This window comes from Lepidochelys kempii, chromosome 1 (assembly GCF_965140285.1).
Source record: "Lepidochelys kempii isolate rLepKem1 chromosome 1, rLepKem1.hap1, whole genome shotgun sequence".
Lineage (NCBI taxonomy): Eukaryota > Metazoa > Chordata > Testudines > Cheloniidae > Lepidochelys > Lepidochelys kempii.
Window position 1 is genome coordinate 261,537,457 of NC_136380.1, and position 107,334 is coordinate 261,644,790.

Consider the following 107,334-nt stretch of genomic DNA (forward strand, 5'->3'; position numbering starts at 1 on the left):
AGAGTGAGCTGGAATCTGTTCTGTTTTGTGTTGGCATTGCACTGCCAACAGATTTATTTTTTCTCCCCAAGAAGCCAACTAGGACTTAATCTGCAGAGAATTGCTGTGTATTTAAAACAAGGCATTTCTCTTCTTTCCTGCTACTCTGTTAGCCCTTGTTACTAGCTAGCACATCTTATGAACCATATTTCAAGCACTACACATGGTCTTCAGCAGGTGTGCTTCAGCAGTCTGTTGATCTGGAGATGCAGGTTCTTTCACCAGCATTTCTCTTCTTTCCTGCTACTCTGTTAGCCCTTGTTACTAGCTAGCACATCTTATGAACCATATTTCAAGCACTACACATGGTCTTCAGCAGGTGTGCTTCAGCAGTCTGTTGATCTGGAGATGCAGGTTCTTTCACCAGCAGGTGACTAGTTTGCATATGTGATCACAGCTTTAATGTGACACTGAATTCCCCTTCAGAATCACAATTAAGTGTGGAGGTTTCATGATTATTTGAGAAGGGAGAATGGCAGAAGGCAGCCATGGTGTGTCGGGAATGAGAGGGAATAGAAGGAAGCAGTGGGGGCATGTAGAGAAAGGAGCAGAGTTTCAAGGTTTGATTTGAAGAGACAATTACATCAGGAGGAGGGGAAGGGGAGGGGATCCTGGATAATGCGTAGTGCAAGTGAAAGAAGAGCTAGTGTCCAGCCTTTCTCCTCTGTGGGAAGGGGGAGGACAGAGAAAGCTGAGATTGGAGGAACTGAGGGGAGTGGACAGGCAGGAAGAGCAGGGTAAAAGGCAGAGACTCTGGCAACATTCTAGATGTGGCAATAGGTAGCTTTACACACCTTTTCCCTTTCATACGCAGTTGCAAGTTCAGGGTCAAAGATTACTTAGATTTTTCTAGCCCTGGACTTTTGCCTCCAGAGAGAGAGACAGTGGAGTCAGTGACCTGAGCTGTTCGACCCAAAAGCAGGACTTTTTCAGGCTCCTAAAGTAAATCAGAGTAAGACTTAAACAGCTAATCTCTTCAGTTCTGTCTAGATTCTTACACCCTGCCTATCGCCAGAGTTTGTGAGCATCCTCCAAAGTTAAAAATAAACCAGGTGACCACCATCAGTCAGATAAAGGGTTCTTCTCTCACAGGGAAAAGTTACATGAGGGGATTGATTTTGGCTTTAAAAAAAATCATAAATGAAGGTTAAAGTGAGGTCAAAGAAGTGAGCTTTGCATTAGAAACTGAAAGTGGTGAAGACTGTGTTTGTATTTACTTCCTTTGGGAGGGAGTTCCAGGCCTAAGATATAAGTTTCTGCCTTCAGGTAGACAGCTCCGCTGGTTCTGAGCCATGGGCTCATCTGGCCCTCAGAGGATGAGGGGTCCTTCAGGCAACCTTCCCCTAGACTCTAATAAGGACTGAAATCTTAAATGTGAATTTGTTCTCTAGGTAGCATGTAGAGTGAGCAGAGTACAGGGCTGATGTTTGTGGTAACCTGTGTTGCTGAGAAGAGATGCCGCTGCGTTCTGCACATTTATTTTCAGGGCTGATGCCCATAAGTCCAGGTAAGTAAAGTGAGTAGAGTGTGTTATTTTAAGTTTTATGCTTACAACATGGAAGAGAGCCTAGGCAGATATACTATAGCTTAGTGGCATAAATTTTACTCCTGAGGGAATTCTGTGCCAAAACAATTACAGATTCTGTGTGCAATGTTTTAAAATTCTGCAAATATTATTTGTCAGTCAATAAATGTGGAAGCTTCAGTAGGGCAGTGGGGAGCACTGGCCACTGGCTGCACAGAGGTGGGAGATCACTCTGCATCCCCCTTCTGACATGGCCTTGGGGATGAGGCTGCACCCAACCCTGATAGCACAAGGGTTGGGCCTGCCCCAGAAATGCCCCAAGGCCCTGCCCCTCTATGCTAGGCACACCAGATGTGGCAGGCAGGCACAGCCTGGCAGGATACAAGTGTGGAGGGGCTCAGTGTGGGGGGACCAGGTGTGAGGTGAGAGGGTTCTGTCTGGGGCAAGCCGGGTGCGGGAAGCTCCGTGGGGGTTACGGGAGGGATCTGGATGCGCAGGGGCTTGTTGGGGGGGTTCCAGGTGCAGTAGCAATGGGACTCTGCAGGGGGGTCCAGGTGAAGGTGGTTGGGGCTCATCGGGGGGTCTGGGTGTGGAGGGGAATGCAGCTTGGTGGGAGAGTCTGCATCTGAGGGGCTCAGCAAGGGGGTCCAAGTGCTGGGGGAGTGAGGCTTGGTGGGGTGGGGATCTGGGTGCAGCTGGTTGGGGCTCAGTGGGGTGAGAGTCCAAATGTGGGGGGCTTGTTGGGGTGGTTCAGGTGCAGGGGGTTGGGGCTTGTTTGTGTGGGGGTTCAAATGTGGGGGCTCAGGAGGAGGTGGTCAGGGTGCATGGGTGGGGGTCCAGATGCAGGGAGGTCTGGCTGCAGGGGAGCTCTGGATGCAGGGGGGTGCCTCTTGATGGGGTGGAGGTTTGGGTGAGGGGGGCTTGGCAGGGGGTCTGGGTACAGGAGGGGTGTCAAGATGCATGGCGGTTGGTGGATGAGGAGCAGCTCCCCCTGCAGTGATCCCTCCCCACCACAGCTGAGGGGCAATGGGGGAAGGAAGTGTGAGAGGGAGTGTGGAGCTTCCATCAGTCAGGGGAGGTTTCTGGGAGTGGGTCTGACCGGGTGGCGGGCCCTGGTCACTCCTTGCAGGGGAAAAGGAAGTCCTATCCTCCCCTATCCCCAGCCCAGCTGGGACTAGCGCCGGGCTCAGCTGCAGGGTATAAGCCTGGGGCATCCCCAGTCCCCTCTCCCCTGCAGTGAATTACCTCTCTGTCGGCTGCTCCGGGTGCCCAAAAATGATGCATCTCCGCTGCTGGGGAGGAGTGTGTGACCACTCTCAGGGCTTCTCATCAGAAAGTCATTTTTCTGTGGGGAGGCAAAGAAATCTGTCGGGAACATGAATTCGGCATGCGCGCATTGGCGCAGAATTCCTGCAGGAGTAAACTTTGATTGTAAATCCAGGTAAACCGCACAACAATAATCCAGTCAGAAGGTAATGAAAGTGCATATGACTGAGACCAGGTCATCATCAGCAATGATGAGACCTAAGGTAACATTTTCCAAAAGTGTCTAAGTGACTTAGAAGCCCAAGTTCCATTGAAAATCAGTGGGATTTAGGCTTTAAGAAACTTAGCTGCTTTTGAAATGTTACCGGCAGTCTAGTCAGAAGTTGTTGAATGTCTGTATAATTCCCAGATAAAAAACCCTAAAACATAAAGATTTTGGTACTGTAAGTAGCAGATATTGAAGAATATAAATACCAGGAATGTTGGTATTAAGCAACCTTAACATTAAACAATATGGAGATACAGTAAGGGTTAATGTGCATCAAGAGTCAAATACCTTTATAATTCATACATCCTCTAGGAAAAAATCTTGATGTGTGAACATCATCATTAAACAATAAGCACCTGAACTATGACCCCCAAAGACATAGCTTCTAAAAATATTGTTTTTCAGTTTACAAGTTCTAGAAAGAAAAAAAAAAAAAGACTTTTCAACACATAATACACCACCAGATCTATAGTACTTATAACTGTCTTTCACCAACCTCCATACACATCTTCTAATTGTGGAATACTAATATTAATTCATGATTCAGATATGCAAAAATGTATTTAATATTGATTTGTTATGTGTATTCTGGTAGTGCTTAGTGGCCTTGCTCAGAGAGCAGGGCCCCATTGTGCTAGGTACTGGAGACCAGATCCTCAAAGGTAATTAGGAGTCTAACTCCCATTGAAATCAGTGGAAGAGAGGCACCTAAATACTTCTGAGGATCTGGGCCTGCAAGTACAGCCCACCCTCCCATGCTGACCACACACAAAAAAAAGTCCTTGCTTTGAAGATCTTATAATCTAGGTAGTAGTAATAGTAAAAACCTCTCAGGACTTTTGTCCGTCATTCTGCAAACTGCTCTACACACGCAGATCATTGCATAGAGCAGTTTGCAGCATCAGAGCATTTGCAAGGATTATTGGCTAAAATAGTGCTTTGAGTTTATTTTTGAGTGATGATCATCTCTCCCTCGGGGAGGTTGTAACCAGCCACATTATAAGCCCATCTCTCTCTCTGTAAGGGTGGCAAAGAGGTTTTGTCACAACATTTTGGTGAAACAGAATTTTTTTTCTATTCATAAATTTCAAATGATTTTATTAAATGTTTCTGAAGGGGCAAATTATTCTCCCCATTTAGCAGGTGGAGAAATTGAGGCAGGAGGAGGTTTAAGTGACTTGCCCAAAGTCAGACAGAAATTTGAACTCAGAAATTCCTGATTCCCAGTCACGTGCCCAGACCATGAGGCCTGAAATGACTTCCACATTGGTGATGTCAGATATAAGGAGGCTGGAAGAGCCCCATTTCTCTCTCTCTCTCTCTGAGAGAACTCAGTCAATATCTGTGACATTCCAATGGCACCAACTACCAAATGAACTGAAGCTCCCTCCCCCATTTTTTTGCTGTTCTTTTATTTGGAGGAGGCTTTCAAAGCCCTGAATAAAATTGCCCCTAATAGCTTGGCTCCCTCTTCCCCTCCACAGCCCACTCTGTTCCACAGCCCATCTTCTAGCTCCTGGAGGACCTCAGTGCTGGAGTTATACCAATAAAATAAAAACCAGCAGGATCTTATTAAAGGGGAAAAGGCAAAATACCACATTTATTGTGAATACCGAAAGAATCATAGTAAGCAGTTAGTTATAGCTATAACATTCCATTCAATCTCATATTTATTCACACATTCATTCATACAAACACACACACACAGGTTCTGCAAGGTTGTTATCATAGTTACCAGCCTTAGCGTTGCTCATGCCAAGCCACTGGCCAGGTGGCCTGGACATGAGGTGGGAGCAGGGTCTTGTCAGATGCACATCTGATGCTCCTGGAAGTTGGTTTGCAGAATCAGACCCCAAAGTTCTCACTTTCTAGAGTCCATTTTTATAGGAATTTCTTCCTATGCCAGTCTATGGGAATTGCTTCATCATGCTGCTGCTGAATCAATCAGCAGATGGCACATTCCTGATGGCTCCATGCTGCCAGATGTTATCTTGTTCTTCGGTTCTCCCATCCTTGAGGCTGTTGGGTGGATTCCAGTCTGCCCTCTGGGGGTCCTCTGGTTGTTTCCACTTGACGCCTTCTTCAGCCGATGGACACTGGATTCTTAGGCTGGCACCTCCCTGATCATTCAGTTATTATCCACACCAAGCATCCATCCACATACATCCTCTATCTCTATTTTAATCACAATTGTTAACAAAGTGAGATGAATACAACAAAAGGGCGGGGAGTCTCTGGGTGCTGTTTTTGTTGTTACAGAGTATTGCTTTGAGTCACTCTCTGTGTGAGTAGGTTTCAGAGTAACAGCCGTGTTAGTCTGTATTCGCAAAAAGAAAAGGAGTACTTGTGGCACCTTAGAGACTAACCAATTTATTTGAGCATAAGCTTCCGATGAAGTGAGCTGTAGCTCACGAAAGCTTATGCTCAAATAAATTGGTTAGTCTCTAAGGTGCCACAAGTCCTCCTTTTCTTTCTGTGTGAGTAGTTGTTGTTACAAAGAATTGCTTTGAGAACAGACTCTGTCTTAGAATGTACTAACACAATTAGCAGCTTGCAAGTTTCACACAGAGAGGGAGAGAAACAGTACCAGAAACCAAGAGACCTCTTAATTAGTAATACCCTGGAATTTAAACTCTGGGGAATCAAACTCATTTGTGATTTTAATACAGAACTTCTTTAATATGATCCAACATAATGCTGGAGCCAGCAGGAGGGTGAAGTCCCTGCAGTGTGAAGACATCTGGAGTGTGTCCTTCCCTCTGTGCTTCCCACCCACGCAATAGGGGCTCAGTATGTTTCCTCCACAGTGCTTCCAAGGTCCGGCTTACCCCTGCATGTTGTTTGGAAATGGAGAGGCTGATTCGGGTCTCACTTTCTAGGGCATGTAAATCTGAAGCCTGTGGGGTTACACGGTTGTAATAGAGGAATGAGCGATGAGATCAGAAACTGGCCTGCTATCCTTAGAACATTGCGAGGGCTACTTGCTTGTAAACTAATACATGTGTCCCATGTGCAGGCACATGCATTCTTGATCTCTACCCTCTTCCTTCCAGCAACAAAATTCTCTCATCCCACTGGTAACCCCCAGCAGCCAGACCTCAGGACCAGCTGCAGATACTGCTTGTGATTGCTACCCTCTTTTAAGCTTCCTAATCCTACTGCTGCCTTCCACCTGGTGCCTGCTTTCCAGACCCTGAGACTGCCTGCTACCCTCTAACTAGCTTGGCAATTCTTTTGGAGCTGCTGAATCTGTCCGCATCCCCTGTATGACCATCCTCATCCCCTCTCAACTGCCCAATGCTGAACTACCCACCCCAAAGCCTCAGCTGACAAGACGTCCAGCTACCCTTCAGCAAATGCCTTGATGATTCCACCATGTCTAACCCTCTTGCAATCCCTGCAGCGCGCCCCCTCCTCTCCCTCCAACAGCCTGATGCTCCTGGTTTCCAAGCATCTGCCACTTAGCCCTTTGAACCTAACAATTCTATTTTATTGTTTTAAACCTCTTTTTAAAGCACATCTCTCTGTGTTTCCAGTGACTGGTCACTAGAGGGCTCTGTGGTAGCATAACAAATAGGGTGACCTTGTCTCTTTAAAAAAATAAGCAAAAGCCCTTCAAACTCAGGATTGCGCAAGGATCCCAGGGTTATTCATATTGGATTAAAATGAAAATGAGAGGAAAAAAAAACCTCTTTGCCCAGAGCCATTAATCCAGGCCAAAGTCAGCAGGCTGCGTGGGTATTTAAAGGCACAGGACGCTCCCTTTAGAGATTTCAATTTCTTTCTGTTCTTGGACCTGCGTGCTGGGTTATTATCGGGCAGGAGTCCAAATGCACTCCGATCAAGTTCTTTCCCTGATAAATCTCATTCAGATGAGTGGGCAATCCTCAGGAACGTGCTCGCCTGAGTGAAATAAGCCTTTTATGTCACATGCAAAATGAACAGGGAACATACCAATTGCTATACCAGCTTAGACCAGAGATCTATCTAGGCCACTATCCTTTTTTTGCCAGCGTCAGGTGTGTCAGGAGAAGGTGGAAACCCCCACCTTCCATGGACACTTTTTGAATAACCTGCCCATGGAGGCCCTTTCCTCCTAACCTCTGTCACAGACTCATGGCCTGAGGCAAGACCATGTCTATCCCTTCCCACCTTTTGTGTCTTATCTAATGCACCAGTGGGGCGGGTCAGTGCCTTCAGCTGAATTCACTCAGGCCCAGATAACAAAACTGGCAGTGGCCCACTTTTTGTGCACTGCCATTTTTGGACCCTGTGTTGACTCTCTGATTTGGACTCTGCACCCTGCCAATTTATACAGGGAGACTGGGATGGGGCTACGATATCTGTGTATTTCACAGCACTGCCAAGTCTCACTAGGTGACATTGGGCTGGTCACTTAGAACAAAGTATTCTGTAGTCTGAACAGTCAGGGCTTTGTTGCAAGGATAGGTTCCTGGGCAACAAAAACACTAACCCAGGAACCTATCCTGGCAACAAAGCCGGTGGCCAACTGTGCCCACATATCTATTCAGGGGACACCATCAGAGGGCCTAATCACATCAGCCACACTGTCAGAGGCTCGTTCACCTGCACATCCACCAATGTGATATATGCCATCATGTGCCAGCAATGCCCCTCTGCCATGTACATTGGCCAGACCAGACAGTCTCTATTCAAAAGAATAAATGGACACAAATCTGACGTCAAGAATTATAACATTCAAAAACCAGTCGGAGAACACTTCAGTCTCTTTGGTCACTCGATTACAGACCTAAAAGTCGCAATTCTTCAACAAAAAAACTTCAAAAACAGACTCCAACAAGAAACAGCAGAACTGGAATTAATCTGCAAACTGGACACCATTAAATTAGGCTTGAATAAAGATTGGGAGTGGATGAGTCATTACACTAACTAAAAACAGGTTTCAGAGTAGCAGCCATGTTAGTCTGTATTCGCAAAAAGAAAAGGAGGACTTGTGGCACCTTAGAGACTAACCAATCTATTTGAGCATAAGCTTTCGTGAGCTACAGCTCACTTCATCGGATGCAACGATTGGGATTGGGAGGAGGGGTCACTAAAGGGGTTGGTTAACAGGGGCACAGCATTGTGGGGACAGTATCTGGCCCGGGGGGGAGGAGGGGATTATGTACATCAGTAGAGAACACATGAGAAGGGGGTGGTAGGCAAGGGAATTGGAGGCTCAAGGAAGATGGATGCATCTTTACCTGCCTACCAAGGTCAAGGAACCTCTGGGAACGTTCCTCAATCTCCGTGAGGTCATACCGAAGCGCTGGCTGTCCATGAAACCACCCGCCATCTCCCATGAGCTGAAGGGAGAGTAGGGGAGGCTGATCCAAAGGTGCCGTTATTATACTTGGTTACTTGTGGCTCGGGGCTCTCGCCACGGCCCAGGGCCCTGCTGTGCTAGACGCTGGCCAGCGTCTCTGTCCCAGCCAGGGAGAGCACAGGGCTCCCACGGACACCGGACGCTACGCCGGGACTGGCGCCCTATTGCTCCTTTCTGATTCAAGGTGTTAGGGGGAGAGGGGTCCAGAGTTCCTCATTGTGCCTGAGCAGAGCTGGGCGAAGGACATGGGGAATGGGGCAAGGGGGATTTATGTGACCTTTGTACTTCCCCTAGTCTGGGGGCTGGTCAGAGCCCCCGACTGCAGGTTAGCTAAGCCCCAGGGCTGCCCTAACTTGTGCTTCTGGCCCTGAGGGGCTGTAACAGCAGCCAGTGCTGTCCTGGCTATGAACCCAGTCCCTGCGAGAGCTCCCAGCAGGCCCCTTACATCAGGGACTGTTATGGGATGGTGTAGGGCTGTTGAACTGGCCTTTTGCCATTTGAGACATCTTTCCTCCTGCCCCCCCTACCTGGAGAATTCCCTGGGGTCCAGATCTGCTGGGGAGCTAGCTTGGAGGCGCCCCAGCACCATGCGCCATCAGGCCTGTGGTGCCTCACGGCAGATCTGGAAGTGCCTGGCACACACCGAGCATTCTCTGCTCCAAACCCTCCGTCTCTTGACCTCATGTTCCCACATGACACTGCAGTTTTCCCTCGCCATCCTTCTGCTCAGCCCCCAGTGAGAATGCAGGGGAGGGAGTGACCTTTCTAATGTTACAGCAGGAGAGAATGGGAACTGCCAGTACCGCTGGTGAAGGGGAAGGGGGGAGGTGAGGGGATGCAAGCTGAGGGGGACAGAGCAAAGAGTCCAGAGGGGAGGGGGCAGTGGAGGGATGGGGGAAAGACAGGGAGGCCAGGAGACAAAAGGAAAGAGGAGAGGAGGGCTGGAAGCAAACAGGCGTGCGGCTAGCCCAGCAGTCTGAGCTGGAGAGCTCTCTGGAGCAGCTGAGTCTGCAGCCCTCTGGAATCCTCCCAGCTCAGAGGTGCTGTTGAGATGAGAAGCAATAATTATATTTGCTTGGGGGAAGGCCTGCCGTACCTTGTCTCTCCACTGGGTGTGGGGTCGGGAGGGGTGAAGGGACAGCTGCACATCATGATGAGGGCGAGAGGGGAAAGAAGAGACGGGGAGGGAAGATTTAAAAATAGCCCCTTCTAATTTTTGTGGCTGTCACTCACTATGTGTAATCCACCCCGAGGCATCCCAGCACCGGTATATACCATGAGTTACATAATGGGAGACACACAGGCGTCACTTCAGCCTCGAAACAGGGACAGACGTGACATTTACGCTGCGTGTTTCCCAATCTGTCCCTCCAGCCCCTGCCCAAGCCTGTGAATATGGCGCAGACGCCAGGTGCCTGACACCTGGAAACTGGCTCAGGGTTTGGGAGGCAGGATATGGGGGCAGTGATGAGCAGGAAAAGGTGCCAGCAGCTGGGATGTGGAAGCAGTGGGGCTGGGGAAGAGGCAAAGGTTGGTGTATTGGTGCCGATGGGTGTAATGGGCGGGTCCTGGGAGGGGGAGAGCAGGTTGAAGTGTTTTGGGGGGTAACACTGCAGGAAGTGGAGTGACTGGACGGGGATCAGGCGGTTTTGTGGGGAAGCAGGAAGCTCAGCTGTGGTGGATGTTGGGTGTCTTGTCAAGAGGTAATGAGAGGCTCCATTGCATACAGGGGAGGGGTGGAAGAAGAGGGAGAGATCTGCAGTTGTGGGGAAGTTTGTTGGAGTATCAGGGTATTGGCCATTGAGGGGCAGGCCAGGGCGCTACTGAGGAAGCTGAGAAATCAGCAGTCAGAGGGGATTGGGTTAGCAGGCATCCGAAACTGAGGCACGTGGGGAAGAAGGGGGATCAGCTATTCTGGGGAGGGTCAGAGTGCTTGGGGAATAGTGGAGGGGGGAAGGTCAGGTTTTATCAGAAGACGACTAGGGGTCAGTGATCACGAATGAGTGCATTCATTGTTGGTGTGGGACGGGCTAAAGGGCCAAATCCTCCCACTTCTTGTGAAGGAGAAAACCAGCATTACATTCTCCTCATGCCGGTCATTCTTGGGCTGGGATGCCGACCTGCTGTCATGTGCCGCTTTCCCACCCTCCCAGCTTTGCCTGGTGCTGTGGCTACTGATGACTCAGGGAAATTCCAGAGCAAGTAGGAGGTACAGGCAGGGCAGTGCAGGTTGTGAGGACACATGGACAGAGGCAGGCTGGCTGGGCAGTGGTGGGGAAGCGAGGAGCCTGGTGCCATCTAAATGTAAAAATGAGCCTCTCAGCCCCTCTGCGCGGCCTTGAAGCACTTTCATGGCTGCCTTCTGCCCCAGAAGAGTGCCACATGTCTGCTCTCTTCTTCCAAAGATCACCTGCTCCTATTCCGTACTCATGCAGCCAGCCTGCCTTGGGTTACTGACTCATTAGTACGTGGTTATGCCAAGTGTGTTTGCTGAGCACTGCCCGCGTGCTCAACTCTGCACAGGCTTGGAAGAGGATCCAGTTGGCCCCTGGAGTTTACAATCCGAGGGCCAGACACAGAGGAATACTGAGCGTTGCTTTGCGCTAACAACGCCTGCTGGTCAATGGACGCTGCAGGTGCTCTGCACTTCACAGGCGCTGACCCAACACAGTGCAGTTCAGTCCAGTCTCAAATGGTGCTGGCGTTCCCTGCTCACACACACCAGCCAAGCCTCCTGGAGTATTACCTTGTTGTGATTTACCAACTAAGCAGGGCTGGAGCCAGTTGGGAGCAGCTGGTTTTCTTTGCCCTGGTCACACTCACTGTGCTGCAGTGATGGGGTGAGGGGTGGTGTGATGCCACTGGGCTGGCTCAGTGCTACCTGGGGATCCCATGTCTGCTGGAGTGGGGTTCAGGAGCTGGCCTCAGACATCAGCACTGCTGCCAGTTTGGGCTTTCTAGGAAAATTCATGCCGAGTTTGTAAACAGCTGTGAAATCTCCTGATTATTCTCAGCAGTTTTCCTTTCAAACTGACCTTCCAGAGCAGTGAGTAAGTCCCAGGCCTGTGCACTCCCTGGTTTGGCAGCACTCGGTAGGGCTGGCTTTAGTGGCCTCTATTCCATGAATGATCACAGGCTAGGAAGTTAATTCTGTGGCTGCAGAGCTAAGCACTTTACATTAGCACCAGCAATAAACAGGATTGCTCAATCTCTGGGTCAGCCCAAGAACTCCCAAGGGCTTGAGTCAGAGGAGATCACAAAACCCTCTGCGGTTGGCCTTAGCACACTCCCTCCTTCCCTACCTCATGCCCTGCCCTGGAGAAGGTCAATACTTCTCCAGGAAGTGGCCTGAGCATTCACACTTGCTGAGAGCCAGAGGAAATCACAGCATCCACTGAAGTCAACCTGAGGGCCTCTGTGAGACTGGGCAATCTAGGGCAGTAAGAAAGAGGAGGTGGAACTGAGCGGTGGACACAAGTTTTATGATAAAAGAAGGAGCAGTGTGTAGAACGGAGGATGAAGGATGATCCTTTGCAGATAAACTAGGGTAGGCAGAAACGTTTTCGTCTAGATTTCCTAAGGAAGGACTTGCTACCCAGGAGCAGCCTCACAGCAGGGGAAATGTCCACTGCTGGGGGGAGTTCCCCAGCTCAGGGAGGCATGAACACAGGATCAGTCACTCTTACTATCTGTACGCAGGGTTGCCAACTTTCTGATGGAACAAAACCGAACACCCTTGCCCCGCCCCTTCTCCGAGGCCCTGCCCCACTCACTCCATCCCCCCCTTCTGTCGCTCGTTCTCCCCCACCCTCACTCACTCGCTCATTTTCACCGGGTGGGGGGGGGGCAGGGTCCCTTTTTGACCGGGAGTTCGGTTGAAAACTGGACACCTGGCAACTCTATCTGTAGGGCCTCAGCTGCCACAGCTGAGGCTCTGGCCATGAGTTTCCACCCAGTGGTTCTCACTGCCAGAGAGTCAGAGATGGCACCAGCAGCACTCAAATGGGTCACAGGCCTTCCCAAAGAGCTGGGCCCCAGATGACTACTTGAGTACAAGGCCTGCTCTGCATACGTACTGGACACTGTAAGGATCTTCTTCAGGGAGCTCCGATCCCTCCCCAGACTCGCAGGAGGAAAGCAGGTGGTGCGGAGTTATGTCCCTCCTGAAATATCATTGCCTCATTTGATTATAAATAGTCACAAAGGTGTCAGGGATGTTATTAGCGCAATTGCTCATGACACATTTACAGGAAGAGCCAAGTGTTTGCCAAGAAGTGATGACAGTGGCAGGAGAGAGCCAGGCCATGCTAAGGGAGATGTTCTTCTGGCCCCATCTTTAGCTCTCCCTCCCTCCTTCTGTTCAGTCATTTTCCAGCCGTCCTATTTGAGGCTGAGAGTTGCCCATGCTCCTTCTGTACCTCTCCCGCCTTCCTGCCCTTTGGCTTCCTCTCCTCCTATGTCTTTTGCTTTCCTTCATTCTCTTTTCTTCCCCCACAATCCCAGTCTACTCCGTCTTCAGAGACTCCCAATGGTGGCTGGTGCCCACAATAAATGCTAGGGCTGCAGGTACTAGAGGCCCTCAACCCCGCCTCCCCCTGCCACACTGCAACTGTAAAAGCAGGGTCAGAAACAGCAAAGGAGGGACTGTAGCTGCACGGAGCATGTGTGGGAAGCCTTAAACCCTGCTCCTGGGGGCTGGGGAGGGGAGGAAGAGCTAATCTAAATTAGCCCCACAGAGGCCTGCGCTTTCTGCATCTGTTCCCCAGGCTGCCTGAAGTCCATGTGCTGTAGAAACGCCTGCTCACATGGGAACCTCCAAGGTCTGGAGTACTCCCAGCCCTGGCAGGAGTCTTCCAATGGCAGTAAGTTCTATTGTACCTGGCAGTACAGCAGCCAACGTTATAGACGCTACACAGCATCCATGGTGTGGCTGACGTACTATCCGCTGCGTAACAGTCTCCCAAGCATTCTCCCATCACTCTGGGGTCCTTCCCTGATCTTCTTTTTCATTAGAGACTCAGTTTGTGTTTCTGAATTACTTTAGGGAACAGCATTTACTAGGGTCTCGGGATATGCAGAAGTAGAGGGAGCGGGTATGCAGAGTATGGTCTTTGGGTACGGTCTCCTTCTGCTATTTTTCTGTACCCTGCCTCAAGCTTTTAACTCCAACTATACAAACTCAAGCTATGATCGCAGGTGATTTCGCAAGCTGGGAAGAATTGGCCTTGGCCAATATTTGGATGAGACCTTCAAGGAAAAGCCAGTTGCTGCTGGGAGTGGTGCTGATCGCTCAGTAGGTGACTATATCTGCTCTCCAGACCTCAATGAATCAGTGCCCAAGCATGGTGATGGGGGCTCATGAGCTGTTTTCAGGTGACCATATAACTCAGGCCCTGATCACTCCTGGTAATTAAAGATCCCGTAGAACTTTTCTCAGCAGCAGAGCTGTGAATCCCTGTTGCCTGGCCAAACAGCAACTGGACAACTACCCTCTGCAGACAAACTTCTCTCTGCAGTTTCAATTAGTCAGTCTTTATTTACCTCCTATGACAGTGATTATGGGTACAAAATGGCTGCCATCTCTCTCTCTCTCTCTCTCTCTCTCTCTCTCACACACACACGTAGCTCCCTCCACTATGTAACTACATTTCAGTGGGGGATGAGTGTCTTTAAAGTGCTTTAAGATCCTTCAAAATGAAAAGTGCTAGTGAAATGTAAGGGATTGTTAGTAAGACGCTATTTAACTAGACCCAATTGTAAATCTGGCTGCCTAATTTGCCACACAGCCCACTTCAGTCCTATATCTCTGTGAGCACTCAGGAGCCAATCTTCCTGACATTTAAGCCAGTAGTAAGGGTTGCCAATCCTCCAGGATTGTCCTGGAGTCTCCAGGAATTAAAGATTAATCTTTAATTAAATATTATGTCATGTGGCGACACCTCCAGGAATACGTCCCACCAGAATTGGCAACCCTAGTCAACAGGAGTTTTGATATTGACTTCAGAGGATGCAGGACCAAGCCCTTGAGGAGTATGGCAATGATGGGAACTTGGGAGGGACGGGACTTGGAGATACGTCTGTGTCTGCTTCACATAGGCAGCCGTGTCCTGTGAGTCTCGAATGCAGGAAAAACAGAGACTATTTGCCTGATTTTCAGAGCGTCAATAGGATTCAGTTTTTTAATGCAACAGAAACCACAGGGTGCTCAGCATGTTTGAAAATAAGGCCATGTATGTGCAAGTGTAATTTTATCATAATACTATTATATATCGACCACTGGCTAATAAGAGGCTATGTTTTTTAATCAAAGATTAATGAGCGACCACAAACCCAAGAGGTTGGCCAATATTTGGGGTCCTGTGGGTTGTTTCCATTGGGAGGAGAAACTGGTGGTAGACAGAAAGATATTTCTTTGACACAGTCCTGGTCAGTTACAAAGAATGTACCAAGTCCTGTTTCCCTGAACACAGTAGGAATCAAACAGCAGGCAAGAGTTTTTTTCCTCACAGTTCCAAGCACCTTTCCGGACAGCGTTCTATCCAAAAGCTAGCCCTCTTAGTTTTACTTGGGGGGGTCACACTACAAGTGCTTCTCTGGCTGTCTCTGGGACTTCCTGCTCTGTTTGTTTCATTCTGTGGTGTTTCTGCTTCTCTCTCTCTCTCTCTGTCTCATATACACACACAGTTCCAGCAAACAATACCCAGTTCCCTGCATTTGTATTCAGCCCCCAGGGAAAACCCATCCGCCCACCTGATTCAACTCCTACTCCAGCCTTGCATGTGGCCTGCATTTTGGGCAGTGGCTCCTATTGTTTCAGCTATCTGTCACAAAGGAGAGCAATTGTTTTTTCCATGTAGTCTCAATGAAGGGCAGCTGTTACACGCAGCAGCTTCAACCTGCATTCACCCAGCCAGCAGTATAACAACAATAACCCTTCACACACCTACGGCATATTCCATAGTAGCATTTGAAAATTATTTCAAAATATTAATGCCTCATAACACTCACTGTGCTGCAGCATGCCCGTGACTTTGATAGGCCTTAGTAGCCTCATTTTGTAGGTAGGCAAACTGAAGTACAACAAAGTTAAGTGACTTATCCAAGGTCACACCGTGACAGGGTTGGGAATAAAAAGACAAGAATCCTGGTCCCCACTTTACCACTGTCCAGAACTCCATAAATTAGAGATGATCTCAGTCTGCTCTATGCACCTCTGATTGAAACGGCAGGTGGCTGCTACTATTACCAAGATAAATCCATGGCATCAAGGAGGTCTGGCCTAGAATGAGGAGCTGGGGGTAGTTCTGCCATTAGCAGGCTCTCTAGAGGAGTTGTTTTCCCACTGTTTTGGAGACATTCCAGTGAGTTCACTACACCTGCCCTGGACAGTAAGAGTGTGTTGACGTTGCTCCCTCATAATTAAGCTCGGACGCCTAGGGATCTATGTGCTGTCTAGATAGGATATGGGGCAGAGATCTGCCCATCATGATTTCACAAAGTAACCAGGCCCTCCCTGACTTTTATTCCACTATTTCCCCCTATTAAACGCTCTACAGTTATAAAGTAGATTCCTATACCAGCTTTTGGCTCTCAAGCTCCTCCTTAGTCTTCCCTTCACCTCCTGATGTGGACCACAAAGAGAATATGGTTCCCGCAGAAGCCAGCTGCATATAACAAACCAGTGTTTCATGCCACATATTTATAGCTGATCAGCCAGTCTTTGTGCTGGGCTGGGCTGTCATCCATGACACTCTTGTCCTTCAGGCTGTCTCTGTAGCTGCAGGATTGAAGTGACCCTCCTCCACACAACCTCTCTACTGCTGCTGCTTCCATGTGGCACGAAGCTCCCCCTGTTGATGGCCCTCAGGCTTGCTCTGCCTTGCCTCTGCAGGGGGCTCGCCACTTGCTGCTTAGGTTGGATTTCCTAATCCTAGCCCCTTCACAATTGCTGGTTCTTTCCACCCAGATGTGGCCGGCTCACTGTCTTCTGCCCCAAACGTTATGTCATCTTGGTTTCCTGATGCCTGCCAGTTCATCCAGCACCTGTTGTCCCAGGGGGAATGTGGGCTTCCCTGCAACTTGACACACAAGGCTGATAGTGCCTCAGGCAGGTGGAGGATGAGCATGCACGGTTCCCAGAGCAACCCCTAGAGCAGTGTGCCCTCAACCTGGACAGGAGGGTAAATGGCTCTAGGAGCATGTCTAGAATGCCTGTCACTGCAGTATCTATGTGCTGTCAGGGGTTCCCAGGAAACACATTGAGAACTGCCCTGGGAAAGACGTGTTTTCACCTTCCTGGGAGCAAAAAGAGAAAGTGCCAAGGCAAGAGCCAGGACTCACCAGGCGGTGCCAGAAGTTCAGCCCCACAAACCTTTCCTCCTCTAGTCCCCATGCTCTCCACCTGCGTTTCCCTTTTCCAAAACCTCCCACTCCTCCAGGAGGAGACATGGAGGAAGGGACCTGAAACTGGCACAGAGCTCCCCAATCCTCCCTTTCCTTCCACATGCATCCTCCCCAAAAATCCACCAGAGGGAACCCCACACTGGTAGCAGATGCTGACCACAAAACAAGTCAGTGTGAGTTGTGGAGGAAGGCTATCTAGACAAGAAACTATTAGATTTGGGTCACATCCCCACCCACCCCCATTTCTCCCGCCGGTGGTTACACTCCATTCCCAACGGTCAATTTCCCTTGAACACTGTGATCTGTTCATAGGAGATAATGGAAACTTCAGGCAGATAAGAGTCTATAGACAAAACGTGGTCCTGTGACTGCTAGACAGCCAGATCCAACCTCCTGCAACCACACAAACTTGTTTGCCTCTCTCCTCCTCCCCTTACTTTCTCTACTTGCTCCCAATGGACATCTTTCCCCTGTTTGCGCCTCTTCTTTCTCTCTTCCTCCATTAAACCTTCATCTGTATAATTCCCTTCCCTTTCCTATTCTTACCGCTGCTCAACCTGATCTTTCCCAACTTCCCTTACAGCACTGCGCTTTTTTCCACAAGAGTCCTCCTTGATGTGTAGCTTCTGTCCCAAAAAGCTTTGGCAGCAGCACACAATATTTGCAGAAGCTCTATAACCCGTAGCTATTGATTCTCTACACTGAGATTTAGCACAGGGAGCCTGAGTGCGAAGCTGTATGTCTATGTTAATAGACATACAATGGGTTACACTGAGGAAGCAATTGGGTTGGCCAATGAAGGCTGCCAAGCTTTGTTACTATCTCAACACTATGGAGATGGATAATCAGGTATAGCAGAAACATAAAACAGCTGCCAGCTGCAGAGAGAGTCCTTGTCAGTCATTATGTGGTTTCAGAGTAGCAGCCATGCTAGTCTGTATTCGTAAAAATAAAAGGAGGACTTGTGGCACCTTAGAGACTAACCAATTTATTTGAGCATAAGCTTTTGTGAGCTACAGCTCACTTCATCAGATGCGTTATGTGTGCGCTGCTGAGTCAGTTCTTCAGTCTCAAGTACCCACATCACATGCAAAATACCAGATCAAGATCGTAGTGAGACAATTACGGCCTGAGTTCTTCATTCTGCTTGGTTGAGCCAGACTGGCTATCTCTCAGCTTCCACACCAACAACAGGGACCCCTCAGTCTGGCAGAGCCAATGCATGTACAGGTTCTGCAAATGCCATGGAGGTACAAAAGATTGAGAACTAGAGGACAACTGCCCAGCCAAAGAGTGGCTATTGTGAGATAGGCACCATCTTCTGGGAGTGCCTGAAATGGTGGAACAAATGATTGCAGCTTCACAATCTCTCAACATCCCAGCAACCTCAATGGCAGAAAGTGGGCACACAGAGAGAAGGTCTGGCAGTGAGAAATACACAGTCCAAAGGAGCTGAGCGGGTCCTCCTGTGCTGTTTGCATATGCACCACCAACTGGGAAGAACAGATTGGGTAAGGCCTTACCTGGACATGAGGGCTGGAAAGCAGACACTCATAGCCCTTCAGGACCTATGTGCTTCTGTAGCAACAGCTCACTCTGAAAGCGGGTTCATCTCAGGGCAAATGTTCTTGGACTCTAAAAGAGAGCACGTCTAATAATGGCTGTGTAAGGAACTCAAATATGGAATGGCAAGATTACTAATTGTGGTATGTAACCTATCTCTTAAATCAGCCTCCGTAATAGATTACTGAAGGACAGCTAATGTGATGGTGATTTTTAAAAAAGGCCTCAGAGGCAATTCTGGTAAATACAGGCCAGAAAGCCTAACTTCACTACCAGGCACATTGGTTCCAATTGGTTCATAGTAAAGAAGAGACACAAAAATGATATGTTTATGAGGAGTCAACATGGTTTTTGTAAAGGGAAATCATGCCTCAGCAATCTTCTAGAATACTTTGAGTGGGTCAACAAGCACGTGGATAAGGGTGGTCCAGTGGATATAGTTTACTTGGCCTTTCAGAGATCCTTTGACAAGGTCCCTCACGAAAGGCTCTTAAGCAAAGTAGGCAGTCATGAGATAAGAGGGAAGGTTCTCTCATGGTTCAGTAACTGGGTTAAAAGACAGGAAACAAAGGATAGGAATAAATAGTCAGTTTTCACACTGAAGAGAGGTAAATAGCAGGGTCCCCGAAGGATCTATTCTGGGACATGTGCTATTCAATATATTCATAAATGAGCTGGAAAAGGGGGTGAACAGTGATGTGGTAAAATTTGCAGAGGATACAAAATTACTCAAGATAGTTAAAATCCAAAGCTGACTGTGACAAGTTACAAAGGTATCTCACAAAACTGGGTGTCTGGGCAACAAAATGGCAGATTAATTTCAATGTTGATAAGTACAAAGTAATGAACAGTGGAAAAAATAATCCCAACTATCCATACAAAATGATGGGGTCTAAATTAGCTGTTACCGCTCAAGAAAGAGATCTTGGCGTCATTGTGGCTAGTTCTCTGAAACCATCTGCTCAAAGTGCAGCAGCAGTCAAAAAAGCAAACAGAATGTTAGGAACCATTAGGAAAGGGATAGATAAGACAGCAAATATCATAATGCCTCTATATAAATCCACGGTACACCCACAACTTGAATATTGCATACAGATGTGGTCGCCCCATTTCAAAAAAGATATATTGGAATTGGAAAAGGTGCAGAGAAGGGCAACAAAAATGATGAGGGGTATGGAACAGCTGCCAGCTGAGGTGAGATTAAAAAGACTGGGAACTGTTCATTTTGGAAAAGAGACGACTAAGGGACGATATGAGAGAGGCCTATAAAATCATGAATGGTGTGCAGATAGTGATAGGGAAGTGTTATCTACCCCTTTACATAATACAAGAACCGGGGGGGGGAGGGTGTCACCAAATGAAATGAACAGGCAGCTGGTTTAAAACAGACGAAAGGAAGTACCTAACACACAGTCAACCCGTGGAACTTGTTGCCATGGGATGTTGTGAAGGCCAAAAGTGTAACTGGGTTAAAAAAATTATTAGATAAATTCCTGGAGGATAGGTCCATCAATCACTATTAGCCAAGATGGTCAGGGATACAACTCCATACTCTAGGTATCCCTAAACCTCTAACCAAGGGTGCGGTAGTGAGCCACGGCCCTCCCACTTTCTACTGGCCGCAAGGGTGAGAGATGAGGTGGAGAAAAGTGAGTGGGGAGTGGGGTATTGGGAGGGAAGAGGTAGGGCAGGAGCTCAGGGGAAGGAGCGGTGCGAGGGTGGGGGCTTGGGGAGAAGAGGAGGCGCGAGGGCAGGGGTTCTGGGAGATGGGGTGGTGCAGAAGCAGGGCCTCGGGGATGGGGTGCAGCGCTGAGGGGGTGGGCATGGTTTGGGTGCCTGTGGCCCTTCCACTTTAGGATGCTTCCACTGCTCCTGCCTCCAACTGCCAGAAGCTGGGACTGGATGGGATGGATCACTCGAAATTGCCCTGTTCTGTTCATTCCTGCTGCAGCATCTGGCACTGGCCACTGTCAGAAAACAGGATACTGGGCTAGCTGGACCATTCGTCTGACCCAGTGTGGCCGTTCTTATGTTCTCTAACCAGAGGACTCTCAAGTAGGAGTAGACACGTTATTTATTTTATTTCTGTATTTGGCACTGGTGTGACTGCAGCTGGAATACTGTGTCCAGTTCTGAGACCCACAAGTCAAGAAGGATGTTGATAAATGGGAGGGAATTCAGAGAAGAGTCACAAGAATGATTAAAGGATTAGAAAACAGGCCTTATAGTGATAGGCTCAAAGAGCTCAATCTATTTAGCTTAACAAAGAGAAGGTTAAGGGATGACTTCATTACAATTTCTAAGTATTCTAAGTATTTGTTACAGGGGGAACAAATATTTAATAATGGGCTCGCCAATCTAGCAGAGAAACGTGTAACATGATCCCATGGCTGGAAGTTGAAGCTAGACACATTCAGACTGGGAATGAGGCATACATTTTTTACTGGTGAGAATAATTAACCATTGGGACAATTTACCAAGGGTTGTAGTGAAATTTCCATCACTGACCATTTTAAAAGCAAGATTGGCTGATTTTCTAAAAGATCTGCTCTAGGAATTATTTTGGGGAAGTTCTCTGGCTTGGTTGGTAGAGAAGGTCAGACTAGATGCTCACAGTGGTCCCTTCTGGCCTTGGACTCCATGAATCTGTGCATGGGCCAGGATATTTGTTGCAGGCCGTGTGGGTTGGAGGGGGCAAGCCAGCAACTGGAGATGTTAGCGTGACCGAGACATAGCTCCATGGGAAGGGATTTCTGAGCAAGGAAACTGCCTGCTGAGGGTTGTGTTTGCTGCATGCAGTGAACAGGACTTTGTGCACATTTTCTGGTCACTAACTAAGATTACACCTGACTCGTATTTCTGATTTCTTACACAAATGGAAACAACACTGCAAGGTCCTGAATTTTAGCTAACAGCTTGACCAAAGGAGCAACAGTATTTACTATTAGTGAGTCACACCCGGCTTGGCCTGTGACTCTGTAGCTGAGGGACAAGGTATGTGATCTAAAGCTTGGTCCGGAGATCACCCAATAGTTTTGTGTGGACAGGTGGGGACCAGCTGCAGAGCTCAGCAGGACCTTCACATTTTTTTCATAGGCTAAAGATACAAAACTCAGGATCTGGGGATTTGCTGGTCTTTGCTCCATGCTAAAACAATGCAGCTTTGGCTCTTGCAGCCTTGTCCACTGAGTGAACCCAGTCATCAGCTATGAGGAGAATCGGTCTCCTCCCCAGACCTGGGATGCAGTATCCTGTGTGAACTGGGTTTCTGGTTTGGATGGGGATCAGGAACAGGACAGACCATCTCCCCTGTCAGAGGTGCTGGAACAATTTGTATAGTGGGGGTGCTGAGAGCCATTGAACCAAACTGTAAACCTTGGATATAATGGAAACCACTTCAAGCCAGGGGGTGCAGCAGCACCCCCAGTACCTATGTCCCTTGTGCGTGCTGACCCAATGCTGTTCAATCTAAAAGGGCTTCTGTAGTTATTGGGGGGCAAGCCAGAAGGCAGTGGTGTTGCCTAGTCTGTGCTTCCAGTCTGAAGGGTATATGACATGAGTAGTGATGCGCTGTGGGGAGGAATGTGGTTACTCAGAAGCCCAGGGTTATTACTGGTGACTTGTGTATTGGTGTATAGGGCCTGGGATATAGAAAACAAACTACACAAAATGGGGGCAGTGGGGTTTGAACTTATGTTTGAGTTGGGGGGTCTCATGGCACAGGAGGAGTCTCTGGGGGAACCCACAATCTCCTGAGTGCGCGGGAAGGTTTTGGTAGCCAGGGGTTTGTCGCGGGGCAATAAAGAGGTGCCTGTGGCTGTTTCAGGTTGGAAGTCAGGTCTCTGTGACCCTGAATGACCCCTGTTGGGGGATGCTGGACAGTCAGTGCCCACCCCCACCCCCACTTGTAGGAGTAAGCAGCCTGCGAGGCATAGGAGAGGTTTAATTCCAACCTCTTCGGGGCATGCTGAAAACCCCTCTCCCCACTCAGCTGCTTGGGCGGGCAGCGCAGAGCAGGGTGGAGAGTAAAGAGTCAATGCACGTAGCCAGAAGGCCGAGTGGGGTGGAAGCCAAAGGATAAATGTGTGTGCCAGGCACATCACTGAGCAGGTGGCAGGTGAAGGGTTAATCCGCACAGCAGGATCCAGCACAGGGCTCTGCCTGCAGGCTCCTGGAGCCCAGCGCAGAGGTAAGGAGCTGGGACTCTGACGTCAAGGGGGCCAGAATAGAACACTCTATTTATAGGCCTATTCCAGGGGACAGCAGAAGCAGGCCAGAGACTGCGCTCATCACATTTGCAGCCTTCTTCTTCCTTTTCTAAACAGACCAGAAGGCTGCCCCGCCAGCTGATGTCACCTGCTAAATTTGGGAGAGAGATTCCCCCCTTCCCGGTCACTTCTAAACAGTGCAGAATGCCAGAGCATCATGGCCCCTCTTCCCCTAATACTCCCACCCCCCACAGCCACACACTCCCTCCCCTCCCCACCTACCCCCACAACCACACACTCCTTACCCGCCCCTAACCATCCCCCCCGGCCACACACTCCCTCTCCTATGCTTCTATAGCCAGTCAAAGCTCTCTGATGCATGCAGCATGTATAATTTAGGGCTCAACTTCTATGTCTCTGTAATAAAATTAGTTGATTTTGGTCATTTGGGGCATTTTATGACACATCACAAATTTAGTTTTTTCTAGGATGATTTGTAATGCAATAGGTTTCTAGCAGGTGTAAGTTTATTGCGGGAACCTTGTTTCCTACATGGTAATATGGCCAGGTCATTGATATACAATAGGCATTTTATCTCAGTGGAAGTCTTGGGCTTGAAGATTTTTCCAGTAAGATTTCCAAGTCACGGGTGTGTATATTGGAAAGGGTCAAGATGAGGTTATGGCCTCGATTGACTCCCTCTTCTTGCTTGGAGGTCTCCGTTCACACGTTGCTTATTTACATCATACATTCGATGGACAATTCGTTCATATGTTGCTCCACCAATTCCATTTCAGAGCAGTTTATGGTTCACACTTGAGTGCCAAAAACTTTTCTGAAATTCTACATGGCAGACAAAGCACTTCTCCTGCTCTGTGATTTTTTTTGCATGTTGGTTAATGAGCATCAGTATGATCAAGCTGTGATCAGTGGTTTGATAGTCAAGGAGGAATCCAGTTTAACTTTCATGGATTACTTCATTGTGGTTCAGATATTGTATTATTCTTTTACTGAACGTGCTACAGAACAGCTGACTGGTGTTCCTCCAAACACCTCTGTCACTGCTGGGTTTGAGGGCATCTCCCCTTCTGTGTACTGGGCAGAGTTGATCAGAAATTTCAAACATCAAACATCAAAACTTGGCTTTATTGGAAAAGGCATTTTCCCTTGAGGAAGAAAAATGGGAAAAATGTTTGTTGTTTAAAGAACAATTGTTTTTGAACAAAAAACTGATTTATTTATTTCCTATGAAGATAAAATGACTTTTTTCTATCTGGCGCTAATATTGGATTGATTCATCCATATGACCCAGTGTCCAGACTGGAGGATTAGGTGGAGTCATTTTGGCAGGGCTTCCTAGACATGATCAGTGCTTGCTTTAGGCTCTCACGTAATGTTTGGGCCACATGATCTCCTTGCTTGGCGTTTTGGAAGGTTAGGAACCTTCACTTCCTGTACTGTGACATGTCTGTCCACAGGGTTGGGGTGGGGGGCTGTAGTTTTTAATGGTATCACCAAGGGCAATTTTTTTTGTAATGATGCTGTTTTGCTCTCCAGGTTGGATTCCTCTGTTTAGGCCTCTGGAGTGTCCTGTCCCCATGTTACCTTCTCATGTTTGTCTTCTCCCCAACCTCCCCTGCACATGCTCCAACCCCAATCCCTTCCCCCACCCCCCAAAACGTTTTCCCTCCGACTAGCTTATGGAGGCTCATTCTCCCCAGGACACAACTGATTGAGATCAGCCATGCAGGAGATCAGGGTCAGGGGGTGGAAAAGAGGGCCCAGGATGGCACCTGCTGCCCTCTACTGGTTGCTTTGGGGAGCACAGGTAGAGTTCCAAAAAGCAGAAAGCACACAGCAGCATCACTGCCATTCTGTATCTGTCCGGTGGGATGGATGCGCGGAGCACTGCAGTCTCCACACCTCTCAGCCTTTCACCAGGACTAAATTCACTGGTAAGCAGGAGACTGTGCTCCCCCAAGTGCTGATCAGTTCACTTCTCCCCAGTTGCTAGGTAATAATGCCTGGCTCTGAGGATATGTTCCAACCCCAGAGTATTCTGGAAAGACTTCTCTCTTGTTGTTTCATTGGCCGCCTGTGTTGTCACTCACTCTCCTGCTGGGGCTGGGGAGTGGTACAGGCTGACTCAGAACACTTCAGTGCTCCTGCTTGCCTATCTGAATTAATCTCTCTGCATAAAGCACTTGCTATTTTTCCCATTAACCTTCAGAATTGCTAGCATTACTCCACAGTGCCGCAGCTCCATTTCTCCTGCATCCATGGAGTGAACACTGCACGAAAGTGGAGGGCTGCTGCTGCTTTCAGACCCTTTTCTAAAGCTGTCTGCTGCAGTGGAGACAGATGAACTGTAGAATTTACTGGAGTGATGGATTCAAAGGCTCTTCCAGGGCATGGTGCATTGCCGTGATTCCCATGCAGCACTCCTGTTCTTTCCTACCTTAAACATCAATGACATGCCAAAACCTGTACTAATGCAACGTGCAGCAACACAGCTGAAGACATGTACAGCAGGAAATGCAAAAGTTAACGTTGCTGTGGGAACCTTCATTTGCACTGTGCGAGACTTAAAGCATTTAACATGGAGAGACAGTAACATTAGAGGGGGAGGGAACCATTTCCTGCAGCTGGCTCAGTCAGCCACATGACCTGCACGCTGTATCAATGCTATCTAGGGCATTTAATACATATGAGCTTGGATTTCTTAAAGAAAGTCCAGCCCATCCTCTCCAGGCTCTTGCTTGTTGATTCCTTTCAGCTGAAAATGTTGTCCTTGCTTTAAACTCCCTGCACAGCACGCGTGGCGAAGGAGGTGGTGGAGGTGCCTCCTTCAATCTGAACGCCAGGCCAGTACCACATCAGGGGCTGCCAACAAAAATAAAACCACTCAACTGAAAAACAAGTTCCCCTGGCATTCGCATTGCATAAACTCCAGCAGAGCACAGGGACCTTCTATTCACTTCCTTCCCCCTTCAATGGCGAAGTGAAATCCAGGACTGAACTCTCCCCACAAAGGCCTGAGTGTCGGAGGTGCTGAGTACCTACCACGCCTGCTAAAGGCAACGAACACGGCAGCTGCTGAGCGCCTTTGAAAGTCAGGCCATGATATGTCCGCCTCCACGCATGCACTAGAGGGAGTCTCCTTTGCTGTAGGCTATAGGCATGCCTGAGTCTGCCACTGCATTACACGCCGCCCCAGCCCAATCAGCAATAGCAATAACAATACTTAAGAAGAAGCAGCAGCAGCGTTCATTCTAGCAGGGCACTAAACTTAATAGTGACACTGGGGACAAAGTCCCTTTTTTCCAGTTTAAACAAGCACCAAAGGTTTCTTGTGGTGAAATCATTACCGTCATGGGGTGTGTGCCGAGGGGTGGGGTTAGTTAAAGGGTAGCCCCATAAGTGGGCAGAGGCAGGGGTCAGGGTGAGCATGATCCATGCACTGTTTGTGTTGGAGCCTGCCCAGAGGGATTGGGGGAAAGTTGACACAGCAAAAGCTTTCACACAATGCTAAGTGGGGCCAAGCTTTTCTGGTTTTCTTAAATTTGTGCTCTGGCTTAGCAAAACAAACCGGGGCTGAGCAGCGAGGAAGGAACTGGTCAGGATTGAGTGCGCACGTAGTCCTCCGAGGCTTTGGGTTTATGGACAGCAGTGCCCGGAGAGCGAGGGTGAGAAAAGAGCTCAGAGGGCAAGTGGTAATTTGAGTCAAACTGAGGGGAGTCCTTGATTTTTGAATGCAGTGAGGCGGTGGCAAAGGAGAGGAATGGGGCTTGCCAGGAGACCTGGGCTATGCAGCCTTTCTCCTCTTGCTGACCAGTTCTAACCCATCCCCCAACCTGAACGCAGTTACCATCTATGCACAAGATGGGAGCAGGTGTCCTCAGTGCCATCCCTTGTGGTGTGATGCAGACTCATAGGAGACTCTAAAGAGGCCAAGGACTGAATAGGTCACAGGCTCTTCCTCTGGTTTTCCATTTTAAGGCTCAAGCATATTGGCAAGGGAAGTGGGGTTGGGACAGTGCCGGCTGCCACTGCCTGCCCTGTACCTGTTATATGAATCCAATCATCTAAATAACTGAGAGGCTTCAGGGCAGTCATATGCTCCCTTCCTGCAGAGCAAGCCTAACCCAGCATCCCTGTGCTCCTATGCACAAGCAAATCCCAAGTGCTAGTATAGCACTGTCTGATTTTCTCACCCATGAGAGACAGCTGGCTTTCCTCCTCCTTTCCCCGCCCAGCAGGCTGACATGTCAGAAATTACTGCTGCCAGAAGCTGAGAGAGACAAGTGGGAAGCTTGGCATTTTCTATTGAAGCTGTCGCCTCCGTTCAGGTGGGATCCCTCCTTCTCGGTGACTCAAGCTGCAAGCTCCCTCTTTCAATAACGGAGTCCCTGGTGATGAGTGTCTAAACATGGCCCCACACCTATGCTTTGGAGAAACTACCCGGTGATTTCAGGGGATACGTCCCATCTTGTTGCTGTTCCCACTCAGTTACCAGTGTGTTGCATTTGGGGATCTAGCTATGTTATTTGGCCCATGCATAGAGTCAAACTCAAGGTAATCATTCCCTCTCCTCACGCCCAAGCACTGGCCCATTTAGGTGATCACTGCATTCACCCTGAGAGGTGTCCATCTAAAATGCCAGGAGGGAGTGTGAAATTTTCTAATACAGCATGAGCTGTACACCACACTTTGCCTCTGGCACTGCACCTCAGCCTAACCTAGAGGGACCACAGCTAGGGCAGGGTTGGGAGTTCAGTCCCCTCAAATCATTCAGGCCCTGGCCTCATTGCTGAGACAGCCAGTGTGGGCCCCTGTCCCATTAGAAGCAAGGCTGAGACAAGCCCTTCTCCACATCCACTCATAGGCCCAAAAGCTAGCAGATGTCAACTACGGTCAGCCCCTGCCAGCCTGGGGCTCCATTTGAACCTGTGGCCTAGAAGTGAGAGGTTCTTCATTTCCTGCCTCACCATCACCTTATCCCCTCCATCATGTGTTATTCACCAGACATTATGTGGGGGTTATTATGGTCACGCACCTTTGCTCAGCCCCAGTCTGCAAATGTATTTTACACATGATTGCAAGGCTCAGACAGACACACAACACGCCCCCTCCCCCCAGTCTTGTTACTTGTTACTACTGTGTCAGCCCCATGGTATCCAGGCTGGGAGAGAAAGGAGCTTGACTTCTAGTGTCTGTAACTGAAATGCAATGATCAAGCAATGTGCACTCAGTGCACTCTCACAGGGCTGCAAACCACCATGGTGTGACGAAGTGGGACTGTTCTTAATGTTTCCTCTGAATACTGTAGGGGTGCCTCAGTTTCCCCTATGCATTTCTTAAGTCTCTAGGCGGTGGGATAAGGGAGTGCAATTGTTGCAGAGCAAAGGGCCAGGGTACATAAATGGCTGATACTCTGTCTCCTGGACCCATGGAAAACAAGCCCTTGAGGAATTCCACCATGATTTCAACAATTTCCATCCCACCAGCAACCTCAGCCTGGACCAGTCCACAGAAGAAATCCACTTCCTGGACACTACGGTGCTAATAAGCGATGGTCACATAAACACCACCCTATACCGGAAACCTACCGACCACTATGCCTACCTACATGCCTCCAGCTTTCATCCAGGCCACACCACACGATCCATTGTCTACAGCCAAGCTCTTTGATACAGTTGCATTTGCTCCAACCCCTCAGACAGAGACAAACACCTACAAGATCTCTATCAAGCATTCTTACAACTACAATACCCACCTGCTGAAGTGAAGAAACAGATTGACAGGGCCAGAAGAGTACCCAGAAGTTACCTACTACAGGACAGGCCCAACAAAGAAAATAACAGAACGCCACTAGCCGTCACCTTCAGCCCCCAACTAAAACCTCTCCAACGCATCATCAAAGATCTACAACCTATCCTGAAGGATGACACATCACTCTCACAGATCTTGGGAGACAGGCCAGTCCTTGCTTACAGACAGCCCCCCAATCTGAAGCAAATACTCACCAGCAACCACACACCAAACAACAAAAACAGTAACCCAGGAACCTATCCTTGCAACAAAACTCGTTGCCAGCTGTGCCCACATATCTATTCAGGGGACACCATCATAGGGCCTAATCACATCAGCCACATTATTAGAGGCTCCGTTCATCTGTGCATCTACCAATGTGATATATGCCATCATGTGTCAGCAATGCCCTTCTGCCACGTACATTTGTCAAACTGGACAGTCTCTACATAAAAGAATAAATGGACACAAATCAGACGTCAAGAATTATAACATTCAAAAACCAGTCGGAAAACACTTCAATCTCTTTGGTCACTCGATTACAGACCTAAAAGTTCCAATTCTTCAACAAAAAAACTTCAAAAACAGACTTCAAGGATAGACTGCTGAATTGGAATTAATTTGCAAACTGGATACAATTAACTTAGGCTTGAATAAAGACTGGGAGTGGATGGGTCATTACACAAAGTAAAACTATTTCCCCATGTTTATTCCCCCCCACACACTCTGTTCCTCAGATGTTCTTGTCAACTGCTGGAAATGGCCCACCTTATCACTTCAAAAGTTTCCCCCCCGCCTTGCTGGTAATAGCTCACCTTACCTGATCACTCTCGTTACAGTGTGTATGGTAACACCCATTGTTTCATGTTCTCTGTGTATATAAATCTCCCCACTGTATTTTCCACTGAATGCATCCGATGAAGTGAGCTGTAGCTCATGAAAGCTTGTGCTCAAATAAATTTGTTAGTCTCTAAGGTTCCACAAGTCCTCCTTTTCTTTCTGGCTCCTGATGGCCTGGGCCCTTCCCCCCTGCAGGAAGGGTTGCAGAACAAAGGAATCAGGTGCCCTCCTGGCCCATGGAAAGTGACAAAGCCCAGAGGAGGAGGGGCTGGAGGGGGAGTCAGTTTGGGCTGGCTGGGGACGTGGAGTGAAGTGCAGACGTGTCTGGCTCACTGCCCCCGAAAATGGACCCAGCTGAGGGGTCCTGTTCTCTGCACCTACAAGCTCTGTTTTAGACCATGTTCCTGTCATCTAATAAACCTCTGTTTTACTGGCTGGTTGAGAGTCACGTCTGACTGCGGAATTGGGGTGCAGGACCCTCTGGCTTCCCCAGGACCCTGCCTGGGCGAACTTGCTGTGGGAAGCGCTCGGAGGGGCAGAGGATGCTGAATGCTCCGAGGTCAGACCCAGGAAGGTGGGACTGGCTTCGTAGGGAGCAGTTCCAGAGCATTGCCCGGGGACTCCATGACAACAGAGGGAAAACCCCCAAACAAAGCTGAGTGGCATTGCAAAGCTCCGTGCCAGGTTGCAACACCACTCACACCTGTCCCTGCCATGACAGAGAAGCAGATAGGCCAAAACTGGTACTTGCTCCATCCCCCAAGCCCTTCTACCATAACCACCCAACAATCAAAAGGCTCACCATGCCCCCCCCCTGAAATGTGGGTGGCCACAATTTCCATAGTGTACAGATCCCCACAATTCTTTTACCTGGCACTAATCCAATCAAGTTCTTAGTGAGAAACTCAGACAGTCAGATCTGTGGGGAAGAGATCCTAGCAGGAGCAGGGAACAAAGTCTCCCTTGACTCCATTCTTCCAACAGCTTTTTGAGGGAGGGCGGTAGGGAGAGGTCGCTGTGTGTGTGTGCCATTGCATAGGACTAACTCCACCCTCTCTCTGGCACAGAGGAAAGGAAGACTAAATGAATTAGGTTCTGGTAAACTCAAGTGGTGGCCAGTTTCCACTAGCCCAATTATGTACCCAACAGATTCAATTCACCACAGTATTGTAAGTTTATGCAGCTCTTTACAAAAGAATCTACACCATATCCAGGCATCAGCTCATCTTGTCTCACTGGCTGGAAAGGAGGAACTGTTTAAACATGTTACAATCCCACATTATACTGACTCCAACTGGAACTTGAAGGGTGTGTTTGAGGTAAGCAGAATACGATTAGCTCCCTCCTGGAATCAGACTCGTACTGTTATGAGAAATGCCACAGGCTCTTGAACAATCTTACAGGGTGAGGATTTAGCCTGGGTGCTCTTCACTCATCTTTGGAGATTGTCTAGCACATTTTGGGTGCTAGACTAACCTGTTTTACTTCTCTCCAACCCAGTGCATGCTGGGGCACTCTATCTACACCACCACTTCCTGCAGCAACCCAGGTTCTTTGTTGGAGGCCTCCCAGCCCAGCATGAGTGGGCTGGGCCTGTTCAGTTTATGAAACAAGGGAAGATTACAACCCAGCGTGATATGGCTGCAGGCCATGTATGTACTTCTGCGCTTGTCAGTTGGGGGGAGCCTGTATTTTTGACAAACGTCAGTGTTGTGATATTGATTCACTAGGAGGAATCTTGAGGTTGAGTGGGACAAGGGGCCCCAGGGCACTGAGGGCTAGAGGCAACATAGCATTCAGTCCCCATCAGCTGTGAGAGGTGGCTCCTTTTGCTGATCACTAGTGACCCTTGTTGTGGCACTGATGGATTCTAGAAGATGTGGAAACCCCTTCACAGCTGCTATGGCACAGAGAGATTTCAGGAAGGCAGCCTCTGCTGCTGTATTGCACAATAGGGAGCTTTACCACCACTCCACTGGTTGAGAAGGGATACCAGAGTATGGGCCAGTGGGTTTATGTGGAGATGGATACCAGACTAGATGGGCCAGAGCTTGTATCCAACAGAGCATCAGGTGGAAGACTGGCTGAGATGGACCAATGGTCTTTCTAGGAGGGTGTTAGCACAGTAACCATTTTGCTGTCTAACATCAGGCCAGAAAGCAGGGACGCCTTCCATGCATCCCCCCACTCCCGCTGAGGGCACATTACAACACAGGACAAGAGGCTATTATATATCATGCTTTTAATACAAACTTAAAAAAATCTGGAACAATAGAAACTGTACAGATTTGATCAACTTTTTGTTTTGTTTTTAACTAAATCTCTAGACACGCCAATGTCCCGTTCCAAAATATTGCACAACATTCTGAATACAAAACTCTGATTGTATTCCTCCTTCGCTAAAGAAAAAAACAGCAACCCCCTGATCCCCCTCTCAGTAGACCCCTTCTCATAAAACAAACAGAACAAACATAGGAACCTTTTACATTAAGAAACATACATAATTCTGTCCTCTTTGTGTTCACACATTTTCTCTCTCTGTCTCCAAGATCATACAGTTGTTGATTCTCTCTTCACAAGGGGTTAGGGAGGGGGAAAGAGGGAGCTGGGGGATGGAGAAAGGAATTTTCACTGCTTTTTTTTTTTTAAAGTTTTTTTTCCTGAAAAAATATTTTTTCTCTCCTCTTAAGAAAAAATCTCAAAGAAAAAATTACATTTTTTTACGTTAGAAATATACATATATTATATATACCTCTTACATTTTACAAATGTAGCAAATTATTCAATACAAACGGACATCAACAAAAAACACAAACCCATAAAAAATAAAAGTTAAAAAAAAAAACTCTCTTGCTCTCTTTTCCTAAGAAACCAGGTTAATTAGTGCAGGTTTTAAAAAATAAAATCGAAGCTGAACGCCTAAATCCAAGACTAGACCAAAAAAGGCCATTAGTTTAATTGCCACCAGTGCTAGAGAAACGCTTCTGAAGCACACTTTTTTTCCTTTAAGATACAAAGAGGTTGGTCCCCTCCCCTTTCCCTCCTCATCTTTGCGACACTATTTTTAAAGCAGTTACAATACGTGTAAGCAGGTTAAAGCAGCGTCAAAGCTTCACACACATAGCAGGTGGCTGGTGATGTTCCATCTCTCCCCTCCCCTCCCATGCCATTAGAGGGTGCACAATCCCACCCAGGCAGTGACTCATGGCAGCATTTTGCAGAAGGATGAGAGGGGTGGAAACAACAAAGGAAACTGGGTTGGGAAGCCAGCCGGTCCCCTGAGGTGCGGAGAGTTATTCAGTCCAGTGCAGTAGTCTGGCAGTCTACAGGACACTCAAAGGGGGGAGAACTGGATGGCAGTGGTAAAGTTGGTGGGAAAGAGGATCAGCTAAACAGATCCCCAGAGTCTCATTCTAGTTTTTCCATCTTCAACCCCGCAGGTTTCACACATCATGCTAGGATAGACTGCTTAGTAGTAGATGCCCTCGTCTCCCACCCACCCAGCAGTTGGGTCACAGTCAATAAGTGGCAAGCAGCCTGTTTTGGGAAATAGTGTGTTGGGATTCAAGCCAATCAGAAAAGCAATCTTCCCATTAATGCAATAGTGAGGGGGATTTAGAAAAAAGCCCTCTGCTGAGACCAGGGTGGTGTCAGTTGTGGCAGGGCAATCCCCTTAACCCAAATAAGGTTCATTCACAACATACACACAAAGACATGAGGGCTGGAGTGTCATCAACTTGGTTTTTTGGGGGCGGGGAGAAATGGGAGTTCAAAGCCTCCCTCCACCGATAGACAGTGAAGTCTTGGAAAAATAAACTGGATCTTATCCCTTAATTACAGAAATGCTCAAGGGGAGTCTCAGAAGAAGCTCCAGAGACAGGTTTAGTTAAAAATAAACATGGGAGACAGCAAAGATGGAAATGATTGTTTAAAGAAAAAAAAAAAAGAATGCCCCAAAGCTAGATGTCTCTTCACTTGCTTCCTAGCCCAAAGCTGACACCCCAGGAGGCAGTCTTCCCACCTAGAGTCCCCAATCCCAGGTAGCCCTTGGGGTTCTAGGTTGTCCCACCTGGGAGGAAGAGGGATCCCCACACACCATGGAGGCAGGCTATGGAATGGCAATATGCAGAAGCAGCCTATCAAAGGCCGCTACTGTCCTACTCCCTCCCTTACTCCAGCGTTTTCTACTTGGGGCGGGGGGAGAGAAGGGAGAAACTAGGAAGCAGCTTTAGGATTCCTAGCTCTTTGTTACTCCCAATAACAAGGAGGGGACAACTATTCATCTAGGTCCTGGAACATCAGTTTCTTCTCTCCATACCATCAGTCATTTCAAAGTATTAGTCCTATTCTGCAGCGCGCCTCCTCTAGACTGTGTCTCTCTGGTTGGATCAATCAGTTAACACCAGGGGCCGAGTACAAACCCACCTGGGCATTCCCCTCTGTACTATGTCACCTGCCCCCTCCTACCCTTCCAGAAGGAAAGCAAAAGGGGTTTGGTCACACTTTATTATATTTTTTTAATAAAAGAAAACAGGAAGTGACGGCCCTCAAGCTATCAATCAGGAAAGCAGCCTGGGCGATGCAACCCCCTGCTCTCCCCAGAAAGCTGCGCGGCCTCTTCAAAAGAAGGAAACCCTTCCCCCCCACTGAGCCAAAGGTAGCTGAGAGTAAATGAACTCAAAACATTTGGAGACTGCTCCAAAGGAACATCAGTGGATGCCACCTACATTGGAGGGGAAGAAAAGCACGTAAGAATGTGAGAGGCAGCATATCTAACCATGTCCCCTGAAAGAGAAGTGCAATAATAAGGACCAATACTTCCTCCCTTTAAACAGCAGTGGGTGCACCCACTGCAGTGCTTGTGTAGAACAGCAACCCTATCGAACGGACACTGGCTCTGACCAACTTGAAAAGACCAGCTCAGACAAGATCCTTTGTGCAGGAGGGTGGGGGTAGGAATCATAAATGAACTCACTGGTATAACACAGTGCTGTTCTTCTCCAGCATTCACCTCTGGATGAAAGTGCAGAGAGGGAAGACCGCAGGAAGCAGCCGTTTCATAAAAGTGCTCCAACTTAACCGCCTGGCAAGGGAAAGGAGGCTGGGGGAAGCTTATTTCAAATCAGAGGCTGGCATCAACTGTGGCAGTTTTGAAGGGTTTTGGATGACAAGGTCATAGCAGTCTAAAGCAGGCAGGGTAAGGGGAACTCGGTACACTCACCCAGTCTGTTTCCCGGGGGAGGAGAGGAACTGACTAATCATGGAAAGAAGCAAGCCCCCCCCCCCCCCCTTCTCTGGGAAGCATGCAGTGAAATTGTGCACCTCTAGACTGGCACTGAAAACCAAACGAATACCCCCGGCCCTCTCAGCAAGGCAGCCTAGCACCCAGGAATATGGGAATGCCCAGAACAGGCCATCTCTACACCAAAGAACAAGGTACTAAAGCCCAGCTCTGAGGAGGAAGTTGGGAGACAGGAAGATAAAGTGACCTATGTTTCCACCATTTCTGGACCAAACAAACCCATTACAGGAGTAAAAAAGTGGGTAGGAAAAAGCACGGGGATTGAGTTAAAAAACAATTCAGTGCTTCAGGAGCGCTGCCCGGCACAGCACAACGACTCCGGGGGTGTCTCTCTTTCCAAGAAGCTATATTTATAAGATTTCAAATTTTTGTATATTTCTATTTTTCATTTTTCTTCTCTCTCTTTTTTTTTTTAATTCTTGTTTTCCCCAAATACTCTCCTTCCTCCTGGTCAGTTGGCCAGGACGACAGGCTGGAACGACTGGCTGGGATACTGCATGGCATTCAGGTTGTAGCTGAGTCCTTCCACAAAGGGAGACTTCTCCAGAAAGAGGCTGTTGCTGCTGCCGCTGAAGACCTGAGCCACGTCAAAGCCGCTGCCACCGCTGGTGCTACTGCTGAACTGGGAGGCCGGCGGGATGCTGCCGCCCTGATTCTCGTTGGTGACACCCTCAAAGAAGAGGCCGCTGGCTCCGGACGATCCGCCATTGTAAACAAACTCCTTGGCATTGGGGGAGAGCTGCGACTGAGGAGCTTGACTCCCCCCGCCCCCGACGAAGTTCAGAGAATGCATAGAGAGGGAGAGGCCCTTGTGCTTCAGCAGGTTGTTGGTGGGTGACCTGGCCATTCTTTGCTGCTGCTGTTGAGCTCCGGCTCCCCCACCACCACCACCCTTCTTCATCTTGGTAGAACCAAACTTTGTGGCGGCAAACGTGGCAGTGGTAAAGGTGATGGGCTGGGCAGAGCGGGGGATGAAGGTGGGGCTGGGTGACTGGCCAAAGGATGGCGATGGTGAGTTGGACAGGGAGTTGTCCTGGCTACCAATGGGGACAAACACTTGGGCATCAGGGTTGAAGCTGCTCTTGATCTCCTTGTCCAGCTCAGCTGCACTGCAGCCCTCACTGTCATCCAGATACAGGACCTTGACGGACCCTTTCTCACCAATCTGGTAGGAGACCTCAGAAGGATCGATCCAGACGCTCAGTTCTTCAGGCACATTGGCCCGCACATCCTCTACGGCCAGTCCACTCCGCTTGGCTGCCAGTTCCACCACCGGATCCACCGTTTCCCCGATGTGGACGCAGCGATAGCCAGAACCCTTCAGAGGCTTTTCCGGGTACCAGTGGCCCTCATACTTCTTCTTCAGCAGGCGTTCTAGCTCTTCACCAAACAGGTCTGCCCGCCTCCGGGGAAGCTTGTTATACAGGTACGAGATGATGAAGTTCAGAGCAACTTTGATCTCCAGATGCATACTCCCTTCACAGCAAGCAAGTCAGGGCAGTGTATTGAAAGAGACAAACAACATACACAAGATTTGGCTCCAAGCAATCCTAGAAAAGAAAGAAGAAAAACAGATGGATGAAGAGAACGTGGCAACTTTAATATTGTTGCGGCAAACAGCTTAGTATATTTAAAAAGGATTAGACATTTCTACAAATAGCATTTGCAATGACACTTCCTAGAATAAAAGCTACATAAATGTGATCAATCCTTATGCTACATGACATAAATGGATTGCTAGAGGCGGTCAGGAAGAAATTCTGCCCTACTAAATGGAATGAGTACTACGTTGAACTGTGTGTACACGATGCCGTTTTCTCAAGTTATCCAACACTGATCACCAATGGAGACAGGATACCAAACTAACCAGACAAACAGGTTTTTTTGGTACAGTGGTTAATATGTATTTTAATACATCTCTTTTTACTTCAACTCTTATTTATTTCCTTTCACCTCATGTGCCTCTGATTTAAAAAAATTACATCAAGGCAGAATCACGAGAGTCTTTCCACATCCTGAGTGGAGATCAACTCCTTAACTCTGTATGGCAACACCAGCCTCTCTGCTGAGGAACAGCAACAACACTCAGTTGGAAGGCAGTGGCTGCTGGTGGTTTTTGGAGATTTGCACTCTCTGGTCCTGCTGGCTCAAGGATGAGAGAGTGGAGGTGAGGGTATGATGATAGTGAGGCACTAACTGCCTGCCCAGTTTTACTATCTCCTCGAAGTGGACAATTCATCTGACATTCAGATACTCACCTGCCCCGACAGAGGATTTGTCTAGCTAAATCAAGCTAAAAAGCTTCATGTCTCAGTTTAATCCAGATCAATAAATAGTGTGGGGTGTGCACACTACATACATTGCTGGACACCTGTCGTGCATAGTTCCCAGCCCGGTTATTATTCCAGCAGAATAAGGGTGTATGGGGAGTATTGTAGGCCCACACAGCTTAACTCACTTGCCAAAACAGAACTAATCCTCCTTCCCTCCCTGATGAGGTCGTTACTGAAAGCATGAAAACCCACGAAAGCAGAGTGTGAAACCACAACACTAACTCTCTAACGTAGACAGATTAACGAACAGAGTCTTTTTCCAGGTACCAACACACTCTCTAGCTGGGTCATTTCCTCAAAGAAAAGAGATGGGAGGGAAAGGACAGAGAATCTTACAGACTTTTTAAAAAAGAAGCATACCACTATCAACTCCTGCTCCATTCAGCAGGGAAGCGGCACATCCAGTTTTTAATTGATAGCTTAGTCAGAGGCAAGTCAGCTCTCCACTACCCTGGGCTCTGCTCAAACAAACATGCACACACCACATTCATCCACATTGGCAAAATAGGCTTAAGGGGCGCTCTCAAGCCTTCAGCCCAAGCATTTAGGTTGCAGGCCAAATGGATTTCTCTCTTTTTTTTGGTGTGGAGCACAGAGTTAAGTAAGCCAGCATTCCCCTGCAGAACTAGAAACCCAGACTACTCTGGTCTAGATCAAGAGAAGCAGAAAGGGAAACTGATTAGGGCTAGTTTACCTGTCTTGGTTGAGTGGATGGCAGGGAGTAAATATGCAGCATTAATGGTGACATGCACAATTTGTTTTTAAATGAAGACGGAGTTATGACAAAAATGACAGTACAAATTCTAAATTAAAAAGATATTATATTGGTAACTTATGTTCAGGGAGGTTTATATCCAGGAGTACAACAACAGGCAGCTGGAGCTGTAAATACCTCAAAATCAGCTAGCAGAAGAAACTACAAAGTTCTAGAAATAAACCCCTTCAGGTTTAGCCTCACGTGGAAGTAAGTGAGTAGAGGCAGTGAGTGACTGCTGAGAGTCGAAAAGGCACCGCCAGCCTTTGGAGCTTGGATTTCAGGAGTTACTGGACCATGAGAAGTTCTGTCAGGTCACTTGGAACTCACATAAGTTAAAATAAAATAGAAACATGCCAAGAAGAACTGAACAAAGCAGCTTTCTGAAAGGCCAACGAGGACAGGTCATTCTCAGGCTGGTGTGTAGGTGGGACTCAATAGCTTGGGTTGGAGGCTTTAAATGATTTTCAGAGGAAAGCAGAATCAGTGGGCCTGCAGAATACATGCTGAAATGATCACAGAGGCCTAATCAGCCCATGTTATGCCAAGTAGACTGCATAAAACCAACTTCTGTTACTATGACCTAAAAAAAAAAAAGCACCTGGCCTGGTTCACTGGAATCCTAGCAAGATTGGATGTTAGTGGGATGACACCTCTGGGTCACAATTCTGATCCAGATCAGTGCATTAGGGAACAAAAGTTAAGTGGGGTGATATAAGAAAATCTTGGTTTTCAAATTTCAACAACTGTTGTATTCAAGAGAGTTCCAAAAAAGAGAGACAATGACAGTATAAAAATACAAGCAACCTGAAAAGCTGTATTCAAGAAAGGTCCCTTTAACAGAACAAGGACAGGAGGTAATAAAGAGTTTTCTTGAAAAGAGAATCGATATAGTGATCTTTAACAGAAATTGCCAACAGCCTTAGTGGTCCCTAGCAACCGCAGGCAAACTGGAATTGACAGATGGGATCAATCAGTGGTCCATTTAGTCTAGTATTACTTCTCTGACAGTGACCAGCACCAGATGTTTTAGAAGAAGGTAAGGGGGGAGGGAAAAAAAATCCAAACACTCTAGGGACTTGATTTATTATCATCCCCAAAACAGCACAAAGCCTCAGTGCTTCTCAGCAGTCCTGCATCTTCACCAACAAATCAGCACAGTACTTCCGTGGGAGGCAAGGAGGAGGAGTAAAATGCAGCAACCAATTTCAGTATCAAGCTTGCAGAGAGGAGTTATAAAAATGGAGTACTTTTTCTTTTTTTTAAAATGGAGAATACTCGGAGTGTGGCGTCTGTGGCTTCAATTTAAAAAAAGCAATTAACCAAACAACAGCAGGCACCAAGACAGCTACATACAACAGGCCTTGGCAGCTGCCTTCAAATGTAAGAGAGGGTTCCAAATGAGCAACAGTCACCATTTATTCCCCACATTGTTAACACAATAAAATGTATTCCATTAGGATCCGTTAATCCCAGGATTGCCAATACAAGAACCCATATGGCGGAGCTGATTACTAGTTTTAAACTATAAAATAGTTGCAGCTGAATCTGCACATCTGCAGTGAAAAAATATATTTTCTTTTACACACCTAGGGAGCTTTTGGGAGGGGTGGGGGGGAAGCAAAGGTCTTGAAGCTGATGACCAAGGTAGAAAGTGTCATAGCATGTTTTGCAAATAAGGTCAGTCACAGGAAAATGTATATATTTCCCCCATTTGCATATATTTGCTGGACAAATATTTTATTGTGGAAGGAAGACTGGGGGAGGAGGGCAAGAAAAAAAAAAAGAAAAGAAAAGAGGATGAATGTTTCATCACATAACCTTGCAGAAATGCAGGAGCTCTGGAGATCAACCCTCTCTCTCTCTCTGTTTTAACAGAGCACAGATTTTAAAGAAAATGGGCAAAATGACTGTACACATTAGACGAGAGTGCACACTTTAAACATCCCCATTCCTCTCGGTTATGAGGACATTAGGAAGTGACCTTGTAAAACAAGTTCCAATCTGAAACAAGATCTATTTTTTAAAACCCATAAAGAGCAATTATCCCTCTGAAAACAGGTCTGTGATTCTGCCCCCTCATTAAGCGCACACAGTGACATTTCAAAGGGCTTAAAAAAAATTAAATCAAGGCCAGGATGATAGTACATAACCTTCTATCTATGTTACTTTGCAGGCCACACCCTACCAAAACAACAGCCTTGTCTCTAACCATCCTCACTCACCGCCACCCACAGACTGTGAGAGGCAATCCAATTATTTTCTATCTTTAAACTATTTTAAGGCACATAACATAACCTCCAAAATAAAGAGAGAGAGAAATATTTTTAAACACTCAGCCACCCCTGCAGACTGCGTGCATGGGGAGGAATAGGCCCTATGGACACACATTCTAGACGCCAAGATAGTAGATTTTTGCTATCTCCTCTTCCCCTTATAAACACTATCAAAACCACTGTCCTGTGTGTGTGTGGTGATGGTGAGTGTTGAACAGAGGACACGCCCCTCCCAAGCCCCATCGTATGCAAAATATATATACATTCCTCTCTCAGCTGGGAGTCCAGCTCCCCCCACCCCACTTTATGCACAGCAGCCAAGGCTTATAGAGGATGATGCATTTCCAATAACCCAGCCAAGGAAATTTCTACAAATACTCGGAGTCCACCTCCCCCACCTTACTATATCTAACACACAGGAACCTGGGAGTTGCAGTCCTTCACCCTCCACTTCTCCAGTCCCTCATCTGAGCCAAGGCGAGTGACCTACTTTGTCCCTGAACTACATTTCCCAAAATGCCTTTCGACAACCCTGGCCAAAGAACCCGCGCCTGCTCAGAGGAGCAGTGTAGAAAATTTTCCATGGCACATGCGCTCTTAGTGCTCTCAACCCTCCCAGCCAATTGCCCAATGCAAGAAACACACCCCATGTACCGTGTCATCGGGAATTGCTGGGTATTTTTAGGGGTCTAAGCGAGCTCTTGCCTTTCGGGTGGGGGGAGGGCTATTTACTCTTCACCACCCCATACACACCCCGGAAGGCCCCCACAAGTATTAGCAAACATCCCCTTGGTTGGGGGCTAGGAGTGAGACTCCGAAGTGGGGTACTGGAGAGCTCTTTGATGGTATTATGACAATTGCCTTTAAAGACTTAAGGCCACACCTGTACCCCCACCCCCAAAAAAGCCACCCAGCTTACTCCCTTCTTCCCACATTGTCTCCTCACCTCCTTTACTTATGTATCCCTGTCCCACAGTAAGGGTGACCAGAGGTCCTAATATCAGAGGTTTTGTCTTGTACAGGCAACTATACACTCTCCTCCCCCCTAACTAGCAAAAAGAGTGTCCTGATTTTTCACACCTGCAATCTGGTCACTACCCACAGCTGCCTCGCTGTTGGGGGGAAGAGATCAGCCACCAAATCAATAGATCCCAAACAAGGCCCCAGGAAGAGGCCTAGCAACTGGGTGGCAGGGAGGAGGAGAGACACGGGGTGATTCCCCCCGAAGCAAGGACATTTCTCTGCTTCAAAATGTATTCGGGAATGGGGTGCGTGCAAGAAGGGAAACCCTAATAACCCTCCCTGGGGGAAGGGTGCTTAGGCCTCGCCTGACCTTTACTTCTGCCAAATATATAGCAAATGACCCCTCTTGTTCTCCCGGGGAGAAGGGGGCCCAGGCCAGAGACCTGGCTTTGTTACAGCCTTCCAGACTAGACACTAGCCCCCATCGCCCTGAGCGTACAGATCTTTCGGCCTGGTCCTTTGTTGGGGACTCCCCCCCCCGCAGCATAAACATCCTTAGTCCCTCTTAGAGTTGGGCAAAGAGGGAACAGATCGGACCCGATATCCCCGGCCCCAACAATAGGGGATCCTCCCCCACAGATTCTCCTCAAAAGGAAAAGAAATGATTCAACCCGCTAAGGGCACTGGGATTTTATTTCTCGGTCTTATCTCTCCCTCCCCCGTAATCTTCCCGGTCCGCGGTGGAAGGGCCGTTCCTGCGCTAGACCACCCTCCGTTGGCCTTCAGGACCCCGTCCCAGGCCGGGGAGGGGGGCGACAGAGCGTCAAACAGCAGCGTCGCTTGGCCAGACCGCAATGCCTGTGGTCAGCAGCGCTGAAGGGAGCGAGCCCCGCCAGGGAGCAGCCCCCTCCCGCCCCCTCATTGCTCCCTTTTGGCCAAGGGCAGCTGCTTCCACAAAGGGGGAGCGGACCCAGCCTCCGCCCCCCCCCCCCTCCGGTTCTTTTTCAGCTATCAAATAGGTGCCCTGTCCCCAGCCCCAAACCGCAGGCTCATTTTTCTTTACGGGCTGTCTCTGGACCTTTCATTTTTAAATCCCCTCGTCAGAAGAATAACAAAAGCCAGAACAAAATGGTGAACTCGGCGTCACAACCCGAAGGACGGTCACCCCCCCCCCACATTGCAAATAAAGATCCCACCTCCCCCAAGAAGCCACCAGCACCAGAAACGCTTTAAAGGATGAAAACGACGGGGGGAGGCCACCAAAGCTGATGTCCTACAAAGGGGGAGCCCCCCCCCCCACGCAAGCCAAGGCCAGATTTTCCCCCAGCCGCCCCGCATGCTGCACAGTGGGAAGGGGCAGGGTGGAAACTGACGCGGGGGGGGGGTTTCTCCTCGGGGAGCCGCCGCTGTCGGCTCCGATGGAGGCTGAGCGCAGCGAGGGGGCAGGCGAGCCAGCCGCAGTCAGGCAGCGGGGCTGGGGGAAGAGACGGGTCCCAGGCCGGGGGGTGGGGTGGGTGGGTGTGTGTGTCAAACAGCAGGTGTACGGGGGGAGGCAGGGCCGCTCTGTGCCCCCCCCACCCCCTGATCGCCAGGGAGCGCCCCCGCCCCACTTACTTCGTCCTCGGCTGCAACGCGGACGGGCGGCTCCTTTCTCCTGCCAGGGGTGGGTGTTGCTGGAGGGTTTCTCGGGAGGTTTCTTTTTTCCTCTCTTTTTTACGGGGTGCGGTTGGGGTGGGTGGGTGACTCCCCCCCCTGCTATGGCCTGGGTGGGAGGGGTTGTTTGGGGCGCCCCCTGGCTAGTTTTTTCCCCCCCCCTCCTCTCCCTCGGCTGGGATCCGGAGCCTCCCTCGCCCTGGCCCAAAGTGAGCAAAGTAAATGAAAAGTTTCACCCTTAGCAACCCTGCGCAAGGATCTCCTCTTCCACACCCAGCGTGACGCGTCCTGCAAAGGACAAGGGGGTGGGGGAGAAGGGAGAGCCGGAACTACTTCCCCAAACCCTCGCTGGAAATTAACCCTTTTGTCCATGCTCATCCCCGGCCCTTAGCCGCCGTGCGCCTTCTCCGGCAGGGAGTCTCTGCGCGGATCGCCCCGGGGCTGTAGTCTCTGTGTGTGTGTGTGTGTCCTTTTCTCTCCCCTGCTCCAGGTTGTGACTTCCCTAAAGGTTGGAGCTTCTCTCCTCCCCTCCCCGCTTTCCCTGTCGTGGTCTGTTCATGGTGTATCACTTATGGCTAGGCAGCTATGCGAGAGGACAGATCTGCAAACCAGGGGCAGCTGCGCTGGCTGTTTTTGCAGCTTGTGCAGTGGTTTGTCACGCTGTGGCGTATGCACTGGTTTAAGAGAGAGGAGAAAGGGGCACGGAGGGATTTGGAAGGGATCAAATGGCCAGGCTGGATTGACCTGAGATTTTCCCAAGCTTCTTATCGCTTCAGGACTTGGGACAGAGCAAGAGCATCAAAAGGGAGGGAAAAACCGACAAGGTTTTTCTTTTATCCCACATGCATCATTATCTGACGTCTCCCAACAGCAGCTACAGCGAACGGTGTTAATGGGGTTTGTGTGTGTTTTAAAGGGCAGCTAATCATCGTAGACATCCATCTCTTTGATGGAGAGCGAGGACCCGCTTCAAAAATGACCTCAAAGCAGAAGAAAGGCTCTTTGAAGAAACGCATACCCACTCCGAAAGAAACGAGTAAAACCCAGGATACACTCTCAGCATCAGCTCTGTTCAGTGAAAAGGGTAAAAAAACAACCCTCTTTTCAAAGGTCGTTGATAGAAATTCCCTAGCCTGATCGTTTCACAGCCTCCTGCTGTGCAGAAAAGCAAAGCAAAGCAAAGCTCTCCCAGCAGCGGAGAGAAGATAGATGCGTTACAATGATTTCCCCCACGCTGCTCCACAGAAACCCCATTATCCAGTCGCCTCCTGAGCCTGCCGCAGCAGATCTCCCCACGCGTGCCGGGGCTGCTGACCGGCTCGCTGAGGGGTGGGACACGCGTGGGTGCCCACCGGCTGTTTGGGCAGGCAGACGGGGCGAGCGGAGGCCGCCCCCACGCTCATAAGGAGGGGGCGTAGGAGCGGTGGGTGACCCCTCGAGGCCAGACGAATGCAGGCTGCACGAGCAGCACCGCCCCACGCGCTTGTGCATGCGTGTGCGCACACCCCTCTCGCCCAGACCCAGTGTGATCATCATCGCCCCCCCTCCCAGGGGAGACCCCCGCACCGCGCCCGAGTTGACTGGCATTCGCCGGGGCGCGTAGCCCGCGCGAGCGCGTGTTCGGATCGGGAGCGAGGGAGGGTGGGTCTGCAACGCGCCGCCCCTTCCCCTCGCTTCATTTCACAGCGCTGGCCGCACTGAGGCAAGGGCCTGCAGCCAGCAGCCTCATTGGCGCAGCGTCACACCTCCTGCTAGGGCAGCAGGTCCTCCCGCCCGGCCCCGCGAGCCAGGGATGTGACTTTAACTGTCCCCTGGGACGCATTTCCCTCCTCTCAGCCTCTGGCTGCAACGCCCAGCTCAGGGACTATTTTTTCGCCAACGCGCTTGCGCATTGACTTCATCATCACCAGTTCAGGCGCAGGCATTGACACACTACGAGCAACCCGCAAGGTACAAGAGCGGAGACTGTGCTAAAAATAACAGCGGCGTGTTAGCAACAGCCTCCCCATTGGCTGGCAAGGTTAGGCGGAGCCTCCGGATTGGTCTGTTGCGTCAACCAGTCAGCTGAAGGGGGCGTGTGCGGGCAGGGCCGCCTCACCCGCGGAGCAGAGGCTGCTGGGAGTTGTAGTTTTCTATTCAAAGGTTCTAGGAGGCCTTACAATGGGGCCTTGTGTGTCCAAGCCCTGCTTTGTGGAGATGAACAGCTAGATATTGTTTTAAGGTTTTATCTAGGTCAAGTAGGCAGGGCTCACCTTAAGCACAAACAAGATAAACGATTACCTAAGACTGTGGTAGCCACTGTAGCTCACAGCCCAAGTCCCAACCTAGGGAAGAAAGCAGTGCAGAGCTTGGTAAAACGATCATCTACTAGTCGCACTATGACATACCATATATTTACCCTTTCCAAAATGGGTTAGACACTGAGAAGAGGTCCTGCAGTGACACTAGCAAGCATCAGCACAAGGGCCTGTTCTTCATGTAGTGAAAGAAATATTTTTCTGAAAATTATAGTAAAATAAATACATAAAATTCTAAGAGTTCATGGTCCTGCTGCTTCCAGGTTGAAGCCAATCACCAGCTGGGGTCAGGCAGGTATATTCTCCACAACAGCACTGCACAATAAGGCACATTATAGAGGATTTGATGCACTCCTCAGACGCAGTGCTATTTACATGCATTTATAGGGTGCCAATCGCTATTGCACTGGCCCCACTTTCAATGTTTTAAACTGGGAACTGTTCTCAATTCCAAATAACAAGAACAAATACACAACAAGCTCCTGCAGGCCCCTAACTTTAAGCACTGAGAACAGGAAAAAATACAGCCAGTTGCCTACCTAAGGGTATGTCTACAATACAATAAAACACCCGCAGCTGGCTGGGGTCAGCTGATTTGAGCTTGCAGTGTAGGGTCTGAGAACCTAGGCTTCAGCCCAAGCCCAAATGTCTACACTGCAATTTTACAACCCTGGAGCCCGAGTCCTGTGAGCCCAAGTCAACTAACCCAGACTAGTCATGGGTGCTTTATTGAAATGTAGACATATCTTTAGCGCCCAGGATTCCAGAGATCACAGGCAGGAAAAAATCTGAATAAAAACATGTCTTGCAAAGTGTTCTAGATACGTCTATGTAAGATACATTTCTTGGAGGAGTAAACTCCAGAAATGTGAACCACTACTGAAAATGCCCTGCTTCCACCTTCTGCAAGCTTCACCTTCAGGACAGTTGGGTTCAGAGTGAACACAAGTAGATGATAAGTCAGAGGGACAGAGAGAGAGAGAGAGAGAAAGAGCATGCACCAGTCTTTTAGATCATTAACCACCAGCATCACCATTGGCAGAGAAAAGGTAATTGACTAGATTGACCAAGGGTCTGGCCCAATGACTCTGTTCACATTTTCCTTTGATCCTAAAGAATCCCCTAGAAAAGGTGGCATATTAGATTCATATGTAACCTCATTATCGGATCCTCTTAACTTGTGGAGTTACACTTATTTTTGAATCTTCCTAGAGCTTCAGACTACAAAAGACTAAAAATCCTTTTGAAACTGTTGTAATTCTTTCAGGTTAAATTGCTCTCCACAATGGCTATTGCAAAAAAATATTCATCCCCAACCCTGCTTTCATGAGGATACTCTGTGTTCGCCAGGATCTCTCTATAGATCCTTTACACTTCACCCCTTTTTCCTCTCAACCCTCTCCCTCCAGCCACCGTTTCTGTAGTCAAGGAAGACTGAATGAACTCAGTCAAGAGTATCTTGAAAATCTGTTGTGGCAGTCATTGTTGGATATCACACTGCAGTAGGCATGGCTACTCATCCCCGCCCCCCGCCGAAAAAGATCTGGAGCATATGTGGTTTGGTTTTGTTTTTTGGCGGGGGGAGAGGGGAGGTTGAAAATGGGTGGCCATTGGGAAAATTATGAAACCTATAATGAACAGAAATATCTCTATTACTTTTAGTTTAAGAGCAAGTCAATTAAAAGAGCACATTAAGAATTTAAACATTCCATTGCTTTGCTTCAAACAAAATCATCCTGTCAGCCATGCATCAGGAAATGAAACTGACCAGCCTAGGTTCAATTTTATTAATAAAAAAGCCAATTACATTTCTGAAATTGTTTTAGTTTTAATGAGGTGTTAATAATAGCACATAAGGACTCTTAAAATATTTCTCTCTTGACTATGTCCCTTTAATTATCCAGAGGTGAATACACACACACAGAGAAAGAGAGTGGAATTTTGTCCTAAGGATCCATTTATGTGTTCTTGACCACTTGGCTATTACGACAAAGGAGAACTACTGAATCAGACACACACACAAGAGGGAAGGAATCTCCAGGTTGCCAGAACAAAGCTAGTTTTGCTAGGTTGTTTAATGCCAAGGAAGGTCAGTCAGGGTATAATTGGGCATAATTAGCACTTCCGTGCACAGGAACATTCTTTACTTTCAAGTCACATGACACTTAACTAAACTCAAAGGAAATGAGAAATTCTTTCCTGTCTTAGAAATGAAAACATTTGCTAATTTGAACATGTCAACAAAAAGTTCCCACCAAGCACCATAAAGAACAAAAACATGGCTGCTCCTATAAGTAAAATTTCAGATAGTAAGATCTGATCCCTGTAGCCAACACTCAGAGATAGAGCACATGAATAGAATCCAGACATTTGCCAACATCCAATTTTTAAAGAAGGCAACATTTCAGGTTCAGGGCGTCAAGCAGGGGACCGAATGATTCAAGGAACTGGGGCTGGGTTTTAGAGCCATTTACCTGTCCAATGTGACCCTGTCCCATCTTATTTGTAACCAAAAGTTACAACATCTTTTGGTAACTGATATGAAATGAGGTGACATTGTGCACGTGGAGCGGAGTGGGGGGAAAAGAGGACTCAGGGTATGTGTCCGCATCCCAGATCACTATAACCACCTCGTTAGTACTGTGAGCAGAGAGGCTAAGTATTAAATAGGCCAGGAATTCTCCAGTTTTTTTTTTTTAGTGTGGACATTGTAAATACAGGGATTTTCTTGCAGAAACCCCCTCTTCCATTTACAGATGCATAGAATCCCTATAGTAATTACAGCAATGACATATGTGGAAAGGAATACCAGACATACATATTTAGCTTCCTTTAATTCAGTTTAGCCGCATACCTCCTAGTTGTTCAACCACTATAAAACCACACTGCTCTCTGCACCAACCATCCCACAGATCAGTTTGGGAACCTCTGAATTAGGCCATTTGAGACTGAACTACTTTCTAAAGTCCTGCCAGAGGCCCCTCCAGAGCAGGGCTGCGGCACAACAGGAGGGCAGCGTGTGGGGGAAGCTTATACTGCCGGTGCCCTTGCTGAACCGGTTCTGGGCTTAAAGAAAGGACTTTGGTCTTCACAGCTGTCAAGGCAAGCACTTTCTACTCATTTAAATGAGTTTTAATGATTGTTTTTTAAAGACCCTGCAATTAACCTCACAGTTCTTATCACACAGAATCTCTCTGTTTCAGAGAGCTCGTCTTTTCTAGGGTCCGTGTCTGGCCGATTAGAAACTAATGAACACCAGTCAAGTAACCACATAAAAAGACTGAATCTTCACTGCAGTGCTACCCTACTGTATCTCTCCTCTGCTTCACAAGGGCCTTATCTACACTAGCAGTTTTAGGGCAATCTCCCACCCTTGCGGTAGCAGCACAGGAGAGGCACTGGCGCTGACCGAGGCTACACACTAGTGGCAGTAGAAGTCTTCTCCCAAGTTGCCTGTGTAGACAAGGCCAAGGAGAAAAACAACCCTCTGCCTCCACTCAACCAATGGATGAGAAACATGACATAAGGCAGTTTAACTATTTCACAGCTACCAGAACATGGAGCTATATACCCAGTAATCAAAGTTCTTAAGCCATAAGCCCTTGATTCCCTACAGCAGTAGCAAGCCTGGGAGTGATGAGGAAACAGCATGCACAGCTGTATGGGGGAAAAGGAAGGGATATTCCTCGTCTCTCTATAGCAATCCCTGCCTGGATGATACTTCTAGTTATGCCAACAGGCTCAGACATGAATACTGCATCCCAAACTGCATCTTTGTTGGGACTCTAGACCACAAGTGGGAATTCTACAGTACCCCAAATCCAGTTTAGTTTCTCGCTGCCCCTCCTGCTCACAAAAGCAGCTCCTTAAAAGTTAACACCTGCTTTGCAAGCTCCTAGTCAGTAGGGAAGGGGAAGGAGGTGTGTACAATGCGTACATGATCTGTATTTCCTTCCCCAGATCTGTGCTGAGCAGCTGGGAGTCCACAGCCTCTGCTGATGTTCAGCAAACAAGCAGGCTCTAGTTTTCAGTATATGGCTATTCGTCTGGAATAGAATAGCTGGTTTCCAGCTACAGCACAGAAGGCTCTAAATTCCTGCAGCAGGGATAGAGTCCAATACTTCAGGAGGTTTTTAGAAAGGGATTGGATGTTTGCATGGTGAAACAACATCCAGACACATTAGCAAAGGCAAGGGTTACACAAAGCGAGCCACACTCTGCTTCGGGACATAAAATTATCAATGACTGGGGTGAGAAAGCAAGCAGCGGTCCTTCCCCAAAGCATCTCACAGAGAGGTCAGTTTAGCCATGACAGGCCACTGTCAGAGAACAGACGGCTCATTGTTCATTTTTAGTTTGGCAACTCCTAAGTTCTTAGTGTCCCAATCACCTGACAAAAGGAAACTCCGGGAGGACTACGGGTGGGGTGAACTAGAGAGAAACCCTTCTTTTAGAAAAAGGAAAAAAACTTTATTGGTGTACATTTTGCAGAGATAGTTACAGAAAGGGCCTTCGGTTAATCAGTTGAAGAAAACATAGGGACATGTAATGGTTGTGCTCATATGAAAAGGGCATCAGCCATGAGCATGCTAGCCTCCCTGCATAACAATACATAGAGAGTTTCAGTGGGTCAGCAGTCTGAACCCATTCTTCAGACTTTGGGGGTGTGGCCAGGGGAGAAGACTTCTTAACAACGGAGAGGGAGTGCACAGAAAGGAGAACTGCAGGTGACCCCCCAATTCCAGAAAGGGGACAAGACGTGTAAAAGCAGTGCTACACCTTGATAGCAGAGCAGATCCCCTTAGAATGTAAGTGCTTGCCCACCAGGCATTTTGCAGAGCTGTGTGGCAGACACTAGCCACGCTTGAGAGAAGGCAAGAATCAGTAGCCTACTTTTGCCATCTGCAGTACTCAGCTATCAGGTTCCAATCCCCAGTCAATTTTGTTTCTTCTTCCACCCCTCACACATAATTTAACTTGTAAGACTTTAGAGAAGATTAATTGGTTCTCAATAACAGTGAAGTCCAGAGATGCTTTAAGACCCTTTCCCCAACCCTGCAGCGGGCATAGCAGCACCAAGGGTGGATCACCTCTTCTTGAAGCCGTACTTCTTGCGCTCGTAAAAGAGATCCGTCTTGGAACTGCCCAGATTGACGATCTTAGGGCAGCCATCCCTCTGGAAACATACAGAGAGAAGAGGACACAGTTAGAGCTACAGCAAGCAGAACAGTCCAGTCATGTAGGCCCGAGTAGGGTATGAAGAGTGACCACTATCTTCCACTCCAAAAAACACCTCCTGGAAACACCCATGCAGGCAAACTTCCCTTCTACTCCATTGGCTCCAGCCATCAAAACTGAGGAAGTGGAGGGGAGGAGGGAAGCCTTGCTAACACTAACTAGGGCCTTCTCTTCTTTAGGGGAGCATGAAGAACAGTTTGAATAACATAATCAGTTTAATGAAAGAGATGTACAGTGCCCCAAGACTGGATCCTTCTAAGCTAGGATACACATGACTTATGGGGGCAAGGGGAACAACCTTTCCCCACACTGAGGCAAGAGGAACCCACTTCCATTAGGTGTCAACAAGTATTCCTTGTGCCCTCAGTTCCCACAGCCAAAGCAACTCCCAGATACCCCACACTTTAGACACATCAGAATAGAACTTGATTCACTGTAAAGGTCACATTGTCATTTTGCAGGTGCAGGGATACTCATAGCAAGCGTATGTGAGAAGGCCTCCATATCCCAGTCCACCAGCTGGAGGGAAAGCCAGACATGAGAGGAGCAGGTTAGGGAGAATAAATCAAGAGTGCAGCTGTGAGTTATGGGAGATGGAAAAATTTAAATACAAATAATGGGAAATGGACATGTGCATGTGCACGCCAGAGAACGTTTGCCCATGGATCACTCAGCCTGGCATCTGTGCGCCTCGAGGGCAAAATCCTATTGCTGGAGTTGGCAGCTGCGCTGTGCTGAGGGGCCCAGTGGGCACTGGAACATGTGTCCCTGGTTGTTGCGTAAGCCTGAGTGGATTAGATGAGAAAGCCTTTGGGCAGATGTCATCCACTGCAGAGACCACACCCAAGCTGCGGCACCAAAACTTGCTGTTTTGAAGAGATGAGGTGGGCAGGATGGCAGAGATAGAAGAGGGGAAAAAATTAAATAAGTCTCTCCTTTCCCTACCCACCACACCCACATATATGCCTACACCAACCAGCCTCTAGCTCTTGTCTTGTGGTTTCACTTTGAACCTCCTAGGTGGGGCCCTTCCAAACCTTTCCTCCCACAATTCAGAGCATCTGTGATAAACCTGGCAGCTTCATTACAGGCTTCCGTTCATTCCTCCACCCCCTCAAAAGGATTTGGCACATGCGCATACCTCTAGCCCCAAGAAAGAAACCCTCCCTGCAACCCACAGCTCTCCAGGATGACATGGCATGACCTGTAGCCCCAAATGGGGCATGAGTGGAACCAGCGTCCCCCACGAAACAGGAACCAGGCACCTTTGCCCCTTTACATGGAGGATATTCCCTCCAGCTCATTTCATCCATTTTTTGCTTTCTTGCTTCACATTCTAATGGAAATACGTTCCTCCTGACTCTGTCTGGGGCTGAATGTAGAGCATTTGGGAAAGCAAGATTAACTCATCTGACTAAACTAAGGGAGTGTTAAAGCTTCAGACACTGAGCTCTGTCTATAGAAGCAGTAATGTGGTCCTGATCATTTGTGTTCATTTAAAAAACCCTCTCAAGACACATTTCCACAGGAAATGGGTGTCCACCTTTAATCACTTCATTCCATCTCTTTAAGTTCCACCTGCCGTTTCATTTGGAGGTGGTATTCTTCACATCCTGCTCTAACTGCGTGTAGTGCTGCTGTACATGGTTATACTGCCATATTTCACCTCAAAGGTGGCTGTGTTTCTTTGTGCAGAGATCACTCTCACTCCACTGTCATTAATCACTATAGGATCCTGCTACAGAAACATAACGGAACAGGACCACTGGAAAGAGGCCACTTCTAGGTTGGAATATGTTCGCCAACAGTACATAAAACCCCACAGCAGTGAAAAATTCATATCCAAATAAAATGGGAAAGGGAGTTTTAGGTCTGTAGAGTGCAATTACCTGAGTTGGAATTTGATCAGGACACCAGAGTCATAACCCATATTCTTATAAAAAACCCCATGGGATTTTAATGGCTACAAGTGGCCCATGACTTTTGTTTTCCATCTAACCGAGAGGAAAACACCAGCAGGACTGGATGTCCTACAGCACCACGCGCACACAGGGCCATTGATTCAGTGCTGACTGGAGTAGTCCCATGCTTTTGCAGCATCTGAGCATTTCTAAGCTAGTGGCCCGACCCTGATAAAGCTTAGCTTGTGAGACCTGGTAAGGTAACATCTTAAGTGATAATGCTACAGGCAATGGGTGGATGAAGTGAACCACATACGTGTGGTTTGTAAGGTATTTTCCAATCCTTTGGGATGAAAGGCACGAGAGAAATATCACAGGGCTTATTTGTAGATCTCACAGCATTTTACAAAGGTGGGTAAGCACCACTATCCCCAGATGCATGGAAGAGAGGTGAAGTGACTTCCTCATGGTGACATAGCAAGCTACTGGCAGCATTGGTACTAGAGTTCAGGTGCGCCAAGTCACAGCTCCATGCTCATTCCACAAAACCACGGCTGCCTTTAAAGATAAGCATGACTGTTAAATAAAGACCACATCTGTTCAACAAGAGACAGAAAGACAACCTTGAGGCACTGCATCCAACTTACATCCTTCTCCTGGATGGTGCACTCCTTGCAGTAATAGGCATCAGAGACTCCTGGACCTCCGCAGATCACACAGCGCCCTTGGTACGACCCATAGTTACACTCATCACATATGCGCACAAGTGTGCAGGGTCGCACATATGAGTCACAGATCACGCATTTACCATCACCTACAAATAGAGCACAGTACTCAGCTAAAGAATTTCCTTCTCCACCATTCCCACAGAGAGGGGATAGCTCCCTACCCAAACAACTCCCCTATACACCCTAAAATAGTGGGACTGAGCTGGGAAATTCCATCTCGCTGATATATGAAAGCCATTTTACTTCTCTGAAGTGAATGAGCAAGTAGAAGAGCCAGTATCTTTCAAAACTTCATTTTCAATTCTTTTTGCTTTGCAATCAGAACCACAGATGAGGGCCAATGCTCTGATCAGCCAACATTTTACAAAACTCTTCATTACATCATCCCACCACTGTGTCGTTAAAACTTTTTGACAAAATTTAGCACTTGTGAGAAGTTGCTGAACTGACAGCACCAGACAGTCTCTAACTACAGAACAGGTAGAACATGGGGGGGAGGGATAGCTCAGTGGTTTGAGCATTGGCCTGCTAAACCCAGGGTTGTGAGTTCAATCCTTGAGGGGGCCATTTAGGGATCTGGGGCAAAAATTGGGGATTGGTCCTGCTTTGAGCAGGGGGTTGGACTAGATGACCTCCTGAGGTCCCTTCCAACCCTGATATTCTATGATTCTATGGGCAACAGCAGTGCAAGCTTCTCACACACCACTACATAAACATGAGACTGAAGTATGACCTCCAAAGGATGAAAGGGGAGGTTCAGTCTTCATTACCTATTTGATCCTTGACTTCTGAGAAGGCCAAAAAGAGGGTGAATTTGTGTAGACAGCCACAACAATTTCTGTGATGTGGAAACCTCACAAAGAATTGAGTAAAACCTAACAACTCATTTCACATAGGCCATCAGATGCCAGTGACAGTCTGTAGTGTCCTGGACTATACCCAAATCAATGACCTAGAGCTGAAAAGGGTATATGAAGCCTGAGTCATCTAATCCCTACCCCAACTAAAGATTCTTATCTCTGTAGCGATGAGGCTTCAACTACTTCCTATGGAATCTATTCCACCGGCCATATACTCTTAAAATGCTTCCCTAATGTCAGACTAAATTTCTCCCTCCTCTGCTCCTTTTCCCACTATTTTCTGAGACACAGGCCAACACCCTTATTTCATTTATACTGTGCCCATGAAAGGACTGATCATACCCTCTCATTCTCCCACGTTGCCTCTTTTATAGTAGGAGAAGAATGTATTTAGTTCTGTGTCTCTTCATATGTCCTAGTTTCAGATAATTTTTGCTGTGTATTTCCCACACTCAGGATTATGACTTGAGCCTTTATCAAATTGTGCAATAGGCATTTTTGGAAAATGGATTTTTTCCTCTTTTAAATTACCAAGTTATCTTTTTCCAATACAAGTGGATCATGATGAACTGATCAGTACAAACCCAGTTCCCTAAACTCTGGCCACAAACCTGTTTTTTTATCCACAGGTAGGACCCTCTCCCTGTACCTTTTCCATGAGACATACCGTAATACTCTGTGCTTGTATGGCATCTTCCACAGAAGCCTCTCAAAGTGCTTTCCACATATTCATCAACTTAACCTCACAACACCCACATGGGTTTTCCCATTTCAAAGAGTGATTTGTCCAAGCTTACACAAAAAAAATCAGTGGCACAACTGGAAACAAAATCCAGGCTAAATCCCAGCTGTGTACTCTAACCACATGACAATGCTCTCACAAAACACCCCATGCAGATATTATACTTACATTTTTCACACAGTCTTCCAATAGCTACAATAAGTAAAGCAGAAAAAAGAATTATTTTTGACAGAGAGACTTTTGGTTTAAATAAAACTTTTGTTTTAAATAGGTGACCTCCGATTTAAAAATGAATTAATGTGTTTTTTTTAAAATCTGTTTAAAATCTAAACTAATTTAACAAAATACAACGGCAGCCTTAACATAGCAAATACATACATTTTAACAGTAAACAGTAAGCATCCTTCTGGACATACATTTGCCAAGACCAGAGTTTAGAGTTTAGTGTTTCCCATGCAGCATTCAATGGCACCACTCACACTTCCAGCACAGTGCTGCATTCACTACGCTGCTTCAGGTATTAGCAACAGCAAGGAAATAACAGAGCCCTATACACAGGCCATGGCAGAAATTTTCCATTGCATTAGTGGGAGCTGGATGAGGTTTTGAGAGAGGAAATTATTTTCAAATATTTTGTTTAAGTCTATGTTTGGTTCTGAAGGCTACTAGCATATTCAGGTTATGTTCAGGGTGTTATTTGAATTAACTGAAAAAAGTATTACCATTTGTCTATAAGATTTCAAAACAATATTAAATAAATAATACCGTAGATGAATGTATGCAGTATTCTTGTAACAGTATCCATGTTGGTCCCAGGATATTAGAGAGACAAGGTGGGTGAGGTAATGTCTTTTACTGGACCAACTTCTGTTGGTGAGAGCTCTTCTCCTTAAGCGGAGCTCTGAAGCTCAAAAGCTTCTCTCTCTAACCAACAGAATTTGGTCCAAAAAAAGATCTCTCACTCACTTTGTCTCACTAATAGATGACTACGGTAAGTATCAAGCTATAGAGAGTTGTAATGTCCCAGTGACCACCACAGCAAAGACTCAGTCACCAGTGAACAGATAGATACCCACCAGGCTGGAAGAGTAAGTCTCAGCTAGAGTTAGGCCTCTCACCATAAAGGTACAGTTCTACTCTGAAAAGTGATTCTCTGAAAACAGCACCCAGGTTTCCATGTTTCCCTTGTCTCAATGAGAACAATTCAAATTTGCACTTGCAAGCAAATTATTTTTTTTTCTGAGCCAGTCAGCTCTGGATCCAAGAATCAAGCTAGTCTCTTTGTCTCTCATGCCCCATCACCACTATATAGATTTAGCAAACCAACTTCTGTCCTCAGTTACATCTACCGCACAGTTAACTGAGGACAGAACTTGGCCCTACAATTGGAAAGAAATCAGCAGTTGTCATAATGAGAAAACCAAAATACTCTCCCATTTGTTCTCTTGGCTGTGTTGGCACTGCCAGGATAATAGGAGTAAAAAGCAAAGATATTTGGTCACTAAAGTGAGCAACTATGACTGCTTAAGCATATAAACTAGTCTGTTGAGTACGTAGATATTATATTCATTTTTCTAATAACTGAGGTGCAATTAAAAGTATTTAAAACCAACAGGGCAGTTTAAACTCCATCTGGCCATTTAAGAGGCAACGAATGTAAAAAACAATCTGCAAAGACAGAATTACAATAATAGACCCTTATGTTCTTTGTAGGTCACAAGTTGGCAGCCACACACAGCAAGGTGTTAGGTTATATGGGAACACAGCATGCATGCAGGAGCACACAGGTGAGGCACAAGGCCAAGAGCCCTGGGCTACCTGGAGAAGGGCAGGTGACTGGGGTAAATGGGAGGACAAGGCTATTTCTGAAAAGTGTTTTGGATGCGTTTTTGTGGCAGCCACCCCAACGTTAGTAACAACCCCCAGCACGGACAGGGCACCTCCCAGGCGGAAAGCACTTCATAAAGCGGGGAGGGGAGCAAGAAACATTCCTCCCAGGCTTACACAGCCAGTCTGTCGCAGAGCCAGAAACAGGACTTGGGGCCCTCTGACTCCCAAACCCATCTTGGTACCACACTGCCAACGTGCCCCTCCCCCCGCATGGGTGCCCCTCCCACTCCCACTCCCAACTGGTGCCCCGGGCCCCTCTCCCCGGCACTGGTGCCCCGCGCTGCTCACGTGCCCGCCCGCCCGCCAAAGTGCCCCTCCCCCCCCGCTGGGATAGGGTGCGTGGGGCGCTGCGCTCCGCCCCGCCCCTCCCCACGCGGGGGCCGCGGTGACCCTGGACAGTCTTGGGATCCCCCGCCCCACGAACGCGGCAGAGCGGGAACCAGGGCATCCGGGTCTCACCCACTCCCGCCTGCTTGCGGCAGAAGATCAAGTCCGGATGATGTTTGGCCATTTCTCATCACCGCACGAGTCGTGTCGTGCGGGCGACGTTGAGCCCTTTCACCCTTGACCTCTCACCCCCAGGTCCTGGCAGGGTCCACGTGATCTTCTCCCACAAAGCTGCCAGAGCTTCCCAATGACAAACGCTAAATCACTGCACAGCCTCGTCCATAAAGCACCCATCAACCACGACTTGCTCCCCCGAGCCCGCCCCAGAGTCCCCTCTGTTAGGCCGGATATCGTGTCCCCACTGCTTAGGATACTTTCCTTCCAGGACCTGCAAACCCCACCCACTCTCCTTCTCTACGCTCAGTCGGTCGCCGGAGTCCCGCCCTCTCCAGGGCTTGGCCCCGCCTTTTCGCCATAGAGGCCACGCCCACTTTATGAAACTGTTTAAAGGCGGCGCGTGACGTAATTGGAATGCGACATCATCTTTGTCAGTGAACAAAATGGCGCCGTACTGTGTCCTGGTGACTCGCCTGCAGGTGACAGCGCTTCGCGGCGAGCGGCCTGTGGCGGTGGGGAGCCGGCTGCTGTTGGGCGGCCTGTGGCGGTGGGGACCCGGGTGCAGCTGGGAGGCTTGGGGTGTCGGTTTGAGGCTGGGCCGTCCTCGTTCTCCCTGTAGGTCAGCGTGTCCCTCGCGCCTGCCCAGGCCCTGTTTCCATAGTGACTGGGGAGCGGGGTCCCCGTAGGGTGGGGGCAGCCCCAGGCTCCGCTGTCTGGAGCTGACACCCCGGCTAAGCTCCCTCCGCACGGCCGGGGGGCGCCGGGCGGTGGCGTCTCCTCAAGGTGAGGACAAGGTGAACGGCGAGGTGGGGCCCAGAGGGAACAGGAGTCGGGCCGAGCCCCTCGGGGGCTGACCGCAGAGCTCGCAAACCTGCTGCTAGCGAGCCAGGTCCTGTCTGTGCTGGCCTCAGTTCTCCCCTCCCTGGGAGAACCGGGCCGGGTGCTCTGCAGTCTGTGTGTCAAATTTAAACTTCCCGCCTGTGACTAAACCAACTTCACCCCCCCCCCCCGCATCCTAACTAGGGCTCCACTCTGGCCTGGGCCTCTGGGGATGCCATGAGGAGGTTATTTGTGCTGCAGTCTGTGCCAAGAGCTGGTGGGTGGGTGCCACTGTGCACCTGCATTGACTTGTTAGAAATAAAAGTGATCATGTTTTTTTCTCAGGTTAAGTTTTGTTGCTTTGTTTCTCCCATTTTGTGAGATACATCAATAAAAGTTGTATTTTATTTCACTGTATATGTAAACCAACTCTAGTGGACTCTACCTCTTGACACTTCTGTTTACCAGTTCTCAAAAATCACCAGTTGCCACTGGAGTATTAGCATACAAGACTTTGAGTGGAAAATGCGTATGTTCATGCTTAGGTCTAAATACAGTAATTACAGGGGGTCTGCAATGAGACATAGTGAGGAGAGAAAGAGATCCACCTTCCCATCCAAGTTCTAGCCAACTAGAACTTGAATAAATTTACACTCTTTAGAAGAGATGCCCCATCTGTAATGATCTCTAAAACTCATACGGACTTGCAACATAACTTCAGCACAGTCTGATTCTTGTAGTTCAGGCATATTTTTGTGTCTAAATCTGTACTTGAAGAACTCTAGAGGTTCTCATTGTTAAGTTGCGGACATGTATATGGGTATAGCTTTCTCTTTTAAAAGGAAAATGTTCATGGAAAATCGTGCTCCTCGTTTAAAGCATGGAACTGGGAGTCAGGAGATCTAAATTATGTTCCCAGCTTTGCCATAGACTTTATCTATGACATTCCCTAACATTTTTTTACTACTTTGCTTCAGTTTCCTAATCTGTAAAATAGTATTAACTTACCCATAGTATTTCTCAAGTGTGGTGTCATCTTAATTCACTATATATTTGTAAGTGTTTAATCTTCGGTGGAGGTACTGTAGAAGAGTATATTAATTTTATGCTTAAAATGTAAAGGGTCTTAGCTGCAATTTAATTTATAATATATCAAATTATTTGAAATGTTGCTTCAGTAACCTTTGTAACCTTTTTTAACTGCAATAACTAATTTAACTGATTAAAATGCTTCTATGGACATGACTACTTCCATAAAACTGGAAGAATTGCTCTTACTGTAGAAAATAGGGCAGCACAAAAATAAGGAACTGATCCATCATGTGAGAACAAGGAGTCAACTGATGGAATGAATGGCAGGTCAGTTTAGAAGAAATACAAGGAAATACTTAGCACATAATGTATTGGATCTGTGGAATTCACTATTTCCCAGAGGCTATCTAGTCTGATGCTTAAACTAGATTTCTTTAAAAAGGCTGAATAGTTATAATGAATATGAATTATACTAACAAATCTAAAGGTAATCAGTAAGGCTACGATTTAGTCGGCTATTTTTAGTAATAGTCATGTACGGGTCACAGGCAGTAAATAAAAATTCACTGCCCGTGACCTGTCCATGACTTATACTATAAATACCCCTGACTAAATATTAAGGGGGTCACTGCTGGGGATGTGTTCCGGGGTGGCGGTGGCTGCTGCTTCTGGGGAGGGCATCCCAGGGAGGCTGCTGCTGTGGGGGTGTGGCCAGCTATGGCACCAACAGCCAGGGGCCACTGGCAGCGGCTGCACTGGCCACTCAGGGAAGCAGCTACTCCCGTTGCCCCTCAGGCGGTCCCTGGTGCTAGCTGCCTGGGTGTGCCTGAGCAGCAGCTGACTGCAGGCCCCGCTAGCGGCTGGCCAATGTGGCTGTCCTTGGGGTCACCTGAGCAGCTGGCCTCGTAGTTGGCTACACTGGCCCCTGCAGAAGTCACAGAGGTCACAGAAAGTCATGGAATCTGTGACTTCTACGACCTCTGTGACACACATGGAGCCCTAGTAATCAGATATGCTTCTGGTTAAGCACTGTCGGTGACAAGAAGGAATTTTTGCATATATATATAGCATTACACAGACAGTGAAGGACGTATATAAGTATCACTTCACCAACCACGGCAGCACCAAAATATCTGCCACGTTAGAACAGCATATGGCAATTCTGTACAACAATTTTAGGATGAAGTAAAGAATTGAAACTGCAAGGGGGAACTCTATTTGCCAGAGCTAAACTAGAGTGGAAATTGCACTGTGCTCCTGAGGTCTGGACAAAGCGAGTCCTGATGCTCTAAAGTTTAGAGTCTAAACATTAAATACATGAGAGGAGAAGACTCAGCAAACCATGTGGGGGCCCATTCCCTACAAGTTTTGAGAATTGTCTACATGGGGATGTTATTTGTGAATAAGGTAGGGTGTGAATCCAAAGTTCTGTAGCTATCCCAGAATAATGCCATGTGTACATAGAGTATGTCTATGCTACTGCAGCACAGCTGTGTTGCTGTAGTGTAGATGCTTCCTACATAGACAAAGGGATTTTTTCAGTCCATGTAGTTAATTCATCTCTCTTAGAGGCAGTAGATGGGTTGATGGAAGAACTCTTTGATAGACCTGGCTGCATCTTCCTTGGGTGCTAGGTCTACATCACTACGTTGCACAGAGTGCACCGTCTTTTACAGGCCTAAGTGATCTAGGTAGGTCAGCCTAAGTTTTGGGTGTTGGCCAGGTTTTATCCCAGTCAATTTTCCCATGCAAATAAGCTCTTAAACTCTTCAGGTATTAGCAAGCCTACTGTTTTGGGTAACTGTGGTGAAGCCTCCTAAAGTTCCCAGGGTTTGGGTTTAGGGACCATTGGTTACCCCCTCCTAAGGCTGTTGGGTGTATGATTTCAAGGGAGACCTTCCCTGATCACTAGATAAAGCTGCTCAATTCTTATTAGGAGGACGGGTGGGAAGGTATGTGATAAAATGCACCCCTGTATTCATACCCTACATGCTATTGTAGTAATATTTGTGTACAAAATATGCCTTGTAAAGTATCATTTAAAAACTAGTAACTTGCTGGTCAATAATATCATGATAAAATGTCTGTAGCAACGTTATATGAAATAATGACTGAAGTGTGTTTACCAGACAAGTCTGGGGAGTGGGTAAATCTGTTTCTCAAAGACAAAGGACAAGTTGACAACCCTAACCCAGTGTCATCAAAGCTGATAGGCCATCACCTATCAAGTGGTCATTCTTTGGCAAGCAAAAGGGGCAGGAACAGACAGACTGGCATTTTAGCTAACTACAGCATGAGACCTCTTCCCCCCCCCCCCCCCCCCCGACTTCATGTCTCCTTGCATTAGCTGGAAAGAACTTTTATCTAGGGGTCACTCTCTGGAAAATGCATTTCAAAGGGTAACTGACCAATACAAGTGAGGGGCAAAAAACCCACAAGTTCTTTCCCTGTCCATTTCTCTGTTCACCTAAGAAGACAAAAGAAACAGCTGTTGGACTTTGGGAGCAGATTCTAGCCTGAAGAATGTGGTCAGCTATGTTCTGGAAACATGTGGTAAGGGACCTTACTTTGAACCAAGTCTAGTGCAAGTTTAGAAAGCATTTTATCTTGTAAACATTTCCAAGTAAAATGCCTTATTACTTCTACTCACTTAAAATCTCTCTCTTTGTGGTTAAATACAATTTTTTTTACTTTAATTAAAACTAATCCAGTGTTTGTGAATTGTTTTTGATAACTCCATTTAAGGTAGCAGACTGTTGTGTGCTGATCCCCTTAGAGGGGCAATACACCTAATATATCTGGACTGTTCAGGAGGGGGCTGGACGGTGCAGAATACACATTTTGGGTGGAAAATCCAGGACTGGAAGTATTGGGGTCACCCTACAAGTTGTAACCAAGGTGTCTGGAAGTCAGAGTGTGGCTGGTGTTTGCTGACAGGCTGCTGTGCTAGTCCGGCTGCTCTGAGCACTTTGGTTATACACAGATGCTCAGGGTGTGACCTGCATGCTGTTTGGCTGCTTATAAAGAGCCAAGGTTGGGAGCTAAAGCAGCAAAGTGTTGTGAGCACCCAGGTTGCAGGGCAGTGGTGACACAGCCCCTCTCTGGTCTAGATTGCACCTTGGAATGTCAAAGGTAGCTCAAGGCGGGAGTGGGGTTGGAAGCTATCAGGGCACTGAAGGACATGCTAAGGGTCAGGGAAGGTCACAAGCCCTCAAGATGGGGCTCAGAAGCCTCAAAGTCCCACCAGAGTGTGAAGGTGGGAGTGGGGCCCTATATAAACTTCCAAAGGCTTATTGGAGGAGGAGGAGGTGGGCCACGAGCCTTGAGGGGGGCACATTAGGTTTTAGCAGGACCCGTGAGCTTCTGACGGGTTGGGGTCTTTGAGGTGAAGGCTGTCAGGCTGAAGAGCGTACAAAGGCTGGGTGAGGTGTTTTTTTCCTCTGTGTGAAAGACCCACCTAAACAGGAAACTGATAGTGAATTGGACAACAAGTTGTGTATAAAGTAAGCAAATAGGAGAGAGAACCACTGCTAGATTAGAGAAATATTCATCTTAGGTGTTGCTTGTTAGAAGTGTATAGTCCAGAAGATAAGGATGTGTGTACTAGTCCCTACTGTGTCATTGCATAACCTCGGGCAAGTCACTTAACCTGTGCCTCAGTTCCCCCGCTTCTAAGGTGAGCTGTCACCATTTTATTAAATCGCTCTTTTGAGTTTATTAATTGTTAATTGTTGTAACAGTAGTAGGGAGAAACTTTCGGAGAAGTGAATTTAAAATCAGCACTGTCACATTAATCATCTTCATCTGTGGAAAAGATGAAATAGTTCACATTTCTCTTCTTGGGTATGTCTCTTGTCTTTACTAAAACCTAAGGTTACGTCTACACTAGGGGCTTTTGCCAGCATTGTTATGTTGATTAAGGATGTGAAGAGTTCTGAATCCATGACCAGCCCAGCTCTGATGGCAAAAGCCCCCAGTGCAGATGCAGTTGTGGTAGCAAAACACCAATTTTACTTGGTATAGCTTGTTTTGCTTAGGGATGGGAGTGGAATAAACTATACCAACAAAGCTGTGCTTGTCAGTATTTACTGCATCCACACTATGATTGCTTTGCTGATATAGGCATTCCAGCATACTATACAGTGTTCTGAGTGTAGAAATGGCCCACATGGAAGTGGCTTAGAAGCCTGTTCTCCCTTGTCTTACTGGCACCTTCCCCAGGCTGGAATACTTTCATCTCTGAAATGTTTCCATTTCTCTCCTCCCCCCTGGTGAGTCATAGCCCTGGTCTACACTAGGACTTTAGGTCGAATTTAGCAGCGTTAAATCGATGTAAACCTGCACCCGTCCACACAATGAAGCCCTTTATTTCGACTTAAAGGGCTCTTAAAATCGATTTCCTTACTCCACCCCTGACAAGTGGATTAGCACTTAAATCGACGTTGCCGGCTCGAATTTGGGGTACTGTGGACACAATTCGATGGTATTGGCCTCCGGGAGCTATCCCAGAGTGCTCTATTATGACCGCTCTGGACAGCACTCTCAACTCAGATGCACTGGCCAGGTAGACAGGAAAAGAACCGCGAACTTTTGAATCTCATTTCCTGTTTGGCCAGCGTGGCAAGCTGCAAGTGACCATGCAGAGCTCATCAGCACAGGTGACCATGATGGAGTCCCAGAATCGCAAAAGAGCTCCAGCATGGACCGAACGGGAGGTACGGGATCTGATCGCTGTTTGGGGAGAGGAATCCGTGCTATCAGAACTCCGTTCCAGTTTTCGAAATGCCAAAACCTTTGTGAAAATCTCCCAGGGCATGAAGGACAGAGGCCATAACAGGGACCCGAAGCAGTGCCGCGTGAAACTGAAGGAGCTGAGGCAAGCCTACCAGAAAACCAGAGAGGCGAACAGCCGCTCTGGGTCAGAGCCCCAAACATGCCGCTTCTATGATGAGCTGCATGCCATTTTAGGGGGTTCAGCCACCACTACCCCAGCCGTGTTGTTTGACTCCTTCAATGGAGATGGAGGCAATACGGAAGCAGGTTTTGGGGACGAAGAAGATGATAGCTCACAGCAAGCAAGCGGAGAAACCGGTTTTCCCGACAGCCAGGAACTGTTTCTCACCCTAGACCTGGAGCCAGTACCCCCCGAACCCACCCAAGGCTGCCTCCTGGACCCAGCAGGCGGAGAAGGGACCTCTGGTGGGTGTACCTTTTAAAATACTATACATGGTTTAAAAGCAAGCATGTGAAAGGGTTACTTTGCCCTGGCATTTGCGGTTCTCCTAGATGTAGTCCTAAAGCCTTTGCAAAAGGTTTCTGGGGAGGGCAGCCTTATTGCGTCCTTCATGGTAGGACACTTTACCACTCCAGGCCAGTAACACGTACTCGGGAATCATTGTAGAACAAAGCATTGCAGTGTATGTTTGCTGGCATTCAAACAACATTCGTTCTTTATCTCTATGTTCTCCTCAGGAGAGTGAGATCTAATTCATGGTCACCTGGTTGAAATAGAGTGCTTTTCTTCAGGGGACACTCAGAGGAGCCCATTCCTGCTGGGCTGTTTGCCTGTGGCTAAACAGAAATGTTCCCCGCTGTTAGCCACGGGGAGGGGGGAGGGTTGAGGGGGTAGTCACGCGGTGGGAGGAGGCAAAATGCGACCTTGTAATGAAAGCACATGTGCTATGTATGTAATGTTAACAGCAACGTTTACCCTGAAAGAGTGTAGCCACTGTTTTATAAAATGTGTCTTTTTAAATACCGCTGTCCCTTTTTTTTTTCTCCACCAGCTGCATGTGTTTTAATGATCACAGGATCTTCTCCTTCCCAGAGGCTAGTGAAGCTTAGAAAGAAAAAAAAAAACGCACTTGCGATGAAATGTTCTCCGAGCTCATGCTGTCCTCCCACAATGACAGAGCACAGACGAATGTGTGGAGGCAAATAATGTCAGAGTGCAGGAAAGCACAAAATGACCGGGAGGAGAGGTGGCGGGCTGAAGAGAGTAAGTGGCGGGCTGAAGACAGGGCTGAAGCTCAAATGTGGCGGCAGCGTGATGAGAGGAGGCAGGATTCAATGCTGAGGCTGCTGCAGGAACAAACCAGTATGCTCCAGTGTATGGTTGAGCTGCAGCAAAGGCAGCTGGAGCACAGACTGCCACTGCAGCCCCTCTGTAACCAGCCGCCCTCCTCCCCAAGTTCCATAGCCTCCACACCCAGACGCCCAAGAATGCGGTGGGGGGGCCTCCGGCCAACCAGCCACTCCACCACAGAGGATTGCCCCAAAAAAAGAAGGCTGGCATTCAATAAATTTTAAAGTTGTAAACTTTTAAAGTGCTGTGCTTAAAGTGCTGTGTGGCATTTTCCTTCCCTCCTCCACCACCCCTCCTGGGCTACCTTGGTAGTCATCCCCCTATTTGTGTGATGAATGAATAAAGAATCCATGAATGTGAAGCAACAATGACTTTATTGCCTCTGCAAGCGGTGATTGAAGGGAGGAGGGGCGGGTGATTAGCTTACAGGGAAGTAGAGTGAACCAAGGGGTGGGGGGTTTCATCAAGGAGAAACAAAGAGAACTTTCACACCGTAGCCTGGCCAGTCATGAAACTGGTTTTCAAAGCTTCTCTGATGCGTACCGCGCCCTCCTGTGCTCTTCTAACCGCCCTGGTGTCTGGCTGCGCGTAACCAGCAGCCAGGCGATTTGCCTCAACCTCCCACCCTGCCATAAACGTCTCCCCCTTACTCTCACAGATATTGTGGAGCACACAGCAAGCAGTAATAACAGTGGGAATATTGGTTTTGCTGAGGTCTAAGCGAGTCAGTAAACTGCGCCAGCGCGCCTTTAAATGTCCAAATGCACATTCTACCACCATTCTGCACTTGCTCAGCCTGTAGTTGAACAGCTCCTGACTACTGTCCAGGCTGCCTGTGTACGGCTTCATGAGCCATGGCATTAAGGGGTAGGCTGGGTCCCCAAGGATACATATAGGCATTTCAACATCCCCAACAGTTATTTTCTGGTCTGGGAATAAAGTCCCTTCCTGCAGCTTTTGAAACAGACCAGAGTTCCTGAAGATGCGAGCATCATGCACCTTTCCCGGCCATCCCATGTTGATGTTGGTGAAACATCCCTTGTGATCCACCAGAGCTTGCAGCACTATTGAAAAGTACCCCTTGCGGTTTATGTACTTGGCGGCTTGGTGCTCCGGTGCCAAGATAGGGATATGGGTTCCGTCTATGGCCCCACCACAGTTAGGGAATCCCATTGCAGCAAAGCCATCCACTATGACCTGCACATTTCCCAGGGTCACTACCCTTGATATCAGCAGATCTTTGATTGCGTGGGCTACTTGCATCACAGCAGCCCCCACAGTAGATTTGCCCACTCCAAATTGATTCCCAACTGACCGGTAGCTGTCTGGCGTTGCAAGCTTCCACAGGGCTATCGCCACTCGCTTCTCAACTGTGAGGGCTGCTCTCATCTTGGTATTCATGCGCCTCAGGGCAGGGGAAAGCAAGTCACAAAGTTCCATGAAAGTGCCCTTACGCATGCGAAAGTTTCGCAGCCACTGGGAATCGTCCCAGACCCGCAACACTATGCGGTCCCACCAGTCTGTGCTTGTTTCCCGAGCCCAGAATCGGCGTTCCACAGCATGAACCTGCCCCATTAGCACCATGATGCATGCATTGGCAGGGCCCATGCTTTCAGAGAAATCTGTGTCCATGTCCTGATCACTCACGTGACCGCGCTGACGTCGCCTCCTCGCCCGGTATCGCTTTGCCAGGTTCTGGTGCTGCATATGCTGCTGGATAATGCATGTGGTGTTTAATGTGCTCCTAATTGCCCAAGTGAGCTGAGTGGCCTCCAAGCTTCCCTTGGTATGGCGTCCGCACAGAAAAAAGGCGCGGAACGATTGTCTGCCGTTGCTCTGACGGAGGGAGGGGCGACTGACGACACGGCTTACAGGGTTGGCTTCAGGGAGCTAAAATCAACAAAGGGGGTGCCTGTACATCAAGGAGTATTTCAGGCAGGACTTCACGGAGGGTTCCAATAAGAAATGGTGCACCTAAGTTATCGTTCTTATTGGAACAAGGAGGTTAGCCTGGCCTCTGATTGATACATGGCTAGATTTACCTCGCTGCACCTTCTCTGTGAGTGACTGCAGTGTGACCTAGAGGAATGAGTCCCCTAGACAGGGGAGGAGGCAAATGAGTACAAAACAAATCTGGTCTATTTCTTGTTTTGACCCACTCCATCTATCTTTTACATCTTTGGCTGGCAGCAGACGGTGCAGAAGGACTGCATGCCATCCACATCTCTTGCCTGCCTGGCAGAAGATGGTACAATACGACTGCTAGCAATCCTCATCTCTTGCCTGCCTGGCAGAAGATGGTGCAGTACGACTGCTAGCAGTCCGTATCGCCTGCCTGCTCACCATAAGACGGTTCAATAGGACTGACTGCAGGACTAAAGAGAATGACCTGGTCAAGTCACTCCAAATTTAGTCCCTGCGCCCATGTCTGCCCAGGCGCTCCCAGCCGACGTGGCCAGGAGCACCTCGGACACGACGAGGACGACTACCAGTCGTATTGCACCGTCTGCTGCCAGAAGGCAATGGGTTGCTGCTACTGTGCAGCAAAGCCGTACCGCGTCTGCCAGCACCCAGGAGACATAGGGTGACGGTTACCTGAGTGGGCTCCATGCTTGCCGTGGTATGGCGTCTGCACAGGTAACTCAGGAAAAAAGGCACGAAATGATTGTCTGCCCTTGCTTTCACGGAGGGAGGGAGGGAACGGGGGCCTGACGATACGTACCCAGAACCACCCGCGACAATGTTTTAGCCCCATCAGAGTGCTCCATTGTGACTGCTCTGGACAGCACTCTCAGATGCCCGATCGTTTGCCGTTGCTCTGACGCCAGGAGGGGCGACTGAGGGCACGGCTTACAGGGTTGGCTTCAGGGAGCTAAAATCAACAAAGGGGGTGGCTTTACATCAAGGAGTATTTCAGGCAGGACTTCACGGAGGGTTCCAATAGGAAATGGTGCACCTAAGTTATTGACCTTATTGGAACAAGAAGGTTAGCCTGGCCTCTGATTGATACATGGCTAGATTTACTTCTCTGCACCTTCTCTGTGAGTGACTGCAGTGTGACCTAGAGGAATGAGTCCCCTAGACAGGGGATGGGGGGAAGCAAATGAATACAAAACAAATCTGGTCTATTTCTTGTTTTGATCCACTCCATCTATCTTTTACATCTTTGGCTGGCAGCAGACGGTGCAGAAGGACTGCATGCCATCTACATCTCATGGCTGCTCGGCAGAAGATGGTACAGTACGACTGCTAGCAGTCCGTATCGCCTGCCCGCTCACCATAAGACGGTTCAATAGGACTGACTGCAGGACTAAAGAGAATGACCTGGTCAAGTCACTCCAAATTTAGTCCCTGCGCCCATGTCTGCCCAGGCGTTCCCAGCCGACGTGGCCAGGAGCACCTCGGACATGACGATGACGGCTACCAGTCGTACTGTACCGTCTGCTGCCACAAGGCAAGGGGTTGCTGCTACTGTGTAGCAATGCCGTACCGCGTCTGCCAGCACCCAGGAGACATAGGGTGACGGTTACCTGAGCGGGCTCCATGCTTGCAGTGGTATGGCGTCTGCACAGGTAACTCAGGAAAAAAGGCGCGAAATGATTGTCTGCCCTTGCTTTCACGGAGGGAGGGAGGGAACGGGGGCCTGACGATATGTACCGAGAACCACCTGCGACAATGTTTTAGCCCCATCAGGCATTGGGATCTCAACCCAGAATTCCAATGGGCAGCGGAGACTGCGGGAACTGTGGGATAGCTATCCACAGTGCAACACTCCGGAAGTCGACTCTAGCCTCGGTACTGTGGAAGCGCTCCGCCGAGTTAATGCACTTAATGCACTTAGAGCATTTTCTGTGGGGACACACACACTCGAATATATAAAACCGATTTCTAAAAAAACAACTTCTATAAATTCAACCTGATTTCATAGTGTAGACATACCCTAAGAGGTTGTGGCAGGCTTCAAGTAAGGCTTTACTGCCTAGTATTGATGGCCTTAGTTACCATCCAAATATTTATACCTTCCCTAGGACTCTTTGCCGTTAATTTAGTGTAAGATCCTACTGAAGCAAAAACTTAAATGGTTTCTTTTACTTCCAAGCTTTTAGGATTCATACTGAGACAGTCTTGACCCTTTCCCAAAACCTGAGGGCAGGGGAGCCCTGCTTCAGATTTTGTTCATACCAAAGTCTGCACTCAAACAGAAAGAGCGGACTGTTGTGGAGACGTTACCATTGTTTTAATTTCCAGGCGTAATCTGCTTAGGAAGTGTTCTTTGGTCTGTTACCAGTTCACGGTGTAAAAATGACGGCTGTTACTGTAGTTCCACTGTTGACAATTCCTTATGTAGACAGTGAGCTAAATGGATTAAAATGCCTAATGTAGACCCATTCCACCAATACAAAGCAGAGCTTTTGCGGGTGGAGTTTACTCAACAAAGCACCTCCACACCAATCTGTAACTTGTCTTATTCTTCCTTGTACCTATTAGTCCCAATTCTCCTTGATCCATCACTTACTGTCATGGGTTGAAGTGGAGCCTTGACATAAGTTACAGGAGGGTAGGAGGAGATTTTGGTTTTTTTCCCCTCTCAGGCCCTGTTCCCAACTCATAGGGCCTTTTCAAGTTCTTGTTTGTGGTGTCCCATGGAGGGCAAGGGTCCCATAACCAAATTAATCATCACAAGTTGCATGAGAATGAAGATGAGATAAACTAATTAAGACTTCAGAGAAGAGTTCTTGGGCCGAAGTCCAGAAACGGGGGTGGAGACAGTGAATACGGTGAGAGTTCTTGCAGTATATAGTAAAATGCCTTTACTATTTGGGCTTGGAAAGTGATAGTGGAATCTTTGAGGTTTATCCTTCCTCTACAGCATGGAGTGGAGGCTTTCACAATAAGGTGGATATACCTTGGGTGCAGACAAGTCAGTAACACAAAAGTGAGCTTGAACTGGGCTGAAGGAGTTGGGGGAAGTCACGTGGCTGATCAAAGATCAGCATGTACACTTTGAACAATGAGTTAGCAGGGATCTTAGGGTACGTCTACGCTACCTGCCGGATCGGTGGGCAGTGATCGATCTATTGGGGATCGATTTATCACATCTAGTGTAGACGTGATAAATTGATCCCCAATCGCTCTGCCGTCGGCTCCTATACTCCACCACGGCAAGCGGAGTTAACAGGGGAGTGGCAGCAGCTGACCACACACCGTAAGGACGCAAGGTAAGTCAATCTAAGATAGGTCGGAGTTAACAGGGGAGTGGCAGCAGCTGACCACACACCGTAAGGACGCAAGGTAAGTCAATCTAAGATAGGTCGGAGTTAACAGGGGAGTGGCAGCAGCTGACCACACACCGTAAGGACGCAAGGTAAGTCAATCTAAGATACCTCGACTTCAGCTATAAAAATAGCACAGCTGAAGTTGTGTATCTTAGGTCAATCCCCCCCTGTAGACCAGGCCTAAGTTAGTGGTACAGTGAAATGTTTCACCTCTAGTACTTGAGCTTTGGTCTGTGGTTGAATCTTAAACCACATCCACCAAAATGTGGTGAATTATTAACCGAAAAAGAAGAGTTGGAGCTGATTCATTTTAATGAATAGCTCTGTGATTGCACCTTTAGAAGTAGTGTTCTCATTTGTACCGTTTATAGTGTTTCCTAACTGGCATGTGCTTTAACGATCTGAGACACTTATTTTTTGTATTACAGTAGTTCCTAGACGCTTTGATTGGGATTCCCTCCCCCACAAAATGGCAAAACTAATAGTACAGATTTTTTTAAATAAAAGGACAAATTTAGGTTGTTGGTAGTGCTGCTGTTACAAAACTGACTATGCAACCGATTTAAACGTCAATCCCAATCTTCCTAGATTTCTCGAACCTTTTTCATACATCTGATATTGAGAGGGCAATATAAATAAGATTCAGAGCATCCAAATATTGTCATGATCTTACCTCATTAACTCACAATTCTTTAGTCAATATTTCAGAGGCTGGTGTCAAGATTATTTTGTGAAGAACACACCAGAGAAGAAAAAAACAAGGTGGTGGGGTGGGATTTGGAGTTCCCTGCCCCTCACCGAAAAAGTCTACTAACGAATAAATAATTAAGGATAAAGAGGAATGCCAGGAGTAAGATTAAATGCTCAGATATTACAATGATGAGGGTTTATTACAGCTTAAGCCCTTGCTGTTGCCTCCTCTTTACGTGATACCAATGCTGGTGAAAGTTGCCAGATTTCTAGTTCTGACAACAGGTGCCTAAATTTGGATACCCAATTCCCATTAATTGTAATGTAAATTGGACATCCATATTCCTTATGCAGCTTTGAAAAGCTCAGCCAATGGCCATCTAATCATGAGTAAGGTTAAGATTTTGTCATGGTTATTTTTAGTAAAAGTCAGGAACAGGGCACAGGCAATAAACAAAAATTCACGAAGCCTGCGACCTGTCCCTGACTTTTACTAAAATAACTGTGACAAAATGGGTCTGACGGGGGGGATGGGAGCCCAAATCCTGCCGTGGGGGTGGGGGTGGGGGGCACATTTGGACATGCTAGGTCTTTATTTTCTAAAACTGTTTAATCCATTTGTTGCTCATCTCTTAGAATTAGGGTCCTAGAAATCGGAGCTGGAAAACACACGTTGTTACCTTTTTTTGTGGGCGATCACTTTGCTGCAGATGTTTGATAGATAACTAATATAATCTTTGTCTCTTCCTTTTTCAGCAAGTCCTGAGTAAAGGGGTACGAAGGTACCATGTAGCTCCCGTCCTGTGCCAGAGGGCCAAGGTGGCTATGAGCCACTTTGAGCCTAATGAATACATAAATTATGAAATGCTTGAGAAAAACATCAATATCGTCCATAAAAGGTAAGGGTGAGAGGTTGTTTGGAGAACCTACCACCGCAATGAGGGAAGGAAAGGAAGACTTCAAGGGGTTGTGGTAGCACAAGAAGAATCTAGTGGGGAAAGAGCAGCTTTAAGTGGCTGTGCTGTTACATTGAAAAATGAAAATTCTATGTGCTGATGGCTCCTGTGTGGTAGAGGAGAAGTGGGGGGAGTGTTTTATATACAAACAATCAGGCCACTGCAGTGGAGGAGATGCTGAAGAAGTAAAAGTATTAGCATGGGATTTCATACCAGCTAGTGGAGATTATCATTTTTTTTTTTGCTTAATGTCAGGTTTCTGATGGGACTCTTGGTGTATCACACCTTAGTCTGTTTGTATTCATGGGAAACAGTATGAGGTTAGTGATCAGTATGAGTAAGACACTTAAAGTGTCCCTTCTCTTCTTTGCACTTTGTTTCCATAATGAAATTATCATTCTGTATTCATGTGTCCAGATATCTAGAGTAAAAAGAGGCCTAGGGATACCTTGCATACATAATTTTGAACTTAGTTTGCTGACACTGAGATTAGTGTGACCTCAATGTCACCAGTTTTACTCCAGACTCAACCTTGGCAGTGGTTGAAAGTCATGCCCTTGTGATGGCCATTCTGAGTCCTTTGTGAAATGAGGTGGCTATCTCAATTCAGTCCATTGTAGCCAAGTAGGTTCATCGCAGAAAACATTACCGTTGTCATTAATTGGTGTTTCTGTTGAGATTATTTGTGAGGAATCCAATGACTGAAAAGGCCCTGAACTCCCCACTTGTTTCCTAGTGCTGATGGATCCTCACTCACGATGAGGCCTGGCACATGTAGATTTGATGACTTGTGTGGGTTCTGTGTATGTGTGGTTTTTTGTTTTGTTTTTTAAAGTTTCCTGCAACTGCACCACTTCTTAGGCACCACTGTGGACTGTGATCTCATAAGCTAAGCAGAGTTGGATGACTGTTGCTTGTACTGCACCCAAATGTGTGCATTTGGAAACTTCTGGGGGAAAATATGGATGCTTCAGGAAGGGGTGCTGATGGCTCTTGAAAGAGTGCTCTTCCTTCTGAGTTAGTACTGAACCAGGATCTCTGCATTTTTTCATGTTTGGGTGCTTTTAACCAGCTGTCAGAAGTAACTGCACTTCAATGTTGTGGGAGGAGTGAGTGGTCCCTCTGTATATAGTGTAAAACGTGCCTTGGGAGTCTGGTTCTCCTGGATGATGTGTGTGGAAATGTAAAGGAGTATCCTTGTTCATTTAAGATCCCCCATTTAAATGGGGCAGAAGGGTTGAAAAACATGAGCCGATGTTGTTAAAATTCCTCCCTGTTGTCTTCCCCACAGGCTAGACCGTCCCCTGACCCTGTCTGAGAAGATTGTATATGGGCACCTGGATGACCCTGTGAAACAAGATATCGAGCGGGGCAAAACCTATCTACGCCTGCGGCCAGACCGCGTAGCCATGCAAGATGCGACTGCTCAGATGGCAATGCTGCAGTTCATCAGCAGTGGCCTGCCCAGGGTGGCAGTGCCCTCCACAATCCACTGTGATCACCTCATTGAAGCCCAATTAGGGTCTGAGAAGGATCTTCGGAGAGCTAAGGTCATTATTGCACCAAGACCCATGAAATAAGACAATTATTTCCTATGTTTGGAACACTTGGTCCACTCTAGAGAACAGATTTTCAGGAGAACAATCAAAGGAACAGAAATCACACCAGATTATGTACTGTATAGCACCATAGATGTACATGGTGCAGTACAAAACCAAAGTTGTGACAAGTCCAAGCCCCAGGAAGCTTACAATCTGAACTAGACAAATTCATCACAAACCGTTTAAAGGGTGAAGCATGATGTTGAGAAAAGACAGTCTTAGTCAATCTGCTTTGGAAACCAAGGCAAAAGGTGTATTCTGGGCGTAGGGGAAGAGGGAGGCCATTTTAAAGGGGTGAAACGTGAAAACAGATGCATCTAGAGCACTAGAAATTTTCTTCCAGCAGTGATCAAAACCTGGTGTGTCATAGCATGGTGATGTGAAAACCTCCAGAATATGCCTGGCCACATATACAGCAGTCTATCAAGCAGTGGGGGAGAAGCGTTAACTAACAGAGATCAGAACATCAACTAAGGGTTGCTCTCCCTTGTTGCTCTCTGGGGTGGAAATCCTACAGGACCTTTCCTTTCCTCTCCTTTCCTTTTCTAGTTTTAGCCTGTACACATGGGATGAGCTGTAGCTTAATCATCTAATTTAATGTATAGCCCAAGATACAGGCCCAAGTAAGTGAATCCCTCCTCTTCTTCTCCCCCCCAGCCTGCCCGGAAATCATAGTAAGGTGAATTATGCCACTCATGAAACTGAGGTCAGGAGCAAGTTTCCCCTCATTAGGAGTATTTGTCCCACGCTTTGTGCCTCAGGAAGCTTGAGAGTTGTGCAAGAGGTTCCGAATCTGGAGCCTTCTTACTAGACTTTTTGTTCCCTTTCTTCCCTTCACCCCTTGCCCTCCCGCTGCTCTTGCTCTGGGCACCGAACATGTTTTCTGTGGTGTGATTGTATTCTTTATAGCAGTTCTGCTTCAGCTCTGGGCACCCCCTCCCTCCCCATCCGCTCAGTGATTAAAGCAAGTGAAGGTCCTGCCTGCCTCTGACTGGGTTTCGCTCTTGATGTTGCCAGTTGGCATGGAATGAATGCTGGCAGGGCAGAGAGTGGCTTGGATCTGCTCCTGGCACATCAGCATGCTCCGTTTGGGAAGAGAGCTGCATAAACAGAGTGAAGTGACCTGACTCCCAGTGCAAACAAAGCTCAAAGAGCCCTCGCTGCCTCATGGGAAACTTCAGTAAATGTTCTGTGTAGCGACAATTCCTCTATCTCCACATAGTCCCCCCCCCCTCACCTCCCCCTTATTCTGAAGTGTTTGCATGAGAACAGGGTCTCCAAGTCATCGTCCACTCCCATTCCTTATCGTATCTACTCTCCAGCTGCTTTGCCAAGAACATCTCTGGACATCATACAGTCTTCTGCTTGTGACAATAAGTGATTGTCCTGGAAGGCTTCATAGTTGTGATCCTACAGATGATTGTGATGTCACAGCGAGAGGCAGCATTGTATAGCTGGTAGAACGGGAGACTTGGGTTCTCTTTCCCACTCTACAACTAACTATGTCTGGCCTTGGGCTAGTCACTTAGCTTCTCTGACTCCATTGCCCCATCTGTACAATGGGGCTAACATGCTTATCAAAGCACTAAACAAAACAAAGAACCAAGGAAGCAAAAGAGAAGTCCATGAAATGGAAGCAGGATGGTTTATAAATAGTGTGGGTTTTGTTTGATAACTTTAAACAGTAATTCTAATTCAGTCTTGAGACGCTTAAATGATGTCGCAAGTTGTTGAGTTCAGTGCTGAGATCACTGTGAAATTCTATGGCCTGTTGTGCTGGAGATCAGACTAGATGATGATTGTGGTCTCTTGTGGCCTTAAAATGATTTCCTGGAAGTCAGTGATGCTGAACTTCATTCTCCCCTCCACTGCCTACAAAATGTCCAGGAGGTCATGGGGCTGGTGGGTGGCTGAACTCTGGCTCTGTGGGGAGCAAATTGAATGTAATGTCTTACTAATGCTTTGTTTAACTCTGTGAATAGGACATTAACCAGGAGGTGTACAACTTCTTAGCAACAGCAGGTGCCAAGTATGGAGTAGGGTTCTGGAAACCTGGATCAGGAATCATTCACCAGGTAAAGAGTGCCTGACTGCAGTGTTTGAATGGCAAATGGCTCGCCACCTTATGGTGGGGTGAGAATGTGAGTGCAAGTACTAAAAAGAACAGGAGTACTTGTGGCACCTTAGAGACTAACCAATTTATATGAGCATAAGCTTTCGTGAGCTACAGCTCACTACATGCATCCGATGAAGTGAGCTGTAGCTCACGAAAGCTTATGCTCAAATAAATTGGTTAGTCTCTAAGGTGCCACAAGTCCTCCTTTTCTTTTTGTGGATACAGACTAACACGGCTGCTACTCTGAAACCTGTCAAGTACTAAAAGAATCTCTCCTTCTAAGGAAAGGCGTGTATCCTCTCTCTCCTTCCTTCCCTCCCTCCGTGTTTAATCTAGACTGGCTGTGTTTGTCCTGCAAGGTGACCTCTTTGCACCTCTGGCCTAGACCACTAAATTTCTCCAAGGTTATGCTTCTCAAACTAATCTGATGCTTGATGGCCTATTGTTGACACTAACTGTAGTGGGAAGGGGCAAAGGGGCAGAGTTTCACTCCTTTCATCTGAATGGTTAATTGGCTAGCTTAATTTGGTTTGGCTAGGGCACTAAAGTGATGCTGTGAAGTAGCTTAGGCCCAGTGTAAGTTGCCTTTAGGGGAGGGGAGTGTCTATTTTTAAAATCTAAAACCAGACATATTTATGATCTTAGTTTTAATAAAAACAGGGGTTGGAATGGGGGAGAAGATACCCAAACACAGTAGCACTGTCTTATTGCCTGAGAGTAGCAAAGCAATAACCAGTCTAGAGTCACTATGCAGACCTTGTGAAATGCAAAAAGTAAACTCCATTGAGGGTGAAAGTACCTTTTTTTTTTTTAAACAAAAAACTGTTTCTAGAATCTCATGTTCCATTAGCACATTAGCATCCTTAACAGAATATAATCAACTTTAAAAAAATCATGTTTCTCGCAATCTTTTAAACCTATTTTATAAGTAATACTTACCATAGGTGTAATTAGGAGATTGGAGGGAAAAGCCCATGTTGCTTTTAGTTTGTCTGTTTTGTGTATTTGACCATGCTTTTGTTTTGTGGCTTCCCCTTGGCTTCCCCTGTTTATTTTGTGAATGTCCCACACAAACAGGGAAGAGATGGGGGAGGAACGTGCAATTGTAAAACCTAAGAAGTTGACTGGATGGTCTGGGGACAAGTGCACTTAAGATGTGCCTGAAAGGTCTCTTCATTTGCAACTCATCTTGTAGATGATATGTTACCTTCAGCCCATAATGGGCCAGCCTAGAAGAGGAAGGGGAGTGTCACCTGAGCCTACACAGGAAACTGTGGGAATAACTCACTTCTGCCACTGCTCTGGGACCATGTGGTAACGCTTATCATGTGACCATCTCTCTATGGTAGTATTTTCTACTACCATCACTAGTATCTGAGCACTTTGTGTGTAATCACGGTAGTGGCCTTTACAGAGTTTCTGGCACTTCTCCCTTTTGGGGTAAAAGCATCACTTGGGGTAGGGTTTGTCTTTGGTTGGCCTTTTCAGGCATAAGGGGATGTCAGTGCTGAGTGCTGTTCTTTATATTTTTTTCTTTCGTTAGTAGCATTGGGCAGGGGCTCTGGCTTATTCATCAGATGATAAAGCTCAAGAGTTTCTTGGGTGGGATCAAGTCAAGTCTGCCCCTCTCACCCCAGTGCCAAAGGCATTGAAAGTATAACCTGGGAGGAAAAGGGGTAGTTTAGGTGTTGTGTTTGTTCTAACCCTGACCTGTTTGCCACCCTATCCCCAATGACTGAGGTGCACTCCAGGCAACCTTCGTTGGACCTGATGGAGAGGAGGCCTTGCCAGGCCTGATGAATGAGGGTCTCAGGTTAATGCGTGAACCTTTGTTTTCTGTCATTTGGGTCACCTGAGCGGGTTAGCTGGGTTTTTATGAAACAGATTCTGCCTCTGACACCTATCTGTGTAGAGCTTCTGACTTTATGTGGATCCCATACAACCCTGTCCCATGTTGTATTATCACTGGTTTCATATCTGCTGCTCTCTCTGCCTGGACTGGTTTAGATCCCTTCCTGGCATCTGGTGAAGGGCTACTTGTCGTTGACTGGGCAAATCTGCTTTAATGGGAGATGCAGTTGGAATGACAATGAGCTTGCCACCTGAAATAAGCTAGTGACTGTCTTGAGATCACGACCTACAAATTAAATCACTGATCTGATCCAAGGCTCCTTCTGCTCCTGGCTCTCCTTTTCACTAAGTTTCATCTTGTTCTTTGTTTTTCCACTTACGTTTGTTTCAGATCATCCTGGAGAACTACGCGTACCCTGGGGTTTTGCTCATCGGTACAGATTCCCACACCCCCAATGGAGGAGGCCTGGGTGGAATCTGCATAGGAGTAGGTGGAGCCGATGCAGTAGATGTCATGGCAGGCATCCCCTGGGAGCTCAAATGCCCAAAGGTTAGACAGTGGGGGAAGGGTTAATTCTGAATGGGCGAGGGGCTGAATAATGAGAAGTTAAAGGGGAGCTTGAATTTCCCAGGTAGATGAGGCACTTTGAGCCACTATAGCCTTGGGAAAGTAGACTGGTCCAGAAGCAACTAAACCATGCTTCACTCACAACTCTGAGTCTCCGCTCCCTGCATTGTTCCTTTTTTTTTTTTTTTTTTTTGTGCCTCAAAGGATTCATCAGCAGGAATTTCTCATTAATTAGCCTTGCAAAAGGATTCAGGCCTCCTGGCAATATAGGCTTCCTGGAGCATGGCTTTGATACTTCAGGATTTCCTTCCTTGCCCCACACCCTAATGTCACTTGGAAGTGAGGAGGAAAGGGATCCATGCAGATGCTCATTGGCTTAGCCAGCAGAAGATAAAATCTCCATATTTTAGCAAGCTTTCTCTTTTTGTTGGTGCTTCTTAGGTTATTGGCATAAAACTGACTGGCGAGCTGTCAGGCTGGAGCTCTCCTAAAGATGTGATCCTGAAAGTGGCCGGCATCCTCACTGTGAAAGGTGGCACAGGTGCCATCATAGAGTATCATGGGCCTGGTGTGGACTCAATCTCCTGCACCGGTGAGGCAACACAATCTCATTTATTGGCGATGTAGATTGTTACTGGAGGCTGTGGTCTCTGGACAGTAATGGGCAAACTGATGCTGTTTGCTGTTCTGGTGATCATGGGGATTGACTGCTGGTGGACTGAGGGTGGGAAAGGAACGTGATGGGAGTTCTTTAAAAGAACCCAACCCCTGAAACTGGCCTGGTAGTTAATGTGCTGCACTGGTGTCCCAGAGACACTGACTCTAGTTTTGATCTCTTGCTCTGTCAGCCTGCATAGCGAGGGAATGCTGCACAAGCCCAGAGCTTCCGCCAGGGTAGGAGTGATCACTCAATTGTGACTCCTACAATTCAGGAGCATAGAATGGCTGGCTGCAACAGGGGAGTCTTGTTAAATGGCCAGTCAGGACAGTTGGCAAGATGCAGGGCCTCATCTATGTTTGGAGGAGGGAGAGAGAGAGAGATTTCTTCATGGTTCTAACAGGATACAGGTGGTGGTTGACCTTCCTGTGCTTGGGTTTGAACAGCTGATCAGGCCTGTGTAACTAGAGGGAGGAAAGGGAAGCTGATGGTTGACAGTGAGTGTTGGTGTATGCACTGGTGCTGAAGAAAGGCCTCTTACAAGAGCGGGTGAAGATAACTGGAGTGGGGGAGAGATGAAAGGTGATTGGTCTAGACTAGAGCCCTAGACAGAGGCTTTGGGCCTTCCTGTGGGGAGGTGAAAAGTGGCACTGGCATAATGAAACTCTTACCTAGATTTAAAATGCTCCTAAAACTTCACCACTGTGCTCTTGAAATTCATGGCTGATCCCAGTGGCGTAAGAACATACTGGCTTTCCATGCTCAGTCAGTGAAAGAATAACTTTTACTCCATTTAAATCAGTCTTTGTCATTTTTCAGTCAACAAGATCAGTCAACTACTGGCTCCTCTGGCTAGAGAAATGCTGTACAGCTGGGGAGGAGTTTGAACCCTGCCCCTAGTATTGTGCAGGTAGTAAAGAGACTGCTGCAAAATATGCCTGGTGGCTTCAGCAGATACAACCATATTAAGCGGTTGTTTCCTATCGGCTGCATTTTACCTTCTAGAACGCCCCAGCCCTGATCGCCACACTAAAAGCTCTATACAGTCATGTGCATTCAAAAGGTCAGAAATATCTGGCATTAACAAGATGGAATATTGGATCAAATGGACCTTAGACTGAGCTGATGTGGACTTATTTTCCTGTGCCCACCTCCCCCCATTTTGTCCTGGCCTTGCTGTCTCCACCGTAGATTTGCTTTTGTTTGAAAAGCTGAATGCCTTTGGATCCTCGGTCACTTAGTTTGTGGGTCTTTCCTCTGGCCCGTCTCTAGGAATGGCAACTATCTGTAACATGGGGGCGGAGATTGGTGCCACCACCTCCCTTTTCCCATATAACCACCGGATGAAGAAATACTTGAACAAGACTGGACGAGCTGGTAAGAGGCTTGGGGAAGGCTGGTGTCAGGGTGCCCATCTACCCTAGCTTTGGGTGCTCTACCATGTTGCACAGGGATGGTGCCTATGGCAGACAGTACCATAGAGATGGCACACTTGCTTACCCTTGGGGGAAGCGGGAAATCTCTTGTGCTCCTCATCAGCACCCCCAGAAAGACTGAATTCAGGAGTGTTAGAAGCTTTTGGCCCCCATCAGATTACCCCATTGACTCTTGCTGTCAAACTCTTCTGGAACCTGTTATTTCACATGCTACTTGCTATGGGGGTTGGGTGGAAGTGCAGCTAACTGGTACAGTAAGAGGGTGCATTGTGGGCACGCCATCCCAGGTGTATGAGGAGAGTTCAAGGGTAAGCACAATGTAGAAGGCCAGATCAAATATGTTCACTGATTGGTGGTCACTTGGGTTATGTGGTGCGGGAGGGGAGATCAGCAGGTAGTGTACCTGGTTAATGGTGGGATTGGGAATAGCCTGTGGGCAGTGTCCCTTAGGAGAAAAGGTGTACAGCCTCTCCTGACCGCTGCATTTTCCGGTTTTCCTTTCTTATTTCAGAAATTGCTGCTTTGGCAGATGAATTCAAGGCCCACTTGGTGCCTGATGCTGGCTGCGAATATGACCAGCTGGTTGAAATTAACCTCAGCGAGGTGAGGCTCATTTCACTACCTCGTTCTTCTTGAACATTTAGACATGGCTTTGTCCTGGATGAATAAGGAACAAGAGTCTAACATGGGATACTTCATAGCGCTCTACGGAATCGTAGGCACTTCATAGCTGACACAAAAAGACCGAGTGCCTGCCCCAAAGAGCTTGATATGACCCAGCAAACAAGGGTGACAGGCAGCTGGGGGGGTGGATGAGGCAAGGATGAGGCTTAACAGCAAAATGCTCATGTGATGGCTCAATTCAAGCAAGTGTCCATCTTGGTGATGCTATAAAGTTTTCTTTCTTAAACAAAAATAAATAAATTCCAAAGCCTGTCTCCTGACTGAATCTCCAGAGCTGTCTGCCTAGTAAATTCAGTTCCTTGTGCCCTCAGGTATTCCCTTCACCGGAATTGAGGCGAGAGCTCTTCAATTTGTTGACCTCGTCTTGTTACTGAGGTGCTCATAATGGAGAGCTCCATTTTAAAAACTCTCCAGGTCAAGAGTAAATTAATTATTTTGATTATTGGGTAAAACAGACATTTTATTTTATTGAGTTGGGGGCCCATGTGCTAAACATTTCCTTTCTGGCCTTTGTGTAATTCCTCAGCTACTTGTCATTGTTTCTTAAAGCTGAAACCCCATATCAATGGGCCTTTCACACCAGACCTGGCGCACCCTGTGGCAGATGTTGGCACTGTGGCAGAAAAGGAGGGCTGGCCAGTGGATATTAGAGTTGGTGAGTAACCTGTTTCCTGGTCTGCATTTTTCCTTGCTAACTGACTGCTCTTGCCTCAAGAGGAAGTGGCTTGCCATCTCCATTCAGTCTGGACCTGCTTGACTTTCCCAGCCACTTCATGTCTTTCCTTTAAACTTGCCCTTCCACAGCCTGTTCTCCTCTGAGCTCCAAGAGTTGGTCATTGCCCCAGCTCAGCATGAGCTTTCTAACACCTGCTGGCCTATAAAGCAGAGCTGGATTCTTGTACTCTCATTTTCAACATCGTAACACACTGGATGTTTTTTCTGTTACTCAGACTGTGGACCTCAGAAGATTACACTTCAGTCTGGAGAAGTGTTACAGTGATCTGGGGTGTTATCTAAAATTGAGAGACTGGAAAAATTTCCCCTAATTTGTTTACTTTGTGCTTTTGACAGCACTCTGGTGTAACAGTCTGTTTCCTGTGTTCATGTGATTCTCTCACATAGCAACAGGAGAGAGACAAACACGATTCAAGAGAATCAAGGAAGACCCAAGGAGAAAATGCCTTATAGTGAGATTTAAAGATCTCAATCTGTTCAGTATATTAAAAAAAAAAAAATTGACAGGTGACTTGATTAGTGTATCCTTTCCTTCACAGGGAGAAAATACTGGATACTAAAGGGCTCGCTAATCTAGTGGGGAAAGGCATAACAAAACCTATGGCTGGGAGCTAAAGCCACACAAATTAAAACTAGAAATAAGGTGCAGTGAGGGTGATTACCTTTGAAACACACTCCCAAGGGATATGGCGGATTCTCTAGTCTTGACGCCATCAAGAGATGAAGTTATGCTTTAGTCAGATGCAAGTTATTGGGCTCAGTAATGTGGTAACAGTAAAATTCTGTGGCCCGTGGTAGACAGGAGATCAGGTCCTTCCTCGCTTTAAACTCTCTGACTTTTTTAAAGTGTTATAAAACCAGAGAAATTGGTTGGGAGACTTGGGATAGGTGAAACCACTCCTCGCTCTTTTGTTTTTGTATGTTGTTGGGGCTTTAGATTGGTGTCCCTGTGTTTTCTGCACTGATGGGCAGGTGTGGAGGCAAGGAACCTATAATTGGTAGTGAAATAACTGCTTCCTGTTTATCCATCAAAACCACACAGGTCTGATCGGCAGCTGCACCAATTCAAGCTATGAGGATATGGGGCGCGCCGCTGCAGTGGCAAAGCAGGCACTAGCTCGTGGGCTGAAATGCAAGTCTCAGTTCACCGTCACACCTGGCTCGGAGCAGATCCGAGCCACCATTGAAAGAGATGGCTATGTGAGTATGCATGCCCCCATCCCTTCAGCACTTAACCGTCAGAGGAATGAGTCTTTTGAACTGTTTTCTAGGAAGAACTTTTTTCCAAAGAATTTGAGGGTCTGGAGGCAGTTTAAAGTCTCTTCTTGCTGATCTCTAGAAGCCCTCTTGTTGCTATCGCCCCGCTGGTGGGCTGGCTGCCTTTCCTGCTCCCAGCTATCTGCAGGGGTTAGCTTTAGGGCATGGGCTAGCTGCCACTACCCCACTCTCTCAGCATGGTGCTCCTGTGCTGAAAACAGCAGGGCTGGAACTGTGTGTGAAATTGAAGCAGCCAGCAGGGATTGGAGCTGCCCGAGGAGAGATGGCAACACTGCAGACACACAGCCACTTCCCGCCGCCTGAGTCCCAGCATAAAAGCTCCCCAAGACGGCTTAGTAAGGCTGACTGAAAACTTTCCATCCGAACAAGCTGTGATTGGGGGGAGCAGGGGAGATTGATATGGCGTGGGGGTGGAAGGGAGGGCACAACCCATGTTCTGACCAGTTCCACGGCTTAATAAAATCCAAGGCTGTCCCATCCAAACTGGGACTACTTGTGAATCTGCCACATCAGCCTTCATTTTTGAATGTGTAGACCCATGTGTAAACTCCCCACTCCACGCACCTGATACTTCTCCCAACGCTTCAGTCTTCACACTGCCCATTGCAATCTCTTGATGGGCATCCCAATCCTCTGCATAACGACTCTGCCCACAACCGCTGGCTTTTGAACTGGTCCCTTGTTTCCCACCCCCAGTGTCTGTAAAATGCTTTGCTCCCAGGTGTCCTGTGTCTGGAAACTAGGGAGTGTACCGACAGTTAAGGGGTGGCTCCTGGTCAAGTGAACTTAGTACTTAATGCAAGGTACTGAACTGGCGGGCAAAACCTTCTAAAACCAGTACAGGATGGGCAGCAGCAATTCAAGTGCCCACCTCTCCTCCCCCAGTACTAATTTACAGCCTTTCCTCGATTAAACTCGCCTTGTTTCAAAATGACTCCAATGAAGTACACAAAAATTGAAAGGGGAAGCAAATAAATGGCTTCAGGCTGAGGTGCCCTAGTTAGTGACGTCTCTCCTGCCAGAAGCATGGTGACTGCACACTGAAAGGCAGGAATGCAGACGACTGGGATGCTTTTTCTGCTGAGTAACTTTGTTCTTCCTTCCTGCCCCCAGGCTGGAATCCTGCGGGATGTTGGAGGTCTGGTTCTTGCCAATGCCTGTGGGCCGTGTATTGGGCAGTGGGACAGGTAAGGGGGAATGCACACAAGGAAATTCCTTCTACAGCTTTATTTCATATCTCACTTTTCATACAAATTGGTACCCTGAAGCGCTCAATAAGACTGACTGGCATAGCAGAAGCTGTCAATATTAAGAGTACCAAGTGAATAAACTGGTGCATTTTGGCCACAGATGATCAGTAGAAGAGAAAGGAAGAGTTACAAGCAAGGGACCTTTTCAGCTGAGATTTAACATGAGGTGGGGGGGATACTAGGAACTGCAGTGGGGAAGACTCTTGCAAAGAGTGGCCATATTTTAGGAAGGGGCAGAGGAGGTGAATAAAGAGAAAAGGTATGTGTGAGAGGACAGAGTTAAGGGCCTGCTGGGTTTTTGGTTTTTAAAACCAAAGGGTGACATTTGACCTGGATCCTGTGTTGTATAGGTGGGAAGAGCCAGTGGCACAGGGGTTTGGAGAGTCTTGTGTTCACATCTTCATTCCGAAGGGCTGGAGTAGTGTTGCGGCACATTCTGGGTACTGTGTGCTGCTAGACTATCATTTCAGTAGCACGGAGATGTGGAGAGCTCAACCTCCCATAAAATATCAAATATCCCTGCTCAGCAACGGCTCACTGAGTGTTGCACACTATAACCTATACTCCTGAGAGGGAATGTTAGGACACAGCACTGACCTGATCTCTCTCTCAAAGTGCTGTGTGATCTCTTCCACCTGGAAGATGCCACAAAAGCCAGACTAAGGGGATCTTTAACATCTTGCTGATTCTAGAAGAATCTCTAGAAGCAACATACCATCTGGTGGAGTTAGCAAAGCACATTTGTTTCTCTGCATTTCTTTGTAGGAAAGACATCAAGAAAGGAGAGAAGAACACAATTGTTACATCCTATAACAGAAACTTCACAGGCCGCAATGATGCTAACCCAGAGACGCATGCATTTGTGACCTCTCCAGAGGTACAGTACACTGGCTGGCAGGAGGGAGCTGGACCAGTGGAATGACTGTGGGAATTCAGTTCCTGGGCCTACATTGTCCTTAGAGAAGGTCCTGCTTTCTGGGTGGGGTTGGGAAGAGAAATTGGCAGCCCTGATATGGACTGGACTTGACCATGTTCCAAATGCTATGTGATGTGAGAAGAGGCCCCTGAAGGCCATTGTAAACTTTGCCTTTGATTCTCTCAGTATAAAATGCTCACTGAGAAATCAATAGTCTGGTTGCCCAAAGAGCTATCAAGATCAATTCTTGGACCATCTACAAAATTCCCAAACAGATTCTAAATCTTGCTGTAATTCAAGGGTGGTAACTTCCTACTCTGCCTCATAACTACATTGTTCAATTAAACTTGTTTGTCCCTTAACTCCAATCTCTTCAGTAGCCCCAAAACTAATTTGTCTTGGCCTGATTTCATTTCACTGTGAAACACAAGACAAATACATTTGAGTTCCCATCCCCTTGCAGGCACCGCCCCTATTGCTAGTCTTGGAAGCACCATGACATCTGGGTCTGAGACTTTAATTTCTGGCAGAGTTGGGGGTAAGACTTTAAAATCAGAGAGATTAAGTGAGCAAAATGTACTTTTAAGATGGATTGTATACTTTCTCAGATTGTCACAGCCCTGGCTATTGCTGGCACCCTGAAATTTAACCCTGAGACGGACTTCCTGACAGGAGCCGATGGGAAGAAGTTTAAACTAGAAGCACCTGATGCAGATGAGCTGCCCACACTGGTAACATTTGTCTTGTAGATTGACTTTCCAGCAAGTGGGGATGAAGGGAGGCATGTAACATCAGTGGAAATGTATATTACTGCTTGATTAGATGTAGTTTGGGGGTTACTGGGGTGAGGACCACACTGCTGTGGGAGTAGAGGGTGGCACAGAGGAAGAAAACTGGGTGTTGCTCATGGAAGACCTCTCATATACAAACAACCCCTTTATTCCCATTATTGAAACACAAGTTCTGGCCTTATGTGAATACAAGAACTTGGCTTCTTTTTGTTTCAAATGCTGTTGTGAGTGTGGTTGAAGAGAATAGTAGTGAACTCTCAATCTTTCTTCCCTTACAGGAGTTTGACCCAGGCCAGGACACCTATCAGCACCCTCCCAAAGATAGCAGTGGGCAGCATGTAGATGTAAGCCTCACCAGCCAACGCCTGCAGTTGCTTGAGCCATTTGATAAGTGGGATGGCAAGGATCTGGAAGACATGCTGATCCTCATCAAGGTCAGAAATGGGAGGTAGATTGGGGCTCAGATCTGAAAGGACTCCAGGTAGTTCTAGAACAAATCAATAAAGCAACTGTTGGATTTGGGTGACCTGACTTGGGTAGAGAAGCTGTGCAAGGTTCTAATGACCCACCCGGATTAGCCATTTTGACAAGTGTATAAAGCAGGTGTTCACTCCATCACAGAAAGGGTGGGTGAGTGATTTGTTTTATTTGTGTTGTTTCCTTTCTCCCTCCCCCAACCCTCTGATAGTTTTGTAAGGTTACCTTAGAGGAAGTCATACTGCCCATAATACATTTAGCTGCATAACCATGGGGTGGAGATGTCTTCTTGACTGGCAGCTGCTCAGTTCATATCCTGAAGCATAAGGCTTTGCAGGCCTTGTGATTTATTAGCCTACCTCAGCTAGTGTCACTTTTATTTACTAGTCAGAGAAGTGTCTGATCCTCTTTGAATCTCTCCTCTGTTTGCACCAGTAATATCCTGCCGCAGAAAGCTAAGGAGGGCATTTCTGTAGCACATTCCATCTTTCCTGTCGTTCCTTTCTGGGAGAAGTTTTTATGCCTCAGGAACTTCCTCCCCTCCCCGCCACAAACACTTTATTTGTATTTTTGCTTTTCTTGTCCTGCATGTCATGGGTGGAAGTCCCTTAACAATAGCAAAACACTGCACCTATATTTTAATAGGGCGTGACAGATGGAGCTTTTCATGATTTCTCTAAAGGAAGAGAGAAATGAAATCTGTGTGAATGCCCCCAATTAGCGAGGGGAGTTCTGAAATGCAGTCCTTTACAATTTGTGCACTCCTCCTAGAGCATGTTCCCAATTCCCATTGGTGCAGGAAGTGAATGTTGGGTTCCTTGGTGGCCAGTGTTGTGGTGTAAAGTGCTACCACCAGGTTGTGCTGTTCTTGTATCATCCCAGAGCTTTCTGATGCTAGCCCTTATAAATCTGAATCGTGAAGGGTTCCTTTGACTGACACTGGCAGTTTGAGACCAGCAGCGATATTAACAATCTATCTCAGAGTTGTGAGCTCTATCCTCACAAGCTAAGAAGGGTTGGACCATTTCAGTATTTGGATTGGAGACCTTCATAGAAAAAACAGGTGCTGTGGAAAGTGGGGTTGGTCACTCAGTAGGTGGGCACTCTTCCTTCTAATTCCTTACTGAACCAGTGCCCCACTATGAAGTTAAGGGGCACTGTGCTGCCTTTTGGATGAAATGTAACACCGAGAACTTGATTGCTTTTTTGGTTCTTAATGAACCCACTTTTGTGTGAAGTGTGAAAAAGTGGTTGGGTCAGGTGTCATGGCTCAATTCCAATTTGGAATTCTACCTTTCTAAAATTCTTCCAGCAGTTTCAAATAGAGATGTTCTTCTTCCCTTCCCCTCCATTGCAGATGCAGAATGATTGCTGCATTTTGTCCCAGAGATGGCTGTGATTCCATATCAGGTGTGACATCCCCACATACATGGCTTCTAAAGGGCTTTAGGATCCTTCAGAATGAAAAGTGCTCCAGAAATGCAAAGTCGGTCCTTACAGCATCCTTCCCTGAGTGAGAAAAGACTTTCTCTCATCTCGTTTCTTTTGCTGCACTCCAGGTGAAAGGGAAATGTACTACCGACCACATCTCTGCAGCTGGTCCCTGGCTCAAATTCCGTGGCCACCTGGACAATATCTCCAACAACCTGCTGATCGGCGCCATCAATACTGAGAATGGCAAAGCCAACTCAGTGCGGAATGCATTAACCCAGGAGTTTGGGCCAGTCCCAGACACAGCCCGCTACTACAAGGTGAGAGTTTCTACCTTACATCCACCTCTCCTAACGTCAGAGGGTATTTGGATGTGTTCTGGTGAGAGGTACTGGTGACTGCGTAGGTCTCAAACGTAGCTCACATAGCTGTCAGTTTAAATTAATCACAAGCCCCCCACTTAAGACAAAAGGAGGTTGTGAACCAACTTAGGAGCTTTTGGACTGAGTGGGTGGAGGGGGTTTGAGGAGTAGTGCAGGCATGTGAAGGCAGAAGAGTCAGGGCAGAAACAGCCAACTGGAAAGAGCAGCTGAAAGCACTGGCCCTCGCCCTGGAAGAAACCTAGGGAGAAGCTTTTGTGTAAGGGGCACAAGCTGAACAAGCGTTCTTGGTGTGGTGAGCAAAAGAAGGTGTTTCCTGCTGCTTGATTCCCTCTGCATTCAGAGACACGGGACACTATAAAGACTGTACAAAACTATATCAAAGAAATACCAGACTATCTCCAATTTCCACTCCCAACGGGAACATCTCCAGCTCCCAAACTTTGACTAGCTGTTTGGCTTGAAAAGCTACAGATAGGGTGCTATGCTTCATGCTGTTCTGCAGTAGAGGTCACACCATACCTCACCACTTAAATTGGCTCTTTACTAGTCCTCTCAGTGTTTGGGCACTCCAGGGATCCGCTCTAGCTAGATTGTGTGGGGTAACTACCATTGTCTTCTCCCTCCCTGGAGGAGAGAATACCTAGTGCCCCAGAGCTCTCATCCTGAAGGGAGACACTGGAAATGCTGCTCAAGTCCCTGCTGCCCTTATGAGCACAGTTGTGTCTTCAAGCCATGGTGGAACTTCTTCATTGGAGAGTGTTCCATCTGTGTGATCAATCTGATAATTTTCTAAATATCAAACGTTTTGCCCCCTCCATTCTTTGAAAACTCCTTGCTGAACTTGAGGATGAGGGAAACTGTTAGAGAAAATGCCCTTACCACCCTATCCCCGCAGCTTGACAAGTGCCCATGGGTTAACTTCCCATCTGCCAGAAGAATCATGGCTCTCAGGAGCAGTTCCAGGAACGTGCCATGTCTACCTTTTGTGGCCTCTGCTGGCAAGGTGACTGCCACAGGATAGACAATGGCATTGGGGGACTAGTCAGGAAGACTTGTGGTTGAAACTCCACCCTGGAAGCTGAGCAATGTCCAGGGTCTCCAAAATCCATTGTCCAGTCAGTCCTCCATGGCAAAGGATGACAATACCTAGCTCTTTATATAGCTCTTAATAGGATGGGAGAGATCGATGTGGGAGTCAGAGGAGTCCTCTGGGGGACACTCCTCAGCAGATTTTCTTAATCCATAGAGCACTAAGGAATGGAAGAGGAGTGTGACCACGCACAAGTAACCTTTATTTTGGCATATCTTAACTTCTGAGTGCTTGGCTTTGCAACCTGAATGCTCTCAACATAATTTCTATGTGTAATATAAAATTATTTGCATTGCTTTTGGTCACAGAAAAATGGCATCAAATGGGTGGTTGTTGGGGATGAAAACTATGGTGAGGGATCGAGTCGGGAACATGCAGCATTGGAACCACGTCACCTGGGAGGCAGAGCCATCATCACAAAGAGCTTTGCCAGGATTCATGGTGAGTATCACCACCAGCACCTGGATACTGTGTGGTGTATAAGGAGGTTTCCTTATGGCTTGGAAGACCCATTTCCTTGCTGTGCTCAGCACTGGGAGCAGGAAAGAGAACAGGATCTGCTGGAGCAAATCTATTGTCCATCTAGTCTGGTGTCCAGCCAGCAGTTAACACCTGATGCTTAGCACATGCTTAGTGTTGCTTTTTTCTATTAGCAGTATTTTATTCCAGTAATGCCTAAAAGCCGAAGCCAGGTATTAGCCTCGCAATCTGTAAGCGAGGGAACCTTGCACACAGACCTTGGGAGACAGGCCACTCCTTGCTTACAGACAGCCCCCCAGCCTGAAGCAAATATTCACCAGCAACTACACACCACACCACAGAAACATTAACCCAGGAACCAATCCCTGTAGCAAACCTCGTTGCCTACTCTGTCCCCATATCTACTCGAGCGACACCGTCAGAGGACCCAGCCACATCAGCCATGCCATCAGGGGCTCATTCACCTGCATGTCTACTAATGTTATATATGCCATCTTGTGCCAGCAATGCCCTGCTGCAATGTACATTGGTCAAACCGGACAGTCCCTATGTAAAAGGATAAATGGACATAAATCGGACATCAGGTATGGTAACACGCAAAAGCCAGTAGGAGAACACTTCAATCTCCCTGGACATTCTATAACAGCTTTAAAAGTAGCTATACTTGAACAAAAAAACTTCAGAAACAGACTTCCAAGAGAAACAGCAGAACTAAAATTCATTTGCAAATTTAACACCATTAATTTGGGCCTGAATAGGGACTGGGAGTGGCTGGCTCATTACAAAAGCAGCTTCGCCTCTCCTGGAGTTGATACCTCCTCATCTATTCTTGGGAGTGGACTACATCCACCCTGATCAAATTGGCCCTGTCAGCACTGGTTTTCCACTTGTGAGGTAACTCCCTTCTCTTCATGTGTCAGTATAATAATGTCTGCATCTGAAATTTTCACTCCATGCATCCAATGAAGTGGGTTCTAGCCCACAAAAGCTTATGCCCAAATAAATCCGTTAGTCTTTAAGGTGCCACCAGACTCCTTGTTTTTTCCAAACATCTACTTGATTGGAGGGAGTGTTGTATTCTTGAACCCAATTTCTGTATCCAGAGGCAAATCAAAACACCTCCTTTTCATCACTCCAATGTTTCAGTAGTCCCAGGAGCAACCAGTGCCATGCTGGGGCAAAAAGAGCTAATGTGATCCTTGCTGTATAAACAGGGCAGTAGGAGTAGGGAGGTGATTTATCTCTGTATAGGCTTTATTTTGCCGCACTGCTGAGACCACTTCAGAGCTTTATGCATTATTCCAGAAGTTACCATTTTTAAGAGGATGTTGAAAGAGCTATGACCGAAAGATTAAGCTCTTTGTCTTACCTACGGTGTTTTTCAATCTGTTTAGCTTACTCAAACAAGGACTGAAGTGATTTGACAAGTGTGTAAGTACCTTCATGAGAAAAAAATATCACATACTAAAAGACTAATCCAGCAGAGAAAGGCTTAAGAATCAATGGCTGGAAGCTGATCAAACTAAGAAAGGCACAACTTTTAATGGTGAGGATTAACCACTGGAACAAACTACCAAGGGATGTGGTGGATTCTTCATCTGTTGATGTCTTCAAGAGTGGATGCTTTTTTGTCAGTTGTGCTTTGACCAAATACAAGTCCTGGGGCTCAATCCTGGGGTAATTAGGTGAAATTCTGTGGCTTGTGCTATACAGGAGGTCAGACTAGATGACTTAATGGTCCCTTCTGGCCTTAATCTATGAATCCCTACATACACAAGAACAAGCTTCTCCCTGGGGAAGCTCCATTGAAGTCCACTCCCAACAGGGATAAAGATGACCCCAAAAAGCTTACAAACCATCCATCTTACTATAAAGTCTCTAAGTTATTGCATTCCTATCAATTTTTCATGCCTGAAAAGCCATTAGAAGTACTCTTCTTAGAGGTGGTATGTAAGAAACACATGCCACGTGCTTAACTGCTCTGCAGACTCAAAGCAACAAAGGTGTGCAGGGGGTGAGGTGGGATAGCAAACAGTGACTTTTAGATCTTCTGCAATTGTCTGTCTGAGGAGTGGGAGTTACTAAGCCAGTAGTGGTAGATATAATGCAATCTTTCAGAAAGTTGTGTACCATTGAAACTCCACCTGTGTCTGTGGTTTCCATCTGTGTTTTGAAAATGTGCCTTAAACAGTCTCAGCTTTTTCAGTGGGATCTGCAATGGAACAGAGTTGGGTGTGTGTCTGGATTCTTCCCTCCCCAGCTTCTTCACACTTCAGCCATGTTTGAAAGTTCCGTGTGTGCTGGATCTCAGATCTGTGACAGTACTCTGAAAGACCAGATAAAATGTTACTATACTGCCCCTAGAAAAGCTAAGCATAGTTTGGGGCAAAGTTACAGAAGGATCGATGTCCTGTTTCATCAACTGTAATAGATACACCAAGGCCTCCAAATGTGAACCAGGCATTCCATGGTCAAACAACTTTGTTGTGGTGGAAACATCTGCAAAATCTCATTACTCACAAGATCTGAAAGTCCTTATATACTTAGTACCAATATTTATTTATACTGTTGTTGCGCCTAGGGGCTCCAGCCGCATTGTGCAAGGCACTGTAGAAACACGACAGCTGCTGATTTGATATTCAAATACCAAACAGTATGGTGGATGTTCTTATATCTCTGTGATTCTGAGCTTATCCATCACATTCCTAGCAAACTTCCCTTCCAACTAACAATGCTCCTCCTTGTCTACTTGCCAACACTGTTGGGTGGAAGGAGGAAATGAGGAAGATACCTTCCTGATGCTTGTCAGCAGACTACTATCCTTCGTTTCATTGCTCAAAGGTGAGAGCTGCTGGATAAAATGAGCACTAGCTACGGAGCTACCATTGTCTGAGATACAGCCATTGCATTGTCAGTATATTATGCTGCAGTACCTATTAAATGTGGTGTGTTGTTTATCCCCCATGCCAGGCTCACTAAACTGTCCTATACCCCTTGTGGTGGGTGGTGAACCCTTGCTGTTTTATTTACAGAAACCAACCTCAAGAAGCAAGGCCTGCTGCCTCTAACGTTTGCTGACCCAGCTGACTACAACAAGATTCATCCTGTGGACAAGCTGAGCATTGTGGGTCTGGCAGATTTTGCACCTGGAAAGGTAACTGGTTGGATTTCCTATTGCAGCAATAAGCTGCATTTTGCTTCCACTGGGCTCACTCCCAGGGATCAGAGATTTCTAGGGAGAGGGAGGGTTATGACTAACTCTGCTCCTAGAGCAGCAGTTCTCAAACTGTGGATTGCGACTCCGAAGTGGGTAACAGCCCCATTTTAATGGGGTTGCCAGGGCTGACTTAGGCTTGTGGGGGCCCAAGCCCCATTACCAGGGCTGAAACCCTTGGGTTTTTGCTTCAGCCCTGAGTGATGGGGCTCAGGTTACAGGCCCTCACTCCTGGGGTGGAGGGGCTCAGGTGGGCTCAGGCTTCTGTCCCCCATCTTGGGGTTGTGTAGTAATTGTTGTTGTCAGAAGGGGGTCATGTGCAATGAAGTTTGAGAACCCCTATCTTAAAGGGAGTGATGGAAGCCAGGCCTAGTGTTCTGAATGGAGTACTTACAAACATAGGAATTGCCAACCAGATCTGAATGGTCCCATGTAGTCTAGTCCAGTATTCTGGACTTGCTGATGGTCCAGAGAGCTGACTCACTGCATGGTGTTGGCCTCAATTCCTGCTGCCTCTCTCCATTGAAGATGAGGTAAAAATAAATTACTTCAGTTATTGCTATTCCCTGTAACAGATTGCTGTAGCTGCCACTGGAGTGTTAAGGAATTGCGAATGGGAGAATCAAGCTTCCTGATTGCAGAGGACGAGGCAGTGTCTATAGGGCACTTGAGTTCAAGGACCCCTGGATTAGAAATTGTGTTAAACAGAAGGGGTCACTCACTCCTCTACATCAGGGGCTCAGTGTGCTCCTTTAAGTGATTCCTGTTAATCGGGTAGGGTGAAAGACTTTCTGGTGAGCATCCTGCATTGTCTCTTACAAACGTTGCTCCATGAAAGGAGAAAACGTAAACTCCACTCTTTTGCTTCCCTCCTCTCCCCTCTATAGCCCCTGAAGTGCATCATCAAGCATCCCAATGGGAATCAGGAAACGATCCTGCTGAACCACACCTTCAATGAGACACAAATAGAATGGTTCCACGCTGGCAGTGCCCTGAACAGAATGAAGGAGATGCAGCAACACTGAAACAGCTGCATGTACACCCAGTGGACTTGGCTCTGACATATTCATAAAAGTGCAATTCCATGGCTGTTGAACATAAATGTCTGATCAAATGTAACCATAGCTTCTTTTTTGTACCTGTACTAGTTCACTGACACTGAACAGGGAGTGCAGCTCAGCTTGCTGCTGTGTGGTTTCCAAATTCCCTAGCTCTTTGGTTCAGATTTCACTTGTATTTATTTTTGAAGATAACTGCTCAGTTGGCTTTTTCTGCCCAATCATTTCATGGATGGCTGAAGAAATTTAAAGTAGGACTTTTTGGTTCTTGTGAAAATATAAAATTGCAAATAAAGATTCTCTGATGGATATTGCTGCTCTGAAATGCTGTATTGATATTTCGATCACAACGCACTTTCTGCATGCAAGAGGTGGAACGAAGGTGGGGCTGTGTGACTCCAGAAAAGCTGTCAACTTGCCTTCACTACACCATCCTCTACTCTCAAGGGCATCTGCATTCCAATTGTCAGTACACAGCCTTGTCTCCTTTTGCACTTTTGAATGTCAGTGTATGTCCTAAAAGCCCATTTCCATCTGTGACTGGCCAAATGATAGGATGGAGAATAAGCAGAGAGCTGCACACTGTCATCCATCTGTGTGACCTCCCTGTCTATTGCACTTCTCTCGAGGAATAAATTCATCCACCCTGCAAAAAGCTGTTAACAGGCAGAAATCTTGCTGTTCAGCAGTTCCAATCTCCACAAACATCTCTGCACTAACCACACCTTCCCCCTGCCCCACTGATCAAGCCAATTCCAAAGAGGACTTTGAGTAAGAACTCATCTCTCCATCTGACTTCCTACACCAGCTATAGTCTACCAGACTGATGACATAAAGAGGGGAGGCTTGAGAGGAGGAGAGCTCTTTCCTGGGACCGAGACTAGTACAGCACACTCACCCAGAAGAGACAAGAATAATGGACCTTGCCACTCACTCCCTTACTTACATGCAAATCTTAACTAATTGGTTCTTCACTCATTGGGTGAACAGGTCCAGAGATCACTTGTGTTTAAGCAGGTGAAAGGTTTTCAGATAGTGTGAGCATGAGTACCTAGAACTGTAGAGAAGTGGTATGTTTCAGGGAGTCAGCATATACAAACAGAACACTTTAGAAGCAGAGTAAAGGTACACAGGTGCTGCTAAGTGGAAGACTTCTTGTTTGTTTGAGAATGGGGTCTGAAATTCACTTACTGGGAACAGAAGGGCCCTACCTGCAGCAAGGGTTAGGGGGAAGCAACTCTCAGCTGTGTAGTTCCAACTACCCCCTTAATTTATTGCTGCCCTTGAAAGGAACCTCAGTAATACATAGCTAAGGGGAAAGAAGACCAGTCTGGGACTCATTATGTTCCAAAACACTGAAAATTCAAGAACTCTTCCATTTCTTTCTCACTGCACCAATGCAAGCTTCAATCTAGCATCAGAACTCAGGGGGGTAGAATAGCTAAGAAGGCACTGCCAGGGCTGTAAATTGCTAGTTGTTCATGCTCATGTGTGGATAGAAGCCACAGTGCAATAACTAATGTATGAGACAGACACCTGCAGTAGTTTTTATTGGTCAGACTTCAGCTGCTTGGAATCCATAGTTTTCACATAGCCGATGAGTTTGTGTGAAGAGCATCCTCTTCTCCTTGAAGCCTATTCCTAGAACATGCTCAAAACTGTGCTCCAAGTTATAACGTTCTGTAAAATACCATACCTTTCTTTCCCATTAGCAGCCCTGTTAGAATCACACTCACAGAGCAATGTTTGGTCAGTGTTGCTATACTTCATTAGAGAAGCTGGTGACAGCACAGAGGGGACTTTATGGGTTCAGATGGGGGTGAGAAGATGAATTCTAGACTTCCTTTTGATTAATCTATGAACCAGCAGTAGCCAAGCTTAGAAGTAAGGGGCTGTAATTATATTGTAGGAAAGGTTCCAGTGACTTAAGCTTTGCTTTCATGGTTGAGGTCAGCAGAACCACCATCCAATGAAATTCTAGCCCCCCAAAATGGCTGGTATTTAATCATGCAAAACACATCACAGCCCTGCACAGACTCCCACTAACTTTTTGTTCCCTGCTTTCCTTTCACTGCTGTCAGCAAAAGTAATTGAGTTTGGTTCCTGCATGTTTAATACTGCTCCTCAGAGTAGAAGCCAGAAAGTATCTGCAGTGAGATGGAGTAAGCATCCCAAACTGCAGGAACCTGGGTTTGTCTTTTCCTGATAGACAGGAAGCTGGGTTGTGTACAGCCAGTAATAACATTTATTCATCTAATATTAAAACCAGGCTTCCCACCCCCTAAGGGAGTGGAAATACAGCTTTACTCAGTCATATGGCCTTGCTTCTAAAATTAAGTGAACATTTCAGCCAAGCCTGAGCTTGTTTTGCATAAGACCACAGCCCATCCACCGTATTACAGCATCTCACTTCAGCACTGTAGCAGGTGCTTGTTTTCAGAGGACAGCAAAGGATTAGAAACAGCAGCTAAATTGCTTCCTAGTAAGCTGACACCCTTCCATCGTCATAGCAATTCATGTAATGGAACTCCAGCTCCCTTGTACAGTGAAGTGAATCCTCCTCTATGGGCTGGATTCCCATCCTTGCCCCAGCTCTCAAAGCCTTCCCCATCCTTTCATCACCAGGGTTTACAATGGCTTAAGAGCCAGCATATCCCTTTCCCATACTTTACAGTTTTCTCTCATGTTAAGACAGCAGCACCTCCTTGTTTTGTGCCAAGGAGATATGAACACTTCCACTAAAAGAGAGACAGGCCTTTGCTTACACTTCTCATTACATGTCTCAAGCCAGGAGACTGGGTGCGGTAGGAAATTACCAGTTTCTTCTGGCCAGACAGCACCACCTGTCCTGCCACTGTAACAACTTAGACTGCTCTTTTTCAAGACCGCAGAGACTCTCTTTGGCATTTGAACCCAATTTTGCTCTGCTTTCCAGGATGTCAAAGTCCCAGATGGGTTTGTGGCTGCTGGGCTCGTGTAACAGGGCAGCCCTTGTGTCTGTAGATTTACTTGTACAGTTCTAACGGAGGTATTTCTTGGCAGTTGCCAGCTCGACCTGGTGGGCAGCAATTACAGGAACATGGAAGCCCTGCTTTCTTGTCCACTGCCTGGAGGGGAGCAGGGTACCAGCTGGCTCCTGCAATCCTTGAAAGCATCCATCCTGTAGGGTCCATGCAGAGCAAGTTCTGACTGCTGCTAACTGTTTGTCCACCATGAGAGGAGGCCCAGGCCAGGTTCACTGATGGATCCCTGTCCAGAAAGAAGGAAAAAGAATGAGATGAGAATTTAAAAAGATTCAGAGGCAAGTAGATAGGAGTGAATGTTTGATCCAACTTAGCAGTCAACTGGGGGGGGGGGGGGGGGGAAATATCTGAGTTATCTACTGGAATCCTCCTTTCCTCCCTGTCTCACAATGACCCTCAGAAGTCCAGCTTCCTCCAGACCTAATCAATACTATTTCAGATGTTCATAGATTCATAGATATTTAGGTCAGAAGGGACCATTATGATCATCTAGTCTGACCTCCTGCACAATGCAGGCCACAGAATTTCACCCACCACTCCTAAAAAAGACCTCACACCTATATCTGTGCTATTGAAGTCCTCAAATTGTAGTTTGAAGACTTCAAGGAGCAGAGAATCCTCCAGCAAGTGACCCGTGCCCCATGCTACAGAGGAAGGCGAAAAACCTCCAGGGCCTTCCAATCTGCCCTGGAGGAAAATTCCTTCCCGACCCCAAATATGGCGATCAGCTAAACCCTGAGCATATGGGCAAGATTCATCAGCCAGATACTACAGAAAATTCTTTCCCGGGTAACTTGGATCTTACCCCATCTAAAAACCCATCACAGGCCATTGGGCCTATTTACCATGAATATTTAATTACCAAAACCATGTTATCCCATCATACCATCTCCTCCATAAACTTATCGAGTTTAATCTTAAAGCAAGATAGATCTTTTGCCCCCACTACTTCCCTCGGAAGGCTATTCCAAAACTTTACTCCTCTGATGGTTAGAAACCTTCGTCTAATTTCTAATCTAAATTTCCTAGTGGCCAGTTTATATCCATTTGTTCTTGTGTCCACATTGGTACTGAGTTTAAATAATTCCTCTCCCTCTCTGGTATTTATCCCTCTGATATATTTATAGAGAGCAATCATATCTCCCCTCAACCTTCTTTTAGTTAGGCTAAACAAGCCAAGCTCCCTGAGTCTCCTTTCATAAGACAAGTTTTCCATTCCTCGGATCATCCTAGTAGCCCTTCTCTGTACCTGTTCCAGTTTGAATTCATCCTTCTTAAACATGGGAGACCAGAACTGCACACAGTATTCCAGGTGAGGTCTCACCAGTGCCTTATATAACGGTACTAAAACCTCCTTATCCCTACTGGAAATACCTCTCCTGATGCATCCCAAGACGACATTAGCTTTTTTCACAGCCATATCACATTGGCAGCTCATAGTCATCCTATGATCAACCAATACTCCAAGGTCCAGAGCATCACTTGAAGGCAAAGTACCCACTGGCCCACACACAAATACCCCACTCCATCACTGGGAAGGTGCAGTTTAAAGGAGCACCAGCACTAATTTAGAGTCTTGCCTTTCCGCCGTGCACAAGCCTTTAGATCAGAAGTTCTTTGGGGGGAGAACCGGTTTGGCACAAGGCTATTGTGCAGCACTAGGTGCACTGCTATTCCCTGTGCACCAGGCAACCTCACTCACTGCCTTCAGCCCCCTCCTCAGAACTTCATCCCAATGTTTATTACACTGACAAAGACACCAGATACATATTTAATAAAGTTGATCTCAGTAACCTCATCCTCAACCTTTGTCATCCTTCACTGTGTTATCTCTAATTTAGACGGTACGCTACTTGGGGAAGAGGCACTGTCTCTTTAAAATGCCATGCACATCTATGGTTCTGTAGGAATTATACATAGTTACCACCAGAGTGTACGGTGCCTCCTTCTTCTGCACCTCCTCTGTGGCGCCAGAGGTGGAGGCCTCTGTGGAGCTTGGACCTGTAGGGGATGTGTCAACAAAGCTCTCATCCACTATCCGGAAGCGGATCTCCTCCCCCGTGTCCATATACAGGTCATGAGCCCCTTCTTCTGTCTCGTACTCCCACACCCAGACCTGCTCTGCTTCATCGCTGGCCAGCTCAAGTCAAGGCAGTAAAACACATCATGAGAATCCAGTGGTTTTCTCTCACTCAACAGACCGAGAGCCCTCAGAGCAGGAGGACTGTGGTTTGAATCCCAGGATTCACCCTCTTCACACGTTTCTCAAACTGCACCGCACTTCTCCAAGCAGCTCTAAAACCCAGGTCCTTTTAGCTTAGCTTTACAGCAGCACAAGCTTCAAGGCATAAGATATCACCTGGGACGGAGTCAAAAAAAGAATTCTCCCACCATGTAACCAATTGGTCAAGTGCATCATGTAGGGCAGGAGAATTGGCCACTGATGGAGGCAAGTTACAAGACTGGAGAATGTCTCTGCTGTAGAAAACCCCCCCAGCTGTTCAGGTGACTCTGCCATTAATTTCTAACAGGTGGCAGAGTAACCCTACAAGACCCACTTGGTGTGACCTGAAAGGGATTAGCTGTCTAACTCGGACAGCTGACTGCATGGGACTCTGGACTAAGCATGATACTCTAGCTGCTGCCCCTGAGCCTCTTTATAGTACAGTATGGGGCATGCAAGGTTTCAGGTGACAAGAACGAACTGTAGCCACTTCCCTCCTTTATTTAAAAAAAAAAAAAGAAGTCAATGTGACAGACGGTTAGAGGATACAACTTAGCTGGCTGCTGCAGGGACTCTGGAGGGATGACAATGTCATCGAAGAAACCAAGAGAAACTGCAAAGCAAAGAATCAAATTAGGAAGAAAAGGATCTTGCCATCAGTGACGGAGTACATTAAAGCGGTATAACATGGTCTTTTTTTTTTTTCCACAGTGTGAAGTACAGTGTATCAGTTGTTGTGCCTGCTTAAGTCCCCCTAGCAGATCTAGAGCTCTACAGTCCCACTCCCCCTGTTCTTTTAAGTGTTTCTCTCTCGCAGTTGCTGCGAGAAGGTCCCTCACAACAAGAAAGGAGAGTGACACCCTGACCATAAACCGATTACTGTCAAATCCACAAAGTAAACAAAATTTTCACTAACTTTTGATGCAGGGAGGGGTCACAGATGCTGCACATAATCACAGAAAGCAAGAGAATTCCGACCACTGTGATTAACGGTTATAATATACCCCTTTAACCAAATGACTCTTAGAAGCCATGCTAAATGAACTGACAAAGCAAACCTATGCCTCCATCTACCGATGAGCTTATCCACCTGCACAAACTAGTGGATCCAAGCTCTTCTGAAATGTGCACCTATGGGACTGAATAAAGGTGGTTTGTGGGTCTGGGCAAAACTCGCAAGCAAGAGGGCCCACAGCCTGCCCCAAGTCTGAAACTAGCAATTTAACTAAGGGCTTGTCTACACTGGCAATTTACAGCGCTGCAATATTCTCGCTCAGGGGTGTGAAAAAAAACACACCCCTGAGCGCAGCAAGTTTTAGCGCTGTAACGCATGAGGTCGGGGTCTCCCCCTCCCCCAGGACTGGTTGCTTCTGACAGCTGTCATACACACACATCCACTCCTTCCACAACAATGAATTGCTTTGTGTCCCGAGGCAGTGCATAGTGGGACAGCTACCACAGTGCACTCCTCTCATCTGCAATGCAAGTGCTGCATATGTAAACACACTCTGATGCCTGTGGAAAACAATGTGAACACAAACCAACACTTTTCTTTTAGTGCTCTTCTATCACCAACAATACTGTCAGCAAAAAAACTCTGCAAGTGTAGACACAGCCTTAGTTACTATTGACCCAAGCCAAACAGAAATAATGACTTGGGGTTGAACATCTCTGTATCTCAAACCAAATCAATCTCATAGCCTAGGGTGCTGGATTCAACACAATGCCCAACAGCTATGGTATCCCTAGTATTAGAAGTTGCAATTTACCATGAACTCCATCCTGACTGCAGCCTTTAATCTCCCCGATCAGAATCTCGTCCAGAAAGGGATGGAATACCACATACCGGAAATGCACTGGAAAGAAGCAAAGATGCTAGGTCTGAGAGAGTCACATACTTAATTTCCTCTGGGTGACAGCCATTTAAAAATAAAAAAAAAAAATCTACCCCACACCCTCCAAATCTTGTATCTGATATTTCTTCAGCAGCTTTCATCCCACGTCAACGATATCAGGAGCACAATCAAACTCCCACAATACTTTTAAGTTCTCAGGAATCATGTGGTGTGCATATAACTGGTCTAAGTAATTGCACAACCTTGTTACTGTAACACTCACCAGCCTATTGTTTGCCAAGCTTGCTTGTTATTTTTTGTATTGGACTGGAAACTTCTCAGAGCAGAGACTACTTCTTTCTGCCTAGTAGAATGGGATCCTGCTCCTCCTGTTGGGCATTACTACAGCGCAAATAAATAATACCACCAAGCTCCTATCAGTAGATCTCGGTGCACTTCTCAAAGGTCAGTATCATTATTCCCACTTTACAGAAGGGGAAACTGAGGCATAGAGCTTGGAAGTGACTTGCCGAAGCAGGCCAGTGACAGAGCTAGGAATAGAACCCAAGTCTCCTGAGTCCCAGTCCCGTGCCTAAGCCACTAGCCCACACTGCCTAAATAACGCACTTAACCACTGAAAAGCAGCTGCCACGGAAGTGGAAGGCAATAGTTGTATGACAATGCACAGCAATGCTACATAGGATAGATGTTCGTGAGGCTCAATTTTAGACAAATTCCCACTTTGATTCCAGAAGTGGACTTCAAAATATTATCTTTGAAGCTGCCTTTTATTTATTTACTTATTTTTATAAAAGGTATTTCTCCAGCCCAGGAAGGGATGGGAGAAGTTGCTCCAAAGTAGTTACAACCAACAGAGAGAATTCAAGTTATCACAGAATTTCAGATAGGCTCCCCCAGCAATCTCTATACCAATATTTATTACTACATATTAGATTGTGGGAGCACTGTAAGTATGATAGACAATCAACACAAAGAGACAGGTGCTTGTCCCAACAACCTTATGAATTAAAAAACTAGAGGAAGGGATGGTCAGAGATATAATATACAAGCAAAGCGGCCAGGGTGGGGATTACCTGCTCAGATGGATTCTCTTTCTGCTTCTTAGGTCACCCCCCACAATAAAGCTCCTGGAATCCAAAACCCTGGCTGGGTATTCCGATGATTGGCAAAGCAGAACGTAACCCAGCTTTGCTCTTCTGCAGGGCTGATACTAACCAAACCAAGTCTTTCTCCAGTGTAAGTTAAACGGATAAGACTGTGGTGATGGGAACAGAGGTGGACACACATCTGGAAAGGCCAATTTTAGACAGTGTCACTTTTCTCACCACAAACATTTTGATGTCTCAACCCTTTGTTACCGATTAGGAACCCGCCTGGCTACTGGGACACTATGGGTGTCAGAGGGGCACTGCAGATGCTTTCTGTAATAGATGGTATTTACCTTAAGGAGTGGCTGAGATGCAGGAAGCAGGATAGTGGTGGTGAGTGGTGCTCAGAAGCATGATAAATTCTACAGCTTAACACATGCCCAAGAGTCGTATACAGTTTCTACTGCAGGCTACCCAATACTCAGGGACAGATACTGAATTAGTTTTCTCCGTCCAGTGGAAGGGTAGGGGGTAAAGCCCACTCCAGTGGCTATTCTGGAACACAGGTGAATTGGCTTAACTATTCACAGGCAAAAAAAGCCTTTAATACAGAATTGAGGTTGCAGGTGCTCAACCTCTTGCCCTTCCAGTATGGGAGAGTTTAAGTTCTCAAAATGCAAATGTTGCAGAACAAGGAAGTGTGGTGCTAAGGACCCCCTGAACAAATGTTAGCACTACAAGAAAGAACCCTCAAACATAAGAAAGTCAGGAAATGCAATTAAGGCCATACTTCCCACACAACATAACCTTCACTTCGCCCCCTTGGATCCCCACCGTGAGGAGTCCCTCAGGCAAATCACAAGAGGAGGCAATGGAGTTGGATGCCTCCCTACACATAGTTGTCCAACTAGCAGCAAGTAGTTCCCACAGCAGTGGTGCTGCTCAGAGCATAGAGAAGGTCTGTTGGAGTGTATGAACAGGTGAGCCAATTTAAAGTTGCGGTGAGCACACAGAAAACAACAGCTTTTGACAGGGACAGGTGATGCTCCTCTTGGGACCTCTACCTGGGTAGAGTTAAGGTTGTGAGGCTTGAACCATTCCTGCAACCTTCCTAGTATAATTAGAGACCTGAAGGAATCCTGAGACCCACACAGCTTAGGAAAAGCAGTAGCAGACCTTTAGTGTGCGATGCACCATCCCCAGGAAATATGTACGAGTCTTCCAGCTTTGTGATGTCATACAGACAGATGCAGAGGCCAACATTATACACAACCTGTTCAGAGAAAAGCCAATGAGCAATAAATCCCTGGAGTTGTAAATCTCTGCCCCACACCACTCTCAAACACAAGTTTTTAAGCAGGAAGCTCATGCAAATGGCCAACCAGATGAGCTGCCATAGGAGGAACTGGACAAGAGATCCATGTGCATCAGATCAGAGCACTGTAGAGGTGCAAGCCTCAGCTCTTGTGAGGAAAAGACAGTGCACACCCATCATTACCTTCTAGGGACCCCTCTGGCTCTCTCAGAGGTATCGGAGGGCACGTGTTGACCTACTCCAGAAACAGCACTGCTGCAACCTGAGCCTTTTAGGTTGTTGCCAAAGATGGGAAAATGGGAGAAGTGAGCCCTATGAGTGGCTTAGATAAACACCACCACCCGGATGAGAAATACAGCATTTCCAGAACTAGCTCTTCCAAAGGCCAGAAACGCCCCTTGCTGGGTAGTCATGCCCTTGAATCCCTTTCTGTAAGAGACATGCTTCATTCAGAAGTCACGAAGATTGTTGGCACAGGTGAAGAAAGCCTTTCCCCTCCATCAGGGTGCACCCATCATTAACTCTAGGCCCATCAGTTGATACTCAGGTCAGAGGGAGCATAGGTTTTTTCAGAATAATGAAAATACTGAAGATGTCAGTATACCCTATGGGCCCGGGACTGCCTCACAATCCAAATTACAAATAGAAGAGACCTAGTAGGTCCCAACTTGCCCATTCATCCCAGTCAGTGGAAGATGATTCGCTATAGTGTATTAAGTGTCCCGACAATGGGGCTTCTGCCATTCCTTTAGGAGATTGCTCCTCAGCCTATCAGAAATCTTTTCTGATGTTCAGTTCTGTTTAGTTTTATCCTGCTAATTTCCCGACCCACAAAAGACCCTGAACATTCCCTCTCTTTCTTTGCTGTTCAAACACTTGTAGACATCATCGCATCTCAAGTCACTGGTGGCCAACTGAGACGTCTTTAATAATCTTTCCACATAAGTCACTCTTCAGAGCGCGCAATCATTCTTGTTGCTCTTCTCTGAACTCCCTCCAGTTTATCAGTTACCTGTGTAGAACTGAATGCTGCAATCTAATCATAGTCCCAGTATTTCTATATATGAGGGGTTGTGATCTCTCTGGTCTGTGTTATGATGCCTTTTTATATGCTGTGCCAAATCTCATCAGCTTTTCTGTTGCCAGATCACATTTCAAGTGCTTAGTGCACAGCAGTGAGATACTATCACCCCATGAAAAGAAAAGGAGTACTTGTGGCACCTTAGAGACTAAGGTGCCACAAGTACTCCTTTTCTTTTTGCGGATACAGACTAACATGGCTGCTACTCTGAAACCTATCACCCCATGGTTTCTTTCAACATTACTGCCTTCAAGGCATTTGTCCAGCCAAGACGTGTAAATTTGCATTTTTCCAGGCTGAGTCTCCTATTGCTACTTCCTACTCCTGCCAACTACTCTAAGTTCCCTTCATTATTTCTCTGCCCCATTTGGCATCCTTCTCAGTTCAGTATTCCCTCGGAATATCATTACTGTGCTCTTTACCCTCCTTGTTCTACATAATTTGAGATCACATGAAGTAACGCCAGAGCCATCACCTTCTCCAACTCAATATTTTTGATCATTACCCTTTGTAGATGGTCCCTTAGGTAGTTTTCAGTCTTTGTAATGGTCCTCATATCCAAACCATTTAATTTTTAATTAAATTTAATTTAATTTTAATTTAATTAATAAAATTTAATTTAATTTTTTGCTACTTACGCTGTCACCCACAGCTGCATAAAAGTCTGGTTCACATGTTCAGTGCTCTAAGCTTTACCTTGTTAGCTAACTTCTTATTTAGTTCTTCAGCAATGGAGTCATTGAGCTTCATTTCAAACTGCCACGGAGGAATCCGTACCGTATCCATCATCTCCACTAGAACAAACATGGCGGCTAGTAGCAAGAGTCCCTGTAGAAAGAGAGCAGAGGGCCAATAAAGTCTGGTCTACACTACAAAGTTTTGCCAGCATAGCTATGTTGGCTAGGAGTGGGGGGAAATAAAAATCACACACAACTAGCCGACATAGCTATGCCGGTAAATCCCCCAGTATGCAAGCAATTATGCTGACAGAAGCATGCTTCCGTTGGCATAACTAATGTTGCTTGGGGAGGTGGTGGAGCTATGCCAGGAGAACCCCCTATGCAGGCCAAGGCTCTGTAGTGTAGATAAACCCTAAAAACAGAAGGACCCTTTCAGATCAGGGGTGGGCCTTTAACAGCTCATAACGGTTGGGTGAGGTGTGTAGGAAATCGTTCAGTCCCTGCAGCATAGACACTTCATTCGCATGGAATGTCTATAAAATCTGGCAGGTTCAATAAAATACTCAAATGATTCAGCTATGCAGCAAAATGATCTTTTAGATTCACTTTGCTAGCTGTCCTACCCAGTAAACCCCAAATGGTAACTTTCTATTTTTCCATTCAAGTCTCCAGCTCAATGCTTTATAATCATGAGTTCTTTGGGACAAAGATTATCTCTTCTTTATATGCATGCACAGGGCCTAGCAACTGGGTTTCTAAGCACTACCCAATAAGAGAGCTGAGAAAGGGATCAACATAATTGCTGAGAGCACATCCACAAGACAAGCTCAAGCGTAAGTGAGGATGTGTCCCCCCTGCTGGAAGTGAAAGGAAGGGCTCCTGAGAGAGCATGATTGAAGGGAACTTTGGTTCTTAGCTCATCCAGAAGATTCTGCACCACTCCACTACCTGCTTAAAGGACAGGTTAGGCCACTGTCAAAAGATGCCACCTGCCCACTGTCACAAAAAAGGGATCTTCAATTGTGAGTTGGGGGGAAGAAATGGCATTCATTCATACAAACTCAGGAGCAACCCTTTGAACCCACACTGTCTAATCCCTCCCCACTAAAAATACAATCCCCCACATATAGGAACAAACAAAGGAAAATCATTTGTTTTTTTAAAAAAAGGAATTTGTAATAGCTATTAAGGTGATGGGCGCATTACAAATCCCTAAATTAGATACTGTAGTTAACACAAATTGATCCTTAATTACAATATGCCAGATGCGCCTGTGCCCCAATGTTAGGTAGTCAACAGTTCTGGGCTTCTTGCCACATTTGTAGAAACGCCACATTTGTAGAAAGGGACTTGGACAAAAACTGCGTAGCATGGAAGGGGGACAGGAAAATCAGTTTGGATTAGTTCCTCCAGGGGTAATCAACAAACGGACCGAGGGACACACCCAGACTACCATCGCGGTCCCGAGGCCTTTCCCCCTTAGGCAGCGACCAGCGGCTCCCGCCCGGGCCGGTCACTGCGCGCTGCTCCCGCGCGCCCGCTCCCCGCCCCTGGGGCTGGCTTCGGCCGCGCGGCCAGGCTCGCCCCGGGCCCGGAGACCGGCGTGGCGTGGCGCAGCGTCCGCGCGGGCTGCGCTCGCCCCCCCCCCCCCGCGCAGCCCCCGCCTCCCCGCGCGCGACAGTAGGGCTCGCGCAGCGCCCCCACCGCCCCTGGGGCAGCGGCCCAGCAGAGCCGCCCGCTCTCCGTGCCCAGGGGGCTAACGGGCCCGCGCGTGGCCCACCAGCGAGCGAACCAGGGGGGGAGAGAAGGGAAGTGGACCCTATGGTGCCGCAAAGCATGGCGGGATACATAGACGGCTCCCGGAGGACCAACGTGGTTCCTCTCCAGGCACCTGCCCTGCGGCCCCTTTGAGCCCCCCCCCGTGCACCCACCTCTCTTGGGTGCAGCGCGCACGTGGCAACCGCAACACCGGTGCCAGCAGATCGTCCCGCGCCCCGGCAGCCTCCTAGTTACCGGCCAGGTGACTTCCGGTGGGCTGGCCAATCGCCTTTCCTGGGCGGGCCGAAGGGGTTGATTGACATAGGGAATCTGTATCAGGTGACCAGGGCTCCCCCAATCCCCGAGCGAGGAGCGAATCGGGTCTACCTCTGCGGTGGGGCGGGCGGGTTGTTGCAGGCTGCGCCATTCCCCTACCCCCCGCCCCTCCCCCCTCAGTTGCAGGGACTCCCCTGGTCCTGCCCAGGCTCGCGGCGCAGCGACGTCACGTCCCTGCCTAGCCCCGCGCCGGGCGCGCTCTGGCCTGGCCGCGCCGCCGACTCGTGGCGCTGGTGCCGGAGAGGGCCCGGCGCGGGGTTCCGCTCGGCCCGGGGCCGAGGGAGCCGGAAACGCGCAGGGGGGAGAAGGGGTCGGGCTCGCTCGGCCCCCGCCCCGGCTGCCAGGAACGGGCCGGGGGGCAGGCACAGCACAGAGCCCCTCCCTCCC

At 47.4% G+C, this 107,334-nt stretch overlaps 4 protein-coding genes across 9 annotated transcripts; 1 reads left to right on the plus strand and 3 right to left on the minus strand.

Annotated features, from left to right (window-relative positions):
- Positions 1-31,495: 31,495 nt before the first annotated feature.
- Positions 31,496-42,774, minus strand: TOB2 (transducer of ERBB2, 2). Its single transcript, XM_073327191.2, has 2 exons — positions 42,513-42,774; positions 31,496-36,122 (listed from the first exon to the last, which is right to left on the minus strand). Exon 2 carries the CDS (start codon positions 36,041-36,043, stop codon positions 35,024-35,026), a length of 1,020 nt encoding a protein of 339 aa, XP_073183292.1. The 5' UTR covers positions 36,044-36,122; positions 42,513-42,774; the 3' UTR covers positions 31,496-35,023.
- Positions 42,775-49,293: 6,519 nt separating this feature from the next.
- On the minus strand, positions 49,294-56,797 carry PHF5A (PHD finger protein 5A). 3 transcript variants are annotated; one of them, XM_073327192.1, is made up of 4 exons: positions 56,667-56,795; positions 54,486-54,509; positions 52,635-52,801; positions 49,294-50,024 (listed from the first exon to the last, which is right to left on the minus strand). In XM_073327192.1, exons 1-4 carry the CDS (start codon positions 56,716-56,718, stop codon positions 49,935-49,937), a joined length of 333 nt encoding a protein of 110 aa, XP_073183293.1. In that variant the 5' UTR covers positions 56,719-56,795; the 3' UTR covers positions 49,294-49,934. The 3 variants fall into 3 exon arrangements, with proteins under 3 accessions (XP_073183293.1, XP_073183296.1, XP_073183294.1); XM_073327195.2 differs by having other exon boundaries at positions 49,937-50,952; positions 56,667-56,797; XM_073327193.2 differs by lacking the exon at positions 49,294-50,024 and adding an exon at positions 50,959-52,545 and having other exon boundaries at positions 56,667-56,797.
- A 319-nt stretch (positions 56,798-57,116) lies between these two features.
- Positions 57,117-93,895, plus strand: ACO2 (aconitase 2). Of its 2 annotated transcripts, none has more exons than XM_073327197.2 (18): positions 57,117-57,190; positions 71,370-71,512; positions 72,861-73,119; positions 75,153-75,245; positions 77,529-77,687; positions 78,147-78,297; positions 79,636-79,740; positions 80,311-80,402; positions 81,033-81,138; positions 82,261-82,418; positions 83,610-83,683; positions 84,512-84,623; positions 85,271-85,393; positions 85,732-85,887; positions 87,490-87,681; positions 89,143-89,275; positions 92,347-92,468; positions 93,416-93,895. In XM_073327197.2, the coding sequence occupies exons 1-18, from the start codon at positions 57,155-57,157 to the stop codon at positions 93,551-93,553; spliced, it is 2,352 nt and encodes a 783-aa protein (XP_073183298.1). In that variant the 5' UTR covers positions 57,117-57,154; the 3' UTR covers positions 93,554-93,895. The 2 variants fall into 2 exon arrangements, with proteins under 2 accessions (XP_073183298.1, XP_073183297.1); XM_073327196.2 differs by having other exon boundaries at positions 57,134-57,223.
- POLR3H (RNA polymerase III subunit H) lies at positions 87,051-106,874 on the minus strand. Of its 3 annotated transcripts, none has more exons than XM_073327199.2 (7): positions 106,785-106,874; positions 104,870-105,001; positions 102,954-103,050; positions 100,603-100,689; positions 99,383-99,446; positions 98,534-98,741; positions 87,051-96,835 (listed from the first exon to the last, which is right to left on the minus strand). In XM_073327199.2, the coding sequence occupies exons 2-7, from the start codon at positions 104,978-104,980 to the stop codon at positions 96,782-96,784; spliced, it is 621 nt and encodes a 206-aa protein (XP_073183300.1). In that variant the 5' UTR covers positions 104,981-105,001; positions 106,785-106,874; the 3' UTR covers positions 87,051-96,781. The 3 variants fall into 3 exon arrangements, with proteins under 3 accessions (XP_073183300.1, XP_073183299.1, XP_073183301.2); XM_073327198.2 differs by lacking the exon at positions 106,785-106,874 and adding an exon at positions 106,298-106,498; XM_073327200.2 differs by lacking the exon at positions 106,785-106,874 and adding an exon at positions 106,109-106,291.
- Between the last annotated feature and the right edge of the window lie 460 nt (positions 106,875-107,334).

Excerpts from the sequence above, each read along its gene's own strand:
- PHF5A (XM_073327192.1), bottom strand. The coding sequence starts at position 56,718 with ATGGCCAAACATCATCCGGACTTGATCTTCTGCCGCAAGCAGGCGGGA. Across the intron at positions 54,510-56,666 it reads CCGCAAGCAGGCGGGAGTGG|CTATTGGAAGACTGTGTGAA; the intron begins GTGAGACCCGGA and ends TACTTATTGTAG. Across the intron at positions 50,025-52,634 it reads GCACCATCCAGGAGAAGGAT|AGGGATGGCTGCCCTAAGAT; the intron begins GTAAGTTGGATG and ends GTATGTTTCCAG.
- ACO2 (XM_073327196.2), top strand. The coding sequence starts at position 57,155 with ATGGCGCCGTACTGTGTCCTGGTGACTCGCCTGCAGGTGACAGCGCTT. Across the intron at positions 57,224-71,369 it reads GCGGCGAGCGGCCTGTGGCG|CAAGTCCTGAGTAAAGGGGT; the intron begins GTGGGGAGCCGG and ends TTCCTTTTTCAG. Across the intron at positions 84,624-85,270 it reads CATTTGTGACCTCTCCAGAG|ATTGTCACAGCCCTGGCTAT; the intron begins GTACAGTACACT and ends ATACTTTCTCAG.
- POLR3H (XM_073327200.2), bottom strand. The coding sequence starts at position 106,225 with ATGCTACGCAGTTTTTGTCCAAGTCCCTTTCTACAAATGTGGCGTTTC. Across the intron at positions 103,051-104,869 it reads ATAAGAAGTTAGCTAACAAG|GTTGTGTATAATGTTGGCCT; the intron begins GTAAAGCTTAGA and ends TTCTCTGAACAG. Across the intron at positions 100,690-102,953 it reads TGGTGCATCGCACACTAAAG|TGCATTTCCGGTATGTGGTA; the intron begins GTCTGCTACTGC and ends GCTTCTTTCCAG.
- TOB2 (XM_073327191.2), bottom strand. The coding sequence starts at position 36,043 with ATGCATCTGGAGATCAAAGTTGCTCTGAACTTCATCATCTCGTACCTG.